The 144,179-nt window shown below is 33.8% G+C and overlaps 4 protein-coding genes and 1 long non-coding RNA gene across 6 annotated transcripts; 3 read left to right on the top strand and 2 right to left on the bottom strand.

Moving 5' to 3' along the window:
- The first annotated feature begins 10,899 nt into the window (after window positions 1-10,899).
- On the top strand, window positions 10,900-31,609 carry mRpL49 (mitochondrial ribosomal protein L49). Of its 2 annotated transcripts, none has more exons than XM_076456230.1 (4): window positions 10,900-11,074; window positions 15,999-16,206; window positions 18,005-18,132; window positions 31,312-31,609. In XM_076456230.1, the coding sequence occupies exons 1-4, from the start codon at window positions 10,964-10,966 to the stop codon at window positions 31,456-31,458; spliced, it is 594 nt and encodes a 197-aa protein (XP_076312345.1). In that variant the 5' UTR covers window positions 10,900-10,963; the 3' UTR covers window positions 31,459-31,609. The 2 variants fall into 2 exon arrangements, with proteins under 2 accessions (XP_076312345.1, XP_076312346.1); XM_076456231.1 differs by lacking the exon at window positions 10,900-11,074 and adding an exon at window positions 11,176-11,230 and having other exon boundaries at window positions 15,985-16,206.
- Window positions 31,610-43,598: 11,989 nt separating this feature from the next.
- Window positions 43,599-67,993, top strand: Naa80 (N-alpha-acetyltransferase 80). Its single transcript, XM_076456235.1, has 6 exons — window positions 43,599-43,620; window positions 45,032-45,234; window positions 47,810-47,955; window positions 52,508-52,583; window positions 54,493-54,583; window positions 67,158-67,993. Exons 2-6 carry the CDS (start codon window positions 45,128-45,130, stop codon window positions 67,554-67,556), a joined length of 819 nt encoding a protein of 272 aa, XP_076312350.1. The 5' UTR covers window positions 43,599-43,620; window positions 45,032-45,127; the 3' UTR covers window positions 67,557-67,993.
- On the bottom strand, window positions 43,799-45,235 carry LOC143225969 (uncharacterized). The gene is made up of 2 exons (XR_013014229.1): window positions 45,030-45,235; window positions 43,799-43,930 (listed from the first exon to the last, which is right to left on the bottom strand). It is a non-coding gene; the product is annotated as an uncharacterized LOC143225969 (long non-coding RNA).
- A 4,425-nt stretch (window positions 67,994-72,418) lies between the features above and the next one.
- On the bottom strand, window positions 72,419-90,638 carry LOC143225968 (uncharacterized). Its single transcript, XM_076456236.1, has 4 exons — window positions 90,427-90,638; window positions 80,656-80,786; window positions 75,171-75,420; window positions 72,419-74,676 (listed from the first exon to the last, which is right to left on the bottom strand). Exons 2-4 carry the CDS (start codon window positions 80,779-80,781, stop codon window positions 74,285-74,287), a joined length of 768 nt encoding a protein of 255 aa, XP_076312351.1. The 5' UTR covers window positions 80,782-80,786; window positions 90,427-90,638; the 3' UTR covers window positions 72,419-74,284.
- Window positions 90,639-116,320: 25,682 nt separating this feature from the next.
- Window positions 116,321-126,249, top strand: LOC143225963 (uncharacterized). Its single transcript, XM_076456229.1, has 4 exons — window positions 116,321-116,551; window positions 122,708-122,910; window positions 123,186-123,367; window positions 124,829-126,249. The coding sequence occupies exons 1-4, from the start codon at window positions 116,399-116,401 to the stop codon at window positions 124,942-124,944; spliced, it is 654 nt and encodes a 217-aa protein (XP_076312344.1). The 5' UTR covers window positions 116,321-116,398; the 3' UTR covers window positions 124,945-126,249.
- Window positions 126,250-144,179: the final 17,930 nt, after the last annotated feature.

The following is a 144,179-nucleotide window of genomic DNA, read 5'->3' as shown; positions in this document are numbered from 1 at the left end:
GGCACAAATGACCAACTTGGGTCTGGCCCTGAATGACATTTCCAAATTTTGTGTACAATCCATTCCTCCATGACATGTTACCATTTCTATGTGCGATCTTTCTCTGAGTTATCTGAAGAAAGCAGATACTCTAGAGTGGAAATACCACCTTCTCTTTGCTAAACATTTCTCAGGTCATTCCTCCATATCAGGCCTGGCATGGCCAAGCGCGTAAGGCGTGCGACTCGTAATCCGAGGGTTCGAGCCCGCGTCGCGCTAAACATGCTCGCTCTTTCAGCCGTGGGGGCGTATAATGTGACGGTCAATCCCACTATGCGTTGGTAAAAGAGTAGCCCAAGAGTTGGCGGTGGGTGGTGATGACTAGCTGCCTTCCCTTTAGTCTTACACTGCTAAATTAGGGACGGCTAGCACAGATAGCCCTCGAGTAGCTTTGTGCGAAATTCCAATCAAAACAATCCTCCATATCTATTTATATGGATGGTTCGAAGTCAGGTGCCTCTGTGGGCTCTGTCATAGTTGTCATGGTTTGGTGATTGTGCACTGACTCCCCTTTGCAGTTTCCGTGTTCTTGCCAAGTTGTATGCCATCCATTTTTCCCTGCATTATGTATCACCTAACTAGTACTTTGACACAGAGTATCTTAACTGTCTACAGACCCTGGAATCGTTTCACGTGACTTCTCACTCTGTTTTCCTTGACATTTTGAACCGCCTGACTCATTTCTCTTTGTAATTTGATAACATACAATTTTTCTGGATACCAGATCAAGTTGGCACTCAGGAGAACGAGCTCTCCAACTCCGCAAATAAGTCTGTCTGCTCTCATGTTATTACACCTCACCCTGTTACATATACGGACTATGGCCCTGTGATCAGGGCTCGTTTTCACGCTGGTTGGCAGTTGGCTTGGAGTGAAGATTGTTCCAACAAACGTTTTCAGATCACAAATACTGTTGCTCTTTGGCCGTCTAGTTTCTGCAGAGATCGTAAAGAAGAACTTGTCTTGATAAAGCTCCACACTAATCACAGCTTTTCAACTCATTGTTTTATTTCATTCCACACTAATGCACCAATGTGTGGCCTTTGTAACACTCAAGTCACAATAGCTCGCATTTTACTGTCGGGCCGATGTTGTAATCATGAGCTGAGGTCCCAGTTTAGATGTTTTATCTCACAATTTACCACTGACTTGAAACAGTATCATCGGTGACGGGGATACTGCCTGTCTTGACTGTTTTTAGCTTTTTACGGACCATTGGTCTTTTAAATTCTTTTTAGGTTTTCACCTTTTTGGGACTTTGGCAAAAAAGACCTGATGGCCAGGTGGTTAAGGCACTCGACTCGTAATCCAAGAATCGCTGGTTCGAATCCCCGAAACACCAAACATGCTCACCCTTTCAGCCGTGGGTGCACTATGATGTGACGGTCAATCCCACTACTCGTTGGTAAAAGAGTGGCCCAAGAGTTGACGGTTGGCGGTGATGACTAGCTGCTTTCTAGTCTAACACTGTTAAATAAGGAACGGCTAGCGCAGATAGCCCTCATATAGCTTTGCGCGAAATTCAAAAACAAACCAAACAAACAATCAACAATAAAACAAACCAAAAATAAAAACACAGCAACAAATATACAATAGTTAAAAATAAACGAGGTAAAAAAGGTACATGTTAAAATATGGGATTTGTATTTATGTTATTATTTTTTTAAACTTTTTATAAGATTGTTTTGTTTCAATAAAGAAATAAAACAGTTTCTATTTCTTCCAACTGAAGATTCACTCTTTTGCCGATTGTTTGGCGCAGATAGCCTTGTTGCTTTGCTCCATTAAACACCAACAAACAAACCTTTTTTTCAAACTAATATGTAATTTTTTGAACTTAAGAAACCTAAAGATCACATTATTCTCTAATTGATTGGTGAGAACTCTGCAGAGAATACTACATAATCCTGGCTAGAACTTTTGCAAACCTTTGGTGGATTAGGTATTATATCTACTGATTCCAGTCATCATAAACTGTGATAATCAAGTAACTATTACTCGGTATTTTATGAATGAAATGGCTCAATATATTAGAAGGCAAGTTTGTTAATGATTTTTTCTGTTCATTTAATTTTGCACTTAGCAAATTGTTACAATTTCAGATGAGCAAGAAGTAATCATACAATGTGATGCATATACTGTACCTTACAATACTACCTATAGTGGCCAGGCGTGTTAAGGTGTTCGACTCGTATCCGAGGGTCGCGAGTTCGAATCTCGGTCGCACCAAATATGCTCGCCGTTTCAGCTGTGGGGGCGTTATAATGTGACAGTCAATCCCACTATTTGTTGGTAAAAGGAGTAGCCCAAGAGTTGGCGGTGGGTAATGATGACTAGTTGCCTTCCCTTTTATCTTACACTGCTAAATTAGGGACAGCTAGCGCAGATAACCCTCGAGTAGCTAGCTTTGCGCGAAATTCAAAACAAACTGCCTATAGCTCAGAGAGCAAAGATTGCAACACTTTCTCAGCTATATTTACGAATTTCTGTCATCTCCCATTGTGCAAACTGTTGTTGCACCAGATGTTTACATCTACAAGCACCTGACATCCTAGCTTAATGGAAATCACACAGTTTAGTACGTATATTATATGTTGAACATCACATAATCGCTTAGAAAATAAGGATTACCATTTTCTTTATCAAGTGCTTGACCTAATTGTTTCCATAACTGCTGCTGTAATTTCACTATATCAACTGGAAGACCAATGGTGGGATATCGTTGGTCTGTTTGTTATTTTCTTAGCTGACTCACCCTAAACAACCAGAGTTTTCAGCTCTTCAGAGTTTGGGTCGTCTCACTTAACAACCTCTTATTTTGACTTTTGATCCATGAAGCTGATGAACGTGAGCTATCCTCATCTTGACTGCTGTAATGCACAAATCAGTGGAGCACAAGATGAGATCCTGTCCATCTAGAGTGAAAAGACTTGCATGCTGAAGGTACACGTCACAGATACACCCAGCCCCCACTTTGGTACATTAATTCCTTTATTTTCTTATTGTAGCACCTCTTTTGTTGGGAGGCAGCTTTTTCAAGCATTTGGTGTGCAAAAAAGTGTCTATTGACTGATCATAACCACTCCACATATTCTTGCTGGCATTGTGGAACATCTGCTATAAGTGGAGGAACATACATGTCTTCAGGGAGCAAGACTTTTCAACCAAACATCAACATATTTGACAAATAACCTCTTGATCTGCGTTCAGTGATGATGTACGCTATAACGACAAAACAAGTCTTCATCCCACTTTACTGTCTGTATCATCTTTTTTGCTAAACTATCCAATTTTGGGTGATAAAGTGCACATCTTTACCTTACCCAACAATATAAAACTCAGAGAAGGGTTCCTAGTAAAGTTAGCCCCCTGATCCATGTGGATCTCTTTGAGCACTTCAAACTGGACTGTATAGAACTGCACCTGCACTATAGCCACATAGATATCGAGCAGTGTAGAAGTCTTTGATCACTCTATGAAGTAGTCATTGACCATGAATGTATACAGGTAGTATTTCTTTATTTCTGGGAATGAACCAACAGTATCCAAGTTTATTCTCTGCAGAGGAGAACTAACAATTCTTTGCTGGAGTTTACTCTGTTTGAACCAACTTTGTTTCTTAGAGGCACGTATTAAACAGTGTGCTTACCAGTGCTGCGTCTCTCGACTTAAATGCACACCACCAGTTATCGCTTGCACAAGTGCACGTAACAATTTGATGTCCTCTAATCTTTGGGTTATGCACAGTGTGGAAAATCTTATGCCTCAAAACTGAGAACAATTATTTAGTAGTTGAAACAATTATAGAGCACACCTTTCTACATAAAACACTGGTATAAGTGCATTAGAATATATGCATCATTTTGCATCGCTGCACAGCGATGTGTATCCTTGTTAGTTCTGGGTCCTTTATTTTCTTTTCCAAAATCTCTCGAAGTGTTAATCATACCATCCATCCACTAATAAAATTTCTTGATTATGGCCTGTCTTTGTTTGAAGGAGAAATTATCATAACTTGCAAATTGCGTCCAGGTGCTAGGTATTTTACAAATGGGTTCGATCTCACGGGCTGGTAGACAATCCTTTTGCACATTTCTATGTCATAAGTCGCGGTAATACTGAATGATTCAATCATATTTCTGCAATGCTGTTATTTAGAATGTTGCCATCTATTTAGATGTTTTAAAGGTCATCAGCTATTTCAGTTATACAATATCTACTCAAAGAGTGAAAACTTCCTGCCATACAAGTAATGGCAAAAGTGTTTTATGAAAATAACTGCAAACCATTTTTCCTTTTAAGCAGTATCTGCATTCAAGGACTGTAAGCATATGACAATAAGGGTGATATATCTTTTGGTAAAAGCAGTCTTAGTTCTGCTTTCATCATCCAGCTTGAGGTGAAACTAAATTAGCATTAAAGCTGTGTGAGATAGGATTGCTTTGGAAGAGATTTGTTCAAGATACCAATCAGGGAACAATACCAAATATCTTACTAACTGGGTCATTTTAAAATGAAATAACGAGAGACATAAAGTGAAAAGTAAAATATACAATTTTAATTATACATTAAATATAAACTGAATATTAAACAAAAGAGATAGTTACTCCACCTAGAAATTTTCATTTGGTAACCCTTCATTATCCTGTTGAGACTGCTAACTCAAGATGATGATTCAGATATAATATTCCTTAGTGTGCAAAAAAAAAAAACAACTACGTAATTACCTGGGGCAACTAGCAATACCCAAATTACTGGTCACTTTCATTCTAAGGTAGATGAAACAAAGCGTAAAATAAAATGTACAGTTTTTATTACACATTAAACACAAACATAATTATTATTAAACATGAAAAACCGTTGCTCCTCTTTAAAACTCTTAGTTGTTAATCCCACACGATTCTGTTGAGATCTGTAACTCAAGATGATGTTTCAGACAGATTGACAAAATGGAACATTCCTTATTCCACAAGAAACTTCGCATTTACCCAGGGAAACCAGTAAATTAATACACATGTTACTGCTTAGTGTTATTCAAATGTAAATGAAATATAGTGTAAAATAAAATGCAACCTGTAGATATCACCTGAACAATTGTTGAAAGACACAGCTGTTGACATCTTTAGACAACGTGTAGTATTATACAATACCTTCCTGCTTAGGTTAATATCCAAGCTAACGACAACAAAGGAAGCTGAGAATGAAATTAACTTACAGCTTCTTCGACCACGTGTTACTTGAAATTTCTAGGTATATGGAATAAAGAATAAATAACATTGTCATGAAATAGAAGCGCTAGATATATTTAAACACTACTCACGAAATTATTAATAGATATAGGTAAGTTATATAATGGGTGACAAGACAGACTTAAAAGTTATTTCAGTGAAAGAACAATTACAATCACTATATATAATTTAATACAATGATTGTAATTGTAAAAATATCTTCTCGAAAGTTTCTGGCCTAATTTTTCGTTGGTAAAAATAATTCATATTTATTTCTTAGTGATATACACTGCTGGCCAAAATCTTAAGGCCAATGAACATAAAGAAAAAATATGCATTTTGCGTTGTTAGACTCAACCACTTATTCGAGTAGAGCTTCGAAACATGAAAATAAGAAAAGGGGAAACGCTTTTAGCATTTAATAAGGAAAATGTGAACACTATGAAATTAGCCTAAATACAAGCTGGTCTAAAGTTTAAGACCATACCAAAAAGAAGTCCTAAACAGGGAAGGAAATGCTCAACAAGAGGTCTCAGTAGTGAGTTGCACTGCTGTTATTGCAAATAACTACAAACATTCGCTTTGGCATGGTCGATATAAGCGTTTGCAGAAGGCTGGTTAGAATGTTATTCCAAGTGGTGAAGATGGCTTCACGAAGATCATGCACTATTTGGAATTGACGTCCATTTCTATAAACTTCTCTTGCCATCCACCATCAAAAATTTTAAATAGGGCTCAGTTCGGGCGAACACGCTAGACGGTCCAAAAGAATCACGTTATTCGCCATTGTGGATTGCAGCGTTGTCCTGCTGAAAAATCCAGTCAGTTACACACAAGCGAGGGCTTTCAGTCAATAAGGATACTCTCTCCAACATGCCAATGTAGCCAGCTGCTGTTTGACGCCCCTGTATAACCTGAAGCTCCATTGTTCCATAGAAGGAGAAAGCACCCCAGATCATGATGGAACCTCCTTCACTGTGTTGTGTCGAAAATGTCTCTGGTGGGATATTCTTATCGTGCCAGTAACGTTGGAAGTCATCTGGACCATTCAGGTTAAATTTTTTCTCATCAGAGAACAAACCCTTCTTCCACTTCTATGCCCCATGTTTGGTGCTTCTCAGCAAAGTTTAACCGAGCTGTTTCGTGGTGTGGAAGGAGGTGTGGCCTTTGAAGACGTTTACGGTTTTTAAAGCCTTTCTCTCGTAGATGCCGTCTTATTGTTTTTGAGCTGCATTCTGTGTAAGAGCCTTAATCTGGTTCGACGATCGGCTGGTGTCTTGCCAGACAACTCGTCGAATCCTCCTGCTCAACGCCGGCGAAATTTTCTTGGGCTAACCACTTGAAATTCTCGTTCCGTATCCCTCTGGGTCTTTTAAGACATTTGTAACAGCAGTTTTACTACGCCCAATCTCACCAGCGATAGAACGTTGAGAGAGACCTTGCTTTTGCAGCTTGACGATTCTGCCATGTTCAAACTCTGTCAACTTTTTAGCCTTTGCCATGTTTTTACCCAATATAACACAGAAGATGTCAGTGGAAAATGTTGACAACGCTAATGCTTGAACACAAATGACTAAATTTCGTTACGTGTTTACTGATTAGCGTTTCGTTTCAGTATGGTCTTAAATTTTTGACCAGCTAGATTTAGGCTAATTTTACAGTGTTCACATTTTACTTATTAAGTGCTAAAAAGGTTTTTTTCCATTTTCTTATTTTCATCTTTCGAAGCTCTACTCAAATAAGTGGTTGAGTCTAACAATGCAAAATGCACATTTTTTCTTTATGCTCATTGGCCTTAAGATTTTGGCCAGCAGTGTATGTGTTAAGCGGACTAACAAACCATTTTCAGGACCATCTCACTTATTTGAACACACAGTTAAACGTAATCATTGCTTTGAACCCCTTTACCAAATACGATTACCATTTTAACCGTGTGGACGTTATAATTGACGATTAATCCCTCTTTTCGTTGTAAAAGAGTAGTTAGAAATGTAACGATGGATGGTGTCGATTAGCTGCTTTCTCTCTAGTCTATAACTTTCGATTTAGGAATGACTAATGGAGACAGTTCTCGCACAATTACAAAAATAAATCCTGTTTAACTAATGTTATACTTTAATGATGAGGCTATTTGGAAAGGTTCCACACCTTCCTCAATTGCAACCACCGATCTACAATCAGTTTATAATCAAATGGATCTCAGGAAGGCAGATGTGGGTATTAATTAAATAAAGCAAAAAACATTGTTTCGACCTTCTTAGGTCATGTTCAGGTTAACAAAGAGAGACTTTGCAATTGGCTTTGCCGAGCACATGTTTTACGGACTAGAGTGCAAACAGGTTGTGATTGTATGGGACGTTGCAGTTAGATATTAAGTTATTAATTAGTATAAGTATAAGGGTGTTCATTTATATTGGTTTAATTTGGGTTTAAGTTATTGTGTAAGTAGGTTTTCCTTGATTTTGCGTTTGTTTATATTTGTTTCCCTTCTCAGTATCTGGGTATTTTCCATGGTTATGTTGTGTTTATTTAATTTGCAGTGTTTAAAAATATCAGCCGTCTCCTTTTAAAAAGACCCTTTTAACTTAAATATATTCTTAATCAACTAAGTCATAAAGCCTTAATTGTTAATTTTGATGTAATCAAAAACTTCAAAGAAGTCCCAACCAATTGAACTTTAGAACTTTATATTCAATACTCCAACCCATTGATACATATTCCCATAACCAGTTAGCAATCCTTATACAATTCACTACCACCAAAACTATCTTCATGTCCAATGACCAAAACTACATACAAATAAATGGCCTAACTATGGGGAATCCCGTGTCACCAGCTCTAGCCAACATTTTTATAGCACAGATTGAATCTCAAGCGATCAGTTTAGCCTTACATCCACCTCTATACCGGTACATGTATGTTGACACAATTACTGGATTCACATCTATGGAACGCAGACTTAGTTTTTACAACCACGTTAACTCTATGCACCCCGACATTAAGTTCACCTGTGAACAGGAAAAAACTAGCAAATAGCATTTTTTAACCTCAAGATCACAAGAACCGATACACAATTCAAAGCAGAATAATCATCCATACTGAACTGTATATTCCCTATGACTCAGCACTTGAAATAAAACAAAAACTCAACATTTTAGGAAACCAAATGAACACAGCTACAAAACTATGCTCACCCAATAAAATTAACGATGAAAGAAAAAATAAAACAACACTTCATCACCATCAACAAATTTCTACCAAAAATTGTTGAAAAATAATTCGCACACACCTTGCTCAACAAAACAATCATTAATAAACAAATAGTAAAAAATCCCAAAATACAACAAACTACAAAACTTTACACTGCTGCATATCATATATTCCCGACATCAGCGAAAAAATAACCAAAATTTGGTAAAAGCTTATAAAAAAATACATAACATTCCAGAAAACACCAAATTTATTCAAAAACCAGGTACAAAATTAAAGTCCATATAATATAAAAGCTACACTGACAAACACAACACCAACATTATTTATAAAATACGGTGCAACAATTGCCACGACTCTTATATTGTTGAATCAAGAAGAAAAATGGAAAATAGATTCAAAGAACAAAAAAAAAAAAACAACTTCACATGTTTTTGAACATTGCAAATCGAATAAAAACAACATAACCATAGAAAACACCCAGATATTAAGTAGGAAAACAAATGTAAACAAACGCAAAGTAAAAAATATCCTACTTATTACAGCAACTAAAACCAAAATTAAACCAATATAAAGGAATATCTTTATACCTATACTAATTAATAACCTAACAGCCACCTGAAACGCCCCTACAATCCCGTACCCGCTTACACTTGCAAACTTTCTCCTTCCTAATCTGAAGATGACCTAAGAGGGTCGAAATGTTGTTCTCTGCTTTATTTATGTAAGTGTTCATACTAATACCAGGCGTCCTGAGATACATGTTTACTTCAGGTGGGTTCCTCGTCATCACAAATAGAGGAATATCGTCAGAAACAAGTATTGTAGTATTCTAAAAAAAGACAAAAATATGCACATCCAGCTTAAAATTATACTTCTATGGGAATTCTATAATGCCGTCACACCAGCAAAATTTTTTGACTAACATATGGTTCGAAATTAACACGGGAAATCCTGGAGGTTTGGCCATTGCGGACTTTAAGCAACCACGTGTTTACTCCAGGTTTAGCAGTGTAAACATGTCTTACCATGAAGCCAAAGCGTGGTAAATGCTTGTTGTGTTATTGGATGAAGGAACAGACAAGGACAAAATATTGGTCTTGCTTTTTATTGTTTTCCAAAAGACAAAGAGCTACGAATTCAATAGATTTCAACTGTTAATCGGAAATAGTGGAAACCATCATGCTATAGGGCTAACTACGTAGTGAACATTTTTTAGCATGTATGAATGCTAATTTTTCAATAGTTTATAAATGAATACCAGATAAATATATCGTTTTTTTACTATATAGGCCAAAAAGATCAGAAATAGTTTCACTTGAAGCTCACTTCTTCATGTAAATATCAAGTACTCAACCAAGTAAGAATCACGACATCGTGTAAACGATTGTTGAGTTTATTACAATAATATTTAATAACGTAGTATTATTACATTGCTGTAAGTAGTATTGTTGGTGTGCTCAGGCCATTAGGAAGAAAGGGGGATATATGGGCATGTCCCACAACGTTTTAAAAATTTTATGCTATAAGATTGAATTTTGAGCCATTTTAATTACAAATATTGCATACACACGAGTAATGTATTGAATTAAATGAAGTAAGTTTTAGAAGTCAAGTTGCAACTGTAAATGCCATGAAAAAGTGGTCGGACTATAGCCTGATTGGCCTACCGTTTCTTAGAGCTCAGCATTCTGACATTGTACGTGCGTATGACGATTTGAACTGTTGTCAGTTTTTCTCCAAAATTTGTCTCACGATGATTTTAGATAAACTTAGCTGTTGTAATTTTGTTTGTTAGTTTTAAAAGATTTTTAAACATTCACGTTTATCAAAAAGCAGATAAATAAATATAAATTACGTTAACGAGAGTGATTGTATGTGCAGCTTTTCGTGAAATTTGAGGAAACAAAACAAATTTATCTACCTGTTCATCTGTTATAAAACTATTTATTCTTATAAGCTCTTGTTTGTTTGTTTTTGAATTTCGCACAAAGCTACCGAAGGCTATCTGTGCTAGTCATCCCTAATTTAGCAGGGTAAGACTAGAGGGAAGGCAGCTAGTCATCACCACCCACCGCAACTCTTAGACTACTCTTTTACCAACGCATAGTGGAATTGAGCGCACATTATAACGCATCCACGGCTGAAAGGGCGAGCATGTTTGGCGCGACGGGGATGTGAACCCGCAACCCTCAGATTACGAGTCGCACGCCTTATCACGCTTGGCCATGCCGGGCCTTATGAGCTCTTATCTGAGGCTTTATTATTTATAAAAACATAATAAATATATAATTATAACATCTATAAGGTGTTTTGCACATATATGATGTAAATCTTGTTGAATATGATTACGAATTACAGTTGTAAACATGTGTTTTTTATGTATTTACTGTTTTTTTATGTGTCTATCTAAATTACTCTTTTGTATGTGTAGAGGAGGTAGAATGTCTAAGAACTGGACTCGATAAATATGTATGTAAATCAAAATGGCTGCCTCCTCGTTAAGCTCGAGTGTTTCAAGGATATTATGGTACAAAACATTACATCACGCTAGAAGAATTGTTGCACAGAGAAAAAATTCTAATTACATTTTAAAGGCAAGTATATACTGTTATTATGTGTTTATTTCACTGATAATTAGAAAAGTACTGAAAAACGAAACTTAAGTTATAATGCACAAATTCGGTTACGGTATATCCTTCGCTCTTAGATTATGCTATATAAATTATGGGCATATTGGAAAACTTACCATAGTAAGAATTATTCGTTTAAAATGGGCCACGCAGAAATCTTTTAGAACTCGTTAGCTGATCTTTCAGATTTTTGGGAAATATTCAAGATTTGGTTTGTTTACAGTTTAAGGTGTCTAAAAAAGTTAATTTTCATGTATTACTTTAAATTTATGTGAAATATATTTTCCATGGTTCATTCTAAAATTACTGGAGTAAATTGTGGGAGTAACTTCTTAGTCAAAATATATCAGAATGGGATTTAAGTAGTATTATTTCCAGTAGTTTGTCTCAGTATTTTTTTCTCAGCTACTAATATCTTATTTGTATGCATTTAAATAAAAGAAAAAATTGGAATACAGTTTTCTAAAAATTGCAACTTATCAGATAATGTAATTCTGGCTGGTGTCTTTGAGATCTTACACATTCTGGATATAAATAAAGATAACATGGTATTGTCTGATAGTTATTATATTAAATTAAGGTGTGAAGCAAATGTTTAAATTACATGTGCTTTAGTATATCTTAGTAGTTACAATTAATTTCAGAATTCGGAAGGCTGAGAGATACTAAACTAATGCTCTGAGGTTGCTGTTCCATAAATTGGAGCAATGATGGCTCAATTTTTAATATTGGCCATTTTTAACTTTCAGTAACAAGTTCTTAGAATAGAAAATCATTTCTGTGAACAGAGGATCTAAGGTCCAAGCCATGGTAGGGCAGATTGCTTGACATGATTTGTTTACCTAAGTATGATGATAATATTTATGGTTTTTAGGATGTCATAAAAGAGCCTTGTTTTATCTAAATTTTTCCAAGCCTTTTTCAAAACAACTTTTGTCTCATACTTCTGAAATGCAAGTGTCAGCATAGCTTAGTTTTAAGTTATTTAAAGTTAGAAAATTAATTTTGGTCCAAATATCCAGTGAATTTTTAAAGTATCATAATGTATCAGAGCCTCAAGAAATGTGCCAAAATCATTACATTATAAATTTCTGATACTAAAGAGTTGTAAATAACTTGTGGTTGTTTCTATTGGAATTGGAAAGATAATATAAATATTGATGATGGACTAGATTTTGGGTTGCCTGTTGTTGTGTATTTGATAGAACTCCTTATTCAACAGTAAAATGTGTCATTCCATTTTGGGCAAGAGGTAAATACTGATTGTAACTGAAGGTGTATCATCGTGTTTTTACGTCTTAGTTTCTGACCTCAGGTGTTGAAATTATGAAAAAAATATAGGATTAGCAGAAATGTTACCCTGTGGTGACTATTTGGAGATAAGCAATTTTCAGGTATTCATAGGCCAATTAGTCTTACACTGTAATGATAAAAGCTTTGGAGAGATCAATTACCGATGCTTTGCAAAGCCACATAACATTTAGTTTTGTTGAACAGCTAGCAGAAATTATTGTATAAAAAATGTCACTGCAAATGTAAAGGTATGGATTTGGTATACTTGGATTTTGGGAGGCTTTTGACAAAGTTACATGTAAAAGTCTAGTAAAGAAAATTATCTTTATTGTTTTGAGGGTTATGTTAACTGAGTAGATTAAAAGTTGGCTATATGGGTGAGACAAAGGATTGTAGTAAACAGAGTTCAGTCAAAGTAGATAAGAATTTGAGATTTTGAATACAAGTCAAAAGAGGTTATAATTCTATTGGTCAGTGGTTAGGTCACATCTGAAGTATTTTGTTCAGTTTCAAGCTCCTTACCTCAAGGAGGAAGTTGAATTAATGGAAAGAATTTAGAGAAGGGCTACTAGAATGTTGCCTGGGATGAAGGGGTTGTCATATAAGGAGAGGTATAGATCTCTGAAATTGTTTTCACTTGAAATAAGAATTTGAGTAGATATGATTGAGGTGTTTAATATTTTTAAGGGAATTAAGAGTGTTGATCCAGTATCTTTTTTCATACTTAATTATGAGAATGGTAGGATTAGTGGATATAAATATAAATTTTGGCAGCATAAGAGTCATCTTCAGCTGTGACAATTTTTCTAACAGGATGGTTAGCCTTTGGATTTTGTGGAAGCAATAAACTTAAATGAGTTTAAGAAAAAGCTTGATAACTATATTAATAATAATATCTTTAATTTAATCTTCATGTTTTAATGGTTTTTCAGTTTAGAGGGTGGGACAATCTAGAATGACCTACATATCCTTTGTTGTCTCTGAACATTGTTATTCTGTGAACAAAATTGAAAATATCAATTTAGGCATAGATTTTAATTTTTTTCTAAATATGTTTATAAATAATTATAACTTTATTTTTAAATAAAAATCTTTAAATGTTTATTTGTAACCATCTTATTTTCATATCAGTCAACTTGTTAGAAATAGACATAAATTTTGAAATTGTTGAATTTTAGCCCAACTGAGCGAATCATAATGACTTTTGTAGGATTTTTATTGCTAAAGTTATTAATAACATAAAGTGACAGGTAATGTGTACAATGAAATTAATGTGAATTTATAAATGATGTAAGGGTTTAGTTGAACATAATGTTTTTGCCCATCCCAAAGAATAATTTAATTTTGCTAAGAACCTATCACCTTTTGTGAATATATTAACTATTTCTTGATTTTCAAGTTTCCCTTAGCTTTTGTACAGGTCTTGGTTGATACTTTGTTATGGTGCTATATCAAGCTGTTTGATCATGTATTAAAAAAAAAGTTTTAGTAACAGCTATAAAGACATGTTTAAATATGAGTGAATAGAGCAAGAATTAAACTATCATGTCATAGTAATAAATATACGAGTTTAAGAGTTTTTTTCATAGTGTTTGTAAATATTTATTTCATTTGTAAATTGTGAAAGTGTGTGTTAAATCTGTTTTGAAAGCTATAATAATTTTCTTTAATGAGAAAATATTAGAAAAATCAGAGGTAAACTTGTATAGTTTAGAAATATAATTGATAGGTAACAAAGAAAACTAAGACAGATATAATACAATAACAAATGTACAGTGTTTGGAGGAGCTTTTGTTACAGTTATATACAAGTAGTTTACCTAGACAGTATACAAAGGAACATACAGTATGAAACACAGAAGTCTTACAGTTAAAAACTTTTGTCAGGATCAGTAATAGTATATTCTTTATGTTTGGTTTTTTCTTTCAAACTTCAATGTTTTTAGTACATATGGTTTTAGTTGCAATGCTTGTAAGCACGAGGGATTTTTTATATGTTCACCAGATCAATTCCTCATCCTCAAATCAAATAAGCATATTTAAGTGAGTTATGTTATTGCAAAATATTCCAATGATTCGAATATTTATTTAATATTATTTTTATGTTTGTCCTATTCAAACAATATATGTAAATAAGTTGAACATCTGGTTACTTAAATATTTCTAATTGTAATCAATATATGTTTTGGAAACATTATTACCATTTAATTGGTGATAAAAAATGTTTTATTTACTTACTAACTAATTTTATGTATAAAAGATCAGTGCAAGATTACTGCATATCTAAAATAACAACTCATTTTGATTATATGATCATCTATTGTCAACATTCATTATTCAAGTAGGAAATGGTCAAGTTATTTTTAAAGAATACATGTGCCAAAAGTTTTGTAAAGAAAATTTGTTTTGTCCAAAAAATGCCTTTTCACAAAATGCACAAATGACTATCTTCAGAAGATGTTTATTATTTAAAATAAAGGGTAATTTGAAAATTATCTTAAAAGTAACATAACTGAAAATAAGTAGATTAATATGTTGTTAGAATAATGCAATGATTTACAGATTTCTGAATTTGTCATGCCCCTCCCTTTTGTTTTGTCATAGTGGTTATCACCACTTCATGAAGAATGGACACTGTTGTCAGTAACATTATACTAACAGTTTAATAGGCTTACTAATTGATCAGTTAATAAACACCACTAATTACCCAGATGTAGTCACAGATGTAATTAACTGACTGGAATTAATGTTTCAAATTATTATACTTTCAATTCTTATTATTATCCATCTAATTACAATATTACTTGTATGATTTATCATTATTATTTCTGATTAACTTAAAGTTGTTTGGCTCAATCAGACAGTGTCACAACTCTTTAAAATAATCAACTGATTGAAATTAGTGTTTTCAGTTATTACATTTTTTTTATTATACCAGCTATTCATGTTTCTTGATAGTAGTAGTAGTTTGGCTATAGTTAATTAATGAGACTAGTGATTAATAAGTTATAAAATGTTACTAATTACCCAGCTCTAATGTTTAAGATATATATTTATTTATGAGACTGACACAGAAAATTCAATATAGTAGGTACTTCAGTAGGATTGAGTTTTCTGTGGACTTCACCTGTTTATTTTGTTGTTGTTTCAGGACAATGTATCAAGCTCCATGCAAAGTTCTTCATCAGATTTGATAAAGGACCAAGAATGGAGCTTGAAATATCATCCTGAAGCCATGTAAAGTGGAAGAAATACACATTTGAGACACTGTCTAAATCATTGTAAAAGAAAACTATAATATTTTCTGAAAAATTATGAGTAGTTGACACATTAATTCTTCCAGAAATAATTGTATATACTAAATAAAGAGCAATGAAAGTTGTATCATACATGTTATTTTTTTCATTTAGGCAGAATTTAACAATCTACATAATCAGATCTTACTTGTGTGAAGATAATGTTGTAATGGTGCTTATTCCTAACAAATTTCCAACTACTTCAGGAAAATAATAGTGTAAACTTTAAAATCAAGGTTTTGTTTTCTGAATGTTATTTTTTGTTGTTTCACTTAATATTTTTAAGTTTTATATAATCAGAAAACAGAAGATGATGAACAGAATGTTGAAAAATTAGCATTAGAGCACAGTGAAGTGTGGGCAGAAAAAAAAAGCACACTTTACACAGAAGTGGAAGAAGTGAAGGATAGATGGAATTATGTGGAGAGGCTTTTTCCTCTCCCTGTAATTCCTAAATTTCCTCAGCAAAAGGAAATTCCAAGTCCTTCAGGCTGGATACCTCCAGCAGGTAAACCCTATTTAATGATGATTAAATTTTTCATATGAATTTTATCTGTAATTTAAAGACATTATGTTTAGATGTATACTAATAATTCTTGTGTGCATGGTACATTTGTTTTTTAAGTTCAACATGCAACCATTTAAGATACAGCTTTTTCTATTGAAAGTCATACCACAATTAATTTTTGTATAAAATCACTAGCCCTATAAATACCTTTTATAGACTTTGTTAACATTTATAGAATTAAATAAACAACTTAAAGCTGTTGTTGTTTAAAGAGGCAGTTGGAGATCACTACAGCCATTTAAGTAACTACATATACAATGTATATGTGAACAATAATTACATTTACTGTCAGGTTAAACAGTTAAAATGAGTTGGTGAAACTATTATTACAAAAACTAAATTAAAAGCATGATATTTCTAATCAGATAAGATTTTGAGGAGCAAGAAGATGTTTTATTAAGAATTGTTTAAATAAGGGAAACTCTTTTACCTTAGTATGGGATTGAGTTATGAATTTTAGAAGATAAGAGTCAAATACATTAGTTAATTATATTTTTCAGAAGTTAAAAACATCATGTAAGCTCATTTTCTTTTATGCTGGGTCTTTTTTCCAGTAAGTTAGTAAAATGATAAGTTTTGGTTGTAGTTAGCATATTATGATTAGATGAATTAGTATTATTAAGTTTTAAGATTATGAGAAGTTATGTTAGTAGCCTTGAAAGTCTTTTATAGAGGTTATACAATCAAAAAATGAAGCAATAATTCATTGTAAGAAGAGAACATGTTGCTGATAAAAATACTGTTTTGATTGAGGTTCATAAAAGATAGGAAAAAGTGGCCTACTGATATTTTTTCATGTCTTCCAGTGATGTAATAAACATTGATAAGAAAATGTGTATACAGTTTGTGTTGCTAATATAAAATGATTAAATGCTATGCAGGATTCTCCATATAGTTTCAGAACTGGGGGTGAAGTAACCCTGTACGTCAGTTTCTGAAGGTGAAAGTTAGAAAATAGAGGGTGAATACTTAAATTACTTGGTAATTGCAAATTTAATGATAATTCCAATACACCCTATAATAATTGTCTTGCCTTCTATCCTGTTAGTTTTGGATATGTTTAATATGTATAGATATTTTTACTATTTACTAGTTGCAAACTTAATGATGGTTCTGACACACCCAATACCAATTATGTCTTGCCTTCTAATTGTACCAAAACTGTTAGTTTTGGGTGTATTTAATATGTAAACATGTGTGTTAATGTTTGTGACTGTGTGATTGGGTAAAAAACAAATAAATTATTGTCTGTGACATTGTGATGTATTCTGATGAATACTTACTTTGAAACTAATAACACTTGTCAGTTTTTATAAAAGACTGACTAAAACCAACTGAAAAGGTATGTTCATTTCAGATTTTTACTTTTCTTAAAAGCTTATATATGAATGAACAAACTGAACTTAGCATTAAGTGAAGTTGAATTTATTGTGTATTTTATTTTCCCAACCTGAAATACAGACAAAGTATTATCCATGTAGGTTCTATGTTAACTTAGTGAATGTAACAAACAGAACACCTTAGCTCACTGTAAAGCTGCTTAATTTATCATTTTATGCATTCAACTGCCATAATTTTATGAAAATAAAGGTTTTAGAGGCACTGAAATTGGGTGTTGATGGTTTAGATGATACTATATATTTATACCATTGTAGTTAAGATATAGATCAAAACATTTTTAAATTAGTCTTTGTGTTTTTTTTCTTGTTTATTATTACAATCCACTGTTTGTTTTAAGAATCGGCTCCTGATTTACCATACTTCATATCAAGAACAAAAAATCATATGTTGCCAGTATATTTGAAGAAGGAAATAAGAGGACCACGATTTCTAACAACTGTGAAACTTGCAGAAGGGAATTTGTGGGTATGTATTTGTTTTACAATTATTGATATTAAAGTTACATTTTCCACAAATGTTTTGACATATTTTGTAATCTAAAGATGAAGGAGGTTATAATTTTGATATTCTTTAAGGTTACTGCTTATGAAGATGAAGGTATAAGTGTGCATTTTTTGTTTCTGGTATTTCAGAAAGCATTTTTCAAGTTGCTATATACGAGGGCTGTTCAAAAAATATGCAGACTGACGTCATAAAACAAAATGTACTTTATTTAGAAGTTACAGGTCTGGGACCCCTTCAAAGTACTCTCCTCCCCAACGCACACACTTATCCCAACGGTGTTTCCACTTGTTGAAACAGTCCTGGTAGGCTTCTTTAGTAATGTCCTCCAGCTCCTTCGTCGCATTTGCCTTAATCTCGGGGAATCATCTCAAATCTTCTTCCTTTCAAGGGTCTTTTGAGTTTGGGGAACAAGAAAATATCTCAAGAAGCAAAGTCAGGTGAATAGGGGGTGTGGGGAAGAACAGTGATCGAGTGTTTGGCCAAAAACTCACGAGTTCTGAGGCACACATTTCCCAGCACCGCGGTGCATCTTGTCAAAATCTCGTAACAAGATCCAACTGATATCCCAAACTCTTCAGCAAGCTCCCTGACTGTCAGACGTCGATTTGCCCGCACCAGGATGTTGATTTTGTCGACGTGTGGGTCGTCAGTTGACGTGGAAGGACGTCCAGGATGCTCATCATCTTCAATGGACTGTCGACCATCCGTAAAACGTTCATGCCACTTGAAACATGCCTTACGCTTCATAGCAACATCACCGTAAGCCATGTTAAGCATAGCAAAAGTTTTAGTCGCAGAGTTTCCAAGTTTAACACAAAATTTCACAGCGAGTCATTGCTCCTTCAGGTCATTCATTCTGAAATCCGCCAAACGAAAAAATCACACTTCACTTAAAATCGCGTAGCTAATACACAAATGAAGATACCTGCAATCGGGAAATGGCATCGTAATCAGCTGATCTGTGCGAACCTAGCGACACCAAGCGGATTCCCCTGGAACCAACTGGAGCCGCGCAATTCAAACAGTCCGCGTATTTTTTTAACAGACCTCGTAGGTTTATTTAAAAACTTATTCCTGTAAGTTTGCAAGATGGCTTAGTTCATTGGATAGAAACCAGCCTAGATAGAAGAAAGCATCATTGAAATTCAATTAATGTCACAAAAGGGGTACCTCAGGGCTTAGTGCTAGTACATTTGCTGTTTTTAATTTATGTCAATAACAAGGATGAGAGAATTGTCAATAATTACTTAATTTCTCTAAGTTTAAAAAGTTGGACATTCCCAGTTGTTAGGAGGATGCTGCTGCTTCACAAAATGATATAGATTAATTGGTGAGCTGGGCAAATAAGTGGCAAAGGTTTTGACTTGTATTAACTGATAGGGTAATTCATTTGAGGTATCAGAGTTTCACTTATGAGAATAATTTTGATGGACATAACTTGTCATGGAAGGAAAAGATCTATGTGTTCTGGTTAATCAGTCTCTTAAGCCATCCAAGCATCAAATAGGATTTTAAGTTGTATCAAATGAAATACTGAAAATTACTCTAAAAGAATATAACATCAGTGTATGGACCATTGATTAGGCTACATATGGAGTACTTTTTCGGCCTTAGGCACCATTAACAAGGATATTGTTGGAAAGTGTTCAAAGAAGGGTGACTAGAATTATACCTAGTATGAAATGGTTATCGTATGAAGTTAAGATTTCTGAACATTTCTTTTGAAAAATAAAGAGTAAGAGGAGGCGTAATTTATTGTATTAAATATTAATAATAGTAAGGTCATGGATTAGGTTATGTGAGCATTTGCTTCCAGGATGTTTTGTTTAGGTCTCTATTTCAAATATTATATGGATGATTAGCTTCTACAAACTCAGTCTCACTGTGTTTCTGCATAAGCAGCTTTCCTCTCCCTTTGGAAAATATCACTTGTGAGTTGACTGGTCTCCAAGTCTGTTTTATCTTGCACTTTGTATTTGGTCCATTGAATATCTTTTTAAGTTCATCATTGAGATGGGCTTCAAATCATGGTTTCCAAGGCTCTTGATATCCTATAATACCCACATGAGAGGTTCTCTTACTTACAGGGAAGTTGGTTTCCCTTGAATCCTGTATAGCTTTTGAATGTAGCAATATTCATTCTATTTGTGAAACATGTCCTTGTGATTCCTTCTCATCCGTTTTGACTACACCTTCATTTCAAACACTCCTGCATAGCTCTGGATATTCCTTTTCCCCCTTGTTGACTCGATTTTCACCTATACACAAATGTCTCTCTTTTTTTCAGGATAGAAGACAGTTCTGGAGATTCCACCATCTTGGAGTTCCAATAGAATATATACCTCCTTTCTCACAATAGTTTTTCTCAATCTTCCACTGATCTCTGATAGTTGAAAAGGAATTTTCCCATTGATGTTTTAACCTGTATAAAGCATGTGACAGTGCTCCACTAACAGGAGTCCAACACATTCTGCTGGAGCAACTAGTTCCCTCTGTACTACTTTACATCCCCTCGGTGTGTATTACTGTATGTGGTGAGGGGACCTCCCAGGGAAGGTTTTGTTCTTTCAGTTTACCTCCTCTGGGATCTAAACATCCACCCACATTTGCTGTGCATAGTAACCTGTGAAGGAGAGAGAGAGGATCTGAGTGTTTGTGCCAACCTTAATACACCATTTTGGCCTTGAATTCCTGTAGACAGGTAGCCTTGGGGTGGCCCCCTTGGGTCAGTTGGCTAATCCACTTTGGCTAGGGTCAACCATGTACCAGTGTTGGATGTTCTCAACAGGTATTGTAGACCTTGTATCTGATGCTGGTATTTGAGCACTAGCTCACAAAACCATGGTGTTGCTGCAGTGTCCTTGTTTGGCATTGCAGTGTGTCCCCTCATTGGGCTCCATGGTGGGTAGGGTCAGTGAGTACCGAAATATTCTTTTTTAATTATGGATCCTCTTAATAAAAATTTAAATAGTGAAAAAACGGTCCATAGGTAAATGACCACATCTTGAAGATTCTGTGCAGCAATCTTTGACATCTGTAACACCTGTTGTACCTCATTTTCTTATACTACATTCTTTTTCAGACAAATCTTTAGGGAAAATATCTCCATTTTTCATTCAGAAGGGGCTAGAGAGACTTACTGGCTCTCCAAAGTCAGTAAAGAAGCTTTGATTTGGTAACATATTGGTGGAAACATCTACATCTTAGCACAGTGAACTCCTCTTGCATTCAAAGGCAATTTGGGATATACCTATTGAGGTTACACCTGATGCTACTGTGAATTCATCACAAGGAGTTGCTGTTGATAGGGATTTGAAGAACATCCCTGAGTCAGAGATTCTCACTGGTTTCTCCACCCAAGGTGTTTCTGCAGTGAGGCATATCTCCACTTGCAAAGATGGAATTACGATGCTGACCAGTATCCTCATTCTGACATTGCCATGTCCACCTGCCACCATCAAGGCAGGTTAACTTAATTGTGGGGTAGGACCATACATTCCAAACCCTCTTAGATGTTTCCAGTGTCAGCGGTTCGATCACTTGAAGACATCATGTTGTTGTTCCTTGATGTGTGCTCGTTGTGGTGGCGAGGACCATGATGCCTATGAGTGTGAAATGGACCCTCATTGTATCAACTGCAATGGTTCTCGCCCATCTTACTTTCGTTCTTAACCTAAATGGTTGGAAGAAAAAGAGGTGCAGAGTTTGAAAACGATTCATAACATTACTTACCCTGAGGCTTGAAAGTTGCTGTCCACCACTTCATCTCCGATGTATGCTGCTGTACTTCATTCCCCTACTACAGTCGGAGTGCAGACAGATCTCTCTGTGCCTCCACAAGAATCATTCTCAAACCAAATTAAAAGTCATTTGACTTCCATTGTTAAAAAAGTTGATGAATCAACTTCAACACCCATCTCTGTTCCTTACATACATTCCAGCAAATCCCAAGTTCCACTTCCTTTGGTTCCAGGTACAGGCATTTCCTCGGGTACACCTTCTTCTCCCACCCCAAGATGCAAAACAATCAATTATTTATGTCCTCAGTCGCTGGAATCCTCTTCCAACAGCAAAGACCTATCCAGTCAACCCAGGGCAGGATCCATGGAGGTCGATAGACCTCCCTTGAATAAAGACAGTAAAGAAGAAAAGACATGGTCGTAAATAGAAGGGTTCTCCACCCATTTCGCCTACACATAATAAAAATGGCCACCCTGATACAATGGAACTGTCAAGATATATGTTCTAATCTGGATGACATCAAAATACTGATTGCTTCCTACCATCCTGTATGTCTTTCCTTACAGGAAACATTTCTGAAACCTGCCAATACAGTCATCTTTTGGCAGTTTTTTTGTACAGAAATGACAGGTTGTGTGATGAACAACTGTATGGAGAGGTGGCACTACTGCTCGATTAGCATGCACTCACCCTGTCTGTGCCACTCTACACACCCTTGGATGGCCATAACCATCCACGTTTTCTTGGGTCATACCATCACTGTATGTCCTCTTTACTTGTTGCCTGGAGAGACCTATGATCAATCAGACTTTGATGCTCTCATTGAATAGTTGCCATCTCCCTTTTTAATCCTGGGGGAATTTAATGGACATCATCCCCTTTAGGGAAGTGCTGATATTGATAGGAGGGGTCACTCTGTAGAGCATATGCTCTCTGATCACAACCTTTCTCTTTTTCAATACTGGTTCTTCTGCTTATTTTCATGCACCTAGGCAGTGTTTTACTATTATTGATCTCCCAGTTTGCTCCTCTTCACTATTCTCCCATTTTTCATGGACAATTGACAATAATCCACAAGGCAGTGATAATTTTCCTATAACTTGGAGAGAGACTTGTCGTGGTCATTGCATCTGACCCACATGCCTGGTGGAATATGGATCAAGCAAACTGGCCTTCTTTCACTGCTCTTGCAGATCTTTATCCTGCCATCATCTGTAAGCCATCAATAGGTGACTGTGTGACACCAGTAACTAACTGTATTATACAAGCAGCTGCTCAATGTATTCCTACAACCTTGACACGTTTTCCATGATATCCATGTCCATGGTGGAATCTTGCCTGCCACATGGCATGGAAGGCTCAAAGGTGGACCTGGAATACTTTTCTTGGGAAACACACTCTTGCACCACATTGCTTTACAGCAGGCCCGTGCACATATTTGGTGGGTAAGATGTCAAAGCCAGAAAGAATCTTGGATTAAGTTTACAACCAGCATATCTTCTACCACCAGTTCCAAAGTTACATGTGACAAGATTTGAAAGGTCAGCAGGCAATATAATTCTGTCCCCCTCTCAATCTTGCTCTTCAATGGCCAGGAAGTAGCTGATACCTGGAGCATTGCTGATATTCTAGATGAAAGCTTTTGCTGGGTATCTAGCACTTCTGCTTCTTCCTCCACCTTCCAAGCCATCAAGACTCAGGCAGAGTGATCACCTCTTTCCTTCTGAGCTGATTGTCTCTATGACTATAATCATCACTTTACACTGGTGGAACTCAAACTGGCCCTTCATCGGTCTGGCAGTACATCGGTTGGACCTTGTGATGTACACTATGAAATGCTGTGCCATCTATCTCCTGCTTCTTTTGCTATTCTTCTGATTGTTATTTACTGAATCTGGCAGGAAAATGTTTTTCCTGATGCCTGGCACCAGGCTATTGTCCTACCTCTCTAAGCTTGGGAAGGATCCAAAGATTCCTTCAAATTGTTGCCCAATTGCTTTGACAAGCTGCCTCTGTAAGACTTTAGAGAGGATGGTTATTGCTTGTCTTGTTTGGTTCCTTGAATCAAACAACCTTCTCTCGCTCATCCAGTGTGGGTTTCAATGACAGCTCTCCATGATGGACCACCTGATTCGACTTGAAAGGTCAATTAGAGAAGCCTTTCTCAAATGACAACATTTTGTTTCAATATTCTCTGACATTGAGAAGGCTTATGATACAACATGGAGGTATGGCATTTTGCAAGACCTCCACATATATGTGTTACGTGGCCATTTGTCCATTTATATTAAAAATATTTTAAAGGACAGGATATTCCAAATTTGTGTAGGTTCGACACCTTCCCATTATTTTCTATAGGAACTTTGAGTCCCTCAGGGCTGTGTTTTGAGTGTCACATTTTTCAGTATGAAGATTAATGCCATCAGTGAACAACTCCCTCTTACTGTTGAAAATGGGCTTTGTCGATGACTTTCACATCTCATGTCAGTTATCGAACATGAGGTATAGTGAGTGGCAGCTACAGACTGCCCTCAATCGTTTACTGAAGTGGACCACAGCAAACGGCTTTAACTTCTCTTTCTCTAAAGCCATTTGCATGCACTTTTGCCGCCAATGGGGTATTCACCCTGATCCTGAACTTCGTATCAGTGAAGTTGTGCTGCCTGTGGTCCCTGAGACAAAGTTCTTGGGGATTATCTTTGACTTTAAGGTGACTATTATACCACACATCAAGCAGCTACGGGTCAAATGTACAAGAGCACTGAACATCCTCTGTGTCCTCTCATCCACCACTTGGGGAGCAGATCGATGTTCTATGCTAAAGATGTATAATGCTGTTATTCAACTGAAACTCAACTATGGATCACAGGTCTATGGTTCTGCCAGGACCTCAGCCTTAAAGATGCTGGACTCCATTCATCATCAAAGGATTTTGGCTCTGCACTGGGGCTTTCCCCAGTTCAGAGCTTATAGATAGTCTCATGAACCTTCTTTGCACCTCTGCCATTTGCAACTGTCTTTACTATATGCTTTGAAACTTCATTTCTTCCCAAAGCATCCCACCTGGGGTTGTGGTTTTCTTCCTAAGTGGACCATAGTTTTTCAGAACAGACAATCTGCTGTTGCTCCTTTTGGCCTTTGTATGCAGACACAGTTTGATGAATTGGGTCTGTCCTTGGATGACATTGCTATATCTATGGTCAGCCCATCATACCATGGCTTCTTACAGTCTCCAGATGTGACCTATCTTTAAGTCATCTGAAAAAAGCAGACACTCCTGCTGGGGAAATATTGTCTGTTATTTGCTGATCATCTTTCGAATCATTCTTCTATTCCTATTTATACAGATGGTTCGAAATCAGGTGACTGTGTGGGCTCTGCCATGGTTTGATGTGGATCAGTGGTTACATGCAGAATCCTCTCTACAGCTTCTGTGTTCACTGCTGAACTGTATGCCATTTCTCTTGCCTTGGATCACATAGAAACTAAGCAGTAATCAAACTGCACTATTTATACTGACTCGCTTAGTTCTCTACTGGTCCTGAAATTGCTTCACATTGGTTCACACTCTGTTCTCGCTGATATTCAAAACCTACTGGCCCATTTCTCTTTAACATCTACTTCTATCTAGGTTTTCTGGATACCGGGCCACGTTGATATTTGTGGGAACAAACTTGCCGACACCTCAGCTAAATCTATCTGCTCTGGCACTATCACTGCTGTTGCTGTTCCATGCATGGACTATGGTCCTGTATTGAAGGATCAGTTTCATGTCAGTTGGCAGTCGACTTGGAGTGAGCAATGTTAAAACAAGCTTTTCCAAATAAAACCATATGTTGGACTTTGGCCATCTTGCTTCAATAAGGATCAGAAAAAGGAAGTTGTTCTAACTAGACTATGCATTGGTCACAGTTTTTTAACTCATTGTTTTCTTTTATCTGGGACTAATGCACCAGTGTGTAGTCTGTGTAATACTTAGGACATAATAAGCAACATTTTACTGTCTTGCATTGTTATGACTCTCAACGACAGCACCATTTTAAACGTTTTATCCCAAGGTTTATCCATCACGTTAGATAGTGTTCTTGGTGATGGTGAGACTGTCCACCTTGGTAATGTTTTTAGTTTTTTAAAGGCCATTAATCTGTTTAATGCCATTTAAGTTTTTTTAATTCATATATTACACCTTTTTAATATGTCTCCCTTTTAAAAATCACAGTTCATCTAGTTTGATTTGAAATTAGAAACTGGCTGTAACATTAAGTAACTCAAAATCAGGACTGGAAAGGTCAACTTCAGGTGATTAATGCTGCTGTTTGAACAACCCGTTAGTCATCCTGGCAAGTTATAATTAAAATTTTGCTGCAAGTCTTTTAAAACTTTCATTACTTTTCTTTCTGAAAATGACCATAACGTTAAAGAACTTGGAACCAGGACTGAGAAGGCCAACATCAGGTGACTAACGGTGGCTTTTGAACCTACCTGTTAGTCTTCCTGGTGAGTTGTGATAATTACAGTTATGCTACAGAAAGTCCTTTGCAACTTGTATTACTGTTTTAGACTGGATGCAAACATTGGTTTTAATGCTATTTATGATTTAACTTTGTTTTATTTTACCTTAATTTCCTTTATGAATTTTACTAAATTTACTTCAATTTTAACATTTTACTGGATGTTTGGTGTAGATAGACAAGCTGCTCTCTGCCATAAGACACCAAACCAATCAACCAACCAACCAACTACTTTACATGAACCTGTGAACCTTACTTTCTTGATTGGCACAATTTGAGTTGGGTGCATTTTTAATCTGCTATCAGTTTTCAATAATCGTTTTTCTGATATTTTGAACTTTGTTCATATTTTTTTTATGAATAAGTTTGCTTTTGTGGTGTTTTACTGACTGCAATTATCATTTTTGCACAGATTATTCCATATTATGAATTCATAATTTACTTTGATTACTACCATGGTTCTTAAAGTTATGGGGATACACTGTGAACTGCTGTTACTCAGGCTTTGTGATTGACATTTTCTGCTACAGAGGTGAAAACCTCAGTCAGTCAGGAGTTAGCTTCCTACGTGGAGTCTGAGCCATCATTTCCACATTGGCCAATGCCCCTTCAGATTTATAAGAATATTCAGGATTGGTTGATTAAGACAGTCTTCTTCCTGTTCTCTCTTTTGTCATGTGACTACATAACTAAACCATTGGAAGAGAATACACATTCAACTCCCTTCCTCAAATTAATAGCACAGGTTTGTCATATTTTTCATGTTTATTATATTGCTTTTCCTTCTCTTTTGTGTGAGATTCCTAGATTATTTGGTGTTTCCTCCTTCACTTGATATTGAGGTTCACACTCAGTGGTTTTTATCAGTTCAGTTCAGGGGTAAGTATGTCTTGAGCTTCTGATGACCAACATGCTTTAGCATTTCATCACTATTGAAATTCTGTAGACTCCCAAAAATGTATTATTTTCACAGGCACAGTGTTTTAGGATTTTTGTTCTACTTACTAACAATGTGTAACCTCTTTTCTTTGAACCTTTTGTTGTTCTGATGATTTGTTTGGCAGACTTCAGATCCCTTCTGTGGTCAATTTTCATGAGGTGCTCTTCATTGGTTCTTTCCCTACTTACATGGTTCCTTTTTTCTTGGGGAGAGATGCACTGCTTGCAAGGGTTTGTCTTCTCCCAACATCTCTCAGGAACTTAAGGATGGCTTTGTTTTGTGTGACTGTCCTGATTCTTTGAGTCTCATGTTAATGAAACCAGGTTTCATACTTCCTTAGCTTAAGTGGCTTTCCTGTAGAACTTTTAAATGCATAAAAACTTTAACTCTTTTAATATACTAGTTAAATACTTTTAAAGCATATAAAGGTAGTAAAAATTAATATTTTAAATAAATCATGTAAAGAACATAATTAATAATTTAGAAAATATGATGAAATTTATTTCTGATGTAACATTCTAGCACATTCAAAATATGTTTTTGTCATCCAGTCTTTTTCTGCAGAAAACAGTCTTCCCAAGAAAGATATCTTTTAAACAGCACTTTAACCTGCTCATTTATATACTAAAGATTGATATAGGTTTATTATTATAATGTTTGCTTCCTTTTTATTTTTAATAAAGATTTGTTATTGATAACAAAATTGTTGAAGACTACTGATATGTATTCATTTATTCTTTATATTTATTTCCAACAGTTTGATATAAATCTTTGTGTGTTTTAAAGCTTTGAATGTTTTGTTTAGATCAAGGGTTAAAGATGTGAAGTTTTGTTTAATGTTTATTTGTATGTTATAGACTGGATTTTAACAACCCGTTTCACCGAACAGTGACTTTCAACTTTTATATCAACAATAGTAGTTTCATAAATAACCCAAATTTATTTATTTGTAGCTTTAACCACTTAATCAACAATTGTTTCTTAATATGAAGCATCTGCTTTTGTTACATTTGGTCGTAATCTTGAGATAAGCATTTTTTACTCCTAATGTTGCAACTAAGCATGCTATTTGTGTTTTATACTTAGTTTAAAATGCAGGGTTAATGTGGTATAAACCTCAAATTCATGAAGTTTTAAAAGCTATGAAAATATTATCAAAATTGTAATTTATTTGTTCAGGGTTTTTACATTTATATCAACAAGTAATTGAGGTTTCAAAACTTTAGGTATGATATATGGAATAGTAACTAAACTTTTTAAAAATATTATTTCTTGAACAGTTCTTGAAAGAGTTCACTGTAACAATAATCATCTGTTTTTTACATATAATTTGCAAGTTTTATGTATAATGGGGTCTAATAAATGTCTCAATTTTTGAAATATAACTTACAACAGTATGATATAAAATACTGTATTCGGAGGTTTTGTTTTAAAACCTTAACATAATGTTTAGGGACAACTACGGGTCTGTTGGTCTATCTTGGATGTTCCATCCTCTAAGCCAAACTAAAACTATTAAATAAAAAGAGAAAAAAATGAAGCCAGCCCTTATTCATATGTCTGTCAAGCTTTCTTTTTAAATTCACTCAACTAACTTACTACCCCCATAACATTAGAAGGCAACCCACTCCATAGGCCAACCATCCTATTCGAAAAATGAAATTGCCTGAATCTATATTTGTATCCCCTAGTTCTATAATTCTTGCTGTTAAGTATGAAAATTGTTGATGTATCAACATTATAAACCCCTTTTACAACCTTAAATACTTCAGTCAGATCCTCTATAATTCTTCTTTTTTCAAGAGAAAACAATTTTAAAGATCTCAATCTGTCCTCTTATGAGAACACTTCCATTTCTGGTACCATTTTAGTAGCCTTCCTCTGAACCCTTTCCAACAATTCAGTGTCTGTTCTAAGATAAGGAGCCCAAGACTGAACATAATACTCCAACTGTAGCCTAACCAGTGACTGACTTATACATTAAATTATAACTGATCAATAAAAAAGATCCTTTTATGACACTTAAAATTATTTCTATTCAAATTATGATAATCCACATGTGATACCTTGCATTTATCGCAATTAAAATCCATCTGCCATTTATTTTCCTAATTCACTAATGATCTAAATCCTTTTGTAAATCAGCAGCATCCCCTTCACAGCCAGCAACTCCCAAGATTTTAATATCATCAGCAAATTTAAGTAATTTATTGAATATTTCTTCATCTATGTCATTAATATAAATCAAAAAAGAATAATAGTCATAAGACTGGACCCTGAGGTACACTGTTTGCAATATTTATATCAGTTTGACTGAACTCCATTTATAACAGTCCTCTGCTTTTTTACATCAAGCTCATTGAAGTCATTTCATTTCTGCCATTCATTAACAGATTTACATTTTGGACGAATTAATTAATTATTAAGTATGTGTTCTGTTTTCTGAGAACATCAGACTTTAAGTCTGATGAATGTTATCTAAGTCATCAAAGTACTGCTGAAATAAATTATACCTTTTGTATTTCTCATGTGCACCAAAACTTTTCCATACAGGTAAGGGTCAGAATAATTAGCTCTTGGGTTAGCAGTAAGCTTAGGCTAAAATCTGAGATTTAATTTCACAAAACAGATAGAGATCAAATAGGCTATTTTATAAGTTTGTGCTAAAACAGTAGTGATAAGTGAATAGTTTTAACCTTAAAATAGTAAGAATATTTTCCCAAAATCCAAGCAAGTTAGTTGAGTTTTGAGAAATATCATAATTTATGAAAATATTAATGGTAAATATTAGTAGGAAATTTTTAATTTTTTCCCTTTAAAGGCCAGTTTATAATTGTGGCTAGCTATAAAGTAGTAAATGAAAACAAAATGTACACCTTTGTAATGCAAAACATATTCAAAAGTAAAATTAAAGTTTTTAGGGGTGAAATTGAGGATTTGATAAGAAACTTAGAGAAATACATTTTTATTGAATTTCCATATTTCAGCTGAAGGTTCTTGCCCTTTATTTTAACTGTAATATAATATGCACATATGTATCAGAAACAGACATCCATCCAGTTTCCTTTTGAGCTTATACAATTTTTTTGTGTACATATAAGTCCATTATTGGTTTATAAACTTTACGTTATCTGTTAGTTCTGTAGTTGGTTGTTAAAAGAGGTTAAAAAAGCTGCAGTTGGAAGTTTAGTAGTGGCAAAGGCTGTTTCTACCTACATATAAGGATTATTTGAACTAATCCATTCCACTGCATTTTTTCTGCTTGTTGAATGTAAATATATTTTCTGGTTCATTCCTGTGTGTAGGATGCTTATATTTAATCAGGTTTTTTCCTCCAGATTTGATTAAAAACAAAAATTTGTGTTTCATTCTTTAATATGGTCACACTAAACATTTTTTTTTCATCTTAAAACTTTATTTTTTTCTTGTCAAGTTATTATCTATAAAATCTATATTTAAAGTTTATTCTTAGTATTTCTTACTCTTTTCAATGATATGCAATTTTGTCTTTTCCACTGTATTATAAGCATGTAGACTGCTGTGTATACACTTTTTATGTGGGTTTACATCTCATTCCAAACATTATTGTTTTCTTTAAGTGGTCCATATGTGGGCTTTACTGGTATGCACTTTGAAGACTACTGTTGATTGTCTGATATTAAATGTATTACAGTGGACACCTGTCTATTATTATATCTGTTTAATACCAAGGTACAATGTTTATGTAAAGGACAGAATAATAATTAAGAAGAAAGCTGAGGAATTAGTGTTTTGCAGTCAAACTTAGATAATATGCAGTTGTAAAGAAACTTAATTGTAGTGAGGAACTGTTTAGAAAATAAATACAATACAAATTATATCTACATATTAGTGTTATCATTTTTCAGCAAATATTGTATAAGTGTTAATTTTAGGTTGCATGTATTAATCTTATCCTCTTTTATTTAGGCTTTAGAAAAGGATCTCAAGGAGCACCTTGAAAAGAAGTATGAAACAGAAATTATTTCTCAAGTCCATGAGGTTGTAGGATATGTCAGAATTAAGGGTGATTTTGTTGAGGATGTTAAAAAATGGCTTTATGAAAAAGGATTCTAAATAGATCTCTCATCAGTTTTGTTGCATTATAAATTTAAGTGTTACTTGTGTTTAGTTCAGTAGAATCAAATACAGATCATTGAAACTCTGGTCATTTTGTAAATAGTGAACTGAGTCTGCAAATAAAGTATTGTGAGATATTGTTTAGAAACCTTTCACATTTTTTGGATACTTTTAAAATAAGGTAATGTCACCATGACCTTTTATACTTGGCATTTTTAAGATTGTTTTAAATTTTTATAAACACCACTTGTTAAAAATAATTTTTAATTTAATAGAAATTAAAACATTCTAATGTAAATTTACAGACGACCCCCAATATTTTTAATTTTAAATTGTATTTGGCTACAACTGCAATAGTTAAAATGAAGTTAAAAATTTCACTGTTGTTTATTTGGCATAATATTAAAATGATAAGTTTAGTCTATATTGATGCAAGATATTTTATGACAAATGTAAGAGTTAATTTTGCAATAGTAGTTATAATTGTCATTTATTCAGAAAAAGTACCACCTTCTTTCGCCCAAAGTTATCTCAACCTCGATTTGCCTTCTAAGCATTGCTAAAAAAAAGGTTTTTGCTAATAGTGCACCAGTCTGTTATACCCATTTATATTTGTGCCATTTTAGAATATTAACATATAATGTGATTACCCTTCACCAATTGCACTGCATTACCTGTACTAGCACAATCTTCACTCTCTCTGTTGGCACTACAGTGTATATAGATATGTTTACTTTGCTTTGCATGCTTTCTTATTAGTAGTGCTTGCATCTCAGTCATTCACCAGTTTAAACTTAGTGTGTGTTTTTTGAAAGATTCTTCCATAATTTGAATTCTGATACTGTACTTGCTTATGCTTATAATATTAGCTGTCTATTCTCATTTAGTGTTGCCCTTTATATATGAAATTTTTCTTTATGTATGCCATAAACCTTGTACTCCTTGTTGGAATTACTATATTCCAACTTGTCTCTTATGTAAATCCTCAAACTGTCTCTTAACCAATAGGAGCAGGACATGCTCATATGACACATAAGGCTCTCTATAGACTCCTACTGAACTATCAATTTTTGTTTGGTAGCATTTCAGTATAGAGATCTTTATTTGGTGTGCTTAGTGCTTTCTGTGACAGATATTTCAATTTTCATTAGAAGTGTTTCATTTTTCCCTTTAATTTTTTCTGTTTCAGTTTATTATTGGAACTGTATTTCTGCACTTGACAATTTTGAGCAGATTCATTCAGTTACAAATTCCAGAGTTCACATTACAACTTCAGGGTTCATACCAACGACCAATGTTTTTACTCAGACTTCAGGTGCAGGTGACCCAGTGGTGTATTTTTTTGTGCTTTTATACACTGAAAGATTGAATGCTGCATGGGCTAACCTTTATCATCAGACTCCTTCTGAATCTGCTAAAATTATTCAGAATGACAAGGATTTTGATTGTCTTTCATTCACACCTGTTAGCTGTTCTTTCCCAATTCTTACTTGAGAAATCACCTAGGCCTAACTAAGTTTTCAAGGAATTTGTTTCTCATGTTTGTGATGTTTTATCCCTCACCTTTATCCCTTTCATCCTTCCTTATTATGTGACAATTTTTCAATCATTTTTGGTATTTCTTCCTTCCTCTAATGTGTGGGTATATGTGGATCAGTCTAGCTCACAATTAAGTGAAGAGTTCAGAATACTGACCTCCTGAGGACTTAATGTGTACGCTCTTTCTTACCATTAGACAGACTATCCATATTTAGATCAGCAGTTGTTAAGTTCAGTTTTGCCTCTTTATGGGTTAGCTTCCCAATCTGATGTTACTGTTACCTTTGTTCAATATTCTCGCTTTTGCCTTGCTCTCATTACCCTTCTGAGGTATCTGTTATCCATACATATGCTCTTGAAGGTTCTCCACAGAAATCCTGAGGAGTTTTCTGCAGAAACTTTTCAACTTCTCCATATTTTGTCTTTGGCTCTGGCATTAATACATGATTTCTTTGTTGTTGGGATTTTATAGATAGGGACTCAGTTTTAGCTCAGGTAAATGTAACCTTTATATATTTTAGGGATTTGCATTTTGTCCTTTACTGAGATTATATATTTTTGATACAGTCCCTGATAATAGTGAGCCTCTGTTGACATCAGCCTACCAGCATTTTTATAACCCGTTCAGTCAGAGCCTTGCATGCCACCTGTTTCCATTTCCTGTTCTTCTTCTTTCCATCTGGTAGGGTATAAAGATGGGATATAGACTTTTGTGTCTGGTTAGGGCTCTGTATTGTTATATTGCACATACAGCTGTGCTCTGAGGTACACATAACTGCTGTTTTATCCCATGGCAATCTTTTTAAATATGTGATCTTTTTCCTTCTAACCTTACAAATTGGGTTTACCTTTTGGGTTCATTTGGTCTTCATCTCCCTACCTGCTTCCTTCCACAACTTTTATTATTGGTATATTTTATATAAAGGACCATCACTGATGGACTTATGATTTATGACTATCCCCAGTGACTCATTCTTCCAATCTGGGTCTTTCTAGGAAATTTAAGACACCCATTGCACAGTCTCCAGTGTATTATTTATCGGGACTTCTTGCTTATTTTCTTCCCCTTTTTTCTTCCAGTGAAATATGGGAATCCTTACCACACAGGGTCTCAGTTACTGGACTGTTAGACCATGGAGGTTTCTTCCTGAATGAGGTTGTATAATGAAATAAATCAGACTTAACTTATCATTCATTATCCACTCAGCAAGAAGGGGGCTGTCATCATTACAATTTTTGAATAGGCAATAACATACTGTTTTGGATTCAAGGTTCTTCCTCTAAATGTTTTGCCCAGGTTAACAACACTTACTATTTATACTACACATGCTTATGCAAAGTGCTTCCATTGAATATTTCTGTTTGGTTAGACTGCACTTACCAAATAGAATCTCACAGCACTTTCCCTAGTATTTTTGCCAGGGTGGACTGCACTTGAACTAATCCTATATATTTTGGACATTACCACCTAGGTGGTCCATACTTGTTGATTTCTGTATGTTATGCAAGGTGCTTTTCCCGTATGTTTTTTTTTTTTTCTCAAGCATACTGCACTTGTTGATTTTAAAAATTTATGTAAGGTGCCTCCATTATTGTTTTTTTCCAGATGGACTGCAATTGGCATAATCTGATGTGTATTCCAAGGCACTTTCCCTGGATGTCTTTTGCCAGGGTGGACTGCACTTGGCCTGTTCATGTACAGTTTACAGTCCTTTATCCCTAGCCACTTATTCCTATATGTGGACAAATTGTGCACTATCTGTTGACAGTGGGCTGATTTCAAAATTTATCTTGCTACTTTCTTTTCTGTGATGCTTCCTCTGTTTTTTATTTATTTATTATTTAAGGGGAAGATTGCTTTTGTTGCTAACAGTATCCTTGCCAAGATATCAATGGCCTTGCTCCAGTGTGCCTCAGTACTCTTCTCTTGGCATGTAATTATTTTGGCCCATTGTTGATTACATACTGGATATTTCATATATATATATATATATATTAGTAAAATTGATTAATTACATCTAAATGAAGCTAAATGAATAAACAAAATCATGAGGAAGGACTGCATTAAAATATATTTATGTGTGCATGTTTCATTACTGGGAGAAGAGTGTACCTGTTCTATTCTAGAAGTAATGCTATACCATACAGGTGTGCCTTACTTTCTTCTTCTATGACACCTGTTTTTTTTTTTAAGGTGGTTGTTATCCACTTATTTAAAATTTAAATATTGTTTTGCCTTCAGTGGCCCCTCCACCTTTCAGTGTGAGATTCTAGCTTTGGGTGAAAAGAGGCAGTACTGTTTCAGTATTTAATATTTTGATACCCTGGAAGTGTATTTCTGATAGGTACTTACCACTTATCACTTCCCTCCCAACTGATATACTAGTAACTTAGTTTGTAACTGCCAGTTTTTAAAAGTGAGGATTATGCTAAAATAGTAGGGGGAGCTTACCTGCATTTGTATAAGTGATGCAGTATGATTGATGGAGGTAGTCACATGATATGCACATGTTCTGAAATAATAAACTAGTGTGCTATTAGTGAAACATTTAAACAATGCTTAGAGGGCAAATCAAGATTTAGGTGAGAAAAGAAAGAATATATTGGAAATACATTTTCAGTATACGACACTGTTGACTTTCAGAAACGTGCATTGGCTCAGTAACAGGAAGCTATGTACAAAGATGAAACAAGAATCTGGTCAAAACCTCCTTTTTTGTGTGCTAATAAAATTTTATCAAAATTTATGACTGAAAACTAAAGGCACAGAGTGTCACAATTTTTTTTATATATAAGAAAGCTAATTGCAGTTAATATTTACTTGGTTTTCTTCTGTGAAGCTATTTAAATTATTTTGCATCAGCTATCAAACAAAGTAGTAACATTTCTTACAATAGTAAGGAATAGGTCATAACTTATAAAATTTACCTTGTGCTTCCAGTATAGTAAGTGCTTTAGTCATGTTTTATTTTTGTCTCTTTCCTTATTGCTAACTGAAGTTGGAAATCAATATTTTTTACTGTTATCTCCCCAGGTATATTCCTAAAACTTGTTATGAAAAAAAAACTGACTCTTCGTTAATTATAAACATAAACGAAATATGGTGAGCAATAATAATCATAATAATAATTTACTACTCAAAATATGTCAGAAGCTCTAGGATTCAAGTGGTTTTTATAATTACAGTTTCTCTTTTCCAGTGAAATTTCACTGACAACATTGTTTTTCTAAACAATTTGACTTAGGAAAACTTTTTCTTTTTGCAAACTTTTTTTTAACTATGAGCAGTAATTTTCACACACACAAAAAAGAATTCCAGTTGACATAAGTTTGTAATCTATATTATTATTTAAAAGCAAGCTTACATGTTATTAACATTTTACTTTTACAGTATAAATATCTTAAGTATTTTCATTATGGTTAACCTTCGAATTTGCAATTGCTGGTTTTGTAAACAAAAAACCTTTAAATGTGGGTACAAGCTTTCTTTCGTAGTGCAAATTCATGAACATCTTGTGATTTGAGATAATAATTATGGTACAGTGTTATTTACTTAATGCATAAATGGTAATAATGGAATTGAACTACGATAAAACCTCGATTAATGGGCACCATGTTGTTTAGGGCTGATCTATTCAGTTTGTTTCTTTTTTTCTACTATTTATAACCCAATCTTAGGAGAACAGACACCTGATATTATATTCAGGATTGAGAGCAATGTCTTTTGTTTTGTTTTTAATATGGACACTCAATAAAACAGTTATTTTTGTGTGCCTGTATGGTATATTGCTAAATTCCCAATATTCCTGAAGGATGACCAGTATTCAAATCCACACAATGTTTATTGAATTGGCTCCAAACAATACACTGTAATAAATGTTTTCACAGGTTCAAATTACAATCTTATTACTTTGGGAAATTCTTGTAAACACTGTAGAATATATAAGCTGAGAAATTCCACATCATGTTCTTGGAGCAGGGGTCAAGTCAACTTTTTCCTGTGTGCATGCTTTGTTATGGTGTCATGTAAACAGTCTAATGACAAAAATGGTGATTTGTTGCATTATTTTCAGCAGATTTTTTCCTCAGTCATTGACAGTAAAATAAGCACAGAAAATAAATGTGAAATGTTTAGCATTTTAAAGAGAAGTATGTTGAAACTTTGTGACCAATAATAAAGAAAAAAGGGTACAGCTGATCTGCCTTCTGAAACCTCCTGTTGACAATGCTTCATATCATGGCAACTTGTAACTCACAAACATTTGTGTTCTGCATACACCAAACAAAATGGGAGGCCTTAAAATTTTTGTTGGCATCCAAATGCCCTCTATAGCAAGATGCCCTTAATATCAAAATTCCATTGTATAGTGAAGTATTCATGAAGTAAATATGTTATTTGTAATAAAAGCCATTGAACTAATTAGCATTTTGTCATCTTATGATGTATCATTATATTACAAAAGTGATGTAGAGGAATAACACCAAACAACTAAGGTGGATATCCCTATTGAACTGTCATCAAGTGGCACATGTGTGAATTAGAAGAATACTTGTTTTGTGAACCAAACATTGGCTGAGATAGTCTATGTAATTTCAGCTTTCGACATGTTCATGGTTAATTTTACTGCAGTGGTCTTGCAGCTATAGGCACAACAAAGCTGTGTGTGGGTTAAAATAGCTCGTGTTTTTGACCTAATTTCATTACAGTTATATAACCGAATGAAACTCAATTAGATCATTTTGAATGCATAGAACAACTGTTAGTTTGGCAGTATCTGCCATACTGTGTACAGATTTTACATTTAATCACTTTGAAGAAAATTCTATCACAGGAACTCATTCTCTTTTGTCTCATATAGTAGGCTCCACAACTGTTGGTATGATGAATGAAACAGACATGCTGTCAGTAAGAATTAATTAGTTCTAATGTTATCTGTTGTAGAATCAAGTTTTATCATGATGGTAAGTCAGTTCCAAATTAATTCATTGTAACTGGTAAGTGAGTTTAAGTTTGGTTGAGTAATCAAAAAACTATAATATATTCTTTGTAGATTTGTAAGGGTACAAAGAAATAGACTTATTCTTTGTGAGTTCAACTTTATAGCTTGCTGAACAACAAAGATACTTTGTTAATCTAATGATGGATATTATGCAGATATTGAAAGCACACATTTAAGGAAGTTCAGTTTCAAGTAACAAAATTTATTTATTTACTAAATGTTTTGTTAGCAACATTATAACCCTTAACACTCCTACGAAAAGACGTTTCTAGTCCTGATTTCTCCAAGCCCGTTCCCCTGGCTGTGGTTTCGCTAGATAGTAGATAGGGACAGTGGGAATCTCGTTAATCCATTCATGCGCGTCACTAATTAGATGACGAGGCATTTGGCTACCTTAAGAGAGTCATAGAGACAATACACTCAAAAATATTAAAATTATGTTAATAAGAATCGCAAACTTAATTCTGATGTATAATAACTTAAATAAAATTAATAAAATTTACAGTTCACCTTTGCAATCTAGTTCATACTAAAACGATTAATGTTTAAGTAATTTATTATGTAGATAGTGTCAATCACTGTTATATCTGTCATGCCTCAGTCATCTTGATCAGGTGAGGCTTCGTAGGCACTGAAAGTAATGTTATTGATATTTTATTATATTTTTTAGTTCCGCTCAAAAGTTTTTATAATGATAAATAAAGAAGTACTTACATAAATTCTTTTTAACACAGAAGAAAGAACATCATACAAGATGAACCCTTTGAAAGAAACTATTGTACTAAATTCTACACTGTTAAAGCATTATGCCATACGTAGAAACCTATTGTTTGATTTCAATACTAAAAAAGTACACCATCTGTGGTAACATACAACCATATCATAATAAGACTTAATTCAAGTTCAATAATGGATCTTAACAAAGACACTTGATACAGAATTTAAAAATAATACATTGTATGATACAAATTATAAGACAATTGTTAAGCTAAAATTATTATATAGAAAAGACTAAATTGAGTCTCTTCTCCTAATGATACAAAGGCCTTATCACACAGGGAAATTATTAACATAGAACAAATCCTCAACAGGAATTCACGAATCAAAACATATCTGCTAAAAAAGAAAAAATTACATAAAAGTATAATGAAATATATAACACTGACATAAGGAAATAAACTTCAGCTAAGACGATTTCTTTTGATCCCTGTACTTTAGATAAAACCATAATAAGAGATATTAAAGAAAAACCATTTAGCTACAATACATGCTAGTTACATTTTTCAAATATGCGTTAAACATACACAAAAGCAAAATGGAACATTTGAAATACAGAAATATCATAACAATCAAACAGAAAAGTTAAAATAATTTATAAAGCATATATTCTCCTTCGCATAGATTATTAAATAAAGTATTTGCACAAGCAAATTAACAGAAGAAACAAGTTAGAAATAATACGCTTTAATAACAATAGTTACATCATAAATTCACTAAAATAAAACTGAATGAGAGACTCGCGGAAATGAAACGTGTAGGACCGATACTCAAGCATTTGAAGTACCAGATTTAAGCCTCGTAAGTTAATCTTTCCACGTGCTCACAGACCGTCTGTTGGTTGGCAATCGTATGTCAGATGATGTCTTTGGGTCTTGCAGATCTGTAATAACCGTGCCCATAGTCATTGGTGTAAATCCTCTAACTTGTACTTCACTCCTGTTGTTTTTGTAGCTAGACTTGCTCATAATTATAAGAGAGCCCAGATCTCTGTCCGTTTTGGAACTTGTTCCCGAAACTTATTTTCTAGTACCGGGATCAAGTAAAGCACTGGTCGGATGATATAATGAGTGATTCTAACCTTGATTCATCCTCAGCTCAATTAGAAGGTCACTTTGACGGTAGGCACGACATGGCCAGATGGGTTAAGGCATTCAACTCGTAATCCGAGGGTCACGGGTTCGAAGCCCCGTCACACCAAACATGCTCGCCCTTTCAGACGTGGGGGCATGATAATGTGATGGTCAATCCAAGTATTCGTTGGTAAAAGAGTAACCCGAGAGTTGGCGGTGAGTGATGATGACTAGCTGCCTTCCCTCTAGTCTTACACTGCAAAATTAGGGATAGCTAGCGCAGATAGCTCTAGTCTAGCTTTGCTCGAGATTCAAAAACAAAACAAAAACAAACTTTGGTGGTAGTGGTTTTGATGTAGTGAATCAAAATATATCTTTGTTCACAGACGTAAACCTTCTCACCAACAATCTGATGATCAACAGTGGTTGAGTTCTTTGTTCCAACTGGAGAAGACACTTCCAATACTTGGTTGACCCCCAGAAATACCTTAGATCTAGAAAAATCTTTTTCTGATAAGGTTTATAATAGTCTATTCAAAGAAGTACACATATTTGGCGATGTTGTGGTTTGGTATTGGTACATTCACTGACATTGCACATTATTGGTTAAAAATGATATATAATTCGTGACTCAACCATCTTTTCCTTTACTTGGATTAACTGAAAAGTAGCGAGTTAGAGCACCATTGATATTTAGTCTGCTGTGGCAAGATACAGTTTGATAAATTATATTATAGAGATTACAGAGCAGCCATTGGGTTTCCTCGTCAAATGTTTTCATTTAATTATATTACATAAGACTTCATCATTAAAGAAGTTTATCGTCAAATATTTTTAATCAGTGTGATTGTGCTGCAGTTTTTAGATACTTATTTGCAGTTAAGCCCAAAGCCACATAATGGGCTATACGTCTTCTGCCTACCATGAGCATTGAAACTCGGTTTTTAGTGTTGTAACTCTGTTGACGTATCACTGTGCCACTGGGGGATGAAATATTTGAGTGGCTAGTTAACCCTTGGTATGGTTTGTGGTCAGCACAATGAAGTTGCTGGGTATAACTGCTTGTTTGAAATACAGTTACTGCTGCTATTGCTGCAAGTTTATTTTTCTCTGGTAAATATGATTTATTTATATGTTTTTAAACTTTTTGATTGCAGATTGGTATTCGTTAATCTTCAAAGGTTCTGTGTGCATTGTAGATGTATCATACACCAAACTAATGAACGGGAAAACTATTTCCACTGTCATTCAAATGATTTCTTGAAGGTGGACCTTTATTATGTTTTATTGAGATATATTAGTCACATGGGTAGTGCTGTTTATGCTGGGCAAGTCTGATGTGTGTTAACAAGTTTAGTAACTTCAGATTTATTCTCTCTCAATTAGGATCTTCATCACATTTATTATAGTGTGAGCTTAGTTGAAGTAGTTGGTTTGCAACATCACAAGAGACTTCAAGCTTGACATTCTAGTAAAGACAACTGTCTAGTGTGAGAAGTAAAGTACACTTTCATTGTGTTTGTATTTTAATACAGACTGTGTGTTGTAGTTGAGTATTTATGTTCAGGCTTTTTATATTTCTCACAAGATCAGTTATTCAGAAAACACAGAATTATTTTGCATTAAATATTTGAACAAGTCTCTTGCTAATTATTAAAGTGTGGACGTATTTTACTACTCTTAGGGAAAATCATTTCTATCTGAAAACGCTAATGAGTAGATGGAAAGGGAAAAAAATGGTGCAGTGACCGTAGTATATTTACTGCAAAATTTTCCGTGTTTTGTCTAATCTGTGATTAGACCCAAAATAAGTCCATTACTTATGTTAATGTGTATTTAGGTTTAAAAGTTTCATTTTGAGAAATTCCATTTTCTAAAGCTCAAAGGATTTATAACCACGAGAGAGAGTTGATCACTGAAGGGAGGTAACTGTCCAAGAGAGTTGGCAGTTCCAGGAAAATTTCTTTGATGAATGTAGGACTTCTTTTTCAATATGGATGATTACTTAGGAATATTGGTTGATGAAATTCTCCCTTAGTAGATTGACTTACATGTAAGGAAAGAATACATGGATAAAAATCGTTACAGCAATGTAGTGTCTTACAAGTATGAAGTCCCCCGCTAGTACAGTGGTAAATCTACGGAGTTACGACGCTAAAATCAGGCGTTCAATTCCCCTCGGTGGACTCAGCAGATAGCTAGATGTGGCTCTACTATAAGAAAACACACATACAAATCTGAAATTGGATGTGGTATTCTGTATATGACTTCTCATTCAGGAATGTCATACTCTGTTTAGGGTTGAAGTTCCTGACATCTTGTACCTAAAATATTGATGGCACTTCAGCCAGGTGATAGCCAAGAGTTTGTATGGATGAGGCTTTGGTTATAACTATATATTATTTATTATCAATGAAACAAAGCAATTGTATCATTAATGACAAGGGTACAGCAAAAGAATACCTAGACTGTTTCTTGAAGTATTATAAACAGGTTACTACCTGAAATTGCTGAGATTCAAAACAGGTCATCCAACACTTGTTTTTTAGTTTGGACGGTCTTGCTCTCGACTTCATTAAGTACTTGTGTCGAGACTGTCATTGCTAAATTGTTTCAATTCGTTTAAACTCATTGGAAAATCAGGTTATTCATCGATCGCGTTTAAGGCTTGGAAGAGGCCACGCAAGTAGATGATTTGTACTATTTGAATGGGAAGATAGCTTCTGTTGAAATGAGGAAATAAGTTGATTGGTGGATAATTTTATCGAGAGACTTTCTAGAAAAACATTGAGTTGCTATGTGAATGTTAGAAATATATTCACTTTAATAGAGGCAAATTCTGTTGCAACAAGGTAAAAAATGTACTTCAAACTTGTTGAAAGAAAAGAAGAAACCTATAGCATCTGCTGCAGTAAGTGTATTTCAGACAGGTTGTCCTTCCCAGGTACCTCGATGTGCTGTGCATGAGTCACACCAAGGGTTAAATAGTCTCTCAAACATACTAATATTGTACCATAACCTCACTTGGACAGTGTTATCCTAGTTTTCCCATGGTTTACATGCCGCAGCCTATACCAGTGATACCTCCATTTAAATGTAGATCTGGAAGAGAAAGAAGCAAAGCATCTGTTTGCCAGTAGAATATTTGATTATCATGAACTGAATTTCCCTCGCCTAGCCAGCACGAAATTGTAAATACTGCTGCATTAGCTAAAAATAAACAAACAAAATTAGATAACAACAACTAGCTACTAACTTGGAGGACTATGGCAGTCAACTTATGCCAGATGGATTTATGGCTGGTCCAATTCTTTTAGGGCTGGATGAAGCTTTGTAAATTCCTGTGACGAATGTGTGTTTGTGTGTTTTTCTTATAGCAAAGCCACATCAGGCTATCTGCTCAGCCCACCGAGGGGAATCGAACCCCTGATTTTAGCGTTGTAAATCCGGAGACATACCGCTGTACTAGCGGGGGGCTCCTGTGACGAGACAAGAGCGGAAAACTACGTTGCCGGTAAACACAGAAACAACCAGAACAGTAGATTGATTGAATCATTCCAATGACGTTTATAATGCAACTGCATATTGAATAAGCCCCAAACTATAAGCACTTTGCTTTTTTAAAGGATATATAGCCGAATAAGTAAAGTAAGAAAAAAAAGAGTTTGACATAAAAAAAATAGCTACAAATTTTCATTTAACTTATTTTCGATGTATTTGTTCGTCTTTTGTTAAGAGAAATCCTACACGATTGAATCTCTGTGCTTATTGTAGGTATTCAAATTCGGTGTTTAGCGTGTTATAATATGTAATTTTTCACATTAAAAAACCAACGAATATTTTGATGCAGTAATTTTATTCTCGTAGCAAATTGTATTGTTTTATGTTGTTTATTATTAAATTTATCGTTGGAAAATGTTATTTGTTTTTGATTTTCTTAAATTATCATTTCATTTTCGAGTGCATTAGTAACAGACTACTTACCTCTGTTTTTGTTGAGAGAAATGAATACTATAAACCAGTTAGGGCAAGGCTTTACGATAAATATAAAATAGTGTGATGGGGCTGTTGTATTTTGAACTATGAGTATTTACCAATCTTCTACGATGATAATTTAATTAATTAATGGTTACACTGTAACTTCTTTGAAGTTGTTGAACGTAATTCATTTTGCATCTTTCTAATACTATAGTCCCTCACAAGTTACAATGTTAGTGTTACTGTTCCATTCTTAATAACGGTCAACTTTTAGCGTTATTCAATTTACTGACGTACTTAAATGTGCATAAATTTAGAAGTTTCATTTTGCTAAATTTTAAATGTTCATAAAACACTATTATTACTGTATTAGAAATGCCGATATTTAAATTGTTTAATGAGATTAATGGAGATTCAAAACTTTATATGGCATTCTAAGTTTTTCATATTATATTATGTAAATATACTGGGTAAAACTCATTAATATTTCCTACAGGAATTTTATGAATTTTATGGCACATATTTTGTAATTAATATAAATTAAAAAGTAGTTTTGTGATTAGTTGTATCTTATCATTAATCTCTCTAAAATGTTTAATGAGGTTTGATAGATTTCACATATTTTCATATGGTGTCTGAATGGTTAAAAATACCATATCCATAAATTGATTGTGTGTGCTACTTTAGGTGAAACGTTTTAGTTTTGATGGCTCTCAATATTATGTTTGAGGTTTGACTTGTTTTGAAATTCGTGCAAAAGTAGATGAGGGTTATCTGTGCAAGCCATTCTTAATTTAATAGTGAAAGACTAGTGGGAAGGAGCTTTTTAGCATTACCAACTGCTAACTATTGGGCAGCTCTTTTTACTCAAACAAACAATAGGATTGAATGTTGCTTATAACAGCTGAAAAGGCAAGTATGTTTAGGAATGGGGAGTTGAACTTCTCCACAGCCTGCAAATTATGAGTTGAACATTTTAGCCATCTGGTTTTTTGAGGAGTGCTGTAATATATTTTTGAAGTTTCTTCAGTAATGTTTGAACAAAGAAAATGTAAAATAAGCCAATCAAACTTTAAACAATTAGTGGACTTAACATGCATTTTATAGACACGTCACTGTGTTTTTATCAAATATTTTTAGTAATATAAGTTGTGTTGACTTTTTAATGAAATTGAATTGATGGTATGTTATTTTTCATTACAGGTATTAAAAATGTTAAAATCTCATACGCAGTAACTTTGATGTTATCATCCACATATTTCATTGGTCCACATCTTGCTCACTCAAGATCATATAGATATGAGTTTTGCATCAGTGAGTGCAGTTGTACTGCATGAAAATCCTAATTTAATGAAAAAATGTTGTGAAGTTTTGAATGAAGAATGGAAAAGAAGCGAATCAGCTAGGTATATTAATTTTAACTGTGGTAGTATATTGAAAATTTGCTATTTATTTTTTTGTATTCAGACACCTAATTTGAAATATTCTTGAACAATTTTTGTGGTATTCAGTCTTTATCCAAGTTAGAGGATAAGTACAAAATTTAGCATGAAAATTTAAAAATAATTACTTAAATAAAAATATATTCTTTCTAGTTATGAAAGAGTGAAGTTGAGTTACTTAACATTATTTTATTGGGCATTGTTAACTACTTAAAATAGATATTGATGCTATTTTTTATTTTATTTTATTTGGGGATGTTTGATATTTTAAATATTTGTATCATGGTTTTGTGGGAAAGGGACTGTGATAAATTAGACTGTGATCTGTATGTAACACGTGAGATCATAATTTCTATGGTCTTTTTAAGTCTATCAAGAAAAAAATCCTCATTTGTAAAGATAGATTTGAAAAGACCATAAAGTTATAGTTGCCTTACTGCAACATATCTGTTCTTTACTGGAAATGACTTTTAAGAATATCAACTGGTAAATGACAGGTTTATAAAGTATTCATATTAAAAATAGTTTTTTATTTGAATTGCTAAGTTAATTTTATGCAATAAAATGATGTATAGAAGAATACTGACCTACTTCATAAAGTTTTATGTTTTTTAAAATATTTTATTGGTAACTCAGGCTGGTAGATTTCCAGTTATTAAAGTACGTTTTTCTAATTTCTTTTTATATCGTTTCAGTACACTTTAACAGAAAGTGAAATTTTACTGCAGTGTAGTAAACATTTACTCACCATTTCCAAAGAGATGATGTTTAGAAATATAATCTTCAGTGGCGTGTGCAAATACTAAGTTTACTAATCAGTAGATTTGTGAAAGTTTTTATATTGTATTGGAAGAACTTTGTATAACACAAATATATTCATATATGCACTTTTAGCAATTAAAGTTGTTTGTACATGCATCTTTTACTGACAGCTCAGTCTACTTAATAATACACTTGCCCTTTAAGCTACAGCACTATTCAAGTTCCATTGGCTTGCACATTTCCAAACCAGCAAATATTTCTCTTTTATTAAACAACCACACAACTTTCAGGGTGATTTTTATATATATATATATATATATATATATATATAAAAGTGTATATATTATTCACAATATGATTTAAAGTTTCGGTAATTAATAAACAAATGCAGTTGTCTGGTACTTTTAATGGCAAAATATTTCAAACACAAAGGAAAAATATTAACTTTTTCAATATCATATCACATAATATAATAATGTAGTTAAAACAGGCCTAGAAGAAAAACAATGTATCATGATATTGCATCAAAGAATAATTAACAACGTGGATGAATATCGTGATAAACATTATATTACAAATAATAAACGGGTATCTCCAATAAAATTGTCACTTTAAATAATCAACAAATATACATCTTGTTTATCATTGTTTTATTGTTCTTACAAGTCTCTTATTTTGAAGAGCTATTTTTCCCAGACCATGACATTGCATTTGGTTATTTTCTTTTCTCCACAACCAAACTTGATCTTGTTATATCATAGCTATAGGATAATTTTATTATTCTAATAGGATGATTGGCATAAGTATTAAGTTGTTGCAGGCAGTAGTGAAGTCCAGTATTTATCTACAGTTTAAAAGAGAAACTGATAGTTTCCTGAAAAATAAAGGGTGGCACTTTGTTTGCCTCAAGTGTGTGTGCAAGAACATATTTACAGGACCAAATAGTCTATTGTTTTCTGTATGTTATAACTAAGATGAATTTACGTAAGATATCGGACACTTCACAGGTTTGAAACTTTTTATTGGGTATTTTCTTCTGGAGTTATCAGTGAGCTGATTGACAAAGAAATGAAGTTAGTATAAAAGTAATGAATGTGGTGTTTTTCAACCTATCTATAACAGTTTATGTTGTAGAAGTATAAAAAAACAAACAAAAACTAGTTCAATTTGTGGTTACTAATGTACAGTTATATCCAAGTTGTTTTTGCATATTATCTGCCTGTACTTGCAAGTTATGTCTAGAAAGTAAGTGGTTTAATTATAAATAATTAATTATAATGAGATAGGACATTTTAAAATTAATTCTTAACGGATGAAGTTTTCAGTTACTTGGTTTCTGGTTATTATTACAATCAAAATAATGTAAGAGTCAAAAATGGATTAAAATATGTTATAGAGAGCCACTTCAATAACAGTAACTACTGTAATAAACATCATAATTACATATCTACCATGAATATTTTAGTTTGTTATACAAATATATTCAATATTCTCCACGAGGACTCGATAATATTGATTTCAAACCTTCTTTTATAATCTGAAAACCACCTTATGTGTTTGGCAAAGAACTTATATCCACCTTCAAAAAAAATTAAAATTGCTTAAAACATACCAAATTTACATTTGAAAGTGTTAAAAGTAATCTACCTTATGACTGACTGAAATCCCTGTATGGCTTAGAAAATGTACATTTTAAACTATAGCTTGTAGTATTTTTGAAATTATTGAAATTTAAGTAAAGAGGTTCTCCAATTTAACTATACACTTTGTTCTAAAGGATGCACAGCTTAGAAAAATCAAACCACAGCCTACCAATATCCTTGGTTCTAGTTGACAACGTAGATCACGAAGATCCTGAAGTAATTGGTCACAGCAGACTCTGTAGAGTGCTTGATGATAACAGTGGATGTTGGATTGAATCAGGTATGTTTAATGTTCTTTACTTCTGCAACACATCTCATGAAACAAGCAGTTAGATGGAAAGTTTGGAGACAAGAAGTACAAAACAGGTAATGTGTACTGCTTTTGTACTGTTATATAGTTTTAGCTTAAGTATGATAATGGGTCAGGATATCTTTCATTGGAACTGCCCAAGTATACAACAGTCTTTTGACATCAAGATAAAATACCTTAACATTATGGGTTAAAATAATTTAAAAGTTTTTCATGAATGAAATCTTGTAAATATTTCTTGAGTAAAATGCTTAACACTGTTAATAATGAAACATTAATAATTTGGATAAAGGATAATATTCTACAGATGGATATTATCTACCTGGTTGGGGAAGCTTTACATGGTGCACGTAGGTTGAAGTGGTAACTTACTAATATGCATAGTGGCAAGTTACAACATCTAGATACAGTTGTAAATTCCTAAGTTTTAATTTTATGAAATAGCTTTATATATTTACTATAAGTTACTTCATGTATATTTTCAAAACAGTTTATCTTATCTATCACTAAAGTAAAAAATCTAACAACTTGAACAATAGATATAAATAAATTAGTAAAGTCTAGTTATTGAAAATTGTATATAACTATAATATATAATTTCAAAATGTTATAAATGTGTAAACATCTGGATTTAAGTACAGTACTGTTCCTTTAGTTATGTGTGTGGCTGATGTTTTACATTCATTTCTTATTCACCTCCCCTTTTACTTGTGTCTGTTCATTTGGTACTGTTGATTTAGTAATTTTTATTTGAAAATCTTATATATTTTTTATATTTCTGTGACCGTTTATTAAATATCTGCTCTAGTGATCTTGGCTTTCGCAGGCTTATAGACAGGAATGTTATTTTAAGAAGGGGTCACTTTGGGTTCACCTATTATTAAATTATGTATTTAAAAACATACTATTTCTCAACAAAGGTCTTTTTACCTCGCACCAATGCCATGAAGATGTTTTACATGTTATAAGCCTTGAATAGAGTTTCTGCCCCAATATTAATGTGTACTGCACCAACCTATGATGTAATCATTACAAAACAATAGCCTTTCACTAAAAGATAGATACATTCTCCATGTTCTGTAATTTCCATGAGCACTAGCTCTGGAACAAAGACTCATTCTTTCCTTGGCACTGCTTTGTTCAGATGTGAATTTTTTAGGCATTTTTTAAAATTAAAATTTTAAAATATTGCAGATATTTTTGTAATGAAATTTCTTTGGGTGTGTTTTTCATACTTTGTAGTCTTGAGCTGGTGAATCTGATAACTTTTGTTTCTTGCTTTTTTGACCAGGTTTCTTGTTTTTCTTCAGCTTCATGGAATCACCCCATCTCTTGTCCATAGTTGCCTTGTAAGATTCAACATCCACTCTGAGAAAGAAAGGACAAGAGGTGATGGGTGGTTCCAGTAGGATGTAACCCCTCCCACCTTGTATACCTAAGGATTCTCTTTGCTTGCAGACTAATGAGTTGTTCAGTTTGTTTTTTTTCTCCACTCTCCATTTTGCCTGATAAGAATGCTATGGAACAGTTTCTTGACTCCATTTTGGGATTTTTTTTTCTGTATTTGTGTTATTTCCACAAAGATGAAAGGTTAACATATTGTCATAGATCCATCCCACTTGAATAACTTGTTTCAGAAACTTTGATCTTGGTAGTAGATTGTTTTTAGTGCCTAGACTGGATCCTTTCCACTGAGTAGTCACTTTATCCTCTGGTGTCTTCAGTGGATTTCTTTCCACTATACAAGTAATGTTATTGCTGCCATTTTGACTTCTTTCAATACTTAGCTTTCACTCATTTGGTCTTTAATCAGAGACTGTAGCACTGGCAAAAAAAGTTCTATATTTGGAATGGCTCAATCTCAATTTTGTATGCTTGCACTTGCACATGGTTAACACCTGTTGTCTCTATTCATGGCATTTCATTGCACAGTCTATCAGTATGAGAATTTAAGTAGATGTGATGTTTCCTTTTTTGATCTGAACATCTTTCTGACATTCCTCCCTATGCAAATTCCTTCACTGTTTTTGAGTCGAGTCTTGGAAAAACCCTAGGTCCCCAAGCCTTAGCCTCTGAGGGCATTGATATGGAGAGTTCCTCGCTGGTATGTTATAATTAATCATGTTTTCAGAAGAAAATGTATAATGAAAAGATTATGTGGCACCTGTTAATATCTAACATTACAAGAAAAGTGTAAAAATGTGTATAGAATGAAAAATATACTTTTCATTAGCTGACATTATTATTTAGCTGTATTTCATATCTATTATAAGATTGCCTTTTCTCTAGTGGAGCAAAATCTTCATAACCTTTTTAGATATTCTATAACACACATTTTATTTCAGACAGATTCCTTTCTGCTCACGACAGAACAGTTATTCCACACCATACTTACTATCTACTGATAATATAGCTATTCTTTGACAGTAGCTTTTCCTATCTGTGTGTTGGTACTGTACTTCAGACTTTTCTACCCTACTTAAATGCCCTTAGCAATATCTAGTTTGCAAATTTCTTCATCCTCATTGATGTGCCCTTTATCCTTAGAATATGTAACCCCTTTTTCTTGACAAAGACTTGATCATGGTTTTCTCTGAAGGTGTTACATGTTGTACCTTGTCCTGTTATGGACTGATTCTCATGCCACTCTGTGGATTTCAGTATATAATTATTTCAAAAAAAAAAAAAATTCCCAAATTATATGTTATTTATATGTGGGTATAAGTTCCTGTATTACAGTTTTCAACAGGTTATCTAACCTACCCTCCTATGTTCTCTGGTTGAAGGACGGGTTAATATTTGGGGTTAGGGCTGTTTATGTTTTCATCTGCTAAGAAATGGAGATATTCATTTGGGCTGGGGTATTTTCTCCTAGAACTTCTGAAGTTACCTTTATTGTTGATCATGGGGAGAATTTGGATAATATTTTCTGACACTTTTTTTTTTTTTTTACAAAGTCACCTTTTCATGAGTTTGATTTGGATCCACCTCCTATTCATTTTCTTAAGTTAATCAGTTGGATTTCTAAGATGCTTTTTTGGTTCATTTTTAGTGTACTCATCCCTTGTTAGTGGAAGCAGAGAAGCTAATTTCTTCTCTTTTCTGACTTTTCTGGTTCATGCTGGGAGATTGACCATTTTATTTTGTGACAGAATAGATAGACCTTGTACTCTCCATTGTCTATTTGTTTGCCTTGATGTTCTGCCTTCTAGTGGTAGGATTTTTTTTTTTTGGCTGCTGATGTGTTGATAAGTTGGAGGTGTTAGCATATTTGTTGGACCTTCTCTTCTCTTATGTTCTGCTGTATCCTGAGAGGTCATTTCATTCTAAGTCTCTGCCAACTAGGGAAGATGTAATATCTATCTCTGTAATTTTCTTACTATCTGTTTCTCATCTCTGCCATTAGTTGTAATCTGATAATTTGTTTTGGTCTGTTAGGCCTGGAAGTGTTATGTGACCCATTTTACTTTCTTTTGTGGTTATCGTCTTTGCTATGTATTCATTGAGGCTGTTTAGTTTCCCTTTTTTTTTCCCTATTTCTTTAGATGTGGATTCCCAAATATCCATTTTGCATATTTTAGGCATTACAAGTGAAGTATCTTCTGAGTTGCATGTAATCAGATTTAGCACATTTGTTTTTTGCTGGTCGTTTCATTTATCCAGTGGGAGACTTTTTATGGGGGGTCATTCCATGCCAATTCACCCAGAAAAAAGAACTTTTCCTAGTTCATGTCATAGATTTTCTTTATTTGCTCAATAAAGATAATAGAATGAAATATATTGTCAAAAGAACCTTCTTCATTATGGTAAAATCTTGTATAATTGAAAAGAATGTAAAACTGCTCAATGGGCTTTGTCTCTTATATAGTCGGCTAAGCGTAAGTGCACTGTGTGGCTAGGGCAATAAATCATGTCATACAATATTGGAGAAATACATACATTAGATATTTACTTGAACAATCAGGTGCAGGGAAGAAATATCCCAAAGATGCATCTTGAGAACAGCATAAAACCCATCTGCATGACCTTAACAAAAAGAAGTGATTTGATTTTTCTTATAGGTAGGAATTATGAATTTCAGTTATGCTTTGCTTGACTTTTAATGAAAATTGTTGTGATAGTTATGTACGCTAACAAGTGAATGTGTGGTGAAGGGCTTTAAGATTGAAAATTGGCATCTTTACAAATAGATAGCGATATAAAAATACTTGGAATATATTTATGTCAAATTAAAAATTTATAATATGCTTTCAGTATTTTTATAATTCATCTTAAAAACTATATTTTGTTATTTTCGTTCATTAGTGTACTAACTAGAGATGTAAAAAAAAATCATTGTATGTTATTTTCCAACTAATTTGGAAGAAATTCCATTTGCTGTAAAAACTGTGTATTTATTAATATTTATTCTTGATACTTAACTGCAGTTCAAAATATAGAAGGAATAGATTAGTGAACTTATAAAATGATGGGATTTATTTAATGTGTTATAATGTTTCATTGTTTTGGTGTTTAATAACAGTTGTGATAAAGAAAAACAGACGAAATCAAGGGTTTGGGAAGTTGTTAATGCTGAAAACTGAAGATTATGCAAGAAGGTAATTTTCAAAACTATCTTTTTTTATATAAATCATGGTAGAGAAGTTATGAAAGTTTTCTTGTTTTTTACCATATTATGTTATTGCTACTAAATCCCATTAATTTGTATTTTGTAGCCACTAGTTTAGGAGTTGGTCTTAGGAATTGTTAGATAAATCATTTTATGTAATGATTGTCATGAAATTTTTAACTTTTTGGATGAAATAACATTAATCTGACTTGACATTTACAGCTGTTTGGTACAAGAAGCAGACTTAATCTACAGTGTTATAAAAACTTTTCCTCATAGTGTGGCAATCAAAATACTCAAATATCCTGAATTTCCCACCTTAATATAAATATGCATAAATTACAGGGCAAAAGCCCAACTAGTGGGTTTTTGTGTTGAAAAAGTACTGAAAAAAGGACAAGTTCTACATTTCATTTGTTAATGAATAATTGGAACATTTTGAGAACCCACCCAAAATTTAATTAGGCACTCATAGGATTAAGGAACATAGATTAAGGAGATCTCTATTAAAATGTTTTTAAGGAACATGGATTATGGAAATAAAGAATAATGCTAGAAGTAGTTTTCTTGCTGATCCTACATTTATAATCTCAGATTGTGAATAAGCATGCTGAAGGCTCTGTTCATTATTGGCCCTTTGGTTTTTGGACTTCAGCTAAGTCTATTATCAGGTGAAATATATTAATGTTTACACTCATGAGATAGTAATCATGAAATGACTAAAGTTTATAAAAGTAGAAGTAACTTAATTGCTGATTTTACACAGTTTCAGGCTTCAATCTATGAATGAACATGTGAATAAGATAATCTTATGCTTTAGTTTATGAATTAAAAATAATTGTGCATGATCAGCAAGTAATTTGTATTTTTAATCGTATAAAACTTAGTCATCTGGTGAGTAAAGGAAAATACTTATAACTTTTCAAGATGGATAATGTACAGGTATTTATATAGCAAGTAATCTGTTGAGTTTGTAAGCATTATTGGTTCATGGCTGAAATTTCTTTTGTAAATTTTTTTTAACTACAGCTATATGGTTAATATGGTAAAATAAGTTTGAAATAAAGTATCTTTTCACTTTGGGTTTTGCTTTGTAATTTGTTTATATTCAGGTTTCCCAACAATTTATGTCAGTGTTGAAAGTGAGAAAAAAGAAAAACTATTTTAAAATGGGGAAAGAATGCATGTGGGTAGAAGTTTTTTGACAATTAGATCTATGTCTAGTATAGTATATAACTTAGGAAATGCAATTGTACATGTGAACTCTATATGTAAAAATGGCTGGTTTGGGTTGAGAAAACTTTTATGTAGAGGAGCGAACAACGTTTCGACCTTCTTTGTTCATTGTCATCATCATACTTGTATTATCTTTTTTTTTTTCAGTGATTACTGAACTTGCTAACAAGTAAACATAGTAGTGAAATTTGGTTCTTTGGTTTAGCAGAATCAAGCTACAGTATAATTTGTTATTTACTCAGTTTGAAATGATTTGAAACTTATCTGGAGTAAGAAACTTAATGTTAGGATGAAATACAGTATCTCATCTTACTCTTCTATTTATCATTTAATATTTAACTTAGTTGAAATGGTTGTAGTTATTTTATATATAGTACTTAACTATTGCAGTGACATTGCTAAAATGTCATGCTGATCTCCCAATGATATATAAAGGTGGTTAGTAAATATATGTAGATTGAACTGCTACTTATCTAGATTAGTAATTTTACATTGACTTACCTTTGAAGCACAGTTTATTATTTTTAAAGTGGGAAATGGCTTTTCAAGGTTGGTTTTCTTTTATGTTGCACAAAAAATATGTGGAATTAAAATTGTAATTACAATGTAAATAAGCACTGTTGTGAAACAATATTTTACTGTTTTTTTGTTTTTTTTTTCAGACTGGGATTCAAAACAGCTTATCTAAATACTATAGACAAACAAGACTTTTATAAACATTTGGGTTACATATTCTGTGATCCTGTGTCATCTGTAAGTATGAGACTGTTTTTGTTAGCAGCACTAACAATGTCTTTTCATACAAAGGGACTAAGCATGTATAACATAACTATTTTCTGCACTTTAGGTCTCCTACCTGAAGGATAAAAAAAGTGCAAGAAATAAATTTCTTTAAATATTTAGACAGAGGTAAATGTGTACTGACAGTCCAAAACCCAATGATCTGTTAATCCACTTTGGCCCATGCACTTTCTTGTTATTCAGCCACATTATTTACAGTAGTGATGTCCATGTGATATGATGATTGAACAAGATGTACATCTTTTAATTTTCACTTATTTTCTGGAACTCATTCAAATTTCTCTTAATTTTTGAACTAGGAGTTCTTCCATATATACCTAGTTCTTTCTGGTTTTAACAACTTGGATTGATCTACATTTTTCCAGAGTATTTTTACTTATTTTTATGAATCTCTCGGAGATAATAAAATGTTGCTCAGAAGCATAGTAGCATTCACATATCTAATAACATGGATCTTTAAGTGCTGACTAACTGAAGAACAAGTTAAGTTGAATGTTAACTGTTTGTATGAATTTTTCAAGATGACAGTGTTGATGTTGGCAAATTTAATGCTAAGGCATATTAAATTGTGATGAAAATGTGTTATTATCAAACTTATCTGGCCCAGCATGGCCAGGTGGTTAAGGCATTTGACTCGTAATCACGGTTGCAGGTTTGAATCCCTGTCACACCAAATATGCTTGCTCTTTCAGCCATGGGGGCATTATATTGTGTTGGTCAATCCCATTATTCATTTGTAAAAGAGTAATCCAAGAGCTGGCAATGGATGGCGATGACTAGCTGCCTCCCTTTAGTCTTATTCTGCTAAATTAGGGACAGCTAGCACAGATAGCTCTTGTGTAGCTTTGCGTGAAATTCATAAAACAAACAAACTTACCTTGGGTGGAACCTGCTCCAGAGAAACTAAATTAAAGCTTTTATTGAGCTTTTCATGGGTGAACAACTGTGTACATCATCACATTTGACTACTTGAAGAAGGTACTGACTTTTTGCAACAGCATCCTTTTATAGAGGTAAAAATGATTCTGCTTCTGGTACAAAATATGTAGCTCTAACTGGTTTAATATCAATAACTGTTAATTCCAAACCTTTGCTAATGTGTCTACAAAAATTTACTTCTTTCCAACTTATCATCAACAGTGATGCATTGTGAACTGAGGTGGGACCCATTGTGGTTGTGTAGCAGAATCAGTCCAACAACATGATGAGTCATCCTCCTCTTCATCCTGTTAAAAGCACTTTGACCAGATGCTTGAGTAAAAAAAAATAGTGTGTTAAGGTTATGCTTCTCAAAATACTGAATAGTAAAAGGCCTTATCTTTTAATACTTATGGTTTTTTTGGGGCCTCTGATGTTTAAGATGAAGATTGTGGGATTCATTTTGTTAATTGCATTACTGGCCTCTTCAAATTCTTTTAGTCTCTCCAGGCAGTCCAGTTAACGTCATGCTTAGCACTTTAAATTGCAATATGAGTTAGTACTGAGTAAGAAATAGCAGATGGGGAGCCAAAACAATTTATATTCACAATGCAACCTATATAGACCCTTGGAATCAGTTTACGATGGAGAAATAATGAAATCGTGGTGTGAAAATCACCATGTGCTTTAGCAAGGAAGCCTGTTTATTGATAGCACAAATACCTGTTGGGTCACAAGCCTTTTCCTCCATAGTTGTGAAGTCTACTTAGTTAGTACCAGCAAATGAAGCTAATGAATAGTGCATTTGTTAAATTCTTTACAGATAATTTTTATACAGGAATATTTTATATATATATCTCAACATAAATTCCTTTAATGATTTGTAATCATCCAAGGGTTGGTATGAGTAAATAACCCTACTGTTTTTTTCTCATTAACTATAGCACCCAGATTAGTAATGGGAACAATGGTTTATATCAAACCTGCTTGGTCTTCTTTATTCAGTGACGGTCTCTTTTGAGATGTTGGGCCACTGCTGATAGTGTTTTTTGCAGAGCAGCTCTCCTCTTCTGCTAATTTTTTTTTCTGCATAATCTTGCATTTTCTTCCTTTCTCCCCTCTCTCAACCAATGTGTTCTTGGCATATATTATCACCTTTGTATCTTGTTACCTTCAAAAAACTTCAAATGTATACAAGTTAGTAATTTATTGAATTCAATTTCAAAGATGGATACTTCCTTCTTTTAGATATGCTGCACTATAATCTTTTTTCACCATCTGAATGTCACCATGGAATTTACTAAGTCCATTTGAATCTGTTGTCTGGATTGGGTTCTGAACTAATATTACTTGTTTCTGCTCCTGGTGTAGAAAATGAAGGGTTTATCAATGTTTTCTAAGTGGTACCTATTTAATAAAGAGTCTATCTGATGATAATAATATGTATATTCAGTGCTTGAAGTGTGGGAGAAAAGAGGAAGTGGGATGGTTTTTAAACTTTTTGAAACTGAATATTATACTTTTTGTCTTTTATAAGTATTCTTTATTTATTATTAAAAAAACAAGTAAAATGTAAAACATACTGGAGACATATTAGATTATATTAGATAATGTAATGAAAAAGAACTCGCCAGGTATACTTGCAAGAATCTCCCACTTTACACATATAGTTTTATATGGTTATGTGAGCTGCATGTTTGCCATGTAACTTGTAACTCGATTATTAGTTAGATATTCAAAGAGCAATAAAACAATAAAATTAAGCATAAACAGTTGTATACTGTTACTAGTTATAGTATGAAAACTTTGATGGTTACTTTGTGATTACAAACTATCAAATTGACTGAGTTTGTAGCAAGATAATTCATTTGATTTATCTGTCTATTACTTTGTTTCATTCCAGTCTCTCTCTGACATGACATTTTAAGAAAAAATAGTTTCTATCCCAAGTCCTTTGCTATTGTAAATATTTGTTGCAAAGGGGACCTCTCAAAGAAGATTCTGTTCTTTCAGTTTACCTCCTCTGGGATCTAAACATCTACTCGTGTTTGTTGTGCATGGTGACTTGTGAAGGGGAGAACAGGATCCTGGTGGTTGAGAGTTTAATCCTAACACACCACTTTGGCCTTGAATTCCTGTAAATGGGCAGCATTGGCTCCTCTCCTCTCAGGGTCAGTCTGGCCAATTTGAGCTAGGGTCAGTCAAGTACCAGTGTTGGATGTTCTCAGCAGGCATTGTGGACATTGTATCTGATGCTTGTGTTTGGGTATTGTGATCACAAAATCCTGGCACTATAGTGCATCTCCTTGTAGGGCTCCATGGTACATGGTGTCAGTAGGCACTGAAATATTCATTCTTTATTATGGATCCTCTTAATAAAAATTTAAATAAAACAGTGAAAAAAATAGTCTATAGTTAAACAACCATGTCTTGAATATTCTGATCAGCAATCTTCAACCTCTGTAACACCTATACCTCATTTTCTTATACTACATTCTTTTTCAGACAAATTTTTAGGGCAAATATCTGCCTTTTTTTTAATTCAGAAGGGACTAGAGAGATTTGCTGGTTCTCTTAAGTCACTCAAAAAGCTTTGCTCTGGTGACATATTGGTGTACACATCCACTCCTAAAAACAGTGAACCACTCTTGCATTCGAAGGCCTTTGGGGATATGCCCATTGAGGTTCCTCTCCATGTTACTTTGAATATGTCACAAGAGCATATTGTTGAGAGGGATTTGAAGAACATTCCTGAGTCTGAGATCCTTGCTGGTTTCTCCACCCAAGGAGTTTCTGTAGTGAAGCAATACTCCACTCACAAAGATTGAAATATGATGCCAACCAATGCCCTAAGTTTGACATTTTCATCAACACATCCACCTGCCATCATCAGGGCAGGTCATCTCAGTTGCAAGGTATGGCCATATATTCCAAACCCTCTTAGATGTTTCCAATGTCAGAGGTTCAGGTGCTTGAAGACATCATGTTGTGGTTCCTTGATGTGTGCTTGTTGCAGTGGTAAGGACCATGATGTCTGTGAGTATGAAACAAACCCTCATTGCATTAATTTTAATGGCTCTCGCTCATCTTATTGTCATTCTTGCCCTAAGTGGGTGGAATAAAAAGAGGCACAGGATTGAAAGTTACCGTCCACCACTCCATCTCGGACATATGCTGTTGCACTTCCTTCCACTGCTACAATGGGAGTGCAAGTGAAAGTCTTTTGACTTCCATGATTAAGAAAGTTGAATCAATGTTAATACCTATCTTTGTACCTTCCATTCATTTCAGCAGACCCCCAGATTCACTTCCATTGGTTCCATATATGGGCATTTCCTTGGGCCCATCTTCTTCTCTGGGCCCGAGATGCAGAATATAGAGTGATCATTTGTTCACGCCCTCAGTCACTGGAATCTTATTGCAATGACAGAGACCTGCCCATTTGACCCAGGGCAGGATCCATGGAGGTCGATAAACATCCCTAAGATAAAAAAAAATAAAGAAAAAAGATGTGATCAAAAACAGAAGGATGTCACCCAATTTTTGTACACACAAATAAAATGGCCACTTTGATACGGTGGCACTCTTGAGGTTTACATTCTAATCTGGTTGAGATCAAAACACTGATTTGATTCTTACTGCCCTGTATGTTTTTCCTTACAGGAAACATTTCTGAAACCTGCTGATACAGTCATATTTTGGCAGTTTTCTTTGTACAGAAGTGACAGGTTATGTGATGGATGAGTGCATGGAAGGGTGTCACTGCTGGTCAATTAGCATATGCCAACCCTGTTTTTGCCATTCGACACACCTTTGGAGGCCCTAGTCATCCATGTTTCATTGGATCGTACCCTCACTGTTTTTTTCTCTACCTTTCTCCTGGAAAGACTTATGATGAATCAGATCTTGATGTTCTCATTGAACAGTCACTGTTTCTCTTTTTAATCCTGGGGGACTTTAATGGACATAATTCCCTTTGGGGAGGTGCTGATATTGATGGGAGGGATTGCTCTGTAGAGTGTATGCTATCAGATCTTAAACTTTCTCTCTTCAATACTGTATCTTATACTTATTTTCATTCACATAGTTAGTCTTTTATTGTTATTGATTTCTCAATCTGCACACCTTTACTATTCTCCCACTTTTCATGGAAGATTGATAGTAACCCCGAGGGCAGTGATCATTTCCCTATTATTTTGAGAGAGACTGGTTGTGGTCAATGCCACCTGACCCATGTGCCCTGGTGGAAGTTGTATCATGCTAACTGGCCCTCTTTCACTGCTTTCTCAGAACTTGATCCTGCCATCGTCTGTAAGCCATTGATAGATGACTAAGTGGCAGCAGTGACTAGCTGTATTATCTAGGCATCTGCTCAGTGTATTCCCAAAACCTTGACACATTTTCCAAGATATCCTTGTCTGTGGTGGAATTATGCCTGCCACGTGGCATGGAAGGCTCAAAAACAGGCCTTAGATACCTTTCATAGGTATCCAACACTTTTGAACCACCTCGCTTTTCAATGATCCATGCATATACTTGGCAGGTAAGATGTCAAAACCAGAAGGAATCTTGGATAAAATTCACAACCAGTATCTCTTCTTTCACCAGTTCCAAAGTCATATGGGACAAGGTCTGGAAGGCCAGTGGGCAGTATAATTCTGTCCCCCTTTTGATTTTGCTCTCTGATGGCTGGGAAGTAGCTGATGCCCAGAGCATTGCTAGTACTCTCGAAGAAAGCTTTTGCCAGGTATCTGGCACTTCTGCTTTATCCTCCACCTTCTTAGCCATCAAGACTTCAGTAGAGTGATCAGCTCTTTCCTTTCTGGCTGATCATCTCCTGGTGGAACTAAAACTGGCCCTTCATTGGTATGACAGTACATTGGTTGAGCCTGATGATATACACAACGAGTTGCTGTGCCATCTCTATCCTATTTCTATTGTTATTCTTCTGGTTGTTTTTAACTGGATATGGCAGGAGAATGTTTTCCTGATGCATGGTGCCAGGTTACTGTCCTACTTTTATCTAAGCCTGGGAAGGATCCCAGGATTCCTTCAAACTACTGCCCAATTGCTTTGATGAGCTGTCTCTATAAGACCTCAGAGAGGATGATTAATTCTTGTCTTGTTTGGTTTCTCGAATCAAACAACCTCCTCACACCCAGCCAGTGTGGGTTCCGATGAGAGTGCTCCACCACAGACCACCTGATTTGACTTGAAATGTTGATCAGAGATGGGTTTCTCAATTGACGTCTTATGCCAGTATTCTTTGACCTTGAGAAGGCTTATGACACTTTGTGGAGATATGTCATTTTGTGAGACTTCTTTTTATATGGGTTGTGCAGCCATTTGCCCATTTTTATTAAAAATTTTTAATGGGTGGGCAATTCGAAGTTTGTGTGGGTTCTACACTTTGCTGTTCTTACCTACAGGACCTTGGAGTCCCTCAGGGCTGTGTCTTGAGTGTCGTACTTTTCAGTATAAAGATTAATGCCATAACTGGACAACTCCCTCTTAGTGTTGCAAACAGGCTCTATGTTGACAACTTCTGCATCTCGTGTCAGTCATTGAACATGAGATTTATTGAGCAGCAGCCACAAACTGCCATCAATTATTTACTCTCTAAAACTGTTTGCATGCACTTTTGCTGCCAAAGGGGTATTCATCAGGATTCTGAACTTCGTGCCAATGAAGTTATGCTTCTGGTGGTTCCTGAAGCAAAGTTCTTGGGTCTTATCTTTGACTGTAACTGTCTTTACTGTATTCTCAAAACTTCAATTCTTGCTACAGCATTCCACCGGGGGCTGTATTTTCCTTCCTTAGTAGGCAATGCCTCTGCAGAACAGACAATCTACTATTGTTCTTTTTGGCCTTTGTATTAGGTGCAGTTGGATGAATTGGGTCTGTGCTTGGATGACATTGTTGTATCCACTGGTCAGCTCTTTCCACCATAGTTTATAACCATCCCCAAATGTGACCTTTCTTTAAGTCACCTGAGAAAAATGGATACTCCCTGTTGGAAGTACTGTCTTTTATTTACTGAACATCTTTCAAACCATTGCTCCATACCCATTTATATGGATGATTTGAAATCAGATGACTCTGGGCTTTGCCATGGTTTGTTGTGATTTGATGGTTGCAAACAGAATCCCCTCTACAGTTTCTGTGCTCACTGCCAAACTGTATGCCATTTTTCTTGCCTTTGATCACAGAGAAGGTAAGCAGTACTCGAATTGTACTATTTATACCAACTTGCTTAGTTCTCTACTGGCCCTAGCATTGCTTCACTTTAGCTCTCAACCTGTTCTCGCTGATATTCAAAACCGACTGGCCCATTTCTCTTTGACATCTACTTCTACCCAGTTTTTCTGTATACCAGACTATGTTGATATTTGCGGGAACAAGGTCACTGACACTGCAGCTGAGTCTGTCTGCTCTAGTGCTATCATTGCTGTGCTTGTTCCATACGTGGACTATGGTTCTGTATTCAAGGCTTGGCTATGTCTCAGTTGGAAGTTAACTTGGAGTGAGCAACGTGAAAACAAGCTTTTCAAGGTAAAACCCTCTGTTAGACTTTGGTTATCTTGTTTCCATAAGACTCAGAAAGAAGTTGCCCTAAATAGACTACACATTGGTCAGAGTTTTTTAACTTGTCATTTTCTTTTATCTGGGACTGATGCACCAGTGTGTGGTCTGTGTGACACTCAGATTAGAATAGTCCACATTTTACTGTTATGCCATTGTTACAACTCTCAATGATGGCACAATTTTAGACATATTTTGTTGCAAGACTTATCCCTGATGCTGGACAGTGTCATTAGTGATGGTGACACTGTCCACTTTATAAATTTTTTTAGTTTTTTAGGGACCATTGGCCTTTTTTAACACTATTTAAGTTTTTAATTCAAACATTAGAATTTTATGTTTTTGCATAATTTCTTTTTACAAATTTTAATAATTTTATTTTACTTTTAATTTTTTTACCTATTGTTTGGTGCAGATAGCCTAGTTGCTTTGTGCCAACCAACCAACAAAACAGTCACCCCATTTTGCTTTAATAATTGAAGACAGTCTTTCATGCATAGTTGCAACATATTTAATCAAAGTGTTTTTTTGGGATTTTATTCCAGATGTCTATAATACACTCTCATAAAGGTTCTTTGGAAGTAACTTTTGATTTGTTAAGGTTTTGATTTATCAAATCCCATATCTGCTTAGTTGGGTTGAGATCAAGGTAGTGTGGTGGCTGTTGCATCATTTGAATGTCTTCAGCAGCTTCTTTCTTAGCTAAGTAATTTATGATAGGTTGGATGAGTGTTTGGGGTGATTATCTTTGTGGTAGTAGAATCCTTTACTAATAATACCCAAGTCCCTGGATTTTGCATGACAGATCAGTATCTGATGGTACTTGCACTGGTCCATTATTCTGTCTGTTTTCCAAATACCTCCTGTTGTTGTGCATTAAGGTAAGTATCTTTCATCTGACTTCTACCAACCATACAACCTATGCTTTGAACCAAATATTTCAAACTTGGACTTGTCTGTCCATGACACCCTTTTCCAATCATCAAGAGTACAGTTGTACTTTTTGACAACACTTGGAGATTGAAGTAAAGGTTTTTTTAACTGCTACATGACTAAATATTTCATTCTTATTGAGATTTCTTAATACTGTGAATCTGGACACTTTGTTGTCAGTTAGAACACAGTTGTTTATCTCATGCTTGGGATCAGTGGCAGTCTTCCTTCTGTTCCAAAGGCTGCATAAATGAAGAACTTAATATCAGTATCATTGAGTTTAGGTGTTTTGTCTTTTCCTATTTTCAGATTTACCTGTGGTCTTATGATCTAGAGATATATGTAGATATTATAGGAGGCTGAAGCATATGAGATATATCCCAGTGGCACAGCAGTATATTTACAGACTTACAACACTAAAAACCTGGTTTTGATAGCTGTGTTGGGAAGAGCCCATTGTGTAGCTTTGTGCTTAGTTTCAAATAAACAGACATTCATATGAAGTGTAAATATCTCAATTAATGGTGAGTTTATAATATAGGATTTAAGTGAACCATGATCTTTGGATTTTCCAAAAATAAACAAAAAAAATATAATTTTCAATATAAAATTGAATTTGTTTTGTTTCAGTATAATATTGATTGTGGTTTTCTATTTTGATTTTTTTGAGACATCAACTTGTGAGTTGGAGCATAGGCCCTATGTGCCAGTGCCTAGTGATGCATCTGCTTGAAAATACACCACCTGCTATTGCTTAGAGATCCTTTAGACAAACAAGTCTAAAATATTTTCAAAATTAATCCAATTAAGGTAAAAAAAAATTGTTTGGAAAACTAATTACATTAATTTAATAATTTTGAAGCACAAACATTCACTGGTGTCATGACTAGTAAAAAAAGGTTTATATTTAAGTAAGAACTTTGTAGGCAGAATTATAGTATGAAATATACATGGAGTTCAGTGTTACAAATGTTGTTGGTTATCCTTGTAATCCCTACAATATAACTAAACATTGTTGTACATAAAAACATTACAAACACCAAAATAGTTTAATTTCCTTTACTAACCACATATTTTTAAATAATCAATAGTCATAATAGGTGAATATTTGTTTAATTCTAACATGGGTACTTTAACTGTTGGCATCCTTAGTAAGGTATCCATCTAGAATTAGGTTTGACTGACTTTACCCCAATAATATCCTGGACTGTGCTTGGTATAGACTGTAATGGAATTCTTAAGGGTTTTGCTTGATGGTTAGCTTCTTTTATACTACTGATTCAGAGGTGTATGCAGAGAATTCAAGAGGTGAAGTTGGATTAATTGGATGGGAAACTGGTAATTGTACTGGTTAGAGAAGGTGATTGAAACTACTGACTTGTTTTTTGAACTGTATGGATAGGGATTAGATTTAAAATGGACAATTTGGAAATTCATATTGGTTTATAAAAGATTGTTGACTGATTGTGTTAAAATTAACAGCAAAGTCTTGAGCCTTAAGTTTGTTAAAAGTAAGTAAAATATTAAACTGGGATGGGGTCAATGGCAAGATTATTATTGAAGGCTGTAACTTGGCTCAGCTTTTGTATATTTGTTTTTGTATTATGTATTTACAAGAGAAGATGTTGACTTGTCTTGCATTCTTTGGTAAGTTTTGTAATTAACCTGAAATGTGAAATAGTATTCCTTTGTAAGTAGAAAGAAAGGGAAATTTAAAGTAGATAAATCATCAGAACCAGACATTATTTTTCCAAAGGTTTTAAAAGATGTTAAAGATCAGATATATGCCTTCTTCGTATTTCTTGTAAGTCAGAAGAGAGTAGGAAGATGCCTGAAGATTGAAGAGTTCTTCATATTATGTATTTCTAAAGATGATAAAGAGTTGATTTGGAAATTAAAAGGTAGTTAGTCTTACTTCTGTAATGGGATATATACTAAAATGTTTGACAAAAGAATCTTTAGAAAATTATTTAGTGAAATTTAATATCTTAAAATGAAGCCAGAATGGATTCATCAAAGGGAAATCCTACCTTAGCAATCTGGACATTGTGATTAGAATGAGGTAAAGAGTATGAACGTTGTATACTTATATTTTTAAAAAGATTGTGATAGAGTATAATATGAAAGATTAACTAAGAAAATCAAATTTGTAGTGGTGGAAAAATTGGATTGTAGGGTAGTTGGATGGGAGGGAGTAAAAGGTTGTTATTAAGAGAGTCCATTCAAATTGGACCTCTGTTAGTAGTGGAGCTTACATCTCAGGGGTCAGTACATGTGCCTTTCTTTTTTTTATTAACAGTGTTGGAAAGTTTGGAGGATGTTAAGTTATTAGAGAATAGCTTGAATAAACTGGTGAATTGGAAAAGTATTTGATAAATTACCTTTAATTATAACTAGTACAAGCTAATGGTTTTGGATTATCATAATTTGGATGGCATATTTAATGTAGGTGGGAACTAATGCAATCATGTGATTCCAGAAGGATTTTTGCTGAGTGGTGGGTAGGTCACTCGAAACTGTTGAAGCTGTGCTGTGTTTCTAGTAGTAAATCCTAATAGCTTTTTAGGATTTATTTATAAGCATATTGATTACAAATTAAATCACTAATCAGGCCTTGCTTGGAATACTGTGTACAGTTTTGGTCTCTGTATCAAAGAAACCAATATTGACATGTTGGCATGAGTTCAGTGTAGGGCTACTAGGATGGTTCCCAAGGATGGAAAGGTTAACTTACAGGTATAGGTTCAGTTCTCTTTATTTTCTCTTAAGACAAGAACTGTGAGATGTGGTCTTATTGGAACTTACAAAATTATATAAGGGATTGATTTCTTTGTACTACATTCTGTAGGTAATAGGATGAATGGACACAAGTTGAAGATTTGGAAAGATGGGCTTCAGTTAAGACAGATTTATTTTTCTTACTGGGCAATTGACGTATGGAATTAATTTTCATCATTTATTTTTGAGACCAACTCTTCAAAAGAGTTTAAAAGGGGAATTGATGAACTGTTGAAAAGTGAATGGTGGGTTTAGACTTATTTTTCTCTGAAGTGGGTGTAAGAGGAGGGTTTTGAAGGACCAAATATTTCCTTGCTGTCCATATTTCATGTTGTTATTTTGATAATATAAATATGGTGATTCATTACATTACTGTTTTGAAAGAATCTTTGTCCTTTATAACTGGAATATAAGGTACATTCCTACTGTTATTTGCTATTTTAAAAGAATTTAAATACCCAAAATCCCTGTTGTAAGGATGTTCTCTACATAATCATACTACCTGCTGCATCTTGCAATATCAGAATGAGACAATAAGGTGAAATACCTTGTACAGTATTTTCTACGTTTGTATAACACTGTCTGTGTATAATGAAGAAAACAATGTGAATTACTTATCAGCCACATCATATACTTTTAGGTATTCATTAAACATTGTCTTTGTTATGCACATCTGAAACCATGCTTTCCTTTTTACATCTGAGATAAGTAGTTTTTTGATTAATTAACAACTGCTATATGCAGCTTTTTGTAGTCCTTTACATGGCATAGTTGGAGATAGTAAAGTCTTCTGTTAAAGGAATTAGTCAAGTTGGACAGTCTAATATCTGTTGTACTTTACATCTAGTTTGTGACTGCAGTTTTTGTGGATGATGTAGCCAGGTTATGATTAAAGCTCTGTGTAGTTATAGGACTTAAACAGACACCTAATCTACTTGATGCTAGAATACAGGATTTTGATTTCTGTGGGAGAAGCAGTACTGATAGCCCATTGGGTAGCTTTATGTTAAAAAACAACTCGTGAAAATAAGGCTTTATGTATAAAATAACTTTTTACTGTAACTTTAAAGAATAAGACTACATTTGCTTGTGTGAATACATGATGTGTTCTACAGATACACCCAAGTGGTTCCTAATAAAGTGGTTAACTTCTTGCACATACTGTTACAATTATAGAAATAACATTAAACTTTTATGGTCACAATTTCTTTTGTCGGGGAAATGCAACAAAATATTTTTTTTTGTTGGTTAAGTACAGAAACTTTGTGGGGTTAAAAAAATCAAGGCCATTAAATACCATATTTTTTCTTCTTAGGATGGAGGAATTGTTAGCAAATATTTTGTTGGGCAGATGAGAGAGAAGATTGGATCTCCTTTTGTCAATAGTAATTCTGTTAAAAAATGGCACCCATTGAAAAACAGCACTGATGATGACTCTTTTATAAACAGAGGACAAACATTAAGTAAAGAAGTATCATTTTCACCATATCCATTATCAGTTTCCTCATCATCTTCTCCAGTTTCAGTATTAGTTTCAACAGTTTCACAACCCCCATATCCTTCAGTTTTAACAGCTATTCCAGCAGTTGTCCCACCACCACCTCCTCCACTAATAGTTACCAAGAAGGATATTCACTTTGGTGCCAAAACGTCAGAAAACATTACAGCTCAGCATCTTAATAATAAAAGAACTTGGATGAAGAAATCTCTCTAATGTATTGGAGAGGCTTGTGTTAATATTATCACGGTATCAAATTATGAACTTGCTACTGAATTTCCAAGAACATTGGAATACAATATTTATGAGGAATTTTTATTTCTGAGAATTAACCATTAAACATTTAGAGTGGAATAATAGCAGTGTAGGTCTTATTTGTTTTGGAGAAAGAACATGAAAAAAGTATTTGTTATGAAAGGTAATAGATTGTTAAACAGTAAGGAATTATTGATTCAATGTATTTAAGAGTTTTTATTTCTTCTGCTGTAGCCGATTGTTTTATGTTTAAATATTGCTTGGTGCAATATGAATTATAGAATGTAAAGTGAATTTCAGTTCTTTGTTTTTACTTGCTTATTCTAAAAGAAATATTGCAATTTCTAAATATGTTGATGTGTATTCAATAAACTGTCTTTTTTAACATCTAAAAGAAACTAATTTTCTGAGTTTAGTGGTGTTATTTTTATACAAATTATGGATAATTCTATACTATGGTTTTAAGAATTAAGCAAATTGCACTGTCATATAGTTTTAAAAGCAACTTATATTATGGTTTCACAAAATGTAAATTTGAGTCATTGGTTCAATTATAACTGCTCATGTGGTGAGATGATAGCTACTGCAAGAGTATGTAATATTATCAAAAATGTTATATTTAGTTATTGCAAAACTTAAAGTAAATTTTTATTGCTACATGTAAATGAACTTTTATATAATACATTATTTTTGTGACAGTTGAAGACAAATTTCGTTATAAGCTTGATAGAATCAAATAGTTAGAACTTGTAGTTTTTGTATTTTAATTCCAATTCTGGGTTTATACTTTACTGGTTTATGTATTTAATTATAAATCTGCCTATAGTGTTTCAAGACCAGCATCACTGAAGTTTTTTATTAAGCCAGTTGTAGCATTAGACAGTCAATCACTATTACTACTACACTACTGAAATCATACCTTTCTATATGTATCTAGTTTCAAACATTTTAGTTTTCAACAATAGTAGCCAACAGTTTCATGCAACAGATTTTTTACAAGATGTAGCATAAAGCCTGAAGCTGATCTGTGACAGACAGAACTGTCTTTGTGCAAAGATTTCCTTGAGATGGTTAGTACTAGAACACTGCTTGATCCCTGTGGGAAACAAAAGTGTCAACATTTTATTGTAAAGCCTTGTGCTGGGGGAAATAGAATGAAACTAAGGATTTTTTGTCAAAATAATAAGAAAAATGTAAAACAAAGTGAGTTATATTGTGGATGTAAAAATATATTTTAGTTTGACTCCTTCATTTTAACACAAAAATTAGTGTTGTTTTAAACTAGTAGATTATCCTTAATTACTTTCATATAACAAGTTTCAGAGTTTGACCTGATATTACCTATAAGTTGCTATTTAGATAACATTTGGTTTTGCCAGTATAGGAGGCCTTACTATCTCCACATGTGTAACTAACTAACTGTATCCATACTTACTAAATAAACACTCTTGTCTTCCATATATTGGTAACCAAAGCTTAACTTTTAAAAGTCAAATGCATAATTCATCATTACTCCTCCTAAAGTTGACTTCAGATTAGTTTATAAACCTATATCTCTCATACAGGATTTTTTCCACACTAAAGTAGCTATTAATTTTGTTTGATGTCTTCAGTGTAACATTCACCATGTTGAGGAAGATTTCTATATAAACTTGGAAAAAATAATTTTTCTGCAACGTAGATAAAATGGCAGACTTTCTTGTATGTTTGAGACCAGTTATGTATTAACCAGAAAAACTTTAAGTTAGGGTAAATTCTAGAGTGGTATTTTTTAATGAAAACAATGTTTCCAATAGGATATCTTGCTTCTTTTCACAAATAGTTTTTCTATATTTATGCTGCCCTCCTGTAAGCTCAAATTTTCACTTGCCACTAGGCTAGACACTCTCGGGTACCCTTACGTATATTCACACAAAACATTGGCATACTATCAGTCAAATAATTCTTTCCTAATAAGGGATTGAGATTGAGGAGTTCAAAAGGTCACTTGTATGTATGCCTCATGGTATTTTGCTTCTTAAAGATATTTTTCCAGGACTGTACAGTCGTGGACTAACATGAGTTAATCAGAGTGATATTACTGCCCATTTCTGATTATCCATGTATTGTAGGTCACTTGATTGGTCTGCTTTTCAAAGTCAGGTTTGTGTCCATCCATCTTACTTCCTTTAGTGAAGTATTCCTTTGGACACTCCAATGTGCTGTTTATTCTTTCTTGTAGCAGAGTATGGATGTTTCTCACCACATAAAAAGCCCTAGTTGCTGGTGTGGTGGACCATGGAGGCTTCCTCCTGAGCATGCTTACTGTTTCTTTGTTCAGAGTAGGGTGTGTTTCTGTCAGAGTAGATGGCATTGATGCTTATTATATTGTGGATCTCATGCACAGTTCCATATGCTGCCAGGTGTTGGACAGTGCATTCCACCAACATATAGTTCACCTCTATGGTTGAGGTAAACTCATCCCTACCATCCCACAGATATTGGTTTCCTGCAGATTGACCCCCCAATATTTGCTGTTTATCTTATTACTATCCCTGATATGTTAATTTTCAGTATGTGTACACATATGATTATGTAGGGATTCCACCCTTATTCTGACACATTTTCACATGGGCAAAGAGCATACTGAGCTTGAAAGTGGTGCTATCTTCAATGGGAGTTTGTCTTTCATTTATTTGCACTACCCATGGTTGATCTTTGGGCACTTTGTAAAGGGATATAATCTTCTCACTTGACCCTCCACTAATTCAATGTGGGATCCTATCTATTTGTGGAACGAAGTAAGATGTTGCATCAGAAGTCAACATTTTCTTACAGTGAAGATGTATTTCTGATAGATAATTGCTTCCTTTCACCTTTCCAACTTGACCTTCCTATTTCTGATGCATGCTATTTATTTACTGCTCAATCATGAAGTGATTATGGGCTGTGCTGAAGAGAGTTTCCTGAGACAATAAAAGTTGTGTTGCACTCACATTGAAGAGGGTTGCTGCATGATAGCATGGAAATTTCTTGCATAAATACGTGAGGGTGGGTTGGAGTATTAAGGTGGGTAAAAATTTGCACCTATAGAGGGCAGTATAAGTTGAAGCTATTTTTGAGAAGAGGTAAGAATCTATCAGAAATACATTTTCCTTGTAGGAAAAGTTCCCTTTCTTGTTAAAAAGGGAACTGTTTTGCAATGTCTATTTTATAAAGAAGTTTCTCAACATATTCTCTGAGATCTGACACACTTTGGAGAAGTGGTGATTTTGTATAGTATTCTGGTTACAAAATGGTTCTTAATGATTGCCTGAAGGTATGACACTCTTCAGAAAATAATGTGTCTGTGGTTTTATGGTTAAGAAAGTTGTTCTTGCAAATTTCTGTGATATAACATTTATCAGAGAAGCAGTGTTTATCACTATGACATGATATTTTGAAAACTGATGTGTCTGTGCAGTTTTCTGATTTAAGAAATATTCCTCACCCATTACTGTAAGGCATGGCACTGATCAGAGAAGTCAGGTTTATGTGTGATCTTGATAAGAAAGTGTTCCTCCTCCATCATTATGGTATATGTCACTGATCAGAGAAGGGCCATTGGTCTCCTGAATAAGAAAATGTTCTTTAATCACCACTGGAACATGCAACACTGATCAGAGAAGTGTTTTCGTGGGTAAGAAAGTGTTCCTCACCCATTACTATGATGTATGACACTGATCATAGAAGTGATATATCTTTGTGGTCTCATGAATAGCATGTGCTTTTTGCTTTTGATGATACTTTGTCCTCTCCACTGTTTTACTTAAGGATTGTTTCAGAAACACTTCATTGAAACACTTTCTGCACATCTGTAAGCTATTTTTGTGCTCAGTATTTGTCTTAAATAGCACTGTGTTAAGCCTTACTGATTTTTTTAAACAGATATGGAACAATATTAATATAATTTGAGTACTTTTCTATTTAACTCCTTTTTCTTTTTAACTTTTGTAACAAACTCTGCTTAACAACAACAATTGGGGAGGAACTTGCTGCAGTTTGTATTATTATCATACTAATTTATTAAACATTTATCAAACTATGCATTTTATTTTGAATAATAAATTTGTGATGTTTTATGCATTGGTAATGTTGTGACAATGAAAATATTATATGATCAGCTTTTCATTTGTTTTGTATTTTCATAACTTGACATTAAGTGTTGTTGGCATGATGAAATTTGATAAAGGATATTTAACATGATTTGTTGATTGAAAGATTTTTTTTTCAGATGGAACATAAAAATGAGAATTAATTTAACATATTTCCATAGCTTTGACATTAGACAGTAAAAGAAACATTTTAAGATCAAAACAAACTTGTTTAAAGAAAATGTTATTTGTTGTTTTAAATTTTTACATGATTCATGTAAATAGTAAAAGTGGCACAATCACAAGTTAAACATCAAACTTTGGTTGAGGGTAGTACTTTACGTATGCATTGCATTAAAGTGGGAATGTGATGGCAAACAAGTTTCTGTGACATTTCTCTTGTAGGAAGAATTTAACTAATCTAAAGTGTAGTTCATATAAAGTTGTAAAAATACAGTTAATGGCATTGAGCTTATTGCTTACTATTTAAATTTTAGACAATGGTTTCAGTGTTCCATATTCTCTTTTTTGAGTTCACTGGGACAGTGAGGAAAATTAGACTTTTTCATCTTTATAAACAAATTTTGCCTTCTTGAATTATTGAAATCTTATTTTCTAATGGGTAGTGCACCTGAGAATATCACAAGTGTATGCAGTGAAGACACTATTGGACCTGCCTTTGTTTGAGATTAGGGTATTTTACGATTTATATGCACTGCAAATTCAGTGTTTTATTTACGTTCATTATACATACATACACATATATAAAGCTGACATTTTTCGAATATTTCATCTTGCTGCAAGGGACTTAGATTCAAGTTAGAATAACAAACAGCTTGCAAGATTTGCTACATATAAAGTGTGTTAAAAACTTATCCAACTTGAATACATATCATAATTCAAAATTTTAACATGTATGTTTAAAAAAATACTGATTCAAAAGAGGTGTTGCACATTTAAGATGTGCAAACATGGATGAAGGATGAGCAAATTATATTCAATGAAGGTAATGCTTTTTCGAGTAAAAATAAGGAAGAACATGTTATAACCGAAATGAACAGATATTCAGAGTGACGAAGATAAGACTACTAGTACTAAGTATAACACATTGTTCACTGTTAAAAAGTACAGTTTAGGACTATCTTGCTTTATAAAGCTGAATATATACCAAAAAACATTTTATAACTAGAAGAACTCGTAATAAAAAGACTGTTTTTTACAATAGTTAAGCAAACATAAATACAGAATAGTGCCAAAGAAACAACGATTCTTTTCTTTAGAGCAACGCCCCTCGCTAGTACAACGGTATGTCTACGGATTTACAACGCTAAAATCAGGGGTTCGATTCCCCTCGGTGGGCTCAGCAGATAGCACGATGTAGCTTTGCGGTAAGAAAACATACACACTAAATAGGGCAAAAACGATAGGTTGTAGAACCACACGAACGTCAGTACGTGTGGAATCACGGCGCATGACAAGCAATTGGTTCCAAACGACACCAATGTCCATGTGCACTCTCCTAAGAAGAGCCGTTGTTTCCCGAATATACGACACAGATCCATTTTATCTCTGTTTATTTAAGTAGTGTAGAAAATAAGAAGGAAATAGTTTTTTCGTAATGAGCACAATATATTTTTTACTTATTTTTTTATATTTCATAGATGTTTACGTCGTACATTTTGTAATAAGTAGGTAATCCACGTAATTTATTCTAATAATTACTTAACCTTTAAGTGGTAATAAAGGAAAAAATGCAAAAAAAAAGACACGTTAAACCACAAGATACAGGTGTGGTCCATGCTACAAGTATTGCCATCAGATTTATATGAATTTAAAAGTAACAATAGTAATACAAAAAAGAACAAACAAAACAAAGTCATGGTCCTGCGGTGTGAAGAAGAACTGGCCAGGTTTTCATTTTAAAACAGTGTAAATAGTAAATAGATTATCAAATTTTACACGACAAGTTACATTAAAAATATTAATACTTCATTCAAACCCGTCTATAACCCTGGTTGTTTTGGGATTGATAGCAACGGTTTTGCCGGTTACTACCACGTAACACTTCATTTTATAATGAAGATCTAATCCAGGTGTTCTTCGCGGGACGGAACGTTTTTGTTTACGTAATGGCTGGCGTACGTAAATGTAAAACAAACTGTCCATATTCAAAACTGGCAAACATAATTACATGGGAAATGTATATTACTGAAAGAAATAAAGCCTCTGTTTTTTTAATCACTTGTTTGTTTGGGGAATATTACCCACATTATAATATTCTACGATCATGTAGAATGAAGGATTTAGAGTCGTTATTGAAATAAAATATTTTGTGCCTACTTGGTCGTGACTTTATCGTAACACTGGTTTATTAATCGTAGCTGTATATTTATTTTGCTAAGTTATCGCTGGGTGGTATGCAATAAAACAGTAAAATTTTATATCGTAATAACCATTCATTATATTTTAACTAAGCTTAAGAATATAGTTTTAGAGGTAATAGCGCCTCCTTGCTGCATAAGCACCAGCATTTTAAGTGAACTGACTAAACATCACTATAATGAACTAGGATACATATTATTCGCATGCGCAGTGAGAGGGTGGACAGAAACCTCTGCTGCAGTTGTTTATACACCAAACGTCCATTCCTGGAACTCTCTTCCAAATACTCACGGGATAGCATATTTTCCTTCTCCCATGAGGGCGTTGTAGTGGCGGAGCCTGGTTGGTGACTAGTTTGGGCTTTTCTGTAATTGGTTTTGGTTTACTTGTGGGCCTTATATGAGGTCTGCGAGTAGGTCTCCAGACTCGTTTTGTGGGAGTAGGTAAGGAGAACGTTTCTGGTTGTTGAGGTCTTATAGGGTCAAATTTACCCCCCTGAATAGTGACATCAGCACATCCTCGGAAAGTTTCTTGTGGACCACATCCTACCTTCTGTGAACCATCTTCACACGTGCCCCAGTTATTTCCTGTAAAGATTAAACCAGTCTGAGAAAGAAGAATCGCCTTGTCACTTTAAACAGTAACAACGCAGATAAAAAACAAAAACAGTTTTAAAAACTGATAACCTTGATTATAATTCTTTAATTTCATAGAACTTCGTGAATATATTCATTTAAAAAGTTATTTTCATGAAAAATAGTTTTCACATGTGAAACACTTATCGACACAAGACAGATAATTTTGCTGAATATAAAGTATAACAATTATTTTTAAACACACACCTACATACTCGTATGTTACAACTGTTTGTAATCATTTTAAAGCCTGTCAGTTAAGGTATTCGATTCCCAGACTGGGGGTTGTAAGATTGAAACCCGTTCCCAAACATGCTTACTCAGCGATGTTAAGTCCTAGGGCTTATAATGCTAAAAGTCAGATTTCGATACTCACATTGAGCAGAGCACAGATAACCAGCCTATTCTGTAGTATTGCGCTTACAAACAAACAAAAATCAACCTACCGGCAGTATAAGTCCACTGGAACACGCACTGGGTGCAGGTGAGTCCAGAAGGGAGTCGAAGCTGGACACTGTAAGTCTCTGCTCGATTGTTAGGCACGATATACTTATAGCCTGATCCATCCGCTAGGGCAAGTGGATAACGATCTAGACATTCCTGGGTAGCCACCTTTCTGGGGTTATTATTGGGACATAGTTTAAATTCGAAGAAACCTTTATGATTCGCTGTTAACTGCACCTTGACTGTGATTTCCTGTGAAATAGTGGAACTTAAGTTTAAACAAGTCTTTTAACGCATCAGTTTACTGTCTCTTTCAGTCAACCGAAACAAATTTAAAATAGAAGAAGAAAGTTGTTAAACACGACAAGAATTAAGAAGGCAGACTGTTATATAGCTTTGAATTTGCAATACGACATTCTTTTCAGAGTTATAGAAATACTCATCTTGTGACAGCAAGATTGGATGTGACAATATCAATAGATTAAGTTTACTGTCGTTGTTTGTTATTAAGCACAAAGCTACACAAAGGGCTATCTGTGCTTTGCTCAACACGGGTATCGAAACCCGGTTTTTAGCAGTATAAGTCCACAAACATATCACTTTGCCACTGAGGGGCTAAGTTCATTGAAAAAAAAAAAGATAATGTACTTAATATTGGTTAAAACCAGAACATACGTGGGCTGAAATATCGGGTAAGTTAATTTGTTTGTTTGTTTTCTTTTAGCAAAACCACAACGGCTATCTGCTCAGCCCACCGAGGGGAATCGAACCCCTGATTTTAGCGTTGTAAATCCGGAGACATACCGCTGTACTAGCGGGGGGCCGGGTAAGTTAAAGCTATTATCATAATTTTTCATGTAAAATCAATAAAAACTATTTTCATTTATTGCAATCCGCTTTTCACTTATGACAGTTAAAGACTAGCAGTTTAAGGAAGTTGCAAACTGGTTAACAGATCGACCAAATACTTACCATCAAGCATTTCAAATAAGAATATTGTCAGAACATTGTTTTTCTGTTAACGAAATGAAGACCAGATAATCACATTTTATATGAATGAGCACCGACTGGAATTTCACTTCATAGAGTAAGTGTATCGACTTCAATGAAACTCTCGGCATGTTATGAATGAAGTATTGTCTGACAATATTTCTCTTTAGTGATAAATGCATGTAACTATGAATCATAATTCCAAGCGTGAGAAGTTTCAAGTTTTAGTGTGTTATGTAGTAGTAAAATATCAAGTTTGTTTGTAAGAATATATCATCTCTTCTATATGAAGTAAATACATAAAGGTTAATATATATAGCCTTCACAGTTTGTATATTGTATCCGTTCAAAGAGAAAGCAGAACATATGTAGCCCCTGTAATCTAGTTATACTACTGCTTGCCATATATCTAAACAGTGTGATTTTAGGTCAGATATCGTGTTATTATGCTATTCATATATCATGACTTAATTTCTTTACACGTTTTTCTTAATACAATAGGTTTAGCAATCTGCCAGTCGCAGTTTAGTCGTCCTACCAAACATGCTCACCCTTTCAGGCGTGGGAGCGTTATAATGCGACGGTCAATCCCACTATTCGTGGGTAAAAGTGTGGCTCAAGAGTTGACTGTGGGAGGAGATGACTAGTCGTCTTCCATTTAGTCTTTCATTATTAAATTAGGAACGATTAGCACAGAGAGCTTTTTTTTTTTTAATTTCGCACAAAGCTACTCGAGGGCTATCTGTGCTAGCCGTCCCTAATGTAGCAGTGTAAGACTAGAGGGAAGGCAGTTAGTTACCACCACCCACCGCCAACTCTTGGGCTACTCTTTTACCAACGAATAGTGGGATTGACCGCCACATTATAACGCCCCCACGGCTGAAAGGGCGAGCATGTTTGGCGCGACGGGGATGCGAACCCGCGACCCTCAGATTACGAGTCGCACGCCTTAACACGCTTGGCCATGCTGGGCCCCACAGATAGCTCTCGTGTAGCTTTGCGCGCAATTCTTAACAAACCAAACTTAATACATATACCATTAATCAAGGTGTAAACAATTCAAGAGTAATTGAACTATGGGAATATATATTTTAAAGATACCAGACACACACAGTAATTTCGCTTTCCTATACCTTATTTGGTAGTGAAGATCAGAGAAACCTTTTATTCCGAACCATTTTAAAAGCATAAATATTTCGTAATGATGAATGACATGAGATTGTGTAATATGTAACCTTGTACACTTTGAAATCATGTACGTAAAAACACTTCTTTTGAGAAGTTGCGTGTGGGAAAAACAGATGTTGTTGTATCTCACGAGTCCTGATAACCAGTGTATCATGTTTGGAAAGTCAAAGTTTACACTTAAAGTAAGCTTATGATTTAACTGACGTTGTTACAAGAATTTTGACAACAAAACAAATGTTTCTACCAGACAGCCTTCTCAGAATAATTATCAACATGAGAGTGTTGACAGTCACTTCTCGGGTTTTAATTTTTTAATTATTGAAATAATAGAACATCTATTGATTTTATCATCCACTTGAAAAGTGAAATATCCACAACTTGGAATGTCGCCATAAGCAATGTGGCAAATGAGGCATTTGCCCACTAATAATTTTGGCAGTAAAGCTTTTTCTAAGGCATTATTTTGACAACTTTTGTCACTAAACGATATTAATCCATGCTAATTCCTGTCTTTATGCAATGATTTTAAACCAAGTATTACATACAAGAAACACTACAAACTCAATAACATTTATAATATTTAAATGTAAGTATGTAACAAAAATCGTTTCATTACTTCGATGTTTTTTTATTGGTTAATAGCGATCAGACTCGAGACGATTGCAATTTTTTCATGCATAATTTATTTAGTCGGAATGTCTGTTTCCGTTTAAATTGCTCCCGCTGATATAGCGGTAAGTCTACAGATTAATAATGCTAAAATTAGAGGCTCGATTCCCCTCAGTGGGCTCAGCAGATAGCCTGATGTGGCTTTGCTATAAGAGAAATACACACACAAACACATCCGTTTGAATTACAAATAGTAACCAGATAAAAATAATGGGATTTTAAGAACCTACAAAAAGGGATCATAAAAAAGTAAGGAAACGAGTCTGGAATTACTTGGAATAGTCAAATTATTGGCTTGTAGTTTGAGTAAATTATATCTATGGTAACTCCAGCCTCATTTAATTATTTTTATGATTCTATTTGCAGCTTTCAAAATTCCCATTTTTTTTATTTATCTTCTTTCCTGGCCTTTTTATGCTCAATTATGGGCAAATGATTACTTGATATAGTAGTTAACTTTATATATTGTAATGAAAATAAACATAGTCAGTAGTTAGCTGATACGGTTTATGATGATTTACTGTATCTATTGACTATTTGATCGCATTGCTTTGGAAGGTGAGATGTTAAGTTGCATCTGAAGATTGTCATGGAGATTTGTTTGAAAATATAGTGAGCATTCATAGTTTTGTGTAACTACAATCTCTATATATAATTCATAGCAATGGGCAAGTATATGACTAGACGTCAATCCCTACGAAGTACGTGTAAATTTTATTAGTGTATTCTATGAATGCGTGTAATAATATATAAGATTTTGTGTTTTAATTTTTTTTTACTCCTTCACTTTGTGCGTAATAATGGGATTGACTTCTTGAAGATATCGATTGTATAGCGTTTAAAGCTTTGAGTATATACAGGTTCATCTATTACTTATTGGCTGACAATTCCTGTTTCACCCTGTACTTAAGCTTTTAAAAGGAACATCTTATTTTTTAAGAAGTTAACTTCAAAGCGTAATTATAGAATCGAATCACCTACACTAGAGATGCGCGCTTTTTTATGCACTTTTATATGCGTGCAAGCTTAAAGTGTTGCCTGAACTCAATCTTTACTGTTTAAGGTGGTCTTTTGCCCAAACTTTCTGTTAGGGCTTTGGGTAATTCCTTGTGATGCCTATCATGATCCAATTTCGTGTTATTATTGCAAGTATATTCAATGAAACACTTGTTTTAGAAATGTAATATTTATGTGAATTGATTTCTCATTTCCGTGAGCTATAATATGTAATCGTATTAAACTCTAAGATAATAAAAGAATACAAATCTTATACTGATTGTATAAACACAGTTAAGGTGTTGCAAAACACATCCTTCGTAATAATTTCTCTTCAATGCACTTATTTAAGAAAGTGATGATAGACACGGTCATAACTTCTAATTTAATGACATTTTATAATGGTTCCTTGTTCCACCACTGAAAGTTTGTTTTTCAGTTTCCTGCCAACCAATGGCACAGAGGTTATGCCTCGGGATTTACAACACTAAAATCAGGGTTTCCACATCTTTAGTGGACAGAGCACAGAAAGCTCATTGTGCAGCTTTGTGCTTAGTTAAAAACAAACAAAAACAAAACAAATTCTCACACCCCTGTCTTGTCGACAATTAAAAATAGTTTACGAGCTACTCCAAGTTTTCAGTAAAATAAAAACAGAACAATTTGCAGGTTTAAGTTAATAAACTTTGTTCCTAAATGTGATTGGAAAGTTTTAAACAGATACAACAAAAATTATTGTTCAATTCTAGGTACTGAAAAGATGAAAGAAAAATTAGTTTCAATTCCTATGTTAAAAATATGCAAAAGGAAGGCTGTTATTAAAGTCCACTATGGACAAGATATAACTGAAAGTTTGTTATATAATTTAAGGTAATCAATAGATTTAAAATATATTCTATTATTCAAATGTTAAAAAGAAGAATTAGAAAGATCTGTCTTATTTACTCTGGAGTTAAAAGCGTTTTGTAGTCTCCATTTCAAGAAGAAATGATAGCTCTTTCAAATTGCATCTACGAACAGTGCGATAAAGCACGTTAAAAAAATCTCTCTTATGTGAGCCCGTATGTATTATTTTCGTTTTGAAAACTTTATCACCAGTGTGATGTTGCATAACGGAAAACCACTTCATAATGTTACATTACACAAATGACTGTAATACTATAATGAGATAATCGAGCATTTTTAAGTACAAATGATGTTGGTTACGCTTGATTTCAAGTCGAAATGAAATAAATATATTTACAGCGCAGAAGTATTCAATATTGTTGTAATAAGTATTATTATAGTAAGTAATATTTAATCATGGTGACACCGTACTGTTGCTCGGTGGTTTAGTGGAAAGTCTGAGGGCTTATAATGCTGAATAACGAAACAAGAACCATGTTGTTTATTTATGGTAATATTGTTCCTCATTTTGGTAATCTATATAAGAAATTATTCATAGCATTTCGTTTTCATTCTTCGTAATTAAACACAAAAATGTAAGATCTTAGTGACAGTTTATTTTGTAGTATGTATTTGGAGTGATAACTTGACGTTCAACCACATCAGCACTGCACGTTAAGGAAGATACTCAGTAATAGAACACTCAGTATTTTATTAAACATTACTTTAATTCTTATAAATAGCATAACAAAACCTTACCTGTCCGCTTTGATATTTTCTTACGATAATTCCTTTCCCATAAACACCTCCTGCCTCATTTTTTCGAGGTTGTGGATCGTTCCATGCATCTCCACATATTCCACATTTCCCACCATTTCTTTCCATTGGACCTAAATAACAATAAATGTTCATATATGAAGTTTAACTATTAGCTTCTGTTACTAACTAAGATACTCGCAAGCTTTCTTTTTTAGTGCACTTCAATTACATGTTTAGTTTCTTCAGTATGTTATGTTTCATTCGATCTTTCATAGATTAGTTTTCATCCATTGGTTCTAGAAATCGGATAGAGTTTTTTTGTAAGTAACACGCGTTTACGTAAATTTCTTTTGAAAATTATCGTTCCTCTAGTTTTGAAGGACTCAAATGGAATTACGTATTCCAGTTATTTCCTATGTTTACTAGTTTTATTGTAATTTCTGCTAATATTCCTTTGATAATTTTAAATTTGTTGACTGCATTATATAATACTCAATAATGACAATGTGGTGCACAAATAACGACACTTCATTAAGATACTCATCTTTATGTTTTACCTGTTGTAACACTCAGTGTAAAGGACTGACTTAAAGAAAAAACACGATTAACTGCACTGTTAATGATATTTTGCTTATATTTTTTGTAGTGTGGCTCACGTTGTTAGGAAAACTACAATAAACGAAGTCATGAACCCGTAAATAATTTAATGCAAAAAGAGTTTAAAAAATGTGTTTTAAAAAGGCTGATATGACATGGAAACTGCCTCTAATTCTAGAGTTAAGTACGCAAAACTATGGTTGTGCGTTTTAAGCCACCTAATATACTCATTAACCAATTTAGTAGCAGATGGTTGGTGGAAGACGGTTAGATATGGTTACTTTCTGCAAAGTTTATTTGCCATGTAGTTCACTGACTTATCATCAAGCATTTCAAATAAGAATGGCCCGGCATGGCCAGGTGGGTTAAGGCGTGCAACTCGTAATCTGAGGGTCGCGGGTTCGCATCCTCGTCGCATCAAACATGCTCGCTTTTTCAGCGGTGGGGACGTTATAATGTGACGGTCAATCCCACTATTCGTTGGTAAAAGAGTAGCCCAAGAGCTGGCGGTGGGTGGTGATGACTAGCTGCCTTCCCTCTAGTCTTACACTGCAAAATTAGAGACGGCTAGCGCAGATAGCCCTCGAGTAGCTTTGCGCGAAATTAAAAACAAAACAAAACATTCAAATGAGAATATTGTCAGAACATTGTTTTTTCGTTGACGGTTTATTTTAAATTATCTAATGAAAATCATTCAACGTCCAGTTCGTAGAACTATAAAAAATTAGTTTATTTCCTCCTTTAATGTTTCTAGAGATTTAAACACTTTAGTAACTCGTAGGCCACGTTTACAAATGACGCTAAATGTAACTCACTAGCGTGAAAAAATAATTTTATTGTATACAAAGTAACTCAATATGCGCAATAACTAGAATAGATTCAAATACTTTATTAAAAATGAAAACGCCATGTCAGATTCACTCCACCAGCTGAAACAACTATATATAGTCTCAACAACCTCTTTATTTATCCATTGTTTTACACCTTAACAAACCCTCTATGTACATGAATAACCTACCTTCAACTTTACTGTAAAATTCTGATATCAAATGCTTTTAGAATTTCCTAAGTGCTACAAGTTTTTCTTGATATTAATATCATAACGACTGTTTAATTTTATCACTAAATGACTTAAGGTCATTCTCGGATAAAGTAATGTATGGAGTTCTGTAATTTTTCTACCTATTCTGTATACGTCTTTTCTGCGTGACTATTTCCTAGATAGCAGTATAAAAAGTCCAATAACACCTTAAATTTTCTTCCGAACGTTAATGTTTCGTGTATTGCTGTACAATAACTCATCAGTAACAGTGGAAGATCTTGACGCTGCGTTTTCTGATGTTTGGACATATACGTGGCTAATTGATTTGACAGTGCATGCTTGTATCTCTTCACTATGTTGTAAGAAGATGAATTAAGAACTGTTCTTCTGGTCTTTTCAATCCCAAGGACATGATATATTTTTGCGAATAAGTTTGATTTAAAATTCCATCTTTTATCGCAATAGGGTTTCATAGGCACATCAAATCTTGAGACAAAATCACTGATGAGTTTCCTTGTTAGAGCATTTACTCTCTGGTTAGGTACGACATATTATCTTGGACATTTCGTGAAATTGCCTATTATGTATCAATTATCGTTGTTACTCTGGGGCAAAGGACCAAGCGCATTGACAACAATTCTCTCAAGTGTTGTTCCAACACAATACTGCTGTAGTTATTCATGCTGTTTTTTTCATGGACCCTTTCTTCACAGCAGAATTCACATATTTTATACAAATTCCGTACAAATCCCTGATACCTAGTCTAGTAGAAGTGTTCATGTACTTACTGCAGTGTCTTCGTCAATACTAAGTGTCCGACTGTTGGAAGGTTATGGAGATAACAATGTGTTTCAAAATGCAGAAATATCAACTGTCCATTGATCTCTCCTCATTTCAACTATCATAAACTCTCTTGTAAGCGTAAGGAATTCAACGCGCCTATTACATCCTGGGTTTCGAGCAGTTTGAAGTAACTGTTTACTAGAAGGGTTTTCTATGTTAATTTTGACCTCCATGAATAATTGCTTTTATACTCGCATTTCTTGATTTTTGTGTCTAGGCAGATCTCAGTTGACTTTTGGTCAACATCAATTTTTCATCACCGATTGTGAATGCCACTTCGTGAACTACAGTTGTTGAACTTTAGATTAGTATTTTTTTCTATTCTGTGCTTCTATTTTTGAATGATATGCCAATATTTTCATGGTTCTGTCAAGAGCGATGCACAATATTAAAGTGTACTCCTAAAAAATTTGGAGTTTTGCTATTTGACCTAATAGATTAAAAAATGCATCAGCTACTTAATGATACATGATCAATTCAGAGCATAAAATTCTGTTCCCACAGATAAAGATGGAAATGACTCAGGGCTCAAATAACACTTAGTAGGTCTTTTCTACCTTGTTGATGTATTTCTTAATTTTTCAATGTTGTAATTACAGCTAATCTGTACTTCTCCAATCTTGTTGTAATCTCTTTCTGTATATCTCTTTTAGCTTCATTAATCTTGTCTTCAATAAGATTTTTTTTCCATTTAATTTTCCTCTAAAAAGTACGTCTCCTTTTCTTAACTCATACCTTAAGTTCCAATCACCTTCTTCCACGTATCATATTTTAACCTTCTATCACTTCTAGAATCCTGTCCTGTTCCTCTAATTTATAATCTTTTGCTTCCCGGTCTTCTTTTAATTTTCTGTATTCTTTCTTTAAATTTTGTCTTAATAATTTCACCATATCAAGCAATACTCCACTGTCATTCATTGACCTCGTGGTCACCATCTTCACCGTGTGAAGTTCAACTCAATTATATTCAAGGTTTTATTTTTAAAAATAATTATTCTTTCGGTACTAGTGCTGTAACGTTTCTCTTTCATTATCAGGTTTTTTAAATTATCTTGTAAAAATAATTCATAGTACAGTCCACGCAATAATAATAAATTAGTTCCTTTTGTCTTTGTTTCTGCAAATGTAAATATCGTAGTAAGTAGTAGGCCACATTTACAGCTACTTTAACTGTATCACACTTACTAAAAACAGACAAACAACTATAGCTTATACAAATAAATTCGGAATGTACAATAGCTAACATAATCTAAATACTTCACTAAAAAACAAAACAAAAAACGGTTCGGTTTGTTTTGGATTTTGCGCAAAGCTACATGATGGTTATCTGCGCTAGCCGTCCCTAATTTAGCAGTGTAAGATTAGATGGAAGGCAGCTAGTCATTACCACTCACTGCCAACCCTCGGGCTACTCTTTTACTAACGAATAATGGGATTGACCGTAAAATTATAACGCCCCCACGGCTGAAAGGGCAAGCATATTTTGGTGTGACGGGGATTCGAACCAGCGACCCTCGGATTACAAAAGAACGGACCAATTCATTGTACAGGCTACAAACTATTATTTATCCTCAGCATTCTCTTTTTTGAGGCCGAATTTACTAGAAAATATTGACGTCAATTTGTTTATAATTTTTTGCGTGTTGTCTTATCTTAATGTCGTCATTACGACCTGCAGATCCCTTCTAGTTAGCATCTAAATTATAACATTACAAATGTAGGTTGTAACAATATCTATATAAATTCATATACTTCGTGCTTTGTAGTTAACTTTTAATATTTAATGAAATTCTAGACGTGATTTTAATACTGAAATCTTAGTCTAGTTGTCTGTTGTTGTTGCCTCCCAGTGGCACAGTATGTCTGCGGACATACAACTATAGAACTGAGTTTCGATACCCATGGTGGACGGATCACAGATAGCCCTTTGTGTAGCTTTGTGCTTAATTACAAACTGTTTTTATTTTGTTCGCTTTATCTCCTTATTTACATGAAATATGATAACAGATATTGATCAACACATTATTTTCGGATTCCCTTGACGTTAGCTCAACACGTTCCTCTTTTTGTGCCTTTTATTATTATTATTATTTTTCGTATTCGCGTCTCACCTTACTTCGTTTACCTTTATCACCAGATATTAACAATAACAAAACAATTTATTAAAGTAATTGAGAAATTATTTGTTGTTTTTGTAAAAGTTCAAAAATATTGACGTTTTATACCTTTGCAGTCCTAGAGACCCTCTGAGAATTCAGTTTGCGAATCATGACACTTTATTTAGCAGTAAATGAAATGACATTTCCAACTGTTACTTCAGTACAATATGAAACGTCATTCATGTAACGTGAGTGGACTGTGTGTTTTGCAAACTAACGTAATATTTCAGATATCAATTACTTGGTGTTAATTAAATATATCTTATTTTCCACGTCTTTTATAACTTGGTATTGGGCCTTTTTACATTCAATGCATATGGAAAGGCCGGTCCCTGTCAATAAATTTTATTTAAATTATCCGTTGGTATCAGCGCCTGTGCAATAGTGCAATAACCTAGTCAAGGTCTAACTAACGTTTTACTTCATAATTTTTTTATTTCTAGTCTAATTTTCTTCTTGGCTGCTTGAGGGTATTTGGTGGGAAAGAAAGTTGCGTGAAGCACAGTTTTGAGTTTTAATTCAAAAACATATGTAGTCCATGTTGTGGGACTGAAACCATTATGCAAAACTCTCAGCTAGTCAGTATAAAAACTAAAATATTAAAGTTCAAGGGCGAATCAGTATGAAAGATTGAATAATTAATTCTCAGGAAAAAATATTCTGACAACACTGTGCGGTAGTTTTTATGTTTGTTTTAATGTAAAACGGGGCTATTTGCGTTCTGTTCACCACGGAATCGAACCCTATAATTTAGTGTTGGAAGTTTGTCAACATGTCGATAGCCAACTGGGAGACAAGAATAGTCGTGTGATTTGTTTTTCTTCTATTTTTAAGGTTTATTCAAATTTTAATTTTTAACCACTAGGGAGTCACTAGATGATATTAGGGTATAGAAAGCTTAAGTTGGTAAATAATGATTGTTTGTTAATGTGTGTGCGATATTACATCTCGATAAGACTAATAATTAACTTTTACCATTCTTTGTTTACCCTACCGATCTACTGAGCGAAAAGGTCTAAATCGGTAGAAAATAGAAAGTATGTGTTTTAATTCGTAGTCACTTGATGCTGCGAGAAATTTTGTTTTCGGTCATATATATATATACACAAGTGTTGTCAAAACTTTAATGTCATTAATTCGCTAAGTATTTCGGTCATAACGTATACTAAAACTTTGAAGTATTTAAGTAAATTAACTATTCTAATCACGGACTGAAGCTTTGATTCTACTGATACAGACTAATATCAGACTAAGATGTAGGCTTCACTTATACGTTATCCATACTGATCGTGGGTTATGCTAAAATTGACATCACCGAATCACTAAACACACCGAATGGACTGTAGTAAATTCACTAGTAACACTGAATGCACTGTAATAAATATAAAAATAGTAATTAATGAAAGCTTTATAAGAAGGTAAAAGTGATCTTATCGGAGGTTACAAGATAAGATTATTATTATTATTATGTAGTGATTGGATAAAGGCCTTTGACTTATACTGATGAAGACATCAGAACGAGAAGACACAAGTTTAAGATCTGGAAAAGACATTAAGCTCTAGTTAATGCAGTATTATTTCTATAAGAGAGTGAGTGGCTTAAGGCAAGAGTTGATAGAGACAATAGTGGAGGGTGGCACCACGAAAGCATAAAATGAGTAATCGATAATTTCTTGAAAATAAAGAGTTGGTTTACGATTTTGCTTTTGTTCTCGAGAGACTTTGAAAGACAAGATGGTATTCTGTTGCCTGTTTTGTGTGTAATTTATTCTTTGAAGACATTTGAAAAAGAACTTTGTAAAAAAATACCGACACTGATTTTATTACTCGTAAAACTATTGTTCTCTATAGGAAATCAATGATAATATGATTTCACAGTTTCGTCGAATAACTTGAAAGGAACATGATTTATAGAAAATGAAAAAAGGCTGAATATGGACCAAAGTTTGTTTGACCTATTTTACTGGAAGGAAAACAGAAAGTTTCAGCCTCACTTTAAAAAATATTGATGCATCCGCAGAATTTAAATAAAAATTGTCTCAGCAGCAGTATTCCTTAACAACATGTAAATTGAGCTTTGTCTTGAAACCTGTTGCTGTAAGGAACTAATATAATACAATAATGGTATTTCTTATCTTTCATACGACCTCTGTGCTGGTAGTTCTCATGGTACTTTCTATTCTTCATAGATGCTGTCATTTTCCATGGAATTTCTTATCATTTAAATGAGTTCTACACTATATATGTAAAAATGGCTGGTATGGGTACAGAAATCTCTATGTAGAGGAGCTCTACACTATCATATTTTCGGTTATACTAAAGCCCTCAATTAAAAGAAGTGCTGTATAGCTTATTGCTTTTTATAAAAATTACGATTCTCAATAAATGATTATTTTAAAACATTTTTTGTTAAACACAACACACAAAACAATTCATACATACGTTAATATTGTTCAGGGCAATGCTCAAGTTACAAGCGTAATGTGCAAAATATGTTATCAATTTAAAATAAAATTCACGTGGAAAAATATTTAGGAACTGTGGAAATATAAACAACTAAAAGACTTCAGTGAAGATTCATGCATTGGAAACAACAACAAAAAGTAAGCAACGCTACAGCTGAGCGATTCAGAGCTGCTACTACTTGAAGCTTCCTGATAATATGCGAGTTTATTCTCTTATCGGTATAAAACACTGGAGGTAAAGATCAAATGTGTGTACATAAAGTGTTTGAAACGAACTAGTTGTTGCTTTTGCTGGCATTCACAACACAATAACCAAGACCTTGGAACATAATGAAAATTCTACCACAACCGTAATCTAATAGAAACCGAGGTTTTCCTGGGAATCTTATCGCACTGGATGATTCACAGTACCATTATGGGTTTGGCGGGTGCTGACCTCTTGAACTGAGTGTGTGACCAGACGCTGTACGAAGTCAACCAGTTAATTTGGTCACTACCCAAACAAGATAGCAGAAAACATAATTATGTTTAAGACCTTGATGATACCATTGCTTTATGCATGATGATGGTAAATTGCATAAATACATTAAAGATATTTTTATAATTATTTGGATGTTATTTTTTTTATAGCGAGATAATTTTGATGTTACTACACGTACACTGATCTAGTTTCTCTGTTACGTGATAATAAACTACTGTAAATATATTCTGTTAATTTCTTTGTTAGTGTTTTGCAAGTTGCTGTAAGTACAGTCATCTAGTTTTATTGGCTGTTGTTTGTTTACTTCACTAATTTTTGTACAGGTGGTTGTAACAATCGAACATGGTTAGTTTTGTACCAGTGGTTACAATAATCAAACGTCGCTAGTTGTTTTTACTAGTGATTACAATAACCGAACATGGCTAGTTTTTTTTTACACTAGTGATTACGATAACCGAACGTGGATAGTTTTTTTTGTACTAGTGAGTATGGTGGCTAGTTTTTGTATACAAGTGACTACGATAACCGAACATGGTTAGTGTTTATACTAGTGATTATGGTAGCTAGTTCTTTTTTATACTAGTGATTACGATAAGCGAACGTGAGTAGTTTTTTTTTTATACTAGTGATTACGATAAGCGAACGTGAGTAGTTTTTTTTTTATACTAGTGAGTTTGGTGGCTAGTTTTTGTATACAAGTGATTACGATAACCGAATGTAGTGTGACAAGTTAGCAGGCTCTTCAAACGCTGTGCATCTAGGTATATTACCTGTGTCGATAGTGGGTGACAGTTATGCAAACAACAAACTGACGATAAGCGAGTAGCATGACTTCCACTTCATCATATACATGACAGTTTTCATACAGCTCCAGGGACACCACGCGATCTACCTTCCTCCTTCTCTCTTTTTCTTTAAAGTAAAATTTTTTGTGTGTGAAATACTTGGAAGGAGGATGGGAACAAAAGATGTGTTGACCCATTAAACATTATTGGAGGGAGCCAAGCTATCCTCTCTTCTAGTGCAGTATAATATTTTAGTGATATATTTTGAAAAAATTGATTCAGAACTTTAACTTTACATAACGCTATCATGAGCGCCCTCAGGAAGGGGCAAAAGTATTTGACTCCCTTACATTTCACACAAAAAAGTACGTGTTATGAAGTAGACTTAAACTAAAATATTTTTTGTTCAAACTGTAAATTATGTTTGCGTTTAAGCACACATAACATATTATTATAGTCTGTTGACTCACACTGTAAAAGTTGACCCCGACATAAAAATATTTCTGTGGGAGCCCATATCTGCTACAAAGTTACTTGTAATTCTTGATGACGAGAAACACACTTGAAATAAAAATGTATTTCAGAACGACTGGTGTGGGTATCAACACCTATCAATAAAAATATTAATACCTATACCAGCTGTTCTGAGATACAAAGTTAATTGTAGTTAGGAATGTGGTTTTGTGCAACATTATGTAAAATTTCTTTATCAGTATACTTCTTCCTGTGTTAAAGATTTTATCATAGTGTTAGAAAAGTGATTACCCTTATACTGACCAATAGGATTATTTCGTAACATCCAGTAATAGAAGTTTTATATTTGTTGAAAATAACGTATTTAATATATTGTGAGATATCAATCACAAAATTATATATGTATTAAAATTAAAATCTATGTAACACGATTCAGTGTGTGTGTTTGTCACATAACTCCTCTTAAAACACTGTCCGTACTAACCTTTAAATGGTACCAAACGAATCGTCCTAGTCCCGAAGTTCATACAAAGTCGGCCTGGCATGGCCAGGTGGTTAAGGCACTCGATTCTTAATCTGGGAGTCGCGGGTTCGAATCCCTATCACACTAAATATGCTCGCCCTTTCAGCCATGGGGGCGTTATAATGTGACGGTCAATCCCACTATTCGTTGGTAAAAGAGTAGCCCAAGAGTTGGCGGTGTGTTATGATGACTAGTTGTCTTCCCTCTAATTTTGCATTGTTAATTTAGGAACGGCTAGCGCACATAGCCCTCGTGCAGCTTTGCGCGAAATTCAAAACAAACCAATCATACAAAGTTACATTTTTTCGCCCTAGCTCTTGCTTTTTTAACATTAACAGCTGTCTACTGGTTTAGAACTGTAGAAGAACTAATCGATATATTAACAACTTAACAATCACCTACTTGATAACCTCCACAGAAAAGCTCGTTATCGTTATAATTAGGTTGAGTATGGAAGCCGTATCTCCACATGGACGACCTGGACGGTGGGTCAATCAATCTGCCATGTCCAGCTGAGTGGTCAACGTTGGTTATCATCAACAGGCACACAGTCAGGGAAGTAACGCATCTCCAAACCATGGTGTATCAGTTCTTTAAAAAGAAAATTAAAAATACTGTCTGACAAACATTTTCATTGTTTTTGTTGTATTTGTAATAATTTGAACCAGTTACTAACGGTAGCATTTAAGTGAAACTTGCATTCATAGTAGTGATTAACATGGGAAACGTACGTATTTCTTTATATTGCTATATACTGAAATGGAAATTCTTTGCTGTTTTTACTTAAAGTAAAAAGTGAAACATATAACTAGTTATATTTCTGCAGGGATCTCGAAATGTTCCGTTTCAAGAGTAAATAAAACCAAAATCAACAGTAACATGCATTTTATTTGTTGCTTTTGAAGTTCATGTATCATTTTAGTATTTACTGAGTGACAGACAACACACTACTGTACTGTAGTTCAAGTAGTTAAAACAGGTGACCTCCTCCAGGTCAACTTCTATAAACTTCCAAAATTATTTGGTCTTTAGCTAGGACCCATTGAATTAGATTACTGGATTACATTATAAACCAAGTATAATTGTAATATTAAACCCATTAAGTTCAAATAGTGAGTTAGCTTATAAACCAAATAGAAACAAATTGAATTGGAGTACTGTATTAACTTTATACTAACTGTAATTGTATAAAACTCACTAAGTTAGAGAAGTGGATTAACTTATAAATTAAGTATAAATTGTAACATGAAAAACATTATTCATAAGTTCTAGGTTATCGAAGTACGATTGTATAAAATTCATTAAATTCATGTACTGGATTAGTTTATCATCCAAGTATATTTCTAACGTAAAACCCATTGACTAAGCCCAAGTACTGTACTACTTCCACGTGTAGTTTCAAACATTATCAATTTTAATCAAGTGAGGCAATGATGAGAAGTGGTACTAGATGAAGATTATGAATGTATATATCGCGTGCCTTTAAAACATAAGCTGCTGAAACAGTGCTATATATCTATCTACAAAAACACAAAGTCGTGTGACTTCCAGTGCTCAGTCAAGTTCACTCGTAAGATTGTTGGTTTGTTAAATCGTGTAGCACATAGTAATTTAAAAGCAGGAAAGTGTGAAAGTTTGTTTTGTTGTTAAGCATAAAGCTACACAGTGAGTTATTTAGAAAGTGTGAAAGATCCTTGAACTCTGCACATGAGTAATTTTCAAAAACATATTAATATATTGAGAGTTTGGCAACAAAGAACGTGAAAGTTTTAGGTTAGAGAACGACTGTATTTAAGAAACTCAACGAAGTGGACTGTTCCTGCATGCTACACGTGATGAAGATCATTCACAAATGTATGAAGACATAAGAATCTTTGCAATGGCCTAAGGTATCCAAAATGGCTTCCTTTACCGAAATCTCCTTCACTTATATTGCTCTCTTTCATTTAATATTTAGATAATTTCGCTAGTCTAAACATTTCCACACTTCTTTGTTATTTGCTTTGATTTTTTTATCTACTTACTTACCGTGGTGTTTAAGATTATATTGTTGATATTCCACTTCCCTCTTTTTCTACTATTTTAAACGAAACAAGATTGAAATACAAATAAGTTTTAATAAATTAAGCCATAGTATACGATTATTTTCTAGCAAGCGTCTTTTCTCCTGTCTGTTATGATTTTGATGAAACGTCAAATAATTCAATAAAGTTTAATTTAAGTTGCAGCATGTAAGTCTTGACACTTCTTCTATCCCACCTCACTTCCTCTCTTAAGTTTTCTTAAGTAATGACCTACTAATATAGCACTATAGGAATTCAGGTAATTAAGGTTCTAAAATTTGGAGAATAATACGTTTCAAAATGACTTTCGTGTTTCTTTGTAGTGCTGCGGTAAATATGAGAATTCATATACTACAATTCTGGGTTCGAGCCCTGTAGCGGACACAACGCAAGGAGTCATTTTTACAGTTTCGTACTTAAGTTAAGCAACAAAACATTTGTTGCAGTATTTAGGCCAAGAGTGTTAAAAACATAATTGTGTAACAAATACAAATAAATTAAAGAAAAATTGAGCAAATTATAACTTAATCATACTCACATTGTTTTTTTCGTGATGAGGTAAATATAGAGATATATTTGAGAAGTGGTCCAAAGATTGGGCTGCTCTAGATTCGACGAATATATTCACGTTTTTCCCCTTAAGTGAAGAATGACTGACTGACACAGTCTTTTTAAAGGGAATTTAGCTCAACCAACGACGGAAGTGGCGTATGAATGCATCCGCGGAACTCATTATTATCAGACTATGGGCGTGGGGTCTCTTTCGTAATTGGTTTCTTGCGTATTATCTCATTTCCCGGTGTGAAATCAGAGATCTTTGTCTTTGACTGAAGCATCATGTAGCTCAGCTAGTTTTTGAAGTTCAGAAACCGGGTCCAAGGGCATGCAGATTTTTAGTTATCTTTAACAATTAGTAAATTGTTCTACTCGCACAAGTCTTTTTCAAGATGATCCAGTTTTAAGTTACTCAGAGCAAGACTCGAAAGTGTCTTCGAACTTTAACATCAACTAAGAACAATGCTTCCTCTAATGTGTAGAAAATATAAGGGGTTGAAGAGGTGGGGGTGGAGCGTGGAGTTTGATGTAGCAAGTATTGTTTTCTTACGCCACTGTCACGTGTTCTTAAGTGCGGTTTGCCATATTGTTGCCACCAAAGGTGCTCTGAGGCAATCATGTGGAATGTTTTAGTATTATGAGTCATAAGTGACGTCGACACTTCCAATGAACTGAGCCCAGAACAGATTGTTTGGTGGTCTTTCTTCATGATTTAGCCTTTGTATGATCTATTATTCACAGATAAAGACTCATTTGACATTAAGCTAAGTGTTGTGTATTATCTCCCGTGGCTCAACGACCAAAATATTATGTCAGTAAATGTATATAATAAAGGTGACAAAAACAGTAGAGTCATTTCCTATTTATCTTTTTATTACGTGTTAGCACATAGACGAGGAAGTATATTAATGATTCCCGACCTCACCGAAATGCGATAACACCTTGTGTGTGTGTGTGAAGGGGGGTAGAGGATGAAAAAATCTACTAGTTTTTGTAAAATTTATAATTTGTGCACGTGTTTGTTTATCCAACGGTGAGACATAGGAAACTACGAGGGTCAGAATCAAACTTCGATTGTCAATCTGTGACATTCATCACGAAGCCAAAAAAAAATGCATGCTAGGTTTGGTGACAATAGGCCTATCGGTTCGATAGTTATAGGCGGACGCACACACACATACTTGCATAGTTTTATTAAACAATGGTTTAGATTAGTGAACCTTTCACTTGGAAGCCTCTTGAACAAGCTGAATTAGCTTCGTAAGGTTTCATGAAGATTTTATCTCCGTGGTGTGAAAAGGTCGAGATACATTATGTATATGATGCTTTGTGTTGTGACGTAAATGTTTGTTTTATATTAAACAAGTACATTAAAAGAGTATAACTTTAGTACTTGTTAGTTATACTGGAAAATTAAATATTAGATGAACGTTTCATACAAAGATCAACATTTGTTTTTATACGGGTAACAGCTGGGATGATATATATTCTAAACCTGATATTCTTGTAACAGCTGGGACGATATATATTCTAAACCTGATATTCTTGTAACAGATGGGACGGTATGAATACCAAAACACGTTTTTATTCGGGTAACAGCTGAAATAATACGAATACTAAAATATGTTTTTGTTCTGGTAGCAGCTGGGGCGATATGAACACGAAAACACATTTTTATTCTGATAACAGCTGGGACGATATGAAATTAGCAATGTGGTAGCCATGTGGTTTGAATATTTGTTTTATTTGTTTTAGAGCATAATTATATAATGAACTTTTTACACTATTCTCACCGCAGGGATCGAATCCCACTTTTAAATAATCAACTGATAGCTAAAAATTATTTTACTAACAAATCTAAGGGATTAAACCTTTAACTCATACGAGAAAGACATTAGGTTTTATCTCGTGACATAAAAATTTCCAGCTAAAAGAATATAGTTTTCTTAAACTTTTTTCTGCTCTTTGCAAAATATAAAAGAATATCATAGGTATTGTAAATTTCTATGTTAATATCAACAGTGTAGTATTTAGGTGATATGAATAGCTAAAAAAAAGGTCCTACTAACAATAACTGCGGTATACCCTCTTTAGTGGGTAGATCGTGTTGAAATTTTCCTGTCATGGCCTGAAGCACGATGTTTAACGAACACACTTTATTTAAGCCTAACAAGTTATAACGCTTTTGTTTTATCTTATGCTATTAATTATAAGTTAGTGATTATTACTTTCAGGTCAGTAAAACCGTATAACATCAGAAACAGACGTCCATACGTTGACGAAACATCAACTACATTGATATGTCTTTCAGTAAGGAGAGGCAGCGACATATCTTAAGAAAAGTCAGTGGCATAGTTTAGGAAAAGGCAGAAACATACTTTAATTTCCCCGAAAGGGAGATAAAGACCACCTGAAGGAGTCATCTGTCTTAACCACTCACACTATTACACAGTAATATGTTGTCTGTCTGTCAGCCGTTAGATACTAAAATGACTCCACATAAGAGACGCTTAACGTTATATGCCATGAATCACGAGAAGAACTACGCACTCCGAAAGTTACAACACAGCATGATATATAAACTTCGAAAGCAATAAATGAAAATATTTTTAATCCTAACTTAACCTTAACCGCCTAGCCATGCCGGGCCTTTTTTATGATATATATACACATAAGTAATTGAACGGCCTCGAATAATATTTATTTGATATTGTTACCAGTTTGAGGTTAATACATGGATATTCACTGACTGAAGTTCTAATCCCCAGTGCTTAAACCTTAAGTCTGAAGACTTATAACGTTTGTTTCGACACCCTAGGTGTAGCTTTATATGTAACATCAAACAAAGCTGAAGTACTAATTGGTTTTTAATGTACAAACATTAATTATTATTAGCCAAGATTACAAGTAGCATGGGATTTAGAAAAGGATGTTTATTAGTTGGCATTCTCACCGGTAGGACATAATTTGTTATAAGACCTTGTAAGTGAAGTTGACAGTTACGTTCACATGCACGATTTCGCTTTCTAATTGCACAGTATCCCTTTATGTATGAATTTTTTGTCTCCTTCCTTTTATGATGTTTAGCCCAACATTTCCTACTCCAACAGTGAACGCAAAGGATCTCACGAGGTCGTAAAAAAGAAAGAAAAAAACCTTCATCAGCGGTCGCACGTGTGTCACATCCTGCTGTGTATTTGTACCATGTGATTTAATAAGCGTTCAATAGGATGACTGACAGATTGATACATACATATATAATCTTATAACAACAAAAACATTTCATACCCAAACTGGAGAATTAACTACATACTACAAAGGAGAAAATATCCCACGAATTTCACGTTATTCATAAATTTACAGAATAGCTGAAGAACTTGGCTGTACACATGATAACCGTACAGAAGAACTGAGATGATTTGTTATTACAGCTTTTGGAGATAACTGTTGATTAGGGTGCGTTGGTTAATGATATAGTTAAGCAGTTAACTAATTACGCTGTCAAAAACCGAAAGATTTCAAGAATAAAGTTGTTTTATTGTAAAGAATTTGGCAGGATGGCATTATAAAACATCTATGTGTACGACCAAGTTGGCTACTGCTCTATGTACACTATCAAGTTGACTTCTGCTCTATGTATACTATCAAGTTGATTACTGCTCTATGTATACTATCAAGTTGACTTCTGCTCTATGTATACTATCAAGTTGACTTCTGCTCTATGTATACTATCAAGTTGACTACTGCTCTATGTATACTATCAAGCTGACTTCTGCTCTATGTATACTATCAAGTTGACTACTGCTCTATGTATACTATCAAGTTGACTACTGCTCTATGTATACTATCAAGCTGACTTCTGCTCTATGTATACTATCAAGTTGACTACTGCTCTATGTGCACTACCAAGCTGATTACTTACCGCTCCAGTTTTTAAGTTATAAGGTTATGCATTATCTTATTCTTACATAAACGCAGGTACAAAGAAACAAACAAAGTTGAACTTTTAATTATTTTTAAATTTAGATATTAACTCTTGTTTATTAATGTTCTCAGCCATGTGGGATTTAGATATGGATGTTTATTAGTTAATATTCTCACCTATATATTCCACTCTGAATATAGTACGTAAACTAAAGTTATCAAATAATAACTGAAGTTACTGACATTTAAATACAACACCAGATCAAAGTTTCGTCGATATAAGAACTGAATTTATCGACATTGAAACAGAATTTATTGAAGTTATTGACATTACAAAAACTTTAAAATTGTTTAAGCATAACATTTTAACTGTCATTATAAGGCCATAAACATTCCGTTAGGAGACAGGTGAAAGTGAAAACTTAAAAAAACAACAACAAAAACACACCAACAAAACTGGAAAAGAAAACCTTATGATAAAGCTCGCAATAGATTACAAACTGTTTTTTCATTTTACGAATTTAAACCAGAAGCCAAATGGTAAAAACAGCGTATCATTTATAACTTTTGTTTCATACAAGTCATTACTCTAAACTCTTTCATTTAAAAACCAAACTTTTGTACTGGGCTGGACAATGAAAGAAAATAATTAATTTTCAACATTATTTACACATGCATTATAAACATTGTACTTGTTGCGGTTTTAAACTCCCGACAAGGCACTGTTAACTTGCGATGTTGAGAACTGTATCTTTAAAACAAAGACTTACATTTCTTACTGGGTTCTTAGAATGTTTTCAACATAATTATGATAATAAAACGAAGTAGCAAGACAATAAACTATATGACATATTTATGCATATAGAATAATATTTAACAGGCCTAGCGTAGTATATCTTCCAAGTGGCCCTCAATAGAAGGGTGAATGATTATTATTTTTTCGATGTATTAGAACAATAGCAAACAGACACTTTTCGCTTCTAGCCCAGTCGTTGACTTTCTTAATTTAAAGAAAGTTTTCTGATCGTGTTTACTACTAGCTACTGATCGCTTTAAGTACAGTACACAGCATTTTGAATGTCACGGTGTCAGGAATGTGCTTCCCGAATGTTCTCTTCTTCTGAAAAAAAGCTTAGTAATCTTCTAGGTCTGTTAACTTGACCGACGATTGTTGATTCATCAAAGTATATGACTCCAGAGAAACTCGTCATGGCAACTACACATCAAATTATATGTGACTTGTTTACTTCTCTGCCATAAAACAGACAACTGATTGAAACCTTGCTCATATTTGATTACGTAACACCACTTCTCTTCACTTTTCCATGTGCTTCCTTTTATTATTACTACAGTTTCAACTCTTCTACCGTTACTACAAAAAACCAAGAAAGTCTACAATTTACTCTCAACCTGGAAATTATTGTTGAATTAAAAGGTATTATGTAAAAACATCACATTGTTAGTACATTTTAAGTTTCAACTTAACAGTAGTTTTGATGTATACTTGTCTTTATATTTTATCTCTCAAGTAAGCATTAATGTGTGATGTCTACCAGTCTTTAGATTTTATTTTTCAATGTGATACTAGTTTGTAATGTCTAATTTTTTAGTTTAATATTTAGTGTAAACTTGACATTAATTTCACCTTGCGATGTCTATTTGCTTTCTTCCCCAACACTAAATGTTGATGTCTACTTATTTCCACAGTTCTTGAGTTATTTCAAATTGACAGTTGCTTATATTTGTGCAACAGTTCTTACAAATTATTCATATATTACTAAATAGTAATCTTTCATATAGGACAAAACTATTCCGGCATGACTATACTGATCATTCCTTTTTTTGTTCTCTCATGACTGTTCCTATTTTATTTGCAATGTATTTTGTTCCGCGTTAGAATGCAGGATATTTAACATCACGTCCGACGTTTCAAGCGAAGTTTTTTGAACAAATAGCTAAAAAGGAAGTATATACTCATTTATATTGAAATTTTAAAGAACTACGGTTATTTACGATTATGTAAAGAGAGTATACAACAAATTATGAAAAAGTGTTTAATTCTAGATTTTTCCAATTATTTGGAAATATGGACAAATATATTACACGTTAAACTTCGCAACCTAAGAAAGTCTAAATAAATAGGGCAAAATAGAAAAAATGCGCCTTGTTGTACATGCGGTACATTATGGGTATAGTACCCACCTCTACTGTGCACATTTGAAGTTTAGTCCAGTATTGAGTTTGTGGTGATATTTTTTGCGACGCATGTTTTATATATAGGTTTATGTAATAGTTGGTAATGCGCCTAATATTTTTATCAGGATGCATGTGTACTAATTTTCAGATTATTTTATGCGTCACATATACAAACTTTTGAATATTTCATAGTGCTATGTGAGAATTTTCTTTTACTGATGGATAACTTGTTATATTCCGGTATTATAACGGAAGCTTAAACCCAACATATAAGTGTGTGTCGTAATTTCGTGTTAACAGCCTATACGATCATCTAACTTGAGTGAGGAAGCACATAATGTTAATATTATAATAGGAAGACAAACAGTGATTTATAAGCACAAGTAAGAAGTTTATTGATGTTGTAACGGATCTTATGTTTCATACTCGAAGAAGACAGACTAATTTTCTGTCAGAACATGTTCTACGATCAATAAACCTTTTCGTTATTTTTATAAATCGTTTGTTTTTTGCCTACCTATGTCTAACTAATCATTTGTAAAGAGTAGTATTTTAAGTCACTAATTAGTTTGTATCTAAGATTTCGACTAGTAATCTGTTGCTGTCTTCAGGGGATTCCTGAGAAGATAGATGTATTGATGACAAAAGTATGTGCGTGAAACTGGGCCTTTTTGTTAGAAAGGCGCGTGTGCTGTTTACAAAGTCAAGGCCCTTGTTCCATCAGGAAATTTATCAGGGTACAAACAGTAAAAACGTATTGAAGTGATGCATTGTTTCTTTGTTCTTCTTAACATATTTTGAACTATAAATCTTGTTCATTCTAGAAACTAGACAATGTACGTCTTAACCTTATTTTTTCTGGAAACTAGGCAATCTTTTACACTTATGTGTTTTTTTTTCTTCTACAATTTACATAAGCTAACACGTCTTAATTCTAGGGTTATCAATAATGTCCTTTCTCCTTGAAGTCGCCACTAGTGGCACAGCGGTATGTCTGCGGAATTACAACGCTAAAACCGGGTTTCGATACCTGTGGTGGGCACAGCACAGATAGCCCTTTGTGTAACTACGTGCATAATCACAAACAATAACCTTGAAGTTAGCTTTCTTACACCTAGGTGGCGCTTCTTCAAAAATCTTAAGTACATTGTGAAACAGGAGTTACCAGTTAATAATAGACGAACGCTAGATGACTGTTACATTTATATACTCAATACTTTGTACACTATACAATTGGCGTTGTTTGTTTGTTTGTTTTGGAATTTCGCACAAAGCTACTCGAGGGCGATCTGTGCTAGCCGTCCCTAATTTAGCAGTGTAAGACTAGAGGGAAGGCAGCTAGTCATCACCACCCACCGCCAACTCTTGGGCTACTCTTTTACCAACGAATAGTGGGATTGACCGTCACATTATACGCCCCCACTGCTGGGAGGGCGAGCATGTTTAGCGCGACGCGGGCGCGAACCCGCGACCCTCGGATTACGAGTCTCACGCCTTACGCGCTTGGCCAGTTTGTTTTGGGAGCCATCTCGTATATTATGTACGAAGTGAAGGATTAAAAGAAATCAATGCACGTAATATTAAATATTGTTGCATATATCTGTAGAACAATTACTTTAACAGGCATGAAAGTCGTGCAACAGACAAGTCTTTACACTTCTTACAATTGTTTGAAGGTATTTTCTGGAGTGATCACCGTGATGTTTTAGACAGAAATGTTGCATTTTAAAAGGCTACGTTTTTACTGGTAAAATTTTATACGTGCTTAGAGGGGGTTATTTCTTAGATTAGGAATATTTTTACTCACTGCTATGCATTATATATAATGAATTTAGTTATACGTAAACTATAAATGTTTACTATATTCTCAAACAAATCTCTATGACAATCTATAGCTGCAGTTTAACATTTTACATCTCAAACTAATGTGATCGAATAATCAATAGCTACAGTAAATTATCATGAACTGGTTCAGGTAGCTACTAGCTATGTTTATTATCATTACAATGTATAAAATGAACTACCATTCTAAGTAGTCCTTTGCTCAAAATTGAGCATGAAAAAAACCAAAACCCAGTAAATAAGATAAATAAAAAATTAATAATTGAGAAACAACTTCGAACAGGATCATAAAAAATGTAAGCAAACAAAGCTGAAGATACTGTAAACATTTTTTTCTCAAACTACAAACCCGTATTTTAACCTCACTAAATGTAATTCTAAGGGTATAAAGTTTGAGGACATAATGTCTACAATATCTCCAGACTTGGTTGTTTACTTTTTTTATAATATTTTTTGAAGGTTCTTAAATACCAATTTTGTTAATTAACTCGTGCTATATAAGGCAATGTTAAATACAAAGCGTTTGGACTTAAAAGACAGTGTCAGGAAATACAAATCATTTAGGACTCACTGCGAAGATAGGTTAAAGAAGTTTGTATCAAATTAAATGATCAGTGCAGATTACTTTTAGCTATAACATTTACATTTCATTTGACCTAATCAATGGAAGTCGTTATTTCAAATAAGGGGTCTGCAGCCTTCAAGTATCTTCGAGACTTCTTCTCTAAACTGTCTGAGGCAAAGGTCAAAGCTGATGTCTTCGTTGGATCACAAATAGAGAAGATCATGGAGTGCACAGAATTCCCCAAGAAGCTCAGTAGGAAGGAAGGAAAAATTTGGGGCCGCTTTATCGCAGTAGTTTGGTGCTTCTTGGCTTCAAGGCCGAAAATTATGTGGAATTGGTTGAGGCTCTGGTGAAGAACTACGGCAAAATGGGCTGCAGGATGTCCCTGAAAGTCCATATCCTTGACACTTATCATGATAAATTCAAGGAGAACATGTGAGCATACTCAGAAGAGCAAGGAGAGCGCTTCCACCAAGATATACTGGACTTTGAACGCCGCTATCAATTAGTGTATAATGAAAACATGATGGGAGACTATATTTGGGGGCTGATACACGAAAGTGATTTACATTACAGTCACAAATCTCGAAAAACTAATCACTTCTAAACATTTTTGTATAACTTTAGTAGAAATGCATGTAAATCTTGATTCATATGTTGTTTTATTCATACCTTATGTAAATGAAAATGTGCAAATTTGCCCGATTTTACATAGAAAATAGGTTAATTTCTAAATTTCATTATCCAGGCCACAAAAGCAAAGTTTGAAGGAAATAATGGTCATTTTCTGTACTTTTACAACACAAGCAATTAAGAAATAACACATACTATCCAGGAAAATTTGTGTTACATAGTGTTATTGTTCAGCCGAGTCCTGATGTTAAGCAAAACTATTCCTAGGTCACTATCGGCTTGTGTGAGACAAAAAGAGTAAATCTGAAATATTATAGTCACACAACTTCGATTTGAAATCTGTAATGTACTAATTAATAGGAATGTAAATAAAAACACTTGTACTCAATTGCGATGTTTATTCCGAAAATCAGGCAATTTACTTAAAATTTTATATAGGTACATGCAAATCCAGTTTGTATTCGTACAAAATTAAATATATACAGTTAACTAAAAAAATCTCTTACTCGAATTTTTTTTCGTTTACTTTGCTTATTCGCTTCAATATTTGGCGAAACCCCAAGAGGATCTCTAAATTTTGAATTATTTTGAGGATAATTACTCAACAGCACCCACCGCCAGCTTTAGGGTTACTTTTGACTGGTTTAACATGAAAATAACTATAATTCGCACACTACAACTACGTTCCTCACATGCAACGCGCATTTTGAAATAACCGGTCTCGAGTCACAGTCTTGGATTCTCGATCCCGGTATGCTAACCAATAGGCCACACCCTATGCCTATCATTATTCTATAATGATGTAGATTACCAAGCATGAAAGTAAATTTGTCTTTCAAACTCCCATTTTTAAATTTGTCACCAGCAGAATAGTGTCAGAGACATTGTGTAATGTTGATGTAATGGTCTTGAAAGTCGTGCAACAGAGAATACTTTACCCTTTTAACAATTGTTTGAAGACATTTTCTGAAGTGATCACCGTGAAGTTTTGCCGATATACAGGATGTCGAAACTTACGCACTGGATACAATAAATTACACTTTCGGATGTACTTAGTAATTGTTATTTAACGTTGAAGGTCGATTTGGTTCGTTTATTTGTGTACATGTGTTGCGGTAATCATATACGTTGGGAAAAGCATCGATTTCCTGTACGATTAGCATCATTAATATTCTGATCATATTTTAATTTTAAGTTGATAAAATGTATTTTAGGTTGTAATTACATCTGTGACAAAGAAGCGGAGAGTTGGAATTTTGTTAATATGTTGGCATTTTCAGATAGAGTATCGAAGTGTGATTTTGTAACGTGTCCGGTAGGGGGCAGAGGCGCATGACAAATGTTATTGTATGGGAATTATTTTATCTTCAAAAGAGTCATTGCGGAAGACAGAAGACACACCAGTTTTGTCTCTTTTTATGACACGTGTTGAGTAATTTCGATTTTGAAAACCGTTTGTCATTTCTTTTTTGTTACTCAAATAAATATTGATCGACAAAACTGAACTTTTGTAAAAATATTTTTTTTTTGGTAAGATGACGTTAATCATAACTTAGATTGATTATCTATACTCTATAGCAATGTTTTAAAAAGGGGCTTAATAGAAGAGGTCTGAAAAACGTTTTAATGGTATATGATAAGATTCCAGGAAATGTAGAAAGCGCATACTTTTCCAACCCCAGAAAAAGCTATTCGATAATATCACGTACACACAAATGTCAAAAGCATGCCCCTGTATAATTTTATATGTTTTATTCGATGGCGTAAAGGACCCCGTTTTTTGTTCCTGTTGAAATACTTTTAAAGATATTGAGTCATAAGGTGAGCTCTCTGTGTTGTAGAAGAATGCCACTAAAAAAACAGCATCCAAAAACGTTTGTAATGCTTTTCTAATGATAAGTGGCCAAATCACTGGAAAAGAAATAAACTGATTTTGTTTTTAGTGTTTTTTTATAAACATTCTTACCATTCATTGTTCTAAACAGTGTTTTTTTATTCCAAATCTCTGCATGATTTATAGATCTGGATGTCTCTTCCATTCTGTTTTCTGGTCCAGCACATCAGAATAATTTATAAAGATGGAAAATTAACTAGAAGTAACATCCATAATAGTGCGAAGAAGATTAGAACGCTTTGTAAATAAAAAGGTCTTGTGAAATATAAATTAAAATACTAAAAATGGATTAATGGAACTAAGGAATAGAACTAACGTATGTGTTTCCCTTAGTCTTAGCCATTTTTAAAATTTGAAAAGCTAGAAATGATAATGATAAATGTGTACTAAGATACTCTAGAGACAATAGTATGACCATTATATTAAAAAACACACACTGCAGAATAGTACGATTACTATTAAAAATACTGAAATAAGAACATGGATACTACAACAAATACTTCGACAATAACATAATTACTACAATAGTACGTAAAAGTACAAATAATACAAAATGTGTAGCAACAATGGTGTAGCTGCTACAAAAAAGTACTGCAGCAATAACACAATTAAAATTATTGAAAAAGTAGCATAACAATTACAAAAGTTACCGCAACGATAGAATAGCTAGTACATAAAAAGTGCCAACACAATAGTATGACTGCTGCAAAAAATATCACCATAGAAGCATAACTATTGCAAAAAGTTCAGCGATCGTCAATAGATGAAATGTAATCACCACGATAAGTTATATAATAGTCATATAGATGGAATATTTCTACCACAGTAACTACCTCATTAGTAACAGATGGAATTACTACCAAGAAGGCCAAGAAAGGTTTCTAAACGGAATTTTTCTGCCACAGTACTTTCCAAAATATTAAAAAAAATGGTGATAAGCTATGTTTTGCCAGTGTACTAAATGTAATTACTATGATAATTAAGTATGACGCTTATTTATTAATTTTATGAATTTTTGTTTCGTATAGAACCAATTTTGAATAATGCATCATAAAACAATCTAACAAAAGAAATATTTCCCATGAATCCTTTGGACAATTTGGCTACAACTACTAGGATTTATTGAATTACAATCCCGAGATAAGTCTAACCATACATTACTTGTTAAATATAAAACCTTGTGTCTCTCTTAATATGGCTAATAATGATACGTTGTACTACTTTATTAAAAGAAGATACATTTTAATAGGGATGGGCGTGGCTTAGTAGTTACCTTGGTTGAACAGTGAACTCAAGAGCTCATGGTTCGTGGCCCGTTTTCAGGAGACTTTGGAATTTGGGTGCGTTATAAGAGTAGCAATCAATCTAGTATGTTGTCAGATAAGAGCAATCCAAAAGTTGTCGGTGGGTGATAATGATTCACTGTCTCTCATCTAGTCTGTCTTATCAAAATTGAGAACGACTATGTCGATATATTTCCTTATTCAAAGCAGTGGCACAAAAATTTAAAATCTTACATTCATCCTTGTATTAATTTATAATTCAACAAATAAAGTTTTTTCACTTCAGCGTTAACGTAGTTTTAATACAGATATGGATAAGAACACCATTCGTACCACTCCAAATCCTGCTAGCTCCAAAATTGTATGATGAGTTCGTGAACATAATACGCATCATGAATTAATACAGGATAGCAAATTTATTACTAGAAAAAACAGGAAAGAGAGGTTGTTTACTGAATGTTTTCTGTCATTAAAGACAAGATCTGTATACGTATCTGAGACATTTCTGATTTCTGTACTTTTAGCATGAACTAAATGTTACACACTGAGGGCAAAACTACTAAATTAAAATAATTTATTTCGCTATAGAAGAAAAATTTTAAAATGAATGATATTATTTCATATTTATTTCTAGACTTTAGATTTTAAAATAATCTGTTTAACTGATTATCTAGTCGACTTATTTATTTTCATACATCCACCCATGAATTGGATCCTACTGATAACGAGTCTTGCGGTTCTGTTTGCCACTTTCTTTAATTTCATACATTGTGTTTCACATTAAAGCTCTAATACGTTCCATCTCTGATGATGGTGAGTTTATTATGATTTTCAATTAGTACACCCTGAGAGGAAACCTCTTTTCAATATTAAATTTTTTCTGTGTTTTGTACAAACCCCACTATAATTTACAATCGAGACTGGATGCTCGCTTTTCATTGGCTATTACGAAAAAAGAATTAGGTGTGATCATGTTGAAATAAACATTGGTGATTAGTGCATTCGATTCGCAACCTGAGGATCATTGGCTCGAATCTCCGTCTCACCAAACATGGTTGACCTTTCAGCCGTGGGAGTATTATATGTGGTTGTTAATCTCACTATTTGTTGGTAAAAGAGTAACCAAACAGTTGGTGGTGGGTTGTAATGGCTAGCTGCCTTTTCTGTAGCTTTTAACTGCTAAATTAGGGATGGCTAGCGTTTATTCGTTTCATTAATTTTAATTTCATCTGTTTGTTTAGCCTAACATTTAAACTCCTGTATACATATGTTTTGGCCAAAAATTGTTCGAAGTATACCTTTTTTGTTGACATTGCAAAATTGCATGCTTCGCTTTCTCATAATATTAACATATTTTATGTTTTCTTATAGCAAAGCCACATCGGGCTATCTGCTAAGCCCACCGAGGGGAATCGAATCTCTGATTTTAGCGTTGTAAACCCGTAGACTTACCGCTGTACTAGCGGGGTGCGACATATTTTATATATAATAATAATAACATTTTAATATTCATTACATCATCAAATATAAAATCTTTATTTTATTATTTTTATTATATTGAAATAATACACAAGATTATGAGTCACTTATTTCTTCCGATGTATTTATTATACATTTCACAAAGTATTCCTCTTAAACTTCTTACATCAAAATAACTTTTTATTCACTATACACGTAGTTTGACAAAACTATTTGAAGATATATACCCATTTTTAAGCAGAGATTACAAAACTGTTGAACAACAGAGTTCTAGTGTCACATCTTACTACCGTTTCCTCAATCGCTTTAAGGTATTATTTCACGTGTAATAGTTGATATAATGACTTCTTTGTTTTCGGTCTTCAGGTAATCTTCACAACTTCTGCCGTACTCTTCGATCCGTAGCCCGACACATTAACTACTAGACTACACCCGACTCATTTTACTTTATAGAAGGGTGTTGATACAGCGATATTTTGTACGTTAGTATACAAACTAAGTGTATCTATCTTCATCACTAGTTTTGAGTAACTGACCAGAGGGAAAGCAGATAGCTAATAGCATTCATTAGCTAAAGGATTAGCTGTCACTCTCATAATACGTACACAGCTATAAAGAATAACTTGTCGCCCGTAAAAATTCGAAACCACCTCGTTAGTCCCGAAATTCAGCGATCTTTTAGAGGGTCAACTCGCGCTCTACAGATGAAATTGTAATACACTGCAGTTTGTATGAGGATGTCTAAAAATATGTTTTACAATGAGATCTACGAATATCTAAAATTAATATAATAAAAATGATGACGTTTCAATTAGTATAATGGATATAGGTAGAATATTTTAAAGTTAAGGCTAATTTAATATGATTTATTGTAATCATGCCATGTTCGTATAGCTAATTTTATTGAAAAAAGTATTTTAGACGTGATGCTGGTTAACTTATAGATGGTCCTTGTAAACTGCACTTCGATACCAATAAATTTATTGTTGTTGTTATGCTTGAAATTGTACTGACACGTAAACTGCTCGGAACATAAAAAGTTCGTAATAAAACCGTATAAAACACGCAAAACATCTAGAACGATATTTTTCTAAACATAACATCATGGGGAAACTATTTGGCTGCGTTGAAGAAAATGTAATGGACAGATTTGAAAGTTCCAACTCAAGTGAAAAATATAATGGATATTAATTGTCTTTATTCAAAATCCAACGTAATTGTATTATTAGTAAAATATGAAGTAAACTAAAATAAAAAAAACAACAACTAACTTATGATAACTATTTGAGGTGTAGGAGTCACGTGACGTTTACAGTTATACCTCTACCAAAATGTGATAAGAAGAGAATGTCTTGCATCGTTAATCGTAACAACTGGTTAAAGTTTGACATTTACGATAATTTATATCTCTGTCTATATGTCACTTTTTATCTGTTCAAAAGGAAGTAAGTATATTATTTATAAAAGTAATAAGAGAGGAAGTGTTTGATAAGTAGCTTAATAAAACCAAGATCATTCAACCTTTTCATCTCATTGTTAATAATTTTGCACTCTTATTATAGCAAACATATAAAAAAATCATATGCTTGTCTGTTTGTCTGTTATTTCAAGTATTTCTAGGTCGCTAGGCCAAATTCAACCAAAATTTGTGGGATGATAGCTTGAAACAAGGGCCATGTTACTGGCGGTTAAACACTCCCTCTACCCTCATTATTTGAGTTATTGAGCATTTATTATCTTTTGCATAAGTTAATGTTAATTTCATTCATAGATAATGACACATTCTTGCTCCAAAGCAAGAAAAACTTGAATTTTCTATAAAACACCACATAGTACGAAATAGCCGACTATTCGTTACTCAACATGTTGGCTCGGGATGACCAGGTGGGTTAAGGCGTTCGACTCGTAATATGAGGGTCACGGGTTCGAATCCCCGTGGCCCAGATATATGCTCGCCCTTTCAACCGTGGGGGCGTTATAATGTGACGGTCAATCCCACTATTCGTTGGTAAAAGAGTAGCTCAAGAGTTGGCGGTGAGTGGTGATGACTAGCTGTCTTCCCTCTAGTCTCACACTGCAAAATTAGGGACAGCTAGCGCAGATAGCTCTTGTGTAGCTTTGCGCGAAATTCAAGAAACAAACAAATAAACTAAGCATGTTCTTTATTGGCTTATATAGAAATCTTAAGTCGCTCAGTCTTAATATACTTTAATCCTGTGGATCCTTTGTTGTTGTGTGCTGTTTGTTATGATTAATCACACTTTTTTTCTTCAGTAATATTCTAATTTGTGCGTGCTTAAAATTGTTACTTTTCTACTCTGACCTAATGAAGATATGTATAACACAAGCAGTTCAAAACATCGAATTCAGACTATACCACTTGGTAGAAAGCATACCCTACTTAATACATGTATATACTGAGAAACCATTTTCCAAGTAAAGATCTGTGAAAGGACATTCTGGAAGAAGATCAAATGTGAAAAAAAATCATGTAATATTTTTCACTACTTTACAGTAATTAGCTGCATCAGTCTAATTCTAACAAACAATACTCATATGACTTCGACTTTTAAATGGTATTCACTAAAAATTGATGTAAACTCTTTATCATTAAACATTTTAAATTTCCGACACTAGGACTGGTGTAATAACAGTTTCACCTGTTGGAAAAACTTGTCCAACAAAACCAACTACAATGAACTTTTTATATAAGTATATTACCCAAAATATTATGACACCAACCTCTGAACAAATTTTCTCATTACCTCAAGTCATTTGACTCACAATGATTTGAAAAGCGATATTATCTGCGCTTTAAGAAACAAGGTCAGTACATTCACTTACTCATTCTAAATGTTTCCATGACGAATTAATTCACTTTTTCTGTTAGAAAATCAAACTTATTCCACGAAAAATGCAACAATCTATTATTTTTTCAAATATTTCCAATACTGGCTAAATCTCAGAGGTACTTTCCTTTTCACGTTTATCTGTTGCATTGTTTCTAGTTTTCAAACCTATTTACTCTCATTCCCATAGAAAAAAAATGTTTTATTGGTACGAAGTATGGCCAGGTGGTTAGGGTGCTCGACTCGCAGTCTGAGGGTCGCAGGATCGAATTCCCGCTCCACCAAACATGTCTTGCTTGTTGGGGAGTTATAATGTACGGTCAATCCCACTATTCTTTGGTAAAAAAATTGCCTTAGACGTGGTGGTGAGTTGTGATGACTAGCTGCATTTTCTCTAGTCTCTCCTTGCTAAGTTAGGGACGGACAGCGCAGAAAGTGCTCGTGTAATTTTGCGCGAAATTCAAAAGTAAACAAGCACTAATACGATGCCACCCAAGAATAGCATAAATAAAAATAGGTGGGTACAAAAGCAACTGCACTTGTAACTTGTACGTTGATGAAACAGGTAAATATCTACAGACTGGAGTCAGTAAAAATAAAAACCAAACCAAATTTACTATTGGCTATATTGAAATTGGTATTTTTGCTTCTCTTAACGAAATTTCAGATTAGAGGAATATACAAATAGAGGGAATTAAATTACTATATCCTGAATAACACCGTCTTTCTTTAACAATATTAACAAATAACCGTTCCAACAACGGAGAGCTGCTTGTTTTGTTTCCACCCTGTTTCAATGACGATTCTTCCCAACTTTAATTAGTTTTATAATTCCAAGCACTCCACGTTCTTCAGTTTTCTTTCAGTTATTTCTATCTTCTATTATTTACTCTTCTGTTACCTTTCTACTCTGACCTAATGAAGATATGTATCACACAACCAGTTCAAAACATCGAATTCAGACTATACCACTTGGTAGAAAGCATACCCTACTTAGTACATGTATATACTGAGAAACCATTTTCCATATGTTACTATTTTAATGTTCACTTGACTTACTGAAAAAAAGAAATAAATTATCTGTGTCAGTTACTTTTTACTTATTATTTAATGTGCATCGTGTTTAGCCCTATACCATCAAAATAATTATTAAAACAGAAGGATCACTACATAATCAGCCAATGTGATAATTACACATACGACTTAACATGTAAGCACGTTTACTTAGTCAGTCATGTACTAATTAAACACATACTTCGAAACATAAAGATCACTAATTAAGCAGGCAATACTGCATTTTGTCACAAGACATATTATATAAACGTCATTATCTATGTTTTAATCAAAGATATCTCATTACTTAAACTAGCCGTTATTAAAGTCAAACACAAAATGATTATTCAGTAGTAAGCTATTGTAGCAATCAGACACAAAGTTTAATACTTAAGAACTTTTACTTCATAACTTAAAATAACAATGAGACATAAATTTTAATACATAAATACTATTACTTCAAATGTTTAATTACTAATCAGACAAATTTTAACATATAAGGACTATTATTTCATAAGGTAATGAATCAACTAAATAAAACTGAATACGTAAGTACTTTTAATTCTTTAATTAACAAACCAACCACATATCTGAAGATACTTAAAAAACACGAAATATCTTTTTTGTCAAAACCTAGCACCTCTCGTCGTCCACGCAACCGTTCCCTCAATGTTCTATCTAGCCAATATCACCTCTCGTCGTTCACGCAACCGTTCCCTCAATGTTCTATCTAGCCAATATCAGTGCGTCTCACTTACTAGAAAAGGCTGACACTGGACCTGATAGAAAACGTGTAATCTTTATTACTCTGTAAATGTAGCAATATTATGACGTTAAGGGGAAATAATTATCGTTTAAAGTGACTGTAAGTGAACAAAAATAGAACGAGTCATTCAAATATGCTTTCATATCTTAAACACTCTTTTCGTTGTCTGTTTGTCAGGACAACTGAGATAACTCCCAACGTTCAAGTTTAGATGATGTGAGATATAGGTTTCCGCTATAAAATTGCTAGAATAGTTTCATGTATAGATATGTTATCGTGATGTTTCAATAATTATTTTCGTGGTCTGTTCTCAAGGAATTAAGATAAGGTAGAAGTTGGGACACCTAAATAATTTCTGTACCGTTACTTTTGTTATTAGAATATTTTAAGATACCATTTCTATTAAACATGTCTTCATAGTGGTACAGAATATCCACATCTTACGAACGATCTTAGAGAGGTATCTCTGCATTCGTTTATCAGTTATTTATTTTTATCTCTTATAGCTCATACATATTTCTTAATTGGAAAATGTACGACACACTTTACAATATTTCTGCCTTTTAGTAAGGTATCTCCAACAACTTATGCAAAAACTGCGTCGAAATCATTAGAAAGGCAATAAAAAAGATGAAGTATTTTTTTTAATGCTAAACTTATTATGGTCATTAAGACTATAATAGTCTTTACAGACTGTATACTTTAAATAGCTAACAAAAGCAACTTGTTGTTGTTTGAAGAAAGTTTATGCTTTTTTGTAATTTGCAAACATAATATTATATATAATTTTACCATAATTGCTTGTTTAGTCAGATTTCACGTGTATACTAAGTTACGTACTTGACCACCAAAGCGAGAGACATAGCTATGTCTATTGGAAAGGAAATATTTTACTTCTTAGTTAAGTTTATTTGAAAATTCACCAATTACGAAAACACATTTGTATCATAGCAAAATAGTCTTCTTATAGGAATGAATGCATTAACTGAAATTACCTTAGATGTTAATGTCCAATATATATTGTGCAGGTGCACATTGTATGCTAAGTTACATTTGAGTTTGAAAAGAAAAACTATAAATATCTAGACACACTTTCAAAATATTATTTTTATTCTTATTTACACAGAAAATAAAATAAAATCCATCTATAAAGGCATATAATTAGCTATTATATATCAGGCATTTACGAGTTTGAGGTTGTTACTGTTATTAGGGTAAACAAGTAGTTTCGTTGCATTAGATAAGAATACAAAGCAATGCTTCTATTATGCGCCTTTAGTATGACAGTGCATTCCACAACATAACCTTAAAAATTTCGCATTTAAGAACAGTTTAAACAGAATCAAGCACTTCTTGTAATATCCTCCACAGTTTTACTTTACCGCGAGTGCAGAAACAAAGGTGAAATGTGACTCCTCACATCATGTAGTAGTCATTCAGTGTCATAAGCTCTCTCAGTGTCGCTGGAGCCTTAGTTTCTTGTTCAGGTATGTGTCTAGTAGCTGTTAAAATAGACGTTGGCTGCCCTGTAGTAGTTTCTATAATGTTCTTTGCCTATTTTCGGCGGAGAGATAGTTAAATACTGATTATACGTGAAGGAACTGAGTAATTGTAGCACAAACTGAAGACTGTTTCACCTTACAAACCTATTTAATCGTATTTTTTTCTTAGTCAGACATAAACAGTTGGTAGTTAAAGTTCTTCCTTGAGTATTCCATGTTTCTTTTGAATTACCGCTGCCGACGAGACAAATAAATATATTGGGAGTTGAAAAAACTTTGAAATACTATAGTAAAAAGAAAAGTCAACAAACAAGATTGCAGATACTGTAGACATTATTTACTCAAGCTACAAATCTCTGTTTTGGCTCCATGTTGATACCTAGAATTACATTTGGTGGAGTCAAAATAGGGATTTGTAGTTTGAGTAAATAATGTATACAGAATCTCCAGCTTTATTTGCTTAGTTTTTACGATCCCTATTTGCAGGATTCTAAATTCCCAATTTTTTATTTATTTTTGCGGGCTTTTTATGCTCAATTATGAGCGAAGGATTACTTGATAAGGTAATTAGCTTTAGGCATTGTAATCATAATAAACATAGCTAATAGCTAGCTGATACAGTTCATGATCATTTACTGTAGCTATTGACTACTTGATCACAGTTGTAGGTTAACATTTCGCATTTCGAAATCGCCATGGAAATTTGTTTGAAAATATAGTGAGCATTTATAGTTTCTGTGTAACTAAATTCACTAGATATGTATAATGCATAGGAATGGGTATATATATATGCCTAGACTAAGACACAGCCCCCACTGAGCACGTATAAAATTTTAAAGTAGAAAAAATAGCTTTTTCAGATACAACATATACGTCATTGCTTTAAATAATTCTTCGTGTCTTTTAACGTAATCCTTTTACGAATGTGAATAATGAAATTTAGTATTACGTGTATTGATGTTAATTTTACTCCTTCACTTCATACATAATATATGGACTGTATAGTGGACAAAGAATCGAGTATTTGGATGTTACAGTCATCCAGTATTCATCTACTACTGACTGGTACTTCCTAATCCACCCTGTTCTCAAATTTTTTGAAGGAACACCAAATAGTTGCGAGAAAGCTAACTTCAAGGGGTAACAAAAACATACGAGTATATTTTCTAAGAAATATGCTTTTTTTTAGCTTATGTAAAACACTGAAGAAACGCATTGAATTGTCAATACTCCTATGACCTTCACAGTACCTGTACCTTATTTAGTATTTTACAAAAGGTTTGGGTGAAATATGCCAAGCTGTTTTTATTGTAAGCCACAAGAGAATAATAATTACAAACAAGCTGTTTTGAGTGGATTTTCTTTTCCTTGTTGAGTCTGACATGATTTTTTGTGCATTTTTATATGTGTACAGCCTTAGCACTCAATGTTAAAGATTTTAAAGTGTTGTTTGAACTGAATATTTACTGTTCTCAACATTTTATTAGGGTTTCGTGTAATTCCTTGTGATTCTTATAAATTGTCTACATATCACTTAAATGTAACTTAAGTATTTAATATAATGTAAACTAATCCTGATTTAGTTTAATAAATCAACTATTGGCTATAGATATTAATTAATAATCGTTTCTAAAATATTGTTGGAATGTTTAAATAATGCTTATTAAAGATTAAGTTCTTTGGTGATGTTAACTTAAAGCTTGAATGTATGTTCAATGAGTAACCTTCATATTAAAGAAGTTGTTATGGTAATTTCATTATTTGCTTTAATTTTCGTTCAGTCCATTCTTCTTCACTTATTGTAGAATTTTCTCATATTAAAATACAAATGTTTTGGTCGTCTCTGCTCACTCGTTCATGACCGAGATGTGGTGACTTCATTTATAGTGTTGCTTGGTTGCTCGGGGATTAAAATTATTCTGTGAAATAACGAACGGGTATTACTCAGTGTACGCGATAGACATATTAAATATAAATCTATAGCTGTCCGTCACAATGCCGAATGCTTGTCACATGAACACAGTCCTTTCGTTACTGGAAAGTTTCAATAACTAAAATAAATATGCAGATGATTTGGTAATTTTATTTAAACCGTATAACGATTCTGAGACGCATATTATTCTTGTATAAATATACGTAATACATACATTATATGTATAAATGAAGATAACCAACTTACTGTTCTTGTACCGTAAGTAATAGGTGTGCATACAGCACTACATAACTATGATGAACGAACACAAGAAGAGAATTCAAATTCAAGTTCTAAAACGTTTGAGCCAGCGATAAAGATAAAACGATAACGAAAACAAATGTAATCTTACATGGAAATACAAAAAAGTTAATTTTAAAATCACAATGTCTGTAATAGTAACACCCAAACGTGTGTGCTAGAAATACAGAACATGCCTTAAATCCAACAACCATACAACCATTTGTGGATAAGGTTGTTATCCCTAAAATGATTAATATCTAGTATGATGGAAAAGGTGTAAAATCAGCTGCAAAGATAGCATTGAAAAAACACCTTAGTTTTGTAATTTTAAAGTAACCAACCTTAAACTATAACTTGTTATTATAAAATAATAATTTTGTTTTATGTTCTCACAGGTTACATCTTACTCTTTACTAACATGGATTGATTTATGTCCATATTAAATAACTAAAATAGTTTCAAATATGCTATTAAAATAATCATAAGAGGTATACATAAAACATGCTAGTTACAAACTACTATTTATAATCATCTCGACAACAGAAGGATTAACAAACACAACCATAAAAATTGAAACATTATATGATAATATGAACGACTGATTCTGTAGTTAATGTGTTTCAACACCAGAAGTGTGGTTTTCAAAAAAGGAAGAAAATTTGTGTCGCTTCAAGTTTTAACTACATAATTTTCAAACACATATTTTTATAAATTGGGATAATCGCCTTATTTGTTTGTTCGTTATTAAACCCAAGCTGTACAATGGGCTATTTTTGATGTGCCCACCGTGAGTATAGAATCCAGATTTTAGCGTAACAAATCTTCATATTTACTCTCGAGCTACAGGATGTGTAACCGTCTCAAGACGTGGTACCAGCAGTTTTGTCAAAACTATATTTGGCAGTCGGAAATCATAAATTATTATTGCTATTTGGTGGATTATCGCAGAAGTAAAGTTTTTATTTTACTAAATTAGAATTCACATTGTAGCTTTACTTGAAAAGTTCAAATTCAAATTCAATAATCTCATATTAGATATAGCTACAAATTAGAGTAAAAATTAAATGGAAACAGACTGATAACTGGAAAATTTGATGTCTACGACATATAAACACGATCTACCAATACATAATATTTCTATGAGATCATTCGGGTATCCGAAGTCGTAACACCCTTATTGCACACATGCAAAGATAAAAAGCAAGAGTCACTTGAGATATCCATCGATACAAGTGTTCTATTCTACGATAGGCTAAAAGAAAGCTAAACAAGCGGATGTAATATTATTTGCGGAATGTTGAAATTTCGTTCTATCTTGTTTCAATGTTCGAATAATGAAAGATTGTGACGTAATACTTATACTTTACTCTCAGTTTTAAGAATTGAAATTTCACCACCATAAATCTATATCAGTTTTTGTGAGACACACACATACACACACACACATATATATGTATATATACATGTTTATAAGTGTGCATTTTGTAAACATAATTCACAAAAAAGCACAGAATACTTGAATCCAGTTCAATATATTTGTTAATTAAAGAGAAGAATGTTTCGAATACTTTTTATTGCAACGCTGTTGTATTTTGTTGAACCTCATGGTTACTTACAGGATCCACCATCACGTTCCAGTCTTTGGAGGGTCAGCTTTCAAAGCCCTGTCAACTACAATGACAACCAGCTGTTTTGTGGAGGATTCTGGGTAAGATTTTCGTCCTTTTATATAATGAGTAAATGGTGCTCGAAGGTCCAAATTACTAAAGGAAGACAGATTTTATTAATAAAATTCCAAAATCTTCTCACAACAAGCTTAGATTTTTTAATGTAGATCACAGTCATCATAATAAAGTAGAAGACCTAGAATGCTAATTAACACTGAATCTGTTTTAAGTTTTACTGAGAGATAGCTGAACCTTTTATTAATTCCCATTATATAGTAAATCATATTTGTTTGAAAATTATTAGAATTTTACAAAGATATTATAATATACTAGGGAATAGTACGTTAAAAACTATGGGGCAAGTACTACAATCCCCATCCTACAGTATACCCTAACCTCACATTTCATTGCTAAGTTAAGTAAATAAATTTTACGAGATGAAGCTTGACCAACAAAGAGACAGAAAAGGGCAACCGAGGCAGTCAGACATTAGTAAATTCCTTTATGATCCAGTCAAAATTAAGATAATTCATGAAATAAATTCTATAAATTCTATGATTATTTACCAATAATCATGCTATATCATTAGCATGATTATTGGTAAAAATCAGTTCGGTTAATAATTTCTAATACACAGAAAAGACAGTGCTTTTTGGTAATACTATGTTGCAACAATGGTTTTTATGTCATGCCACTTAGGAACAGACGTATAACCTGTATTGTTGTTAGTCTGTGTAATGAAAGTATAAAATGAAATGTGTAGACACCAAAACTAGGAAACTATTTGTTGATTTAGAGCAGGGGTGTGCAACATTTTTCGTCGGTGGGCCATATAACCAACTTCATCAATCAAGCGGGGCCACTTAAAAAACAAGCTTATACATGCACAATAAATTAAAAAAAAATTCTCAAAATGCAAGCAATAATATTTTATATTTTTGCATGAGTGATCATTTTAGTGCGACACTTGAAATTTAGAGTCCTTGCAGAGCTTGTCAATATCAGCTTTGACAGAAGTGGTTGCCACTCTTAACTGACTGGTCAAATGTTCATCAGTCAGCTGACTTCTACATTTGGTTTTGATGAGCTTCATTTTTGAGAAAAATTGCTCACAGCAGTAGGTGCTACCAAAAAGGGAGGCAATTCTTTGTGCATGACGGGACAAATTGGGAAACTTTTCACGTACACAGAGTTTGTAAAAGTCTAGCAAACTGTTTTCAGAGAATTTCCTTTTAGTGTCCATGTCAGCCTGCAGTTCAATGAGTTCCATTTGGCAATCATCAGGACTGTCTTCCACTGCCAAATCAAAAGGTTGAGCGAACAATTTCAATCTAATTTCAGTTTGTCTGAAATCTGGAAATCTGTTTGCAAACTCATCACGCAGCTTTTGTACACTGGTTCCATATTTGGTGCAATCCAGATTAGGAAATTCCAGTTTCCTGGTTGCAAGACATGTAAAATGGGTCAATATGGCTCTTCTCAACTGAACCTGGAAAAGTTCCAATTTCTTCTCAAAAGCACAAATATGCTCAAACAACTTATTCACAAGTTGACTTTTCCCTTGTAGTTTTAAGTTTAAATCAGACAGATGCTGTGTAATGTCTGTGAGGAATGCTAAGTCATTCAGCCAGTTCTCATTGCTCAAGAAGTCCACATTCTGACGTTTGCTCTCCATGAAGAACTTAATCTCCTCTCGCAGATTCCAGAATCTCTTCAAAGTAGCAGCTCTACTAAGCCAACGTACAGCAGAGAAGTACAAAACATCTGAATACTCACTGTCCAGCTCATCTAAAAAGTTTTAAATTGTCGATGATTTAATCCTCGTGTTCGAATATAATTTACGCATTGGACGACATTTTTCATGACTTCTGCAAAATCCAGAACTTTGGTGCACAAGCTCTCTTGGTGAATAATGCAATGGCTTACAACTACGTCTTGTGCTCCAATTGCAGTTAGAAATTTCTTGGTGAATCCATTTGTCCTACCTGTCATGGAAGGAGCACCATCTGTTGTAACACCACATAATTTATAAGGATTCAGTTCAAACTTTTCTACAACCTTAAGCACTTGTTCACAAATATCCTGTCCTGTGGTTGTGGAGGAAAGGCTTGCCATATCTAAAACTCTTCGAAAACATCAAAGCCTGCAGTAACAGCTCTGATGAAAATGACAAGTTGGGATGTGTCATTGATATCAGTGCTTTCATCCAAAGCCAGACTGAAAGCTTCACACGAATTCAATCTCTCTTTCAAAGTTTCTTTGATGTCCTCTGAAAGATCTTTTGTCCTGCGTGAGACAGTAAAGCGGGAAAGGCTAGTTTGCTCCAACAAATATTTTTCTCTGGACATGCATATTCTGTGAATATTGTTAAACAATTTTAATAAATTCTCCATCACTGAAAGGCTTTCCTTTTCTGCCATACATTCACAAAGCTTAAAACTCAGTTTTGTCACCAGTTCTGAATTTTTCTTGAAAGTGGTAAAACACCTTGTTGCTTTTCAATGGATGTTTTTAAATGTTCAATTTTGTCCTTTCGTGCCTGACCAACAATTTCATCAAACTGGGAGGAGTGCTTAGTTGCGTAATGTCGCTTAATATTGTACTCTTTCATGACTGCAATTGTAGTTTGACAGACGAGGCAGACAACACCTTGATTATGTGGGACAACAAGATATTTTGTGCACCATTCACTGTTGAATAACCTTCCCTCATCATCAATTTTTCGTTTCTTAACTGCTGACATTTTACTAGCCCTGAAATCAAAACAAAATTATTCTCACGAAAATAGCAAAGTAGAAAAAACATAGAATTTATTTACACATGGAACCTCTTATGGACAGAAACACATGTTTCTAAATTGGCATCCCGATCATAGCCTTCCGGTACTTAAATTAATTGAGAATAGCAAAATACAGTGTGACCTCGCCTATTCGCGGTTCGCCATTCGCGGCCCCGCATATTCGCGGGTTATGCGCGAACTGCGTTTTGTAGGTCACAGAGACTGAAAGGGCTTTTCGAGGAGATTTCTGTTGTATTTACTCAATCAAGCCGTTTTATCAATTGTCGTCTTCACCAAACAAGATTGGACTGCTATTGGCTGACTGCCTCAGCTTCCCCAACAACGCAAACGGCAAAGCACAGCCGGGACCGCACGGTACAATTTAGTGAAATACATAACAGTATGCAATATTGCTACATTATTACTGCATCAATGAGTATAAGTATCATTAGTGTTTGGGAAGCATTTCATATAGAATATAATCGCATACATATACGTTTTAAAACTGCGTCCAATATTCGCGGTTTTCGCTATTCGCGGGAGGGTAAAGAACGTAACCCCGCGAATAACGAGGTCACACTGTACATAGAATCAGATGCATCTGAAAGCAAAATTTTAATAAATTCAGTAAAGTCACAACAATATGCTAAATAATAATCAATTTACCTTCAATCTCTTGTAGTAACTGTAAAAGGTAATAAAATTTTCACCAATAATGAATGACGGACAGCAGAGGTTAGGGAAAATTGTCGCCAGCGGGCGAAGGCGAGGTTCAGGACATGACGTTGAGTCGTAGACAATAGTGCTAGTGCACGTCACCTATTCATGCCCTAAGGAGGCCGACCAATCGAATTCGGCCTGCTCCTCTCTAGCAAAGATAATTTTAGAAGTTTGTCGAGTCGAAGCCTGGGAATCCCGTAGGATCGATGCTTTTAAAAATATTCCATTTGCGTTGGATTACAGATCAGGCCACATGGTTAGATTACAACAACTAGGGCCACACTAAATGGCTTGGCGGGCCGGGTTGTGGCCCGCGGGCACACCCCTGATTTAGAGTCTCCGTTGAATAAAGTGGTTTATTGTTTATTAAAAACATTGGTTGTATTAACAGAAAAAAAACTTAATTCAGAAACTATCAAACTCTAAAATTGAATCATTTGGCTCCAGGCTAGGTGATTATACACAACGTTTTTACTGTAAGCTTATTATCCGAATACTCACCACATTTATAAGGCTTCACAGACATCCTTACGCCTCCTTATACTCCAGTTAGTAAGATTGTAATGGGCAGACAATGATCGAGTGTGTATGTGCTTTTCTTATAACAAAGCCACAACAGGCTACATGAGGGGTCCACTGAGAGGAATCGAGCCTCTGAATTTAAAGTTGTAAATCAGTACACTTACCACTGTCCCAGTGAGAAACAATAGTAATCAAATTATTCTATCTGGATAAATTAATTTTGACTTTTATGACTACGATTTACAACGCTAAAATCAGGGGTTCGATTTCTCTCAGTGGACTCAGTAGATAGGCCAGCGTGGCTTCGCTATAAGAAACACGCACACACACACCTCGTAATATATTTAGAGAAATCAAGCGTGACGTGACACATTCTTTTATGTAGGTTTAGTATGAAGCTTCACTCTAACGGTTTTCGGCCTTCTAAATTAATTTAATTGCATGCACTGTAAAGGAAGTTTTCTGATAATATGCAACTTGTTAATTTTCAATCAAAAGTATTTGTACTTGTAATTATGGCAAAAATATTTATAATATCTGCTGCAGGCTCTAAATTTGGGTCCTCTGGTGAGTCGCCGCAAGTCTGAAAACTTACTCCGCTAAGAACACAGATTTTGATACTCGTGGTGGGCACAGCACAGACAGCATTATAATGTGGCTTTGTGCTTTAGAGTAAATAAATTTTAACTAACTATTGATCACATTAAATGCAGCCAGCCAGCAGCAACCTACACTAGCAGATGGTATGCCACTCTTATAATGCTCCGAGAGTTTAAAGTATCGAGAATATTTTCATGGTATTGGGGTTTCGACATGGCTCACCGGCTTCGATATCCAGAACCCTAAGAAACGACCAACCCACGATTTTCAATACTAAGGATATTGAAGGTTTTAAGCAAACTGCATGACAGAAGTTGTTTATTTTACATGCAAGTAATATGAGGTCTCTGAGAGAAGTTTTTTTTTTTTTGCTTTTGTTTTAATGTGAGTAATGTGATCTCTCTGTGGTAGGAAAACGTTTAAGTTGACAACTATTCTGAACTTTCAACTAACAGACGCCATGAATATCAAAACTGAACACCAGGTCAATTTGTTCTAATTGTTATTGTAATGTTCTAGGGACTTATGGGTTTCGATACCCCTGGTGGACAGAGTGCAGATAGCTCAAGTATCGCACATGCACAGTGATATCCTTATATTTTTAATTTTAAATAACAATATTTCTTTGTGTAAACAATTTAAATTAAGCCATAGTTTACAAATAACGAAATGTTATAGTCAAAATTCCTAAGACTTAACATGTGCGTAAGCATTATTTTCCCAACTGAAAGTTTAGGAAAACTGGCTAGATGTCACTATGTGAAAATCACGTGAGATTTACCACGAAATGTACTTTACAAACATTAAATTGCTTCATAGTTTTGTTTTTCGTTTTGCCTAGTATCCGTCATTATTGTTGTTTTCACTTATAGTTTATTTCTGTTTTACGTTTCAAAAAAGACGAAATAATAAAGAGTGTTCGTTTTCAGCTACATTTGTGCCTCATTCGTAAAGTAATTAGAAACTTTATGTCTGTTGTTGTTTTGAATTAAGCACAAAGCTCCATAATGCGTTATCTGTGCTCTGCCCATCACGGGTATCGAAACCCGGATGTTAGCGTTGTAAGTCCGCAGACATACCGTTGAGCCACTGGGGGACCCTTTATGTCTCAAATCACGGTTTTGTTAAATGAAAAACTTATTAATTCCTGTTTTAAATGCTGTTCATCAGTAATATTTCGTTGCTCAGTTTGAACAATATAAAGGAAGGAATCACGTGAATGGGATACAACTTCTCAATTTCCTTGCATTAGTTGAAACTATGATTTTAAAGAGGTCTACTAGAGATTTACCTTATTCACCTATTCAGATGTTTGATTGAACTAAAGCACTTATCGACATCTTTCAGCATTTATTAGAGAATTTTATATTTAGTCTGAGTGACATAATATATTTAATAGTAAATGTCATTCATGTAGACAATATATAAAGAGTTAATTTAATTAGTTAGAAGTTAAATTTAAGATCCACAGAAATATACAAACCTTCAGTAAGAGCTTTAAATATACAAACCTTTAGTAGGAGCTTAAAATAAGCCTCAACTATTTTACATTTTGTTATAATTTAAATCATTTCAGCATCAGTGGGGTTTGAATGGCGGGAAGTGTGGGATATGTGGAGATCCATGGGACGAGCCTGAGCCTCGAGCCAATGAAGATGGTGGAAAATATGGTAATGGAATCATTGCTAGAACGTATGGAATGGGCGAAACTCTGAGAGTAGCAGTGAAGATAACAGCTCATCACAAAGGGCACTTTGAGTTCCGTCTCTGTCCTATAAGGTAGGGATGAAAAGTTTTTGTTGTAATCTATGTCTGAACATATATTCACACGTAATATTTTACAAATGAAAGGGCGAAAAGTACATCTTTTTACACTACCATCATCGCATCTTGCCGTTTGTACCATCCAGGATAGTTTAAGCTGATGCCAAAACTATCGGACTGTAAAAATAATATCGAAGTTATTCAAAAATTCCATAATAACTGTCTCTGAAAACATAATTATACAATATATTTTTGTTATGAAATGTTTTTCTTGGCATGTTTACTTTAAGCTATGACGGTCAGAAGGTAGACCAGGACTGTTTGGATAAGCACGTGCTCCATCTGGTTGACGAGTCTGGTTATAAATACATCCTACCGCCGGGATCTGGTGTTGGACTGTACCATATAGACCTAATGTTGCCTCGTAACCTTACTTGTGAACGTTGTGTCTTACAGTGGCACTACAGAACAGGTGCGTACATACACTCGTATTGTGTCACTTTTACTGTAACGTGTCAGTTTATCCTTCACGTTATTTGAACAGCTCATTTCTCACCTTTATGACCCCAGTAGCATAGAGGTATGTATGAGGGCTTACAATGCTAGAAGATGGGTTTCGATACCCGTAATGGCAGAGTACAGATAATTCTTTATGAAGCTTTATGCTTAACTTAAAACAACAACACTCCTTTATATCAAGTTTCTGTAATTACAGCTGCTGGTCCGTTTATTCATTACCTCTGTTTGCTAGTTGCTTATCTCCTGTATAGCATTATATTAATAATACAAGTGATTGATCTCCTTCAGACTGCATACCATAAAGGAGTATATTGACGTCACAAGTGCGCAGTTTCATTAACACAATACTTTGGTCGTCGTTTGTTTTCTGACCCCAAAGAGCAGTATATTGGTGTTAAAATCGCTTGATCTGCTTTGAGTCATTACTTCAGTGTGGTATTTGTTTGTCTTTCCTTAAGTACTATTATGATATGGTAACAATTTATTTCCCTCGGAAACTACTTCAGTATGGTATTTACCAGTCCTTGCTAAAGTACTATTTTGATATGGTAACAGGTTGTTTTTGTTTTCTCCCTGAGAGACACTACTTTGATGCGGTATTTACCTGTTCTTCCTAAAGCACTATTTTAATATGGTAACAGTATATCACTTAGAGAGACATTATTTTTATGTGATTTTTTTGTCATTTCAAGAAAACATGTATAATTGGCATGTGCTTGTTCTCCACCCTCCCCTGATAGAAACACTTTTGACACGTTAAATGCTTACCTCAGTTGGACAGTATGGCCACACTGCGCCTGCCTATCCCCTTTGAATAATATGTAAATGTGGTAATTGTTTATTCCTTTAGGACTTAGTCTCCCAGTGGCACGGTGGTATGTCTGCGGACTCACACTGCTAAAATTCAGGTTTTGATACCCATGGTGGGTAAAGCACAGATAGCTCATTATGTAGCTTTGTGCTTAATTCCAAACAAACCAAACCTTTATAACTTAAATTGTAGTGTGGTATCTGTTTACTTCCTACAACTCATAATGGCTGTATGAAACCTTTACCTTCTTTGTTTGTAAGTTGATGTAGCAATTACCGATCATATAAATTAAGGTTTCGTTATGACAGCTATCTATTTCACAAGTTTACTGTGCTCGAAACTGATAAGTATTGTTCGGTATTTACAATTCCGTATTGTGTATATACTTAAGTATGACGCATTTATTCCTCTGGTCTCGACCTCCTCTTAAACGATATGAGTTATGCGATATTCCTCTTCTTCATTGTTTTGAGTCAATGTAACTATAAGTATCTAATTTAGAAAGTTTTGAAATCGTAAAAGTACAAGTACGCAGAAAATACTGCTTCGCCTACTAATCTGTCACTAGAGCCAAGAATTATAGCAATGTTATTATTTCCACAGGAAATTCTTGGGGAGTTTGTAAGGACGGAACTGGTGCTCTAGGTTGTGGACCACAAGAAGTGTTCCGCAGCTGTGCTGATATCAGAATCGAGGACGGACACTTCCGAAAGCATTGACTTATTCTACTAGGGAAAGGGCATGGAATCAACTGCCGAATTAAAAAATTTCACCTGAGTCACTTTCTTTCAGCAACAGTTAATCTGAATAATCGTACTCGAGATATATGCGTTTATAGTTCATAAAGGACAATTTATTTTCAGAAATCAATTCAGTAGAATATTAAGGTAAAGGACTTACATTGCTTTGAAAACAACGTGTGTAAATGATATTTTAAAATAGGATGTACAAATATAAAATCTATAGAAATTCATATTAAACTGTGTAAGAAGAAATTCCTGTTTTCACTTTTTAGTTATCCTTAGATAACATTTCATTCGTATTAAGTACATAATGGCCAGTTGTTACTCTTTTAAAATGTAATACTTCAGTCTGGAAAGTTATAGTATAGTCCAGTAAGGTAAACAATTTAGCAAAGTTAAATAAAACAAAAATCGATAACTAAATAAACAAGGATAAAATCAGATAATGTTACATTAAAGTTGAAAATAATTTCAGTTAACTTGCGTAATCTGATTCATGCCCTGTAAGCTGTTATTCCTAATTATTAATTATATATACATTGTTTCGATCACTCTTGTGTCTGTTATATCTCAGCATGGATAATGAACACTGGTATTCAACGAAATGCCTCTTTTTTGTTTTCGACACTGGATATGGTAGATGTAGTGTAGTTGATATATTGTAAGAGGCGTTGTTATGAATGTGTATTTTAATGCTATTGAATAAAACCGATAGAAGACAAATTTCAGACTTCAGAAGAGTTTCAAGAAGGTTGAATCTTACGTAAAAATAAAATAAAAAATAGTGAAAAAACAAAGGCGTCAATCATCTGAACAAAAGTTAGTATGAAATTGACGAATGAATTTATTTGTAACATTTTAACGTCTTTATCTTTCACTAATGAACTTTTAACTATCATTTAGTATACATATATTTAACAAGGAAAATTGGAAATCTTATATTATAACTACACAATGTGCTATCTGTGCTGTGCCCACCACGGTGTCAAAACCCGGTTTCTAGCGTTTTAAGTCTGCAGACGCGCCGCTGTGGCACTGGGGGGCTAGAGCCACAGTACAAGCACAGTAAAGTACATAAAACATATAGACTATAGATATTTTTAACACATCGCAAATGTAAAGGAGGAAATTATTGTTTATGATGAATTAATAAAATCCATTCAATGTAAGTTGTATTTAGTAAATATTGAAGTGTCTTAGTTATAGTAATTTTCTTGTTTGTTCAGTGATATGCTTATGTGTGCTGTAACTACGGACGCAATAAAACATTTTACTTATGACTATGTAGGGATGTGCTTTTAATAAACGATATACCTTAAAAATATGCCCTGTCTCAGATTTATGATAGATGGGTTGCAGAAGACGTTAAGCCTGACTCTGTGCTGTGTTGACTGTAATAGTGTAAGTAATCATTGTTTCATACCTTGGCTATAAAGCGTCACTAACTCTATGCCTACTTCATTGATTCGATTACTTTGGATCTGAGGGCTGGCACAAACAAAATTCAAATGTACCAAAAACTGGACATATTAAATAGTAAAGCGGTAAGGCCAGTTAAGTCGTGGCCTAGTTTCTTTTTTATAGCATGCAGAGATAAAACTTATGAATTAAAGCTTACTTCTTTTAATTCAAAACATTACGTAGTGTGTATGCAGTATTTATAATTAAAACGGCTCATGATTCAGTTTCATAGTATTAAATTTCAAATATTATTTTTTTTGTGAGGACATGTCTTCAGACCCTCCCTGGAAATGGTAATGTGGCAATGGCCTGACTATTCCAAAATTGCTTCATATGGCAATATTAAGAGTCACTCAGTCAATAATAATCGACATAATATATATTATGACAAACATATGTATGGTTTTAAGACTGGAAATGATGATTCGTAAACACTTCTTTCTTATCTTTATTTTACTGTATTTTTGACAACAAATAATACAATGTTACAATAATCGTAACTTAATGTCAACATGATATAAACAGGTTTTTGCTTGCTGTAAAAATGAAAATTTATTTTCAATTTTACATCATTTTGAAAACAACTTTTTGGGATAACCTCTGAAATTCTCTTTGAGGTCGTAATTCATAAAAAGTACTGCTGCAGTTGATTCATTGTTACCTCGTTTACACGTTTAACTTGTATTCATCTTTTTATTATTATTTACACGCGCAAGAAAAAATATTAGCATGACATCGTTCCTTAAGTAATTTGAAGTTTTATTAATTTGTCTATTGTACAGTAGAGGTTAGCGTTTTCTACAATACTGTTGTTATCAGTTTTATTTTATGCTTTTAAAAAGAAAGTAGGAAGAACCGAGGTATTAATTTAAATCCCAAAATACTCCATTTATTCGAAGGACGAACTAATCCAATAGTTAACGTGATGGACTGTAGATCCCTCTTTTGTGTTCCCATACTATTCTCAACAAATACGTTCCGTACTTTGGTCCGTGGGTGCGTTATAAATGGGACGGTTAGATCCCGTTATTATTTGTTCGAAGGATAAACGCCCAAGAGTCGGCAGTGAGTACTACTGACTAGATGTTTCCTTTCTTGTCTATCAGCTCAAAATGGGGGATGGCTAGTGTAGATAGCCCTTGAGTAGATTTACGCAAATATCCGAAAACAAAGAAACAAAAAATTTGTTGATAGTAAATAATCTGTCAGTGTTAAGTATAGATAGAAATATAGTTATACAAAAACTGTAAATTATCTGAAGAAAGGGAGACCATTGCATTCGCTGGCAGTTAACCTGCACGGATAACTTGGGACAGCAAGAGTATGTGTTGAAAGTCGTGTCACAACCGATGACCTCCAAGAGGTGAACTCCTACTCCATTGGTTGCAATTTATTTATAGAAGTGTTTGTATCCAATGGTCGGCACAAACAAAAATCAGATGTACCAAAAACTTATGTGTACTATAACTACAGATGGTACATTTTAAACTTGTAATCTATATGTACAATATTCAAAACTGTCTTTTATTGTAAATTAATTATCAAGAAAGTAATAAAGGAAAACAGCAACAACACTGTTATTTCATGATTAGCCATCCTAATGCTGGTAACTGTGGGTTGGACATAACCAGATTTAGGTACCTTAGACATTATAATCCAATACATTTGAATAATGTTGTTCTATTGCTATGAAGGATAAAGTGGTATTAGGCGAAAAGGTCATGGCCAATGGATGATAGTTTGGAACAGTTGATATGTAGAAGTAGTTGTTGGCTTCTTAGTGTATATGTACCTCGAAGTTATAATGTCCCACAGATACAATATCAGGTAATAAATCTAAAAAAAAATGCTTGTGTTTGATCAGTAATAATAGGAACTTATGATAAACCTTAGAAGTTGATATATAGTTAGGTTGAAAGGTCATTAATTTTTTGATACTATGATAAAGGTAATTCTTGGTCTAAGTCCAGGTATAATGTGCTGGAGAAGTTGTTGAAGCCTTTACAGTCGACATAGAGCTATTATAATTTCTACTCAGTAATAATTCAATACATCACTCTAAGTGCTTTACAAAGTTGCAAAATTCACCCTAATGGCACAACTGTAGAGTCAAGGAGACATTAGCTCCCTCTAACCATCAAAAAAGGAAAGTCTATTTGAAGGGAAGGCCTATAAGAGGCTCAAAGAATTAAATACATGAAAACACAAATGATAGTGTTTAGTAAAGAAGCTGCTTTTGTAGAAAAAAATGTTCAAGTGGAGTTACTTGTGAAAATTTCAAATAGTCTCTATTGTCAAACAAGCCTAAGCAGCAGAAAATGCACTAACATTTATGGAGAAAACAACTTACTTCTAGAATTCATGTTTTGCATCACATACTCTTAGAAAAAGACCCTAAGTAGAAAGTCTTATGAAACATCAAGAGCAAATATGGCAATATATAGTGGAACAATTCTGCAAATTTTTAGAGCATCTGTTACAAAAGGATACAATAATGACCCAGTTAATCTGCTCAAAATTTACAGCGAATACTGAAGTTACACATTTTATAAAGAAGTTAGAAAAAACGATTTTTACGCTCTAGATATATATATAATATTTATTTTAACCACCATTTTGCCTTTATTAATATTAACCCCGAGAAAACTACAAAAGCGAAACGTTGCTTAAAATAATATGTATATATATCCGGAATGTAAAGGTCATTTTTTCTAAATCAGTTAATCTGCAACTGTAGAAGGATACTATTCCTCAGAGTATGTCAATAGTAAGATATATAAACCAAGTGATGGTTAATTGTGCTATTAACTACTTGGAAGCGAGTACAATCTTACTTAAAGCACTTTACAGGATACCAACTCATACTTATTCACTGATTACAGGGGTCGGCGAAGACAGAGAAAGAGAAGTAAGAATTAATGCAGATTTAGCTGAATAACAGACCCTACCGTAAATAAACATGACGTACATATTTACATAAAGGGAAACCTAAGTAATAAGACTTAGGCCACAGACATTAATGTAAGCCACGAGAGGTGTAATGGAATAATAATTTGTTATGGTGAATCCAAAACACATATAAAAGGAATGGATAATTATTACACCATCTCTAAAGTCACAAAATTAAAACGAAGTTAACCAACAGTTCATTCTGGATATCCTGTGTTCCTGCATACGTTATGACCTATGAATGTATTGTAGTCCATTTCGATGTGTAAAAAATTGTACCTAAATGCAAATGATAATTCAGTTATAAATTGAAAGAAGTATGATCAATCGTGAATGATCAATACCAGTTCATTAGTCCTAACTACAACATTATACATCCAAGAAACAGTCCTGTAGTTAGAGTCATTATAAGTACATCGTGTAGAACATAACTGCCTGGTTTTGCTTCCCAAAATGTGCTCTAAAATCTCTCTAGGATGGTAGTATCAAAAGAAAATAAAACCTCTTCTAGGTTATGAAGCTTGCCAGCAACTTTCCCTTGTTATCTTGCAAGTCAGTATGTTCAAATGGCTTGTAAAAATTATGAGTCAAATATCAAACGATTTTCCACAGAAACTGATTTCTACGCTTCTGATTAAAAATTGGTAGTGAACTTTTTGGTGGTTTCCAGTGAGAACGACAATTTAGGCGACATCACATTCTCTTAGATAGCATTACCATGGTATAACTTCTAGTTGGTTTCCAGTTTAGAACCTACTACGGATGTATACATCCTGGATGACGTAATATTCGTCCAGTCACAATATCACTTTAACAGATTCATGAGACGGAAAACGTAGTCTAATAATGAGTAATACAGTTTCAGAAATGACGAATAACAACGTATTTAATGAAGGTTTCAAAACACACATATTCTATTGGTTGCAGTAAATAAAACGCTGTGGTTACATATAACAATCTGTTTGTTTATTTTTGAATTTCGCGCAAAGCTACATGAGGGCTAGCTGCGCCAGCCGTTCCTAATTTTGCAGTGTAAAACTAAAGGGAAGGCCTATTGTCATCGTCACCCACTGCCAACGCTTGGGTTATTCTTTTACCAACGAATAGTATTATTGACCATTACATTATAAGATCCTCACGACTGAGAAGGCAAACATGTTTAATGTGTCACAAATTCGAACGCGCAAACCTCAGATTACAATTAAAGCGCCGTAGCCATCTGGCCATGCCGGGCCATAACAACTTCAATGCTGAATAGCAGTATATGTACAATGATAAACATTTGACATTTGTAAAGGTGATGTTAAGACTCAAAGGGACCAAAGGGATTGTAAAAACCAGTAAATGAGGTTGGATATATATCCATACTAAATAAATAAGTAAATGCATCTATATACTGATAAGAAAGAATTAAAACAAGTTTAACTAAACATAAATTCCATTATTATTTCAGTCAGAGACATTTTGTTGAATAAATAGACTTTCTTTAATCATTAGTTACAAATCTGTGCAACCTGTAATTAACAAGCTCACTGAAGATGGTTTGTTTCCAGTAATTTGACAAATGAGAGTTGGGAAAACCATCACCCTTGTACACTGGATGAGTCACAGAGAATATTCAGAGGAAGTTGTATGCTTTGGACGTAACAGCCTCACCCTAGAATATTTTTTAACTGAAACTATGGTATTTTTTCAGATGCACGTTCGTCAGATAAAGAATGACAATATGGATTACAATAAGAGAAGAGGCTTCAAACTCGATTTAATATAAGGTGATAAACGTTTGTACTTACACATACGTGGAGAGACATATTTCACTTAAAATGTCATATAAAGATTCATTTGTTCATGTAACACTTGTAGAACTAGGAACTAAATATTTTATGAAAATGGAGGGTTATGACATATATTATAATTCAAGGCACAAACCGTAACTACAGTGACAATAACCAGTACATTATTAAGTAGATGGTTAATGTTATATGTTGTATTCTCATTACAAGCACTCAAATGTGGAGATTATAACCACTGTGAGATCAAGAAGAAACGTGACGTTATATACTGTAAACTTACTATAAGCACTTAAATATGGACATGAGAGTAATTAAAATATTTTTATATATGGTACATTTGCTACAAACACTTCTATATAGAGATAATAACAATCTCGCTATCAAGAAGATGTATAACGTCTCACAATGTATACTTACTGCAAATACTTCTATATGGAGATAATAAATCTCATGTTATCAATATGACTGAGTTATGGTATGGCCTAGTGGTTAATGTGTGTGACTTGTAATTTGCGAATTTCAGGCTCAAATCCATTTCGTCGAAAACGTCGAATGCTTTCTCTTTCAGTCGTGAGGGCATTATAATGTGGTGATTAATATTACTTTCCCTTGGTAAAAAGAGCAGCCCAAGAGTTGGTGGCGGGTGACGTTGAATAGTTTATCACTATTAAATTAGTGACGGCCAGTGCATATAATTTTCTAGTATCTTAGAGCAAAACTCAAAATATGCCAAGCCAATCAAGAAAGTTAATAATTTTGTATTGTTAAGTCATTAGAGTCACATAAATTTGGAGATGAGAGTCATCAAACGCAATGTCATATAATGTACACTTGCTAAAAGCACTTCCACATAGAGATAATAAAGACTGCATTATCAAGAAGGTTAGTTGATAAAGAGGTAATAACCGTCATGCTACCAAGAAGAAGAGCAATGTCATACATTATGCATTTGCGCACAAACAGTAGAATATGGTGATGATAATCACCACGTTATCAATAATAATAATAATGCCATACGTTGTACACTCTATAATACCTACAAAATGTATGAGAAAAGTGGTAGATAAACACACATCAAATTTGGCTCAGGGTTTCTTACTGGAGTTCAATAAACAGATATTTCAGGATAGTAATTAACGGAATCAAGCTTAAATCCTATCTCAAAGCTTGATCCTGACAATTATATTTGAGAATGGAAACTTACAAAAGTATGTGACATCCAATTATAGTTATCAGTGCCATTATTGAAAGATCCAATTTGAAAGGTTGTTGAGGTTACAGTTGAGATAATTTATGAGTTGGTGGAGTGACGATCACTATGAATGTTTTGATTTCAGTATGCACTGAGGTTGATAGTGGTTGCATGGATAACTTTGTGACTACATAGAATGGTGGAGTCAGAGGTTTCTGGTAGTTGAATCTCTGACTGGATTTTAACTAGAGAAATGCTTCCTTTGCTTTTGAAATATAGTGGTCTTATTGAAGGTAAAAGCCCACCTGTTGTCATTGATGTTGGGTAATATATCACTCTTTCAAGGGAATTTTGATATTGTCCTGTGATCTCTGTTGATTCAGACTTGACTGGAGCTGTTGCAATCCCTAGCATTATTGCAATTGACTATGGTTGAGCTGCGGGCAAGCTAAGTTATACGAGTATGTCTGGAGTTATTGATTTCTCAGCTTCAGTTATTAGATTTTTCAACAGTTTGTAGGAACAATGGTGGTAGACATAAGATGGTCAACCTTTGGAGGTTTGAGAGTTAATCCATTCATGGTTTCTTTCAGAACTTGTATATCAGACAAGTTGGCTTGGAAGTTATTTTCTTTCACTAGTTATTTCTACCAGACCAGACGTTAACTTCTGGAGTTATCTGTGGATATCTTTGGAAAATTGCTCAAGTCTCTTCAATTTTTAAAGGTAAAGCCAACCAAATAATTTTCTCCTGTCATGGCGGTAAGATGAAGTATGGGCGGTCAACCAACCAAAAGTATGAAATCACAATTGCCTAGTGAATGGACAAGGTAGTCAGATTGCTCAAAGAGTTGATAGTATATCGAATATATTAAGATTAAAATCATGATAATAAATTCCACTAAATGCAAAATTTTAAAGTTATTACAGACTGATTACAACTTTTTCATATATATGCTAAACTTATTGTTTTGTTTAATTATAATTTCGTAAGGCATACATATACTCGTATCTATTTCTGTTGTAAATGTGTACCTTGTACCTCTAAATGTCTTGGTCTACCAAGCTTTCGTAAGGCACTATATTTGATTAACATTCAGCTCTGCTGTTAGCTGTTATAATTTCAATGTAAACAGGTAACAGAATAAGTTCCACCACTGACCTGTTGCTATGTGAACAGAGTTTGGAAGATAGTAGACTCAAACAATAAGCTACTTAAATAACCAAAAAAGACTAAGCACTGTACACGTGTCATCCTCTAATTTTTGATCGCTGGAACGAGCTAGCACAAACATTATATTTCCACTAGATTTCTTTTAGATACAACTATAGTACTTGTAGCTGGGGTAGCTGAAAGCAATAATACCATATCAGTCTTATTTTCTGCCTCAGGCCTTACACTACTGTGTATTTCATGCCAAAATAAACATGTGAACAAAATACTCAGTAACTTGCATGCTTACAAAATATTTTAATTTGCATGATTGAAAGTATGAAATAGTAACTGAATAAATACTGGGTATAAAGCTTATATTTGGTATGCAACATAATTTATTTTGTAGATTTCACTTTCTACTCATATTTTTTTCTGTTCATGAATATTTTGATTGGCTCCAATCAAATATATCTTCCACCACTATTATTGAAATTATCAAGTAAACTCACGCTTTTCCTCAAACGCAGAATGAGCTCAACTGTTACTTTTATTTCTTGAACAAATATCCACAAATCGATATATATATTTAAAGGTTAAAATTTGAAAGATTCACTCATTAGTTTACGAGGTTCTCCATAATTTATAATAATTTTTTATATACCTTAATGCCTTAACATTCAGATCAAATCATTTGATTTTGTTCATATCTTGCTTGACAATGTGTTACTGGCTTACTTGTATAACATTCATTAATGATCTTATATGAGTATACATATGCAACATCAGACAGACGGACATGAGACCGCGGACACACTCATAAAGTGCTATATAAATTTAGATATTCTTATATGTACCAGTATCATTATAAAAAGCGCCTCTGGTTTGTATATCAGTCCTATAACTACCAAAACAGGGCCATAAATTCTACCTATGTCTCAATAACTAATAAAGTCAACTTACTCTTTTTACTTTATGAAATAAAACGAGGGACAGAATTTAGTCAATTAAGTTTTTGTCCAATTTTTTTTGTGTGCTACAGTATATACGAACTCATATTAAGAACAATACAGGATAAACACAGTAAAATGTTTTCACTGTCCTAGGCACCCATAAACACTAAGAGCCAAACTGAGTGGGATTTAACATATATATAAAATCAAACTTAATAATAGTACTTTTTCTTACAGCTGTTTAATTAGCTTAAATGCTGTAAAACTAAGCCTCTAATAGTTTGAACTATTATATTAAAAATTAACTATTTCTTCTATTTTGAAAAAGTAACTAAAATACCTCTAAAAGAGTGTTACATTATTTATTTCTACTAATTAAAGAAAATTACGTCTCTATTTGAAATTCACGCAACGCTACACGAGGGCAATCTGCGCAAGCCCTCCCTAAGTTAGCTGTTTAAGACCAGAGGGAAAACAGTTAGTCATTCCCACCCATCACCAGCTCTTGGTTTGCTCTTTTACCAAAGACTTTTACCGCCACATTATTACGCCCTCACGGCTGAAAGAGCGAGCATGTTTGATGCGACAGGTATTTGAACTTGCGACCCTCAGATTAAGAGGCGAGCGCCTTAACCATCTGGTCATGCCGGATGTAGGTATGTATTGCAATAAGAATAAATATGAATAATATAGTATATATTTTATAAAATAGTTTCCTACTGCTAACACAAATAATAGAAAATTAGTATAATGTGTGTATTTAATTTTAATCTAGCTGTATTAAAACACATTTAGTAACATAACGTTACACTTCTTTGGAAATTTAATTTACAGACACGTAGAAGTTATTTCTAAGATTGATCTTATAATTAATATTCTTAATAAGCCAACCTATAGATGTGGTAATCAAGTGAGAGGTATAGTAGCACTTCTGTGACACTATATAAAGATTGAACATTTGCACAAATCTAAGATTGTGTTAGAGTTTTTTTCAACTGTTGGAATTCCACTGTTCTTATTATGATCCTGCACAGATCTAAACTTTTCTACATCACACCAGAAAGTTGATCTTCACATCTGTTTTACATTAAAATAAATGAGAAGTGAAAAAGTGATAACATTCTTGTAGTTGAATTTTTTTCTTCTCTTTGTTGAAGAAAAAAAACTGTATACTTAGCAACAAGAACCAGCATAGAACAACATTCCACTGGTAGTTTTTAATTTCAATGATGATTTGTCAGTTTTATCGGACATCTTCTTTAGTCATATTGTTTATAATTTTGTTGGTGAAATGCTACTGTTTTCAGTAATAGGTCTAATATGCTGATTCTGGGTTAATAAATGTAATTTGTACTGAATGTTTAATTAATATAATACGTTAAAATGTATTTTTCTTGTATAAATTAAAATTACTTCAAAAAGTGATAGGAAATATTGCTGTTCTTATTGCTCGTCGTCTCCCGTTTTTCTTATAAGACATCTGATAACTTTGTATGAAAATTATTTAACACGTTAAAACATGAAAATTAATAAAGTTTATAAATGTACCAAACATGTAGATGCGTAAAATTCTGTTTCACGAAACTAGAGGGAGGGCAGCTATTCATCACTACCCACCGTTAACTGTTGAGTTACTCTTTTACTAACGAATAGTGGGATTTGCCATACACATTATAACGACCTACGGCTGAAAGGACAAGCATGTTCGGCGTGATGGGGATTCAAACCCACGATCCTTAGGTTAAAAGTCGAGCGCACTAACCATGCCAGGCCTACCTGTAAAAGTGAAGTGTACCTACATCAACTCAGAATTAATTTGCTCATTGTGAGCTGTTGATAAAATAGCTAGTTTTAGACCAGATAGAAAACACAATGTTGTTTGTGGGTTTATAAAGCTTTGTATATAAATCATTACCTGTAATAACTATTATTATAAATTGTATAATTTTTTTGTATATTAAAATATATTTGTTTTAATTAAGAAAACTGTATTTATCAATCTTGTTGGAAAATATCAGAAATTTTGATACATCTCGACAGTTAATTAACTTATAAATTGAAATTACAATTTAACTCGGTTTCAGGCTATTTGAAGTCGTAATATACAGTAAGTTGAAGTGTGTGTGTTTCTTTTTTCTTATAGCAAAGCCGCATCGGGCTATCTGTTGTGTCCATCGAGAGAAATCGAACCCCTGATTTTAGGGTTGTAATCCGAAGACTTACTGCTGCCCCAGTGGGGGACTAATAAGTTAGACTCTCGTCCCGTGATAAATCGTTATACATAACAGTTTGAACACTTTTGCTGGTATTAATAAATTATATTTGTCCTGAGATAATAGTATTAGGTTTATATTGGAACCATATCATCACTATTATGACAAATTCACGCCTCCCAAGGGTAGTAACGGAACGCAAACGTTGAAGTTTTGCATTTAAAGCCCGAGAATGCTAAACACTATGTTCAGTCCGGCCGCAAGAGAGAGAGAGGAAGAGAGTATGTTTTTGATTGGTATGCATCGAAAAACAACAACTTGGATTACAGTTAAAATCGTATTTCACATTTTCGAATCTTATAAATTTCTATCATCTTTAATTGGTTTATTTGAGTGCTTTTGAATTCTATTCATGTTTTACCTCTGCAATAGAAAGTTCTAATAAGTGTATTTTGGTAATATTATTTATACAATTTCTATATTTTCCTACCAATAGTTCATAGTTAAGACTGAACGCTCATAACGCTCAAAATCTGGTTTGGATTACCGTGGTGGGCAGAGCACAGATAGCCCATCATGTAGTTTTTGCTCTCGACAACAAACTTCTGTATTTTTATATCGTGTCGATACATGTTATTGTGTTATTGTCTTTGGTATACCATTTTTCTTATTAAAATGTTTTAGCAACCAATGTTAGCCTCTCTTACTTTATTATTTACGTTTAGTAAAATGTTACCTCAGGAAACGTTCTATCAGTTTAGTGAGTTAAAACTTTGTGTTTTAATATATTGTTAATCTACTAATATTTCGTCGCTGAATCTCATTTTAAAATATAATTGGCTCAGCTTTGGTTGTAATCACTTGGACTAGGTGGAATAGACTGTCACTATTTTTTTCATTTTTTTAAAACATTTTCTAAGTAAAGAGAGATTTTGGGATCTGTCTTTTTTGTTTCTTAGGCAGCGTTAATACATATCCTGGGCTAGTCAATAGAGCTCAGGTTAAGATTCAGGGTTCGCCAAGGCAGGTGTTCTGTGTTATCTGACTCGAACAAATGCTGAATATAGCGAGAATATGTTAAGCGTAGTTAAGTGTAATTCCCATATATAATTATTTTCCACAGAATTCCACCAATTCATGAGATACAACATTGTCCCAGCGTCACAATGAGGCATAACATAAATTTACTTTAAGTATTATCAGTAGAACCAGTCCTACCTAAAACATGCTACACCCCAATAACACATCACTATTTTTATTTGGGCTAACGCAGTCATATCCAAAGCGTTTGTTAAACTGCTGTCTAGTTTAAACTAGCCTATTTGAAACGAATGGCGGGAATAATGTCTCCATATCATTGATCTACATTGTTATTCACTCCCATTTCGGCAATCAAAGCATCAAGAACTGCAGTCACAGACTTGCAAAAGACTGAAGCTCGTTCGTGACATTCAGCAGAAAGGAGCTCGCTTTGCACATAAGTTGTGCTAGCTTCCAGATCTGAGTTCTCAACTTGTGTGCAATGAGAATAATGCCAGCTGTGCAGTTCGTTTCACAACACGTTTCAACATTCGTTTACACTGACGAGTGGTTAACATGTGGCAATTAGGTAGGTATTTAGTAGCAGTACGCTCGTTTTCTCCAATTTATTTGTAACATTGCTTTTGAAATATACATCATATAAGTTCTACTCCACTCATTGGCCTTCCTTGTTATTGGGGGTTCGATTCCTCTCGGTGGTCTCAGCAGATAGCCCAATGTGGCTTTGCTATAACGAAACACACACTCCTTATTATTGACCTTTTAACACACGCTTTTATTATACCTTCACAAACAGGGACTATGCTCTTTATCAGTAGGTAGATCTAATAGTCAATCTGGCAGTGTCAGTCAGGTACGTTCTTTTTCGGTATGTAGATGTAATGGTATATCTGACAGTGCTAGGTATGCTATCTGTCGGAATTTTGATCTCATAGTGCATCAAATAGTATCAGATATGTTCTTTGTCGGTATTTTGATATAAAAATGCATCTGACAGTGATAGGTATGTTCTTTGATAATTTTAAATTATCATTTAGTTCTTAGTTCAGTACAATATTGTTAATAGCATATATAGTCACATTCTTCTTTCTACTCGGAAGCGAAGAATGGCTTACTGATTATATGGGGTATTTTGCTCATGTTCTTTAATTCTGGAACTCAAACAAACGAATTGTGGAAACCATATAGCTGTGGATACAACTTGAACATGTAAATTTATAGATGATGTAAGAGCAATGCATTTTAGAAATTCTGCCTTTAAACTGAATGTAACTAACTAAACGAATGTAGGTTTAAAAACAATTATAAACTGAATTTGTGATAAACTGTATTATTCAAAATCATTTTTATTATTTTTTTCATTCTGTAATTTATTTACGTATTGAAAGCTAAAAGTTGGCACTGTACTCCATGAAGAAAATTCAGAGAAAATATTTGTCTGATATAACGCTCAATTTTCATAAAAGTAAATAATTAAACAACATACTTACTATCAACATCTTATTAACCAAGTAAAACAATATCCTTATTATCTACATTCTATTAAGCGAGTAATACTGTTGACATTTAATTAAATACGTAAAACATACTTACTGTCTACATTCTATTAAGCAAGTAAAACAATATACATATTATCTATATCCTATTAAGTAAGTCAAACAATATATTTTTATATTCTATTAAGTAAGTAAAAAAGTATACTATCTACATTCTATTAAGTAAGTAAAAATAATATCCTTATTATCTACATCCTATTAAGTAAGTAACACAATATTCTTACTATCTACATTCTGTTAAGTAAGTAAAATAGCATACAGTCTACGTCCTATTTTATTTAGTATGAACATACTTATGGTCATCTACTGCGTTGGCTGCGAGGACTTAGATGCCCTTGGACGTAGTATATTGCTTTTATAACGGAATATTATTCTTTAAAACCCAGTTTGTGGAACTACTTTATTCATTTTATATTTCAATGACAGGTTCATACAAAAGTTGAATCTCATCACAGGTGAAAGAAGTGTGCTTATGCTTGTCTACAAACACAATATCACCTTCTCGTCTAACTAATCATCTTCTGTAGAGCTTTTATGTAGTAGGTGTTGGGCAAAGGCTTAGTAATGGGATTAATTAGTCCTATAAAGTTATAGATTAAGCATGCATCTGTGATTTAACATTGTACCTTATTTTATAACAAAAAAGGGAATCATGTGGGTCTATTTATTTTAATTTGCTACACAGATTTGTGATTCTTAAACATCTTTTATATGGCTTAGTGAAATGTTTCATAACATCCACAATCAAAACTAAAAAGTATGATTTACACAAAGAACTACGACAAAGTAAATAACTTAAATGCATGATTTGTTTAAACAGTTGAACAAAGGTTTCTTTGTCCCTTTTACCACAATATATTTTTTACATGGCTAAAAGCTCATAAACACAGCTTAAAATAAATTCATAGTTTTCGTTAAAAACTTGATCACTGTGTTTTGTATTTTACGTTTAAGATGCAAATAAACATTACACAATATATAGAAACTAGAAGTATTTAAAATAACTTTTACTCAAGTTAAAACAATTTGCTAAAAAAAGTACAAAAAACTTTGTAGCTTTTGCCCACACCTCAGCGAATTAACTTTTTTTTTGTTTCAAATAATATTATTTGACTTGATTGATAACTTTGCATCAAAAATAATATAACCAGGCTTCTGCTCCGCGATAACATAGGCAACACCAGCAATCTATGCTGCTAGAAACATATAAATTATTTCTTAGTAATCTGACGATTCTAAAATATCATGTTGAAAAATACTGAACATCTTTAGTTTTCGAGTTATTACAGATTTATTAAAAATATTCTTATTTGTAGTAAAAAATAACAACTTTTTGTTTAATAGCTTTATTTTTTATTGTTTGTTTGTTTGTTTTGGAATTTCGCACAAAGCTACTCGAGGGCTATCTGTGCTAGCCGTCCCTAATTTAGCAGTGTAAGACTAGAGGGAAGGCAGCTAGTCATCACCATTTTTTATTGAAAATTGAGTTTAAGAATCTGCATGTTTGATAGTTTTTTTATGCTCGCAGCATGGACAACAGGAATCGATGGTTTTGTGTTGTCATTGTGTAAAATTATAACTTTCAGGCTAACTTTAGATTAGTCGATAAAAGAATTCCATTTTTGAGGATGATGTTCAGTACCTAATTCAAACATTAGTATATTAGTATTTATTTACAAATACAAAAGTATCTTGAATAATGTAGCGAGAAGCAAGACTAAGGGCGACTTCGATAAACTTAAACTGTTGTTCCTTGAGCTAATAAATTTCATTGCTGTAAATGAAAGCCAAGAAAGAAGTTATCCATGCTGCTCTGATAGAGACGAGTCACGAATCGGATAATTTAACTTTTTTTGTGTGACCATATGAGGCAGTTTATGTTGGAGTGTTACAAGAGTAGAATTACTTGAAGATTATTTATTGTCTTATTCTCAATTCACTTGTGGATGAGGCATTGTAAAAGGTACTGGTTTCATTACAGATGTAATATCTGGATGTTTAATGTGTTCTTTATCTTTGCCTGAATCCAAATATAACAACTAGTTAGGTGATCTTTAGGAGCTATAAATGGAATACTTATACTCTTCTTATTTAGCCACTGCGTCAAGCCAGATGCACAAAGTTTACAACTCAGATGGTATGCACAATACTTTTCTTTGTCAGCAATTTTATACCCAAAATAGTAATTGTAAGCTACCTCTACTTTGTGTGTGACTTTTTTATTTCGTGAAACTGTAATATATTTTCGACAAATGTAGCAGTATCTGTTTGGGCAATTATTGTACTTTTAAACCTTACTTTAAATGGAGGCGGCCAGCGTTTAAAATTATTTTCTAAATATAAAATTATAAATGAAATTACGTTTATATAAATACAGTTTAAAGCAGAAAAGTTTGTAGAATTTGATTATATCTCGGATATGATGCAAGGAGAAAGATCCGGCTTTGTTTTTACTGTGCGCGGAACGAGGTGAAGTGACCAAATGAGTGAGTAAGAAGCAACTGAGAGAGAGGAGCGAACGAAAACTTGACCCTTCTCTCCGCTCCTATTATGTTCAATCGAGAAATTTTGTGACAAACTGAGCGCGTGAGGGTTTTTTTATTCCCAGGAAGAGCAGGTGAGCTTGGGAATAAAGCAAAAGTGATGCAATTCGCCTCAAGTATATCGAGAACAAATAGCATATATGATCCATATACTTGAAATTTTCACCAACACAATACATCCACTGTCGCAAATTTTAAGAAATGTACGTCTTTTACCCATTGAACTGTCTAAGTAAGTTTGATTTTATAAATTTGTTGTACTAAGTTGATTGCATGGTATTTAATATAGTGATGAAACAATATTGCTATAGTACAGTAACTTAAAATCTAGAGGCAAAGGACAAATTTTGACTACATTTTTGAATTCATCGCCACCAATTATTCAGAGTTACTTGAGATTTCTCCAATAGCAAATAGACCCGGCAAGACCAGATGGTTTGTTTGTTTTTTGAATTTCGCGCAAAGCTACTAAAGGGCTATCTGCGCTCGCCGTCCCTAATTTAGCAGTGTAAACTAGAGGGAAGGCAACTAGTCATCACCACCCACCGCCAACTCTTGGGCTACTCTTTTACCAAAGAATAGTGGAATTGACCGCACATTATAACGCCCCCACGACTGAAAGGGCGAACATGTTTGGTGTGACGGGGACACAAGGTGGTTAATTTGCTTGACTCACAATCTGAAAAGTGAGGGGTTGATTCCCGACCCTCTAAATATACCATGTGAGCGTTATAAAGTAATAATTAATACCACTATTTGTTGACAAAATAGTATCCAAAGAGTTGGCGGTGAGTGGTGAAGACTAGTTGCCTTCCCTCTAGTATTTATTTCACTATTAAATTAAGGACGGCTATAGTAGATAACTCTCGTGTAGCTTTGTGCGAAATTCAAACCAGTAGCAAATTTTGTTGTCCATCGTAATTGGGGTCGAAAGAGAGATACTTGATCATTAGGAACACAAATCTTTTATTTTATTATTTAATATATTATGGTTTTAAAGACGGAATAATGCCCTTTACTAAATGTGCGATTTGCTTAAAAACAAGTAGATTCATTGCAGTGAAATACTATTTTTATGTTATTATTTAAATGTAATTTTGCAAACAACACACGTGTAAATTCTACGTATCAACATTTAATCACTGTCACAATTAACAACCTGATGCCTTAGATAATAACAATAGTTGAAGTTATAACAGCTAAGTAGGAGGTAATGATTAGTGGATGCCATTTTCATCAGTAACGGCGTTTACCCAAGTTCATGCAAGAAAGGTGACAATTCAGTTGATAAATCATCTTGTGACGATGCTGCTCTGAATAACTGAGCTTATATCAGTGTAAAAGGTATAGAAATCAATATAATTTTAAAACTGTTTCTAGAGTATATTCAGTGCTATAAATATAATATATACTGCAAAATTATTTAAAAATGTAAACAAAAATTTAAAAAAATAATAAAACAATGAAAAAAGAATTGTTTCTTTTCTACCTAATAAGAGAACCTCCGAAAAATTCATTTTAACTTGAGGTATAAGCCCAGTATGGCCAGGTGGTTAGGACGCTCGACTCGCAATCTGAGAGTCGCGGGTTCGAATCGCCATCACATCAGACATGCTCGCCCTTTCGGTCGAGCATTATAAATTTGTGACGGTCAATTACACTATTAGTTAGTAAAAGACTAGCCCAAGAGTTGGCGGTGGATGGTGGTAACTGTCTCCCTCTAATCTTAAACTAGACTACGTGCAGCATTGCGCAAAATAAAAAAAACAAACAAACATACGAAAAACAAACTTGAGGTGTCAAATGGCATTTAATAAATTGCTTACTTGTTCTTTAAAAGTCAGATTTATGGAAAGTTATTTATGCTATAAAGTTTTATTGCCATACTTGTCTATTCAATAGAAATAAACCTGCGCAACATCTTAAATGCTAGTGCATGATCCATGCTAAGTTAACTTCCTATAGTTTCACTGTTAGTTTGACACTAGTTTCGGGATCTTATAAGCATATAAGAATATTATTATTTAATAAATATGTATACTACGTTAAAAGAGCTAAAACTATAATATTTTATACTTTCATAAAACGTGTATAATGCCACTTGTAAATAAGAATAAATAACATCTAGGTTGTTGGTTTCGTGTTGCTCTATTATAACTCATTAGTGAAATACTTAAAAATCTGTGGATTTTGGTGCCAAACCCCAGTGTTTTCAAGAATGAAGATGTAGATGTCGCTGTCGATGACTGTGTGTGTTTTTCTTATAGCAAAGCCACATCGGGCTATCTGCTGAGCCCACCGAAGGGAATCGAACCCCTGATTTTAGCGAGCTGTCGATGACAAAACTTTGTCTTGGA

Source organism: Tachypleus tridentatus, chromosome 9 (assembly GCF_004210375.1).
Source record: "Tachypleus tridentatus isolate NWPU-2018 chromosome 9, ASM421037v1, whole genome shotgun sequence".
Lineage (NCBI taxonomy): Eukaryota > Metazoa > Arthropoda > Merostomata > Xiphosura > Limulidae > Tachypleus > Tachypleus tridentatus.
The sequence above is the reverse complement of the archived record's forward strand: the minus strand, read 5'-3'. Positions and strand labels throughout refer to the sequence as shown.

Excerpts from the sequence above, each read along its gene's own strand:
- mRpL49 (XM_076456230.1), top strand. The coding sequence starts at position 10,964 with ATGGCTGCCTCCTCGTTAAGCTCGAGTGTTTCAAGGATATTATGGTAC. Across the intron at positions 11,075-15,998 it reads ATTCTAATTACATTTTAAAG|AAAACAGAAGATGATGAACA; the intron begins GCAAGTATATAC and ends TTATATAATCAG. Across the intron at positions 16,207-18,004 it reads AGGCTGGATACCTCCAGCAG|AATCGGCTCCTGATTTACCA; the intron begins GTAAACCCTATT and ends GTTTGTTTTAAG.
- Naa80 (XM_076456235.1), top strand. The coding sequence starts at position 45,128 with ATGAGTTTTGCATCAGTGAGTGCAGTTGTACTGCATGAAAATCCTAAT. Across the intron at positions 47,956-52,507 it reads TGGATGTTGGATTGAATCAG|TTGTGATAAAGAAAAACAGA; the intron begins GTATGTTTAATG and ends GTTTAATAACAG. Across the intron at positions 52,584-54,492 it reads ACTGAAGATTATGCAAGAAG|ACTGGGATTCAAAACAGCTT; the intron begins GTAATTTTCAAA and ends TTTTTTTTTCAG.
- LOC143225968 (XM_076456236.1), bottom strand. The coding sequence starts at position 80,781 with ATGGAAAGAAATGGTGGGAAATGTGGAATATGTGGAGATGCATGGAAC. Across the intron at positions 75,421-80,655 it reads GAAAATATCAAAGCGGACAG|GAAATCACAGTCAAGGTGCA; the intron begins GTAAGGTTTTGT and ends ACTATTTCACAG. Across the intron at positions 74,677-75,170 it reads CCAGTGGACTTATACTGCCG|GAAATAACTGGGGCACGTGT; the intron begins GTAGGTTGATTT and ends TAATCTTTACAG.
- LOC143225963 (XM_076456229.1), top strand. The coding sequence starts at position 116,399 with ATGTTTCGAATACTTTTTATTGCAACGCTGTTGTATTTTGTTGAACCT. Across the intron at positions 116,552-122,707 it reads TGTTTTGTGGAGGATTCTGG|CATCAGTGGGGTTTGAATGG; the intron begins GTAAGATTTTCG and ends AAATCATTTCAG. Across the intron at positions 123,368-124,828 it reads ACAGTGGCACTACAGAACAG|GAAATTCTTGGGGAGTTTGT; the intron begins GTGCGTACATAC and ends TTATTTCCACAG.